At 42.4% G+C, this 124,290-nt stretch overlaps 2 protein-coding genes and 1 long non-coding RNA gene across 3 annotated transcripts; 2 read left to right on the plus strand and 1 right to left on the minus strand.

Annotated features, from left to right (window-relative positions):
- Window positions 1-30,953: 30,953 nt before the first annotated feature.
- ptrhd1 (peptidyl-tRNA hydrolase domain containing 1) lies at window positions 30,954-32,933 on the plus strand. The gene is made up of 2 exons (XM_071544349.1): window positions 30,954-31,174; window positions 32,174-32,933. Exons 1-2 carry the CDS (start codon window positions 30,965-30,967, stop codon window positions 32,342-32,344), a joined length of 381 nt encoding a protein of 126 aa, XP_071400450.1. The 5' UTR covers window positions 30,954-30,964; the 3' UTR covers window positions 32,345-32,933.
- Window positions 32,934-38,535: 5,602 nt separating this feature from the next.
- On the minus strand, window positions 38,536-39,997 carry LOC139665352 (uncharacterized). The gene is made up of 4 exons (XR_011696870.1): window positions 39,869-39,997; window positions 39,481-39,589; window positions 38,982-39,190; window positions 38,536-38,858 (listed from the first exon to the last, which is right to left on the minus strand). It is a non-coding gene; the product is annotated as an uncharacterized lncRNA (long non-coding RNA).
- A 16,882-nt stretch (window positions 39,998-56,879) lies between these two features.
- On the plus strand, window positions 56,880-113,750 carry ncoa1 (nuclear receptor coactivator 1). Its single transcript, XM_071544347.1, has 21 exons — window positions 56,880-56,934; window positions 80,231-80,336; window positions 86,418-86,584; window positions 92,041-92,147; window positions 92,684-92,861; window positions 95,217-95,396; window positions 97,946-98,044; window positions 98,527-98,667; window positions 99,649-99,796; window positions 101,094-102,096; window positions 102,702-102,917; window positions 104,510-104,864; window positions 105,612-105,797; window positions 106,009-106,126; window positions 106,272-106,440; window positions 106,967-107,284; window positions 108,450-108,551; window positions 110,446-110,866; window positions 111,677-111,845; window positions 112,280-112,469; window positions 113,568-113,750. The coding sequence occupies exons 2-21, from the start codon at window positions 80,248-80,250 to the stop codon at window positions 113,748-113,750; spliced, it is 4,539 nt and encodes a 1,512-aa protein (XP_071400448.1). The 5' UTR covers window positions 56,880-56,934; window positions 80,231-80,247.
- Window positions 113,751-124,290: the final 10,540 nt, after the last annotated feature.

Consider the following 124,290-nt stretch of genomic DNA (forward strand, 5'->3'; position numbering starts at 1 on the left):
CGCCAACGTCGCTTCCCAATGAGCTCATCATTGTTGTACACCACCTGAGGAAGTGAAGCATCCCGCCGCCCCATGAGGAGCATATTTGGAGTGACAGGGTCAGGGTCTGTAACGTCAGATGAAACATATCCAAGCGGTTTGGAGTTCATGATGCCTTCAACTTCTACTAGAACCGTGCGCAGGACCGCTTCAGAAACTGACTGGCTCCCTAGAACTACTCGCAGAGCATCCTTGACTGACTTGATCTCCCTTTCCCAGATGCCCCCAAAATGTGGGGAACCAGGGGGATTGAAGCGGAAAATGATCTGGTGGTCAAGCAGCTGTTCTTGCAAACTTGGCGCCATAGTGTTGAAAGCCCTATCCAGCTCTGCCTGCCCTCCTCGGAAGTTAGTGCCCCGATCTGAGAAAAGTTCATGGGGCTGACCTCTCCTCGAAACGAATCGACGGAAGGCCAAAAGAAAGGCATCGGTGTCTAGATTTTCAAGGATATCCAAGTGAACGCAGCGTGTTGTCATGCATTTGAAGATTATGCCCCAGCGTTTCTCTGTCCGACGACCGATCTTTATTTTGAATGGACCGAAGCAACCGACTCCAGTTGACCAGAATGCCGGTCTGAAGAGAAGCAGTCGTGCTGGTGGCAGATCCGCCATTTTGGGTACATCTGGAGAGGCTCTCCATCTTTGACAATGCTGGCATGAGCGCTGATGCTGTCGGATGGCTGCTCTTCCTCTCAGCAACCAGTATCTCCAGCGGATTTCACTAAAGACTCTCTCTGGTCCTGGGTGCAATAGGCGCTCATCATGATCTTTGATGAGGAGCTGAGAGATGTGGTGGTTGGGGTCCAAGACAATGGGATGGATCATCTCCGAGTCAAGATCAGTAGCTCTCCGGAGCCTTCCTCCTACACGGATGAGGCCTAGGCTTTGGTCGAGCTCAGGAGCCAGAGACAACCACCTGCTGTTCGATGAGATACTCTTGCCAGATTGTAAGGCGGCAAGCTCAGCTGGAAAGTTGTCCTCCTGGGCTTTCCTGAGAAGGATAATCTCTGCGGTCAGGGTAGGATCTGACATTGAGGAGCTGGCAAGAAGATCAGCTGCCGTTGTGAGAGCATCCTTCCAAGTCCCACACTGAGAAACATCCAGGGATGCCAGATCGGAGTAAGAGTGCAGAGATGTACTGAGGATACTGGTGGGTTTCCTCAACTCACTAGCCTCCCCTTCAGAATGAGTGGAGAGTTCAAGGGTTGGCCACTGTGTGCCAGAGAGGAGCAGGAAAGGCGGACCTTGACTCCAGCTCTGTGGTTGAGCTAGGTCTGACAGGGACTTTCCCCGAGTGAGATCATCAGCGGGGTTGTAGGCGCTGTCCACATACCTCCAATCCTCAGCCTTTGTCAGCTCTTGGATCTCAGTGATACGTGTGCCCACAAACACTTTATATCATCATGAGTCAGGCTTCAGCCATTGCAACACTGTGGTAGAATCACTCCAAAAGGTAGTTTTTTGGATCGATAAGTTGATTTCCTTCTGGATCAGGGATGCCAGCTGAGCGCCAGAGAGGGCGGCACACAACTCGAGTCGGGGCATGGAGATCTGTTTCCTAGGGGCTACCCTTGACTTGGGCATAATGAAGGACACAGATATCTGCCCGTGTTGATCATTGGAGCGGAAGTAGGCAACTGAAACATACGCTCTCTCTGAAGCATCACAAAAGATGTGGAGCTCTCGTGTTGTGGTGGTAGTGTTAAGATATGATGGCTCATAGCAACGAGGAAATTTCACATCTGATAAGCAGCAGAGTTCACTCTCCCAAGCCTTCCATTGATCAACAAGGCCGGCTGGTTCGATTGGATCATCCCAACCCCTCTCTGTCTTCCATAGCTCTTGCACCAGTATTTTAGCCCTGGTGGTGAAGGGAAGGATGTACCCCAAAGGGTCATACTGGCTTGCAAGTATCCGATAGATATATCGTAGCGTGGGTGCTGCAGAGCTGGGTATGGCTGCAGCTCTATGCTTGTATCCCAACATGTCAGTGCAACAGCTCCACTTGAGGCCTAATGTAGGCTCATGAGGGTCATCAGTGGAGTGAGAGAGCCAGAGTTCACTGGATTCGGATCGTGCAGCAAGTGGTAAGTGCTCTATCACAGCGGTAAGATTACAAGCCCACTGACGGCTCTCAAACTGCCACTGGTGAGGAAGGCTCGCAGGTTATCTACAAGGTCTCTGGCCTTGTCCGGAGTGGGAACACTTTCCAGGCAGTTATCCACGTAAAAGGATTGCTCTATGGATCTGCGAATCTCCACACTTCCTTCCTGATGTGCATTGGCATGATGCTGTAGGGCAGGGGTACTCAAATACAAATCTTAAAGGTCCACAAAGAAAATTTTCAATTAGACAAAGGTCCGTTTATTAAGGTCAGTCAAGCTTTTAACAAATTATAATTAAATTATTAAATTAATAATATAAAATTCAATATAAAATATATATAATATAAAATTTAATTATATAAAATATATAAAATAAAATTAAATAAAAGATAAAATTACATGTAAAATTAAATTAAAGCTACAAATCGCCATTTCCCCATTATCCCCATCCCCCAAACCCGGTTCACACACCCAGCCACCAAAGGTGAATCAAACCATCCTAAGAATCAAAGTCCAAATAAGTCCAGAACTATTGTACATTGTGTCAAACACTGTTGCTTAATGAGAGAAGTGGCACCTTTGGTCTGCTGCCAAGACTTTGAACTTTGGCACAAAAGGTGTGATGACCAGGCAGAGACACTGATGCAAGTGTTCATTGGTGAGTCGGCTGCGGTACTTGTTCTTCACCGTGTTCATTGTTGAGAATGCAGACTCACTGCTGTAGGCTGGCCACCTTTGAACACGCCATTTTAGATTGATTCACGTTCCAAATCTAGGCTAGTAGCTAACAGCTGACGAAACGAGCTGCGCTGTCAACTTGATTACACCGGTCTTTGTTCTCTTCTCTTGTAAAAATAAAAAGTGCGGCTCTACAGTATGACGTCGCGTCCGCGACTCACCGCTGTCATGGAGATGACGGGACGCTGAATGTGATTGGACCAAACCAAAGCAGAGTAGACGTCCTCACACAGACAGTGGAGCAGTCGGACATTCAGAGCGCTGCTTGCAGTGGAGAAAGCGGATAATTTTGACTCGTTGCGTTGCGGTGAAGTCTCGCAGATAATACAAATAATACATATGAAAAGTATAATTTGCTCAGAGTCCGGAGACAGTTGTGGTTCGGTCCGGATCCGGACCGGAGTCCGGACTTTGAGGATGACTGCTGTAGGGCATATATGGCACAACAGGGGCTGCAGGTTGTGCCGAATGGCAAGACCTGCCACTCATAGACACTGGGGTCTTCTTCTTGTTCAAGGTCTCTCCAGATAAACCGGAGGAGGGGACGATCAGTGGGTAAAAGGCGCACCTGGTGAAACATGCCCTTTATGTCACCAGTCACTGCCACTGGCTGTTGCCTGAAGCGAAGTAACACTCCCAGTAGAGAGGGTCCAAGACTTGGACCAGCCAGTAAATTGGCATTCAAGTTCTGCCCATGATGCTGGAAAGAGCAGTTGAATACAAGCCTATGCTTACCACTATGTTGACTCACGACATGGTGTGGTCAGAACCAAGACTCTTGAGAATCATCCTCAGATTCAGGATCCACTTTGACAACATAGCCAGCATCCAAGAGCTTTTTCATCTCCTCTTTATGCATGTTGGCCATGCGCGCATCTCTTGAGAGTCTTCGTTCCGTATTCAAGAGGAGAGGCAGAACGGATTGTTTGGTTGCATGAAGTAAACGGAATCTAGGATGGCGGAGCAAAGGAGTCGCATATCTTAGTTGTCCATCAACTTCCACTTGTCTGGTCTGTGTACTCGGGCTGAAGGGCATACTGGTCAAGCTTTGACCTGGTCACTTCTTTTTCATTTCGATGCGGGAAGGATTCGACCTGCCACAATTTCACACGTTCCTCATGAGTTCATTTGCCTCCAATGAGGAAGGGGTAGAAGTGAAAAGGCATTGTTGCCTCCTGGCTGAAGGCGAAATCAGACCAGTGGGTCCTTGAATAGTCCACCCCAGGGTGGTGCGGACAGCTACAGGGGCTCCAGCTGGGCCAGTACAGATTGGCTGTATGGGCACGATCAGTTGAGGACCTTGTGGAGCGGAGGCAATGGTAAACCCTGTAGATGAGGGTGACGTTGCTGCAACACTTCCACGGGACAAGAATGCTCCGCTAGCATGCCGCGGCATTTTGCACTTGGTAACTGGAGGACTGGTCTCCTGCTGGAGATATATGGAAGGTCACAGAGGATCCATGAACATGCAAAACATCTTGCCTAACTGTTTGGAGTCTGAGAACTTCAGGGTGACCCTCCAGACCAAGGAGTTTGGCTGCAGGCAGTAAGATGATGGACCGCTCTGCCCCGTCATCCAGAATAGCATGTGTTTCCAGCTGCTTGTCGTTACCATGGAGGACAACTGGAACTACCTTTAAGATGACACGAGGGGATCTATTCGGGCGATCAAGGAAAAGAGTTGGTGATGGTGTACTGACCATCATGCAAGTGCTCTCCACTGCAGGTATGGTGTCATGTAAGATGGTTAAATGAATATCCTTACAGACGGTACAGGGTTTCTGGAGAGTACAGGCCTCAGGAGCATGTGTTCTGCAGCATTTCCAACATCGCTTGTTCTCAGTTAACCATTGAGTTTTCTGATTAGTTGATAGTTTGGTGAACTCTGGACAGCTGTTCAGAAAATGTTCTTTGTTATTGCAAAAGGGACAGAATGGGAAGAATTTTGATTTCTTTGGCTTTTTAGGTTGGCTGGCGGCAGCCATTGTAACAGGGGATACATTCTTCTTCTGTGCATTTGTGAGATACATAGTAACCTGATTCGGGTTACCCTTCCGCGATGGTGATGGTCAAATCCTCTCCACTTCCCTCTTGTCTTTGTCTGACATATTCAAGACAGCCACTCTAGCATGGGCTTTCACCTGCAGCCAAGTTGAGAGGTCTTGCAATGTGTAGCCCTGTTCCACTCCATCCTGTATGATGCCTCTGTGTAGGCAATGTTCCACAAAGGAATCACGATAGCTGGCAGGCAGTTTGCTGATCAATCTATCTACATGTGACCCACACCTCATCTCGTAGCCGTTGTCTCCCTCCAGAGATCTCAGTAAGCCAATCAGACCATGAATAGACAGTGAGCATTCCTCAAAGGCCTCAACATCTCCGATCTTAACTGCAGGGGCATTGAGAATGCTGCTTATCTCACTTTGGATTAACTGACGAGGCTGTCCATATTTAGCCCCCAGTGCCCTCATAGCTAGGGAATATGGCTGGTTATCATAGATGTAAGCTCTGGCTAACTTATATGCACTGGGGTGTTTGAGATGGTCAAGGAGGAGCTGATATTTGTATTGCTCCGAGAGGTGTGTCTGGTTACCAAGTAGAGTATCAAAGGCCATCTTCAGTAAGAGGAAGTCACTTTCCTTCCCAGACTCAAAGTAAGGCAGACAGGGTTTAGGGATACCATAGGTAGATGCAGCTAGAAGCTCAGTTAAGTTAGGTTGGGTCATTGGCTGTGGAGGAAGTGTCTGTTGCTGGAATGGCGCCTGAGAGGCCTGTGCCACATTAGTGAATGCTGGAGGGCGGTGACTCTGAGTGATGATCTGCTGGGAGGAAGATGCCAGCCTGTTGTCCGTCTGGGTGAATGATGGACCACGAACACGATCTGAAGCTGGATGGGCCCCAGCAGCATCAGGTTGGTAGTAGGATGTACCTAAAGATGACCGTGATGGCTGCTGAGGAAGAGAGTGTGTGGATTGAGGAAAGGACAAGGGATAGGAATCTACACTGCGATTCTGTTGTAGTACAGAATAAGATGCTTGAGAAACAGCCTGTACAGAAGGGAATTCTTGAGGCTGAAGTTGTATGGATACAGACTCCTCTCTTTCCCTCTGCAGTTCTAGACAAATTTCACCTGCAGACTGCACATCCTTCCCAGGTGATGGAAGAAGCTGTCTGGCCATAGAGGAACCTCCTTCAGCACCGTGTATGGAAGATGAAGGAGGAAAGGAGTGTGGTTGGAAGCCTGGTCCATGGGTCTTATCTCCTCTTTGCTCAATATCAGTTTTCTCTTCCTGCAACAAAGATGATATGAGTTTTGCTTCTTCATATTCCCTTTCCACTTGCCTAAGCTTCCTAGCTCTCGACAGTTTGGTCGTTAAAGCCTCTCGGGACCGGGTAGCCTCACGAGCCTGGTCATCCAATGTCCTATAATAAGTTTCTACATGTTCTTCCTCCTGCTGCTGTTTATAGAGCTCATCCAGTTCCATACTTTTGAGTTTCTCCTCCAGCGTAGCTGTTTGGACAGGGTCCAAGACCTCTTTCAGGGATTGATTAGAGCCTCTGCTTCGCAAAGAGGAGGAGGAGGAGCTATGCCTGGAACTCCTCTCCTCCCGTCCATCTCTTCCTGTTCGGGAGTGAGTAGGCCGCTCTCTGCTGTCCTGCTGCCACCCTGTTGAATCTGTTACATAGTCCTTTAAGTAGGCAGGGGGTCGTCTCTCCCTTCCTCTCCCACGGCCTAATGGTGTTGTCTTAGGTCTGGCCCCTTTATCAGACTGTGAAGCAGCTATGGCTCCAAGTTGCTGGTGTAGGCCAGTAGACCCAGGCACATGATTATTATTAGGTCCACAGGAGCAGGCCTGGCTAAGGTTATCCTCACTCATAATTCTGTTGGAATGTCACTAGATCCGGCTCGAAGGACCATTGTTTTAGGTGTGACCTAATTGGCGAGGGCTGGAGCCTAGGGACATACAGTGTTGGATATGAGGCACTGGAATTAGGGAGAGGAGACGGCAGGTTCCACCAAAAAAGGAGATTTATTGCGGCTTGGACAATCTCTTTAACGCCATTAAGTGGTGGGTTCTATATAGAGCACACAAACAGAAATCAATATGGCATTTAGAAACAGTTACAAATTTCTCAACTTAACACAAGGAAGACTTTCAACAGTGATGATGTAACTTAATTAGGGCAGAAATGAATAATAGATTAAAAGAAAATTAATCAGATTAAATTTTAATAATAGAATCATTTACTGATGTAATACATATTTCTAATATGTGCTATTTACAGCTTCACTAAAATGTGAATGTTTGTCAATGTTACATATAAAAGGAAAAGCTATGTTTTTGACAGCAATGTGAAGATGTCTGTTTGGGTTTAGATATCTGGTGATGAGCATTTACCATCATTTGTACTTTACTATATTATTCCACCATCATTTTATGGTATAAATCTCGTAATTAATAATCAAATAATTTCAAAAAGAATCAACAGAATAATCCATTGTTTCTGCCCTATACTTACTCATGTGTGCTGGCGTTGAGTGGGCCATGTTCCTGCCGGAAGTTCATGTATGCTATCTGGAGCACAAAAGGATTCAGACAGCATGCTTCAAAGCCTGGGTGCTGTGTGAGACAGGTAATGTCTGGTCCGGTCTGGGAGTGAGGTTTTCCACCAAGGCCCAGAGGGCATCCACTTCCCTGCAGCACCTACTCTCCTGAGCTGAGGCCATGGGCTGGCAGTGGCCGCACAAGCACCTATCAAGCAAACTGCTCATAAACGCAAGACAAAGCTCTTGAGTTGGTGTCTACCACTGCTGACATTTTAATGGTAGTTTTAATTGATATAGCTATTTTATCAATAAACAAGCATCGACTCCTGGGAGAGGTAAGTAGCCTGTGTCATGTGACTGGAAGGTGCATGGTGATTGTCTCCGTCCGTTAGTTAGTTAGTTTGTTAGTTTGTTAGTCACACTGTAACGTTGACTTTGTGCCGCTAGGGGGCAGCATTGACAATGAATGGGGACTCAGTGGTAAAGCAGGTCATACAGTTAAAGGTATCATACAATGTGGGAGACAATGAATGGGGACTCAGTGGTAAAGCAATACAGTTAAAGTTATCATACAATGTGGGGGGCAATGAATGGGGACTCAGTGGTAAAGCAGGTCATACAGTTAAAGGTATCATACAATGTGGGGGACAATGAATGGGGACTCAGTGGTAAAGCAATACAGTTAAAGTTATCATATAATGTGGGGGACAATGAATGGGGACTCAGTGGTAAAGCAATACAGTTAAAGTTATCATACAATGTGAGGGACAATGAATGGGGACTCAGTGGTAAAGCAACACAGTTAAAGTTATCATAGGTAACATAACAGTCTACACACGCTACACACTTGGAGACATCAGACTGGGTTGATGTGTTGAAGTGAGAGTCTATGGAGAATTTTTGGGCAAACCTCTAACCACAAGACACTGTAGTTATTGTACAGTTGTTGGACTGTTGTACTGTTATTGCATCATCACTGCACTACCACTGTGCCGTCAGTGTTGACTACTTATATCATATTACCACTTACCTACTGTGTAATACCATATATCACTTATCATTTAGCATTTATATTATTCATAACACTCACGCTCCTGGTGTTGTATGTTATATTGTACAGTTGAGGTCAAAAGTTTACATACACTGGTAAGGGACATGTGTATTATGGCAGTTTGGGGATTTCAATGAATTCTGCAACTGTTCTTTTTCTGTGACAGAATGATTGGGAAATGTACCTCTTCGTCACAAAAAACAAACCCAAGTTTGGTTTCTTTTATAAATTTGTTGTGGATCTTGAATGAATTGAAGTTCATGATCTATGAAGACCATTACTTTGGTTCCTGTTTTAAAGCTGACACATACTATTAAATGGCATTCAATTGAATATGAGTCGCCCGTGTAACTTCCTTTGCAATTGTCTTTTTCATGTGTCAGTATTTTGTCCAACCCTTGCATGAATTATTGTACCTCCATATTTCCAGTTTATGTGGCCTACATTTAGTGAAAAACATTATTTCAAACTTAAGTTTGAATAGCATTATCAAGGTAATATACAACTTTCATTAACCTTCATTTCAAGTTGTTTAAAATGAATTGGTCTCCATAATTTCGCCCCCTTCTTAATAAGTCTATTTAAGCTCTGAATGCACTTGCTCGCTCTGTCCTGTTGCCATGCTGCTGCTACGCTGCTCAGACTGCCATTCACTGCTGCTACAGTAATTGTTGCTGCTCACCATACCAACTGTTCATCATCCCCACCTCCACCCCAGTATCTACCTGTAGGCTCTGATTCTACGTTTCCCCCAGGGAGGAAGTTCCCTATCGTCACTCCCTGCTCTGTCATTGGCTAGCTTAGGTGCATGTTCGCAGGGAGTGACAAGATCAGCCTCAATACCATATTTGCATTCATTCTCAACAATCTGTTTACGTGAGTTGACTGACTGGACTGCATTTTTTCCATTGTTTAACATTTTAGTTCCCATGTTTTGTGATGTAATTACTTTAATCCCATCCTGATTTATCAGCTACTTGCTGCCCAATCTTGCATACACATACACACACACCTAGCCTGAAAATGTCCATTTAACACGTCGGTGAACAGATTCAACAGCAAATCCCGTTGACGTTTGGTCATATTTTTGAGAACATGATTTTGCCAAATAGCATTTTTATTTATAGAAGAGAACATAGCAGAGGGATACATGCCTCCACTATGTTCTTTTCTATTGGAGAATCTGTTGTTGCCTTCTCAAGTTTCACCACGTAGACTACAGAAAGCTCTGGAAGGCTGATTTCAGGGAAATCATGACAATGTTGGTATACTCACTAGACAAGACCATTCTTGAATGTTTGGCCCATTTATCCCCACCTCTCAGCCAGCCACAGGATCCCTCCTCTGCCCTCTGCCCCTTATGACTTCTGGAATGCTGTTAGTCCTGATTGGCCCACCTGTTTAATTATACAAAGGTTTATCCAACACATGATGTGACAAGAAGAGCAGCAGGACAGATTTCTGGGAAATCATGTAATGTTGCTTTACACGCTGCTCTGCTCTAGATGGTGATACCAGGACATTTTACAAATTGCAAGTGTGTGCATATGTGTGTGTGTGTGTGTGTGTGTGTGTATGCAAGATAGAGCTGCAAGTATCTGATAAATCAGGATGGGATTAAAGTAATTATATCACAAAACATGGAAAATAAAATGTTAAAGAATGGAAAACAAACTACAGTAAAAAACAACAACCTGTATACAATATATCCATAGACACATACATAGGCATAATACAGTGGTTCTCAACCCTTTTCATATCAAGGACATTAGGGCCACGGACCCCCATTTGATGCGATTTTGTCCCTTGGACCCAAATCGGACAATATTTTTATTGTTAGATATGATTTTGTCCAGAACTCCATGACTGTCTGTATTGTAGGGAGAGAGATAACAGTTAAGCTATGATCAAAATAGTCAGTCTCCTACATTCTATAATTGTTCTTGTAAATGAAATAATGAAGTTTAACGATTCATCAATTTGCTGGGGACCCCCTGGGATGCCCTCAAGGACCCCTGGTGGTCCCCGGACCCCACGTTGAGAACCACTGGCTTAGTACATAGTCGTAGACATTACACTTTCCCCAATATACACAATATATTACTTGCCTCAAGGATTATTTAAGGTGATAGTAGGCTATGCAATATTTAAGATATACATACATTCATATTAGTGAGGCAAGACTGAAGAAAAGGCAAACACACGAGAGGAGCTAATGTCAAACATAGGGAAGTGTTTCCAGCTGACCCATCAGTTTTCCAGAAGTCCATTACTTTTGGACATTCCCATATCATGTGAAAAATCCAGGGGAAAGAAGAAACTCAGTTGTCACTCAAATCCAATGCCCTCTTTATTAAACAAAAGTTCATTTTAAAACTTATTTTGGTCCCATATCTTCTGTACCATAATAGCCAATAACAATCAAACAGAAACGACCGACGAGGCATAATTGTTTCATATCATTCCCAAATTCCCATTTCGAAGGAAGCGAAAGTGGAAGTCGGTGAAATTCGGTTTCGATTGACAGAGGATTGTAAGCCTCTGATTGGCCAAACTAAAAAAAAAAAAAAAAAGATTCATTCAAAGTAGTTGCAAAAGACACAGACTTGGAGTGGAAGAGTAAAAATGGAGCAGTCGCTATCAGGTTGCAAAAGGAAATGTGTTAACGGAGAATCAACCTCCACAAGCAAATCACCAAAACTCATCAGAAATCGTCAAAATGAATCCGTGATACCAAAAAGAAGGTCTCGTAAAAGGTCCTCAAGTGAGTGGCTGGATGTGGGACCAGAAGACAATCCCCTGCCTGCTGTGGAGGTAATAACTGCATGAAAAATTATATTTTCTGTCTGTTTTTTTCTTCATGTTGATATTAGGTTGGATATTGTGAAATTTTATGTATAAGCGTTTTATTATCCAGTGTCAAGCAGCCAGGATACGGGCTTAACAATTCACTATTTGCACTTAATTTCTTACATTTGATGATTATTATTATTAATTTGCACTGCATTGCCGTATGCCCACATTCACATGTTCTGTTTATGAAATGAAAAATATATAGAGAAATAGGCTACTTCATCTTAGTCTCGTGTGTTGATCAGAGTTGTGGTTAAAGGGTTGATTGGGCCGCGGAAAATTTTCAGATTTCCAACTGGGCCGCGGCATTCTTAAATTTGGGAATGGCTGATTTATAACAGTGATTCTCAACCTTTTTCATATCGAGGACCCCTAATTTAGTTCACATAGGGCCATGGACCTCCTTTAAATTAGATTCTGTCTCTCAAACCCAAATCTGAGACTATTTTTATTGTTAGATATGATTTTGAATTCCAGAATTCCTGTATTGTAGGTAGAGAGATAACAGTGAAACAGTCATTCTTCTACATTCTCTAATTGTGTTAACTTCTTGTAAATGAAATAATGTTGAAGTTTAACAGTTCATCAATTTACTGGGGACACCCTGGAACCCCCTCAAGGACCCCTGGTGGTCCCCGGACCCCGCATTGAGAACCACTGATTTAATGCACCTTGATAGGCTATATTGAACTCCTTGAGCACTCAAGGAGAAGCCAGGCCAACCATAATTTATACCATTACTTTATTAGACAGGTTAAGACAGCGAACAACGCGTTTCCACAAAGCTTCATCAGGTTCGCATATTAGCGAACCGGTAGCAAATGTGACACTATTAAACTACTATTTCAGTTACAAAGATGGATAATGTGAAAATGACAATGATATTTCTGTCTGATTACAAGTTAAATTCACTTGAACTCATTGTTTTATCACTCGCATTGGGCTGAAAATAAGCCCGAATGTCTAGTTTCTTCTTTCCCAACATTTTCACAACACAACTTGTCAGCTCCGCTGCTCAGATTAAACTGTATGTGTCTGTCATTTGATTGTGTGTTTGTTTTGCGTTGCCCTGCTTCCCGGCTGGGTGGAGTTTTCCGTTTTTAAGCAGTGTGATTGGCCCGATGGTCCAAACACCATCCAGCCGGCAAACCTTGGTGGGAAAAAACGAACTGAACCAGTTGTTTAAGCCCCAAAACTTGTATAATAACCCGTACTGCTCTGTATTGGGTTTTTTTTTTCCAGGATCAGAATGTCCCGTCCTCAAATAAACCTGAAGGGGGAGAGCTGTCTTCAGCCAGTTCCACTGAGCTGGACCCCCACAAGTAGGTTCATATAATCACATGACCCAAACAGACAGTATGTTGGCTACCTAGAATGTTACAGCTCTCAGTAGCAAGCAGACATGCAACTTGCATCTTATAATATCACTGGAAAACACATTTTTTAAAATTTTTCTTTTTTTACATGTGAATTAAATTCATTTTGACATTTCTGTTTTTCAGGAAAAAGGTCAAGCTGAAGGAGGAGCATCCCTTTGGCCCTACTTTAGAGGTTTATGAAAAAAAGTATATACGAAAAAAAAAAAAAAAATCAAGATTTACACGCTGTTGTAAATTAAAAAGACAAACTATTTTACACATTTGTACAAAATTTAGAAACCGGTCGAACAAGGTTAAGCAAAACAGATTAAAACGCCGTTGGAGAAAAATAACAAACTGTGAAGACAAAATAACATTTATTAATCGTATAATGAAAAGGCCTTTGGTGTTTGATTTTGATGTTCTTGCAGAACTACAGCAGCTACACATGGAAGTTCAAGCTACGGTAGAACAGGACGAGGACAAACAATATGCATATGCTGTTGTAATCGATAAAAACAATCGTGGACATTTTTTTCCACGTGTTTATCCTTTAAAAAATGAACCAGAAAACACAATGACACACAGTGAAGAAATTCTAATCGAACAAATTTCTGCATATGTTCAAGGTTCAGTACGCAAGGTAATTAAATATGTTTTTATTTTTACAAACAATAGCCCATGTTTAGAAGGTCGAAAAAACATTGCCCCTTGCATGTTTAAACTTTTAGATATGGCCTGTGAGTTGTACGATAAATATGGAGTTATCACTGTTGTGGCCTTCACAAAGTTTTGGGGATTCATTGGTCCAAACTTTTTTAAATATTTAACCTGTAATATCAGTGATTTTTATCCAAATTTGGCAGACTGCAAAATACGTTTCAAATTGGACCATGAAGAGTTAAGAACATTTTTGAATAAAAGTAAAATAATTGAGATATTCAAAAGGCTAGACAATAAAGAACAAGTAAAGGAGCACATTTCATCTGTTCGTAAAGCTTTCTTTACATGGGCAGAAAAGAGTCCTGACAGAATGTACAAGGAACATTCAGACAGAGTAAACAAGACGATCGCTTCCTTCCTTCAAGTGCCTGAAGAAGTTATTGTCAAATTCCGGAGGGGGTGGGATGAAATGGTTAAAAAGTGTTTGATGACAACCTTAAAAAAAAAAGAATTCCATAGAAAGGTAGTTCAAGTTTTTTTGAATGAATTGAAGTCAATCTGGGGAAGGAGATGTCCCCTATTGCTTTACCATATTCCTCCTGTCTGATGAACTGTTTGTTTTTTCAGTATATAATATAATAATATAAATAATATATTTTGGTATATGTATATATAATTTACAGCTAAATTTGTTAAGTAGAACTGACTTTCCCGGCAGGTTGAAGCTTGTAGTCCTTCGTGGGCTCGTTGGTTTGTTGTTTTAGTTTGTTGTTTTTGTGCAAAACAGCGATTAGAGCAGTTGCTCGGGTACACTTCCATGACGGTCAGGTGGGGATCAGCATGCTGGGACCCAACCGCGTCACTGGGCTCTGTGTTTAAAACACCCGTTGCAGTTTTGCATGAAGACTAGGGTTGAGAGACCAAGTTAGTTTTGGGGTAGGTAGTCAGCCAGGGGAAAGTCGTTCCATTTTGTAGGCTCTCATTTTCTAACAGCAGGGTCGGGTAAACCTGTGTTGTCTGCACAAGTAGGCCTAAATGGTCATTTAATTTAATTTACCTAAAAATGTATATGTATATATATTTTTTAATTGTAAAGCAGTTTTTAACTGTGTTGAAAACTGTCCTATAATTTAATTTAATTTAATTTAATTTAATTTAATTGTATTTAATTGTATTTAATTGTATTTAATTGTATTTAATTGTATTTAATTTAATTTTACATTATATTAGCCTATATTATTAATAATATATAATGTATATGCTATGGACCCTTTGTGAGTCCGAAATAAAGTTTGAATTGAATTGAATATATGATATTGATATTATTAATAATAATATTTCTTAACATTTTAACCCACTGATCAAAATCAATTTTAGCGGTTTTATTTGTTTAATACTATTTTATCACAGCTCCATTGGTTTTACGAGATTTCCCAGTTGGGTTTTCTTTTTATTTATTTCTTTTTATTTATATTCTGCCAGCTTGATAGCCAAGCCGCCCCGGCTATTTGCTTGGCTAGGCTCTTTAGCCTGTGGCCAAGCTGAACAAAGTGAACTTCAGCTATGCCCTGTGAGGACTGTAGCCAAATAAGCGGCCCCCTCCCCGGGCAGTGACCTCCTCTTCCCGCCATAAGATGGTGAAGGAGGCCGTGATCCGACGCTCTGGAGGTCTTCCTCACTCCGAGCCAGCAGGATTTCACTCCCCTCCCAAGAGTGATGCCTCCTCCTCACCGCAGCACTTTCCTCAGCGTCCGGACCGGCCTCGCTACACGGTAGTCGTCGCTGCTCCCTCGACGGCCCTTCATCACAGCCTCAGCCAACAACCCTCATCATCGGGGACTCCATCATCAGGGGCGTCGAGTCCAGATGGACGGTGACCCACTGCCTTCCTGGAGCTCCTTCCTGGAGGTAACTGATGTTATCTCTGAACTTACTGGCCTACTAACTCTGTACCCTCTGTATGTACGGTCGTCATTCACGCTGCCACTAATGACATCCCACGTCGACAATCTGAATTTTTTTTCTGGGAACGGTCTGCTCTTTTCAAAAGAGATGGTCTCCACCCTAACCGCTGTGGCTCACAAATGTTGGCTGGTAACATATTTTATTCAACCACATACAGCCATCACTCTGCCTCCCATGACCACCTTGTGTCAATTAACAGTGGGGGGACGTCCCCAGGGGCCAAGTAACTATAACTTTGGTTCCGGGTCAAAATTAGAATATCCCAGAGTGCTTGGTCTATCAAAACAGTTCCATTAATAATTTCTCCCCCACCAACATTCCTGTTATTACCAGGGAAAGACTTAATATAGTGAAGCCCTGACCTCAAGTAAGACATTCTACAACATGATGTGTATCAACCCCTTGTCTCACAGTCAAAACATTGATCAATCTTCCTCTTTTTTCAGTGCTGCTGACAAGTTCATTGACTGCCAAAGCCAGCTGATGTCCCTGTTCACCATTTGCCTGGCCTGCTGTGGGGTAACTCAAGGCATCATGGAGCAGCAGGAGGGCACTTACATAAAAACCAAGCAAATAAGATAAGATCATTATATTTGTGAATTCTTGTGTTTGTTTGCATGCTGGGTTTCATTTTGAAACCCAGCATGCAAACAGTCGTGTCCGTCAGCTTGAGGATGATAGATTAGTCACGTTAGATATGATGGGCACTCCAGATAGTTTATGGTCCGGGCCGGCTAGCAGCCCTGCTAGTGTTAGCATTAGCCCGAGCAATGGGTGATGAGTTTATCCCGGTCCCGAGGTGTCAGAGCGCTCGCCTGAGCCAGCCGTCTGTTGTGCGGCCAGATTTTCAACCGTCGCTCCCAGTTGAGAATGGTTTTGTTCCACTTGGCAGTCCCTGTGGCCAGCCTGCCGCCCCGGCTCCTCGGCCCCACTCTAAAGCATGCATCCTAGTTATAGCAGACTCCATAACCTGTAACATTAGGCTAGAAGCGCCAGCTAAAATAATCTGTCTACCAGGGGCCAGAGTTCCCGACATAGAGGCTACTCTCAGGGTGCTGACAAACAGGCATAGACATATGGGTAAGGCACACAACAACCAGACTACACATGATAACATCGTAGTACATGTCGGCACCAACAACGGCAGGATGAAACAGTCAGAGGTCACTAAACACAGCATAATTAGGACATGTGACCTCGCCAGCAAAATGAGTCGGCATCGCTTAATTGTCTCTGGTCCCCTCCCCGTCACGCTTAATGATGATATCTACAGCAGATTAGTCACCCTTAATCGCTGGCTGGCCAAGTATTGTGAGCAACAGGGTTTTATGTTTTTAGATAACTGGCCCTCCTTCTGGGCTAAACCTGGCATGCTTAAAACAGATGGCATACACACTACTGGGTTGGGTGCCCACATTTTATCTAGGAACATGGACAGGTGCTTGAGGCAGGCAGGACACATTCCCTTAAGGCATGCTGGGTTGCAGGCTGTTATACAGCCAGGCATTCACCTAGTGTGGGTTTGGAGTCTGATAGCTCAGATAGCTTAGTGTATCCAATCTTGACTGTGTCCTGCCCTTGCCGTGCCACCATTTGCCATCGCCGAGCCAAACATGCTCAGCATAACCTTATTCATATCGACCCTTCTGGCAGCATTGCCTCTACAACAAACTGTATTATGTACTCGCAAATCAGCATCTGTATCCCTTCCCCGTCTCTCCTCCCGTCGTCCTCGGCCGCCTTCCGGAACAAAAAGTAGTAACATAATTGAGATTAAACCTATTCGCGATGCTGAGCATCCCCAAACTATTAGCAACACAAAGCGCATACAACTCGGATTCATTAATATCAGAACCGCCTAGCGAGCTACGTTGGCATCCACGACTCTGCGCTTTCCTGGCTAAATTCCTACCTATCTGATAGAACGCATTGTGTCTCACATAAAAATACTATATCTGACTACTCTAAAGTTAACTTTGGCGTACCGCAGGGCTCTGTGCTGGGGTCTTTGCTTTTCTCCATTTACATGCTACCTCTTGGTGAAATTTGCCGCAGCTACGGTATTAAATTTAAATGTTACGCAGACGATACTCAAATTTACATACCAATTAGACCTGACAACCGTTCACAACTTACAAACCTAGAATTATGCCTAATCGCTGTCACAAATTGGATGTCACAAAACCTCTTGTGACTAAATTCCAACAAAACTGAGATGCTAGTTGTCCAAAAACCCAACTGCCTCTTGTTGCAGACCTTACTCTTTGGGGACTGCTTAATTACCCAGAGTCCCACAGTTAAAAACCTTGGAGTTACTTTCGAGCTCTCTCATTCAATGCTCACATTAAGTAAATCACTAAGATAGCATTTTTCCACCTTTGCAATATCTCGAAAATTCTCCCTGCTAAATACGATGGATTCTGAAACTTAAATAGGCAAGGCAAGGCAAGGCAAACTTTATTTATATAGCACATTTCATACACAAATACAATGTGCTTCACATAAAACAGAAAAAAAAAAAATACATAAAATGACATTAAAAACGAAAAGAAAGAAAGATGTTGAGCAGTCACTCTCACACTAGTGACACCTCTGGTCAGCCAGTATAACTTCTCTGAGAGTGACTCCCTCAATTTTTCCTCTCAAAAAGGAAATCAATTTATATGAGATCTTGAAGGATTCTTCGAAGGATTCTTCGAAAGAGCCTAGAGTCTTTCCAGTGGTCTTACCCCACCCTATAGGCAGGCCCCACAGCCCCTATAGGACTTGTAAATGTTCCTGTAGAACAATACACAGATCATCTAAACAATTACAATTATAAACTTCAAGAAATCCTTCAATTCTCAATACAGGTTTGAGGATCCCATCAGAGCGGATAAACTACTCACCAGAGTTCCTCTAGACTCCTGTTGGGATCCTGTTTGTGACGCCAATTTATGAATAATTTTGCATAAAATAGGTAAAACATAAATAAAATAAATAAATAAAGATAACACCTGTTACATACAGATGATTTAGCAGAAGGCCACAGAGAAAAGGAATGTTTTGAGCCGACTTTTAAAAGAGCTGACAGTGGGAGCACATCTCAGTGCTTCTGGAAGTTTATTCCAGTAATTGGGAGCATAATTACTAAAAGCAGCTTCACCTGATTTAGTTTTCACCCTGGGAACAACTAACAGACCGGTCCCAGATGACCTCAGAGGTCTGGGTGGCTCATATCCTAAGAGCAGGTCAGAAATGTATTTTGGAGCTAAGCCATTTAGCGCTTTATAGACAAGCAGCAGAATTTTAAAATCAATTCTATGGCACACTGGAAGCCAATGCAGTGACCTAAGAACTGGTGTAATGTGTTCTGTTTTCTTAGTCTTAGTCAGATCTCTGGCAGCAGCATTCTGAATCAGCTGTAAACGCCCCAGAGTTTTTTTGGGGAGACCGGAGAGAAGACCACTGCAGTAGTCTAACCTGCTGGTAATGAAAGCGTGTATCAGCTTTTCTAAATCATGTTTTGACATAAGACCCTGTACTTTGGTTATATTTTTAAGATGATAAAAGGCTGATCTTGTAATGGTATTGATATGTTTGTTAAAATTGAGATCGGCATCCATAATAACACCAAGATTCCTAGCTTGGTCTTTACTCTTGAGAGACAGGGAGTCAAGGTGAGCCCTAATTGTCTGTCTCTTTTCCTTGGTATCAAAGATAATTACCTCAGTTTTGTCTTTATTTAGCTGAAGAAAGTTTTGGCACATCCAGTCATTAATTTCCTCAATACACTGAATCAGAGAATCTACAGGACCAAAGTCGCTTGAAGAAAGAGATATATAGAGCTGAGTGTCATCTGCATAATTGTGATAGTGGATGCTATTTTTCTGTATGATATGTCCTAGTGGAAGCATGTAGAGGTTGAATAGAAGAGGGCCAAGGATTGATCCCTGTGGAACTCCACATGTCATACCGACCCTTTCAGAGACAAAGTCACCGATAGACACAAAGTAGTTCCTGCCTTGCAGGTAGGTCTTGAACCAATTTAAGACCAGGCCAGAGAGTCCAACCAAATTTTCTAGTCTATCTAATAATATTGTGTGATCAACAGTGTCAAATGCAGCACTAAGATCCAGAAGTACAAGGATAGAAAGCTTGCCTGAGTCTGTGTTTATACAAAGATCATTCACAACTCTAATAAGGGCCGTCTCAGTGCTATGATGGGGTCTAAATCCGGATTGGAAATGGTCAAAGTGGACATTTGAAATTAAATAGTTGTTAAGCTGGTTGAAGACAATTTTTTCCAGGATCTTACTAATAAAAGGGAGATTTGAAATAGGTCTGTAATTACTTATCACAGAGGCATCCAGGCAACTCTTCTTTAACAGAGGCTTAATAACAGCAGTTTTCAAAGCATTTGGGAAAACACCAGACAAAAGAGAGCTGTTAACAATTTGCAATAGCTCATTTGCCAAACAGCTAAAGACATTTTTAAAAAAGCTTGTGGGCAGAGGGTCAAGGCAGCAGGTGGACGACTTAAGCTGTTTTATAGTGTCCTCAAGTGTTGTGTAGTCAATAGCAGTAAAATTTGACATATTACTTACATTATTTATGCGTGAAGGAAATGGAGGCACCTTCCTGTTAGACATGGAAGCACTGATAGTTTGTCTGATACTCACAATCTTATCACTGAAAAAGGCGGCAAATTCATTACATTTAGCAGTAGAAAGAAGCTCCGGGGCTATTGATGCTGGGGGATTTATCAGTCTATCAACACTAGTAAAAAGTGTACGTGCATTGTTTGTATTTTCATTAATGATCACGCTTTTGTTTCATCAAAACTCTATTGTAATGTCTTACTCTCTGGCCTACCTAACTGCAGTATTAAAAAACTACAACTCGTGTAAAATGCTGCTGCCAGAATACTAACCAGAACTAGAAAACTTGACCACATTACTCCAATCCTAACCTCCCTTCACTGGCTCCCAATTCAAGCCAGATCTGACTTTAAGGTGCGTCTGTTAGCTTATAAATCGTTACATGGGCTTGCACCATCATATCTATCCGACCTCATCATCCCTTATATTCCCCCTCTTGCCCTCACAGGATGCTGGCTACCTTATTGTCCCTAGAATCAAGAAAAAATCAGTAGAACGTTCTCCTACTGAGCTCCCTATCTCTGGAACCAGCTACCTCTTACAGTCAGGGAAGATAATTCTGTTGAAATCTTCAAATCTCTCAAACTCAAAACCTATTTATTCTCGCAATCATACGACCTACCTTAGCACCGTTGGCTTGGGCTCGACACAGTCTATTCTCTTACTCTAGCCTAGACAGTATTTATATAGAAATTTGCCGTTGGGAACATAGCATAGGGCTGCCTCCTGATTACACTGTGTCTAATCACTTTCTATCTTGTCTTTGTATGCGCCTGTCTTCTCTCCCTTCCCCAGACTCCGGTTCAGTGTTCCACCTGCCAGTGGACAGGTGTTGCTCCGGCCTGGTTGGTGCCGGCCTTGGTCTTGCTCCCACCCAATGTGTCTCCCGTGTGTTCTGTTGCTGCTGTTTTCTCCCCTTCCTCTCTCCCCTTTTCAGACTCCGTTGCAGTGCAGTGGTCGTCGGCCTCGGTCCCATCCCTGATGCTGCTCCCACCTATCGTGTCGTACCTGTGTGTTCTGTGTGCAGCTGTTTTCTCCCCTTCCTCTGTATGTGTGTGTGTGTGTGTCTGGGTGTATTGTGTGTGTGTACACGGCTTCCTCTCTCTCCTCTTCTCTGACTCCAGTGCAGTGTTCTACCTGGCAGTGACGGGTGCTGCCCTGGCTCTTCGTCGTCAGTGCTGGCCTTGCTCTTCCCTGCCGCTGTTCCCACCTGGACGCTGAATTACGACAGCTGCCCTCCTTTTCACTGAATTGTTAGCGCTGGCCTCAGCCCTGTTTTCTCCTGTCATTATTGTTGCCCATGACTCTGTCAATGTTTTGCCCGGCACCTATTGCACGCTAAGCCGTCCCTGGGGGGGGGATCCCTATTTGCCTCAGCCCGCCCAAGGTTTCTTCCAAGTTTTCCTACTAAGGTTTTTCTTGGGAGTTTTTCCTTGTGTGCATTTAGGGTCTAAGGCTGGGGTGCCGGGTAGGTTAGGCTATGCAGAATAGGTAGATTGTCTTGCTAAAATCTGCTCTTGCCTACCTTGTGTTTTTCGCTATGCTTGTCCTATATCATTTTGTTCACCATGATTGTGTTTAGTTAGATCTAGCTAGACACATTCTCTGTAAAGTCCTCTGAGACATGCTTGTGATAAAGGGCTATATAACTAAACTTGACTTGACACAGTGGTTCCTGGTGCAAGCAGTTTGAGATTATAACCAGAGAGAAAGTTGGAGTGTTTCCACAATTCATATTCTGTATTTGTATTTGTCTTATTTGCAGTTTATTATTAGAATACGAATGCACTGATAATTGAAGTCTTCATTTATGGAGGATATTTGTATATGTTATAACTCTGCTTGTTATTAGTATTAGGCTACTGCTGCATGTAGTCCTAGTCATTAATGCTGCATCAATTTAATACATGTTTTTATTACCAATGTAGCCTGCCACCTGTGTTGCTTCTTGATCTGAATTGTATCACAAAAACTGTTTTATACATTAGGACACAGTTTGTTCTGATTAAAATTTGAATTTATTGATCATCCGGTAAGTGCGGTCATTGAAGTACATTTTGTATGTTCCTCCTTCTTCTGGAAACTGTCTTCTTATGGCACACACGACACACGATGACAACGGCTTCCTTATGTGCCTCCCCAGAATGCCATAGGCCCAGTGGACAACCTGCCTGTAGGCTGTGTAGCGGTATTGCCTGTGGATAAGGAGTCATTAGTATCTTTAGTCAAACTTGAAAATCTTACAAGTAACACCACCAAACAGTGTGATTTGGATAGTGATGATGTAACTTAATTAGGGCAGAAATGAATAATAGATTGACAGAAAATTAATCAGATTAAATTTTAATAATAGAATCATTTACTCATTACTACTACTACTTCACTAAAATGTGAGTGTTTGTAAATGTTACATATAAAAGGAAAAGCTATGTTTTTGACAGCAATGTGAAGATGTCTGTTCGGGTTTAGATATCTGGTAAAGAGCATTTACCATAATTTTGTACTTTAGCCTACTATATTATTCCACCATCATTTTATGGTATAAATCTATGCGTATTCACTTCTTCGGTCTGGTCTCTCGCTTGGATACATGGTTCTGCTTCTGCTTGTTCTTGCTGGTCCCTCTCCCTCATGTGACATAATGTTTGAATTTCTCAGTTTTGATGTGCGTGTGGCCAACTGCTTTACAAAAATGAATCCAGATGCAACTAGGTGTGATTTTTTTTTTTTTTTTTTTATTATCCGATTGCTACATAATTTTCCCATATATTAATTCACTGGGGATGCCAACCTAAAAGCTGCTCTTTAATGAGTTGTAATAAATGCCATTTTTAACCTGAAATCCACCTGCTGTGTGTGTATATTTGGGGGATCAAAAGAACTTGGTTTCAGCTGAGTGGGTGACCACCTTAAGGTACTAGCAACAAGTACCCCACTCAGGTGAGAACATTTTTTCACCTTTATCTTGTTGTTTGAACACATTGCCAGTACACAAGGTTGGAGCAACTCTGAACAGACATTGTTGCTCCAGTGTGTGTTCACTGGGAAAACCCAGGAGGCAATTTCTTAAGTGACCCAGATAGTAAAGATTATGGTAAGGTTAAACCTGCAGTAAGCAATTTCAGACCCTATAACCAATCGTGAAACTAACGTGTTCTATGTGGAGATTTCATTGAGACATAATAATATAAACCAATATCCACACAGCAGCCAGCTGTGTTGCTGTTTTCACCTCTTTTCTAAAGCTTGTTGTCAAAACCCGGATTGACTCTAAGCTCCTCCCGCTCCATTCAGTAGCTTTTCATTTATTTAAAACTAGCTTGTCTCCTCCCTCGCGGTTTAAAAGCGATGCTCCCCCCCTCCCATTCCTGAAAATAAATAGATAAATAGTGTAATGACGAAATCCATGAAGCGAGCGAGTAAACTTGTTAAGCTAGTAAACTTGTTAAGCTAGTAAACTTGTTACCTGCCTCTTCACTTGTCATTGTGGGACATGTGACCTTCAGTGGGAGAAAGTTCTGTCAAAGTGAGACTGGTAACCAGCAACACTCCATAGGTACGTTTAGCTTAGCTGTTAGCCTTAATACACAGTCCTTCACTAGTTTTGACCTTAGTGGGCTCCGTAGTCCAGCAGTTTTGCTGTGCTTGATTTACAAACTGTGTTGCAGTTTCTGTCACCCTCTAGTGGTCGGAAAATCGCCTAGTGCAGCTTTAAGGCTGCAGTGCTGAAAGCTTACGCGTTGGTACCGGAATCTAAGGAGAATTGACAGGAAATCACATGTTGAACTTGCATGTGAGTTGACCACCTTGTTCAACCGGTGGTGCATGGCTTCTGGGGTTAAAACATTTGAGGATGTGAAGGATCCAGTCCTTCTAGAACGGTTCAAGAAGATTCTCCCTGATCGTGTGGCCATATATCTACATGAGCATAAGGTAAAAACATAGGCAGAGATTGCGGGGTGGCAAGGCCCCCCCTAGTGGCTGAAATATATCACTACAACAACCCTTGAATAAAGCTTAATTTGCACCTCTGCACAAAATAAACTATATCAATGTGTTATTGTATGCACCACCAGTGTAAATCTCCATGTCACTAGCTGAATATAATCAACTACTTTGACAGGCATCACAGGGATCTCGTCTTAGCTAAAGATCAGATGGTTGAGTCAGAGAGCAAGCAAAGCGATAGATGGGTCTCACTTCCGACTACTTCCTTCACTGGCAGACCACACTGCTTCTTTTTTAGCTGGGAATGTGTCTCATTCAGACCATTATCTTTTTTTCTTATATATTTCATTTGATTCAGGCAAAATATCTTAAAGTTTAAGGTCATACGGACAGCGGCGTGAGATCCAGATGTGTCTTTAACGTAATAAAAGAAAACAAAAAAACTTTATTTAGGAGCTCCTGTTTCACGCATGTGTAGTATGGTGGAATGTGATAGTGTTTTTTTCATTCATTATTATATAATAATTATTATACATATTAGAGTATAAATGTAATCATTATTATTCATTAATATTGTAAATATAGACAGTTGTACAAGTGTGTGAGATGAATTCCCTATCCCTATGCGTTTCCACGTTAAAGGATAGAATACCGTGTGCAGTATTTTCCCTCCTCCAGTATTGAGAGTCTGGCAACTTCTACTTTTGAAAAGATTAATCAATTTCAGTTTTGCCTACCATCAATTCACTTGTAGTGTTTTGTGGGGGTTTTTATGCTGTATATGTGGGCACATATTTTTTTTGTTCGATTTGTAGTTAGATTTGGTGAAATCGAAGTAGCCTACTTGCTAAACTGTGGAATTTTCATAAAATGGATATCCATATATCACCGGCTATCCTTGCATATCGAGGCGAATTGGACCAGAGGACTGTCACCAGAAAAGATTGTTGACATCTACGCAGGGTGGAAACAGAGACAATTACTACTGTCTCCCACTGAGCACACAAAATTCAAAGTCTCCCCATGTTTATTTACAACTGTATCAAGATTGATCCTTGTGGAAATGTCATCATGGTCAATACAATCTTTCAAGTTGGAGATATTCAACTCATAAGTAATTAGTCTGCATCCAGAGAATACATTAACGCCAGTAAGTGACTAAATAAACAACGGTGGAAGGTTTTGTCCTGGGGAGGAGAATAGGAGTGAAAGGCATCATTAAACATTTCAATAGATGAACTGAGAACAAATTTGAAGGGAGGTTAAAGGTGATTGAAACCACAGGTTTTAAAACTACTGACAGGCGAGAAAAGAGAAACCATAGCAGTGCCACTCTCCTTGTGATGAATCTTTCCTGACCAGGTTTGCCAGGGTTATCTAAGCTTCCAAGTAAAAGCATATGTGAGGCCACCATTCTGCCAAGATTGAGGACTGAAAATATGCAGGATCACTGAATACCCCTTTCCTCTCAATCATCTACCCATCTCAGGTACCACTCCACTCCTGTGTGTGTTGTAGGATATTCCTGTGTGCAGCACTGCGCCTGTGACCTCTTCACCACTGAAGGACGTGGACACAAGCTACTCTTGTGAAGTAACCATAGAGTCCTACGATGAAAGCATCAGACCGGAGACGGGCTCCGGCGACTCTTCCTCTGGGTCGGACTCGGAGGACGAAGGCGATCCCGACGGGTGGAGAGGATCCAAGACCATTGTGTATGACAAACACATCATGCAGCTCTTCGGGCTCTGCCAGAGATGTGGTCGGGCTATTTTGGAATGGGACGTAAGCCACATGGGAGCGGAGATAAGAATCAAATGGAGTTGCTATAACGGGCATTCTGGCACCTGGAAATCATGCCCCGACTTAGGAAAATTGCTGACATGCTGGTTGCGGGATCAACCTTATTTACAGGGGGCACTTATATCAAACTGGAGGAGTGGTCCAAGACTCTCAACCTGAACATGATTTGCCATTCTACATTTCATGAGATTCAAAGGGCGTACCTCCACCCTGCAATTGACGAGATGTACAAGCTCCAGCAGAACATACTCATGGCCCAGCTCTACCTCAAGCAGCTGGATGATGGAGACGAATCCAAAGGGATCAAACTCTGTGGTGAAGCATGCACAGACAGTCCTGGTTTGTTGATGATGGATTTAGTGTGTTAAAATTCTGTTTCATTGATGCAAATTATTTATTATTATTTTTATTTTGCTCTTCTTTTCTGCCCTGCAGGTTATTCTACTAAATACTCGACATACACATTTATGCTCAATGGCAGCAAGAAAATCCTCCAGTCACATCTTGTCCAGGTGAGAACAACATCGATATATATCAGTAGACTATATCCAGTCTGTTATCTCCTGAATAGAGAATAAATCTCTGTTGAATAGAGTATATAAAACCTTCTCTTTCTTTTTTATTGTTAGGTTAGAATACAAGGTCTTTTGTAATGGAGGCAGTGGGATTTGAGCGTGGGCTTCAGGAGATCTTAAAGAGCGGTTTGAGCGTGGACCTCCTGACGACGGATAGGCCCTTCATCCGAAAGATGATGCTGCGGCAGATTCCGTGGATCAAGCATAAGCTCGATATGTGGCATATATCAAAGGGTACGTGTGAAACGGCATTCAACGCACATAACAAGTCATTTTCTTCCTGTATTTTCATGTATGACTTAAGGGTGTTTGGTATAGGCTTGGTACGAAGTCTCAAACCAAAGACATGTAATTCCAGGGGTTCATAAGAACGTCTGGGCCAAAGCTAGGAAACGAGACTACCTGGAGAGCTTCCATAGCCTGCTAGTGAAGTATGCACCCAAGTGCCAGATTTTTGACTACCAGGGTATGCAGTAACAGAAAACCCACCTGACGATTCTTGATCACAATGAAAACACGCTGCATCGACGGGCAAGAAAACACACAGGTATTTAGTCAAATTACTAATTCTGGTTTTGCAGGCAGATGTGCTGACACACAGCACACCAAGTACCAACAGGATACACCTGATGACTGCACTTCATGTGTCGACAGGTGAGCCGAAATGGACGCGGGTGTACGGCAGGAGGCCTAAGCAGCGGGTCCTGCGAAATGCGATTGAGACGAAAACAAGCCACTTCAGAGAGAAGCTCATGCAGGAAGTCATCAGGATGCGGCGAGGATCTCGAGTCAAGTGCAGAAGACCCAAGCGGATTTCCCCACAAGCCCTCGCTGCCTGCTGATATTGTCCTTATTCCAAAGCCTCCAAAAGCTGAAGCTACCTAGCAACACCAAACATGCTCGACAAACTGAACATGTGGCTAGAACTTGGTAAACCAACTGGGATAGACAAAAGCAGGTTCCTGAACTTTGTTTATTTCCTACATTTCTCAGTATTTCTTAGTGGTATTTCTTTAGTGGTTGACTCATTCCCTATATACCACAATAGCTATGGTCGATATAAGCAAGACAAGACATACCTCAAGCTAAAGGGTATCTGCCTTTAGATAATAAAGTCATCAATAAATGTATCAAACATGAAGTTACACTTGATTTACATCTCACTTTCTTTTAAATAGACAACCAACCTCCCCAACATGCAATCCTGCTGGAGTTACATGGAGAAATACTTCTTTGTGGTTCCTCCAACAATCTGGAACTGCAACAGGAACTGCTACAGCACCCTGTGTTAATGGTTTAATTTTTGGAAATTGTGAGGAAACTGTCCTACAGAATCCCAGTAACAACCCTTATTCTAAAATACAGATGTATAAAAGATATGATGATATTGTACTATTTTGGAACAGAAAACAGCAAGAGGTTTTTGTTTTCTACATTAATAACATCTGAACTTCACTTTTTTGGGGATTAATTAACCAAAGATGAAACTAGAGCCATCCATCCCCCAATCTACTGCAAACAGATGGAAAGAAACTCATTGCTATATGCTGTCAGTAACCATCCTAAACATTCAAATGCCAACATTCTGTTTGCCAGTTTTATCTGAAACTCAAAACCAGGGATATGGCCAGCTGATTCAGAGAGAGGGGCTACTCCCATAACTTTTAAGAATGTCGTCCAACAAGCAAAACATCATGTTAACAAAGGACAGCACTATCAAATCACATTTGTTTTATCACAAAACACAATCATTGTTCATCTAAAATAAAAGATTGTCAAATACTACTGGACTCCAAGCAGTGACATTTCTTAGAGGGGTCTTTCCTAGATGGGGGTGCCATTTCAATCCTTTTATGTTTGGGCTAAAATGTAAACACTAATTTCATTCATGGTTAGGCCATATTTACCATACAAACAATTATATGGCCCCGTAAATTGTTTTTATGCAACTGGTCTGAAGTCATTAAGCACCTTGGGGTTTTTACTTTTAGCTACAGGAACAATCGTAGAGTGTTTCCAGATCTTTGGAATCCTCTGCAGCTGAATGTGACAGAATGTGAAAATACAATGGAAGATATCAGAGTTGCTCTGCAGCGTTATGAAAAATTGAAACACAGAATCTATATCAAAACTGGAAGTTGCAAAATCAGGTTACATTGCTAGAATATCCACAATTTCTATCAGCAGTTCTGTTACATTCAGCGTGTATTCAGCGACCGGTGCAGAGCGGTGGATTGTGCAGTACACTTGATGCTGGAAGCTTGCATTTTCTGCCCTTTGTAGAAGGGAGGAAAAACAAGGGAACGAGGGATAATAAATGATCCCTTGTTTAAAAGAAGTTGGGACCGAATCCACTTTGTCAGACATTTTTCATCCTGGCATTTTGGGGATTCCCCCCCTTGAGTCAAAGGAAGACAACATCCATAAGAAAACATTGTACGTGGAACCAAATGCAGCCCTGGCCTCTTCCTGACCTTAGTTTGATGGAAAAGGTTTGCAACATGAACACACCCTGAACACCTGAACACTGGTCGCCATGGGAACGGCACCCCTTACCTCATATGAATTACTTGTAGCACATAAAAGAGCCAAACAGTAACTCAACAGAGAAAAACCCTGGGGAGGCCCAGGAACTTCCTGTTTTGCAAATTACAGAGGAACCAATTGAACCCAATTCTGACTATCTTTATGCACAAACTTATGGATCATTGCCTTGAGAGTTTTATTAAACTGCTTAACCAACACTAGTTCTAATCAGTATAATGGCCTGTAACCCACAAAGGACTAGTTTGTCAAGTGAATGAGATGCCTTGATCAGTCAGAATCTCTGTTGGGTTTCTGACACGAGATTATGCAAAACAGCCTGTGCGACATGTAACATATGTCAAACAAGGCTACCGCATTGGGATTACCATGTTGCATAGTCCACAAGGACTAACACAAAGTGATATCTCCATACATTGCAGTCTCATGGCCCAATGAGAACCATGCAAGTTCTTTCAAAGGGGGACTCTTGATAAGCAGGAGAGAGCACAAAGACACTTCTAGGGTGGCCGGGACATTCACTAAGTGATATTAACGACAAGCTGCATATCACATATGCACATCACTGTGAATATGCAGCTAGCCAGCCATTGGGTTATAATGAAAAGCATTTCCCATGTGGACACTGTACTATCACACTCCAAGGCCCCAGCCTAAATAAGGTTGTGATGAATCAAAGTTTGCCACCAGCCTGAGTCCACCAGAACCTGGTATATACAATATTTCCTTGGATTCTTACTGGAAACCTGTATGTTACAGTTGGATTGGGAGAGGAGGCCAACTTGATGGCAATGAAGATAACTTGATGGAACTTGGACAACGTGGAAGTGGACACTAATTGTAGAAGTGACCGTGCCATCATTCCTGTCCAGACTAACCTTATGAGTCTGTATCTATGAATCAGTCTCTGTTCGTTCTGTTTGTCACACTCAATATCTTAGACACCGCTCATCTTGGTGGGGAAAAGATGCATCTCACCAGTGCGTTCTAGCGTTTTCAAAATTACACTGATCACACTGCAATCGTAGCGCCCCCCTTGACAAGCTAACTTTAAGGTACCTCTAATTAGCAGTACGCTATCAGTAGCTTAGGAAACTAAATATTGTACCAGAACAACAAAATCAAGACATTGGACCAAATCTTTGAATCAGTAAACACTTGAATCGACTTAGATGTAGTCTAGTCAAAAGTAAAAACAGGCACAACAGTAATTTTACTCTCACTTCATAATGGGGAGGAAGAGTAACTGTTGGCATCCTTGCTGTGATGATGAGAGGTAACTTTAATGATCCCTCTGTAGTGGGGAAATTGGGTTGTTGTAGCAACAAGAGAACATATTAAGTAGAAATGTATGAATGAATGTATGAAAATGAACAACAGCATAATGATGGTATGCAAAATAACAGCAGTAGAATATACATAGATACAGAATGTACAAATGTGAGTTCAGACGTAGCCTATGTTGTGAAAAACGATTCACTTTATATATTACTGTATATTGAATTTACAGATGTAGATAGTAGAACATGCAGATTTCAAGAGATCCTTTGAGTTTTGAAGTATCTCTTTACGGGTGATCATTCAGCAGTTGTGTGGCCATGGCTGCATAATTCCATAAAATAGCAGTGACAAAACGCTATAAGCATTTCCTTTTTACCTCAACATCATGTTAAATGGAAAAAAAATAAGATTGTTTGTATCTACCACGGTACAGTTGCAGAACTGTACCAGAAGAGTCGTTTTTCAACACATAATGTTACGAATGCAAAAGTTAAACAAAACATTGTTAAAAAAAAATGTCTTTAGCAGTCCATTTGTAATTACAGTCAATAAAGGAAGATTGTTTTCTATGGAAATTGAAGTCTTGTCATGTTTAATTCAGTGTGTCATGTTTAATTCTGTTTGTGTTGATATCATACTATCATACATGTATAGCTATGGCATAAATGACAAAGTCTAAGAAAGCCTATACACCACTCTTGGAATCTGGAACCCCTCTTTGTTTTGGTGTACATTACCTATGAAGTTTTGAACGCAGCCACTAGAGGGCAGTATGATACCTTTCCCTACGGTGCGGTGTGTACGGCTGACCCGGAAAATACTGGCAGTGGTTCCGATATTCTACCGGTTGAACATGGCCGCTTCGGGAACCGGGACTCCTGGCCGGCTAGTCCAGTATGTTGTTGTCCGGTCGGATCTGGTCCATAAGCTGGCCTGGCCTCTGGGAGCCGTCATAACACAGGCCTGTCATGCCGCTACCGCCGCCATTCACCTCCACTACGGAGACCCAGACACACAGCAGTACCTGGCGGAGCTGGACTCCATGCATAAAGTAGTGCTTCAGGTAAGGCCGAGACGTCACGCCAAACAACATTGAAAAATCTGGCTGTGTAATGCTTGTTTACTTATTGGCAAATGCACATAGCTAGTAAAAACATAACATGAGACATTATATTAAATAATAGGGTGTTCTGGTAACTTCGGCGTGTAGATAGTCCACCAACCAGCACTTTATTTCAGTAAAATCTCGACTTTTTCAATCGCACTGCACGTTCGGTTCGTTCACGCTGCTCGCTATACCCACCACGATGTATTTTGGTGGAACATTATACAGCTAGTTCTAAAAGTTGAGGTTTTATGTTTGGTGTGTTGAGTTTATGCCGAATTGAAGAGTGGCTCCTAAAGATTGCCCAAAAGTCTTAATTCGTGTTCTACTAGGTGTATACTTTTGCTGATAAACGAGGCAGGATTAAACTAACTGAATTTTGAATGGAGTTTTGTCTCTCTCTCTACATACAAGAGGTTGTTGTACATGATATAGACAGTAACGTTTAGGCCAATTGTCTAATCTCTGAATAGAACCAATGAACGCAGAAGGAATTACCTCAAGTAAGTAATGTAACTGACCACAAAATGTAAACTTGGAAGTGGATAATTTAAATTTTTGGTGTTTGGACATGCGGGTAACCTAAGTCAGTGGGTGTCAAAGTGAGGTCTGGGGGCCCTCGGGGGTGCTCCAGGAGGTCCCCAGCAAAATCAGGACTAATTTAGTTTGACTGTAATTTAATTCACTAGAAATTATCCCAATTAGAGAATGTGTAAGACTGACTATTGTAATCTTATATTTCACCACTATTATCTCCCCACATACAATTTTACAATTCAATAGTAAATCAACAAGAACTAAAATCATCCCATATGGATCCCTGGGACAATAATCTGATCAAATGATGATGTGGTTCTATTTGGACGTCCATGTGGGTCTATTTAAATAGCCTTTAGTCTAATGAGTGTTTATGTGGGAGTCCGCGACATAGCCAAAGTGTGTGTATTTGCTCCCCAGGCTCCAGACCAGGCGTCGCTCTCCGGCCTGTCGGAGACTCTGACAGAGGGAGGCGTGGCCCACAAGCTTTGGATCGAACAACCAGAGAACATCCCCACCTGTCTGGCTCTGAAGCCTTACCCCAAAGAGACTGTCCAGCCGCTGCTGCGCAAGTTCAAACTCTTCAAATGACGCCGCCACTGTCCGCTGACCCGGTGCAGGGCAAGTTTGTTATCGTCATCAGGGGAACATCTGAACTCATGCATCTGTGTGATTTCTAAGATTAAACTCTGAAAAGATGTAACAGAGGATGAATGGACGTTCTCTGAAATGGATTAATTAGGTCAGAGGTTACCAAAAACACAAGATGCATGCCATTTGATGTTTTTTGTTTACATAGGCCTAGTCTACAATACAAAGGTAGGCAATGCATTGTGTTGTGGCTTATAACATGACTCAATGCATTTTCGAAAGCTTTCTTATTCTTTTCTTTTTTTCCCTCCAAAAAGTTAAAAAAAAAAAAAAAATGTTCTGGAGGACTATTGGTAAAAGCAAAGTCTTGAAGCGTTTGACTGGTAGCCATAAAACAAGCATTTCCAGTTTTAATTTCCTTATAAGTCAACATATTACATATAAGTTACATATAAGTAAACAAACTTATATGTACTTATGTAAACATATGTGTTGTATGTATAACAAACCATGCTTTGTTAGCACATTGTTAGTCTTCAATTTGAGAATTAAATATATCTGCTATCCCATGTTCCATGGTGGAGTGACTCATTTGTTAATATATAGTAGTTTAAAGGTTGATTTAAAACCTAAAATAAAAAGACAGCCTGTGTATTGTGTGCACATGTGCAACTGACTGCACACTGATATTTGACTACAATTTCAGAAATATCTTCACCAAACCATATCTCTTTTTCACTTGTGTTTTAAAGTAGTAATCAGCAACATTTTCATATAAATATGTCTGTTTTGCTACTATACCCAGTTCATGAAAGCCTTTACATTCTCTGTTCTAAAAACCCGGTGTCTGGTAGCTCTTTCCTGGAAAAATCCTGTGACACACAGGAATTTATGTTTTATGTTTCCAGTTTGTTTGGAATAAATAGAAGAAGAACTGGGTAGTTAGCATGTAAAACTTATTAGAAAGTCCCCTTAACTTGGTTTCAAACTTTATTAGATTTAGGAGTAAGAATATTATCACCTAAAAGTAGCAGCAAATTCCACTATATTCTGTGAAATGAGCACCAAAGTTTAGCAGAACAAGGACATTCATAGCCTGAGTAGACTCATTAACAAACTTTTATTTTGCATTTTGACATAAACCAACTGTCACTGTCTAGCAGTTTACATTTGTGCACATTTTGTGTTTGTCTGTGACCAAAAACATGACACACACAAATACTTCCTGTTTGGTTTTTTTTTCAAAATTAAAGCCACAATGAACTTGGCAGGTAAAGCCAAGGAATTACTTTAATATCTGAATTAATTTTATGTTCTTATATAAATTAGCATAATATTGCCTGTGAGGTGATAGAACCTCTTTTTTTAATTTGTCAAAAATTTCAGCTCACATCTGCATATGACATGTTGTTCACCCTCACCTCCTCTAGGGGGAAGCACTGCACCAGTGCATCTTTTATTGTGGTAGAAGTGTTTGAAGGCAATAACCTGGCAGCTTTACAAGTTTGAACAAGTATACTCCCACAGCACATTTGTGGCAATGACATTTAAACCTAATTAATGATTATTTTATTACTTAATGATAGTATACAGCTATAAAAGAGCGATGTTAATGTGATCCCAGCTCTCTGGTTCCCTAGTTGATCATCTGCCTTCATTTCTTCTATGGAGAATACAATAACATACATACATACATACATACATACAAAGAAGCACTGCTTATTCAACAGTGTGATTTATTCTAAATGAGACTGTGTCCATGACCGTGTAAACTATGAAATAAAGCCCAGCAGTTCATTATCATCTAAATTAATTTACATCCAAGTAGAGGATTATGGGACTTGTGTGAAAAATCTAACGTGTGAGGATTCATGGTTAAAGGTAAATCTTCACAATAATACAACTTTTACTTTGTTTTATTAATTAGCTATTGGCTGATCTTTGGGGCCAGGTGCTGTCACCTTCAAGAGTATGGGTGGTGACATCACCTGGCGCCAAAGACCAGAGGTAAATGATTTACATGTAGCTGGTTATAGTAAAAATAAAACTTTGATAAAACTGATGAAGAATCACAGGGACAGTAAATGATTTGTGGGCAAGCTACATACTGCAAAAAAAAAAAACATACTGGCAATTTGTATTATTGACCTACACCTACTTTTCTATCAGATTGTGTGCCTTCAGATTCCACCACCCTTTTGAGGCATGCCATAATGAGGAGCCTATCCGCAATTATGCTCATGAGTGCTCATGAGTCATAATCTTGACATGAAGTAAGCCTACAAGCTGTTTGGGAATTTTAGGAATTAGAGTGCCCAATGAACATATCACACGCAATGTAATTACCTCTTCAAATATTTCCTGGTATATTCACATAAGTCTCCAAAACATCATTGTATGTCAGTTATAAAAGGGGGAACATTAAAGGTGTACTAAGTAATCTATGACTTCTATCTGCCTCTGCTGGCGAGCAGTAGGAATTGCAACAACACTGGACAAGTTTCTGGCACAGACACAAACAATACGGTCACATTTTCACAATGTAGAGGCGAATTAAAGCAGAGATCCAACGGAAACGTTCAGTGAAGAGGTAATACATCACCATCCAAAGTACTGGAACAACAATACAGCTTTGCCATTTGCTATGCTGGCTTGAGAATGAGGCTTTTTTTAGCTTTTGGAGCACCGTCCACCATCGCTGAGCATTTGAGAATGCCAGGAGGTGAGGGGGTGGGTGTCTTGAAATTCGAATGGGTGTTTTGTTCCAAAACAGCGTACGGGCTAGAAAGTGAGTTTTGAAAGGCGGAAATCTCAGCATCTGGCCAAGTAATCGTCATTGGTAGTGATCTATCAACACCCACAGATATATTATGCTCATTTTGTGCTATGGGGCAGTAAAAATCTCACTTAACACCACCTTAAAACCTTAAAAGACTGTTAATAAGCCAACTGCTTCGTCAACATCTGTCAAGCGTTGCACAACAGAATTACTGATCTTGGACAGTCATCATGTAGCGGTCTTCCCAACACGCTGTGTTACTAATGTAACAATCTCGGAACCCATCGTCTATCAGTCTGACGACGATTAGACTCCGTGCCAAGACTTCCTCTTCCGTGCGCCGGTCATTGTTTACAGTCCGATTAGCAACTTGAGACGCGAGAATGGAGTTGGAGTTGAGAGACGACATCTCATATGCAGATATCTGTGTATAGAGATTAGCCGAAATGTCGTGTGGACCTAAAACACCTACAAAAAGTATCGATGTGTGTGTATTGTGTGGAGAAACGTTCGACTCTCGCGTCTCAAGCTGCTAATCGGACTGTAAACAATGACCAGCGCATGGAAGAGGAAGTCTTGACCCGGATGTCCGCTGGCTACACCGGAAACCCCGAAATATTGGCCGTCGCCCCCAGTCTAATCGTCGCCAGACCGATAGACGATCGGTTCCGAGATTGCTAATGTAATGGTCAAGAGAACCCGCTCAATGATCCAAGATCAAATGTTGCCATTCATAGAATGGATGGCCTAAATGTAGCAAAGTAGTGCTGACTGAAGCCTTGCAAGTCTAAGGTAGAGGGCCAGGCAAAAACAGGAGAAACGCATGAAGTATATGGATCACTCTCCTCGTCCTCCTCTTTTTCTCTTTGTCCGATTTGAATGTGAAATGTAGACGTACTGTTTTTGGAAAAAAAGCGGATGGATAATCTGTAAACACAAACATGGATCTCGATAAGCGTAAGCTCTTCTCTGCTATTGCCATCGTCCGTCGTCCATCAGTGTCATCTACCTTTGCCATTTACCTGTAGCTTTTTGACAAACAAAAAATTACAGACGCTACGTAAAAAAGACCAACACAGTCCTCTGTTCTCGCCGTCATCAGCCCCATAGAGAATACACTGGCTCAATCTGTTTTTGACAGACACAAAATCTCTGTCTGGCTGCCCCTGAAATCATTCACCAGGCAGAGACGAATCCCTGACTGAGGGGATGTTTGGTTTCCTTCATGGGACACCAAGTGTGTTGTTGGTACCCACCTCAGGTTGGGTATTTCTGTGAGGGTGGAGCATAGCTAGCTGTGCCTGAGTCATTGTAAGCCCAGGTACAGAGTGTAACTCAAGAACTTTTTGTATGAGATTTGTTTTCAGGACAATGTGTGCAAAGTAGCTGTTAACGCGGGACATCTGTAATGTTAATGGATAAGAGATCTCTGTAATCCGTGTTGGAAATGCCAGAGATGGAAGTGTTTGTTCCATTCTCACATTATCATCAGGCCAAAAATTTACCGAACATCATGCAACTTCCGCAATTGACGTTGTGTTGGTCAAACAATCACGATACAACGTGACTGCAAGAGCGAAGACGAGATGCAACGGTTGAGACTTTGGGTCTGATCACGACATCTTGATTGTTGTCGTAGAAAAATAAATAAGACTTTGGACAGGAGTTGCTTTACCTGAGGTTATTGTTGCTATAGGCATTGTAGAGTAGGTACAAGAAGCCAGGGTTTTTACATGGCAGATTTGGACGGGACTAAAAGAAAGAAACACTAAAAAAGAGAAATACAAAAACCTTATATAGAACCTTTATACTTGATCCTTGAATACCTATAATACTAAATACTACCTGCATATTTACCAGCATTTTTTGGTAGAATATTGAATGGAAAGCCAGGGTACTTCTATGTATTTCTTCCACCATTGTGTCAGCCTAAACACTTGTTGGGAAGGGAAGGCCCTATGGATTTAGCAGTGTTTCTTCAACCAGAAACGCTGGGTTTCATTCTGTTAGATCAAAATCTCTTCTCACATTTCTGAAGAGACACTGATCAAACGGCCTGGTTGGAAAAAACCTAGTGGCGCTGCCAGTCCACCACATTTGTCTTTGCTCTCTTCCTTGTCTCTTTTCTGTAACTGTTGAAAAACAATTAATATGTACGTGTATACCCTGATGAAAATGTGGATGAATGAAATGAAATGAAACGCTTAACACACTATTGTTGGCATATTATGTACACATAGTGCCTATATTAAGAATTTCTTCCACAAAACTCATGTGGTAGATACTGTCTTAACAATCAAATTTTAAGTGTAAAGTAAGTAAAGTATTAAAAACAGAACATTTGTTGTCTCAATAAAGATATAAGTGTTGAATAACAACCCATGTTAGCGATATCATCGCAATCATCAAAAGAGTAGTCTGATATTTAGGTAGTTTGCCTTAGTAGGTCTAATTCACCACAATAGTATTTGATGACATTTGTATTTTTTACGATGTCCAGAAGCATCTTAATCAATAAAAAGGAGTATTTCATTCCCTGAAAGCAGGAGTGTGTAACAACACACTCTGCTATACAGTGTATAAACACACACTGCGTCTGTATGTATTCAGCACAGTGTATCAACACACACTGCTTCTGTGTGTATTCTGTACAGTGTACCAGCACACACTGATTCTGTATGCATGCTATACAGTGTATCAACGCATGCTGCTTCTGTATGCAGCATGTATAGTGTATCAATGCAGCTTATGTGTGTCTGCTTATAGGTCTATGCAGTGCATCAACTATACAGTGCTATTTAGTGTATCAAGAATATACACTGCTGTATGTGTTCTGTATAGTGTTTCAACACACTGCTTCTGTATGTATTCTGTGTAGTGTATCAACACACACTACTTCTGTATGTATTCTGTACGGTGTGGCTGTGGCTCAAATGGAAGGCAGCTGCCTGCTGCCTTGCTGTCTAGCGAGGCAGTGTCATTTGGAGGCAGTGTTTTTGTATGAAGGTACCTGTAAAGGTTTCTGGATTTCTGAACTGAATGCAATGGATTTGTGTTTTCCCTTTTGGTCCTGGGGAAGAGTGGGTGGGTTTTTTCCTTACTGACCGTTTCTCTTTTCTGGTTTTGTTTCCTTAGTATGTTTTTGTTCCTCTTGTATATGCAGACATTTTTCAGCGTACTGCCACGGGTGAAGTAAGAGCTATGGTGCTAGCAGCTGATTTCAATACTGAGAATATGGCTTATCATTTTGAAATTTTGACTTAATTTCTATATATATATATACCTGGGTGGCGAAGGTATATGTGTTGGTGTGTGTGTGCGTGTGTGTGTGGATGTGTATGTGAGTATGTAGTTTATTTATGTATGTATTTGAACATGTACATCTTTATATATACATTTTTATTTTGCCAGTTACTTCCAGCCAATAATTTCTATTACTATTTTTAATTTATTTATTTTTTTCTAAGCTTTTCTAAGCTAACTTAGTATAAAATGTCAACCTCTATTGCACATCATATTTCTGCTATGTTATGTTTACCTTTTTAACTGATTTTATGTCTGCATTTTTTCGTTGAAAATTAATAATAAAAAAATAAAAAAAAAGGCTCCCTGGCTCCGTGCACGACTCCAGGGTCCTCTGGCACGGTCCCTGGGGTGTATCCACCACAGGGTACCTTCCCTCTGGGCGATGGAGGGTATCCAATGCGTGGAGAGGGCCCATCTCCCTGGTGACACCTTATAAAAACCCAGTCAGAGGAGTTAGCACAACACAAGTTAATTTATTCATTCTTTTTTCCATATGTGAGTAAAGCATGTGAAAAGATTGCTTGCGATAATCCATATTAAATAAACACTGACCTGGCTTGACAAGTTCCAACGCCCATCATGCTAGAGCTCGCTCTGTCTTTGAGCTAGCGTTTGGCATGATGAAGACCAGGTGGAGGGCCATCTTCCTCCACGCCCTGGAGGTGGACACCACTTCGTCCCTGATGTTGTCATGGCTCGTACAATTCTGCACAACATCCGTGTGTCCAATGGGGATGTCCTACCGGTGGAGGACGGAGAACCTGGCGAAGAAGGAGGAGGAGATGGAGAGACCTGAGAGACCAAATTGCTGCTCAGCTGTCTGCCTTGCGGGACCACGTGGGTGACCATGACTGTTTAAGTAATTTTATTTTTTATTATAGGAGTAATAGCAGTTGTAATGGTAGTAATAACAGTAGTAGCAGTAATAGTTGTAGCCTAGTAGTAACAGTGGAGGTAGTAATACTAGTTGTAGCAGTAGTAGTAGAATTTAGGGATGGGAATGTTCACTACTACAAAAACAACAAAAAGTGCTTTTGTCAGCTCAACTTACTTCCATCCATTCAGGGCGCTATTCTTTGCCCCGTGAAGTCTGGACCTGTCTATAGTCTGGACCTGCATCTGCCGGACCTTAATAAAGGCAGTGGTATCCTCCGTCGACCCTTTGAAATGGTATAGTTCAATAATGGTTAACCAACGATCAAACATTGCGTTTTAAATAAATAACAGTTTAGGCTATAATTCAATGGTCTGCTTAGTAAGCTAACATAACGGATAGGCTAACCTAAAAAAAAAAAGTCTGTTTTCAGTGAATCCTAAAGTCCGAACACATTTCTTAAATAAGCATTATACATTAAAAGAGAATGGATATTCAGTTACTAAACGGTCTATTTCTCGGTAGAAAAATTACATACTTACATACAAACTTACAAATCACTTACATTTGTACACGAACTCCGGGCTGTTGCTCGCCATTTGTTTTTGTTTTTTTTCTGTCGGCGCAGTGGAGCGGACGCACGGGATTGTGGGATATCTTGATCAACGAAGGATACGTCTATGCTGCCCTCAAAACCTGCCCAGTTGGAGGAACCTCAGCATGCAGCATTTATTGTAAATATTCAACTGAGACATGACTTGATGCCTCCCTGCTTCCGAAGGCTGCCTGATTAGGCAGCATTTTAGCCGTTTGAGACTGTCAGTGGAAGCTGCTCCTCGTGAACGCGCCTCGGAGCTCCGCGCGCACGAGCAGCCCTGTTTGTTTGTGTTGAGAGATTGGAAATGGCGGAGAGGAGAGACCAAAGCGACAGTTTAAGATTGAAAACACCACTGCGCCGTCATTGACAAACAGAAAACATACCGAAGTGATTCTCGGAGTTACTTAAGATTTGCTACTGCCGACCGGAGTTAAGTCGGAGACAGCAGAAAAGGATTTTGGAAACAAGGTTTCGAATTAGCAAACTGGTTAGCTAGCTAAGCTAACCGTGCTAGCTGCCTGGCGTTAGCGAGCTTCAAGTCGTGTGTGATTTTAACCACGCAGGCTTGTTTGTCAACATAAGCTGACGTTAGATTGTTAGCTAGCCAGCTAACAACATCTTTTATCCGGTCATCGAGCTATTCGGCCATATAACATGACCACCACAACTGACTGTAAAATGATCAATGCAAAGTAATAGCGGATAAAAAGTCAAATACATCTGACTATCCTTGTCGTGAGCAAGCAGTAGGCTGGTTAGCTAAGTTAGCTAACTGGCTTGTTTTACGGCCGATTTCGGCTGCCGTTTGCATGGGAATTAATAATCCAGTTTGACAACCTACAGCAAGATCCTGTGGGCAGAATCATTATTTACAACGGTTGAACGGCCGAGATCACAGGTAAGCCACTCTAGAAAGAACGCCACCTGACCTCAAATGACAACATGTCATCTTGACAAAACCTGATTTTTAATTGCCCGCTGCAGCAAGGAGGATCCAGGCACGCGGAGGGCTCTTAACGTGCCTGCCCTACTATTGCTTTTCACAGATAACGTTACTGAAATGCAGCAATTCCTCCTTTTCCAGCTAAATATTGTACTTGCATGGATACTAACGGAACATTTTTACTCATTCACCTGTGAAGAAGAAAAGCAAGCAGCCCTTATGTAAGCCAACCCGAACGGCCCCAAGGTGTCGCTCCAATTCATTTGTATTACCTGTATTTTGATTCCAAACGCGAACATTGTGAAACCAGAGATATTAAAAATTGAGAGATTTGCCACTTTGTATACGTTGAGTGTTACTGCTGTATTATGAGTGCACCCTGGCACAATATGTGTAAAATGAGTAAAAAGTGACTTGATGTGAATGGGGGTACATAACTAAATTGCCAATTCATGTTAATATGCAGCCATCAGACCGTAATGTTTTCGTGGTTTTGGAATTAAATCAGTCCCAACATATGAATACCATAGCTTGCATGGCTACTTACGTACAAGTTTAATAGATTTTTTTGATTAGCATTATGGCTAACCATCGCTGAATGGCCAAGTGGTCTGTGTTGTTAGCTGCAGTATTACATTATCAGCAACTTGTAAATAGGAATTTTATTTCCCATTGGTACAAAAGTTAAGAAATTGCTTTCATGACAATTACTCAATCATCACATGTCATCTTTCAATGACATTGCTTGATAGCTCTAGGACACTTGAGATGCATATGGTAACAATTTGCTCACGTAAAGTGAAATGTCATGGTAGCTAACATTCTTTATGTATCATTGATGGCTCGCTGACCGCCAAAACATGACTGGAACCAACATCACTTCTCAATCTAGTCTTCCCATTTCAGTGTTGAGCATCTAGTTAGTTTTGCAGTCTAGTCGTTTAGATCATTTATATCTGCTGATGTTGGGTCTGTGAAGCCATTGGCTCTTCCAACCAAGCAGCAGAGTTTTCTCTTTAGCTTTCCAGAGGATGCAGAGAGGTAACTTAAGCTATGGACCAGTAGCAGCAACACATCCATTAATAACAACCTAGCCCCAAGACTCAAACAGGTTTAGAGCTGCATATGAAAGCTTTGGTAACGATAAACACATTTTTCAAAGTACAGTGCTTGCGAAGCTTTCTAGCTTTCAAACAAAACAAAAGCTGTATCGTAAATCAGTTTCAGCACATAGCTGCACAGACACCCTCATTAATTGTTATTAATTATTCATGATTAATAGGCTAAATAAAAATGCTATTTTCCGATCAATTTACATACCGTAAATTGATTCATAATTCATATGAAAATGATAATTTAATAGTATCTGCGAGGACACTTTTTAGAAAAGTAAAGGAGCCATCCCAAATTAATTCAACTCTAATTCATGATTTTGTGCAAATCCTCCATTGACACCAATTCATTCTGGACTTACTGTGCCTCGAGTGCCACCTCTGGCAAATCTGTGAGTGGTTTCCCTCCTGCCACACTCCCACCCCCTTTGGTGAAACCTTGGAGGCAATCTTGACCACATAACGTGAGGCAAAAAACAGGTTCTGATGCAATGCCCTCCTCCTTAAATAACATGCATATAAAATAGATATATGGAAAAAAAATAGACATTTAAAAGTATGGTTAGACTGATGTATCAAGACAATATTGGCCTTTGATTAAATACTCAATATCATATCAGCCAGTCAAGTAGGGTGAATGGTAGACTTGGACATGGAGTGGTCTGTTTCTGAGATGATTATTTTGACAGCGCAATTGAACTTTTGAAACTGTTTTTTTTTACACAAATCTGTTTCACTTATCCTCAAGTAGCGAGGCATTTTATCAGAGCTTGTTTTTGCCGAGTTGCTTCTCGGTATGTTGTCACGATTTCCTCCAAGTTTTTCCAATGGGCTCGCTTTCACACTTATTATGCAATTAAATGCAAATGAATTGCAGTGACAGCTCGAGGCCATTTGGGCTTGTAAGTAGACTAGATGCTGTGGGATCAGTTAGTGGCGATTGATGATTGATCTAAACCAGTCTTGATCATGTTTTTTGGTCATGTCAGGATGGGCAATGCCTATACACCACTGCTGTCAATCTCTTATTTGGTCATTGGCAATCAACACAGGATGATGGTCATAATGTAAAAGTAAGCTTCATGTTGCCAGTTTTCATCATATTAAATGTATATTCTTACATCGATGCATGCATTTTACAATTGACAACGTATTCCCTGTGGCTTCAGTGTGTTTGGTGATACCAGTTGATCTGATTGTTTGCTTGTGTAGTTTAGGTGTTGTGTTAGTTTTGGTGTTGCATACTTTGTCAGATTCTGAGTGAGGGCATTGTAGCTGGGCCTCTCTAGACTTAGATGTAGCCTAGATAAGGACTAGGCTATAGAGTTCACTGCAGGCCTCAGTTATTCAGTTCAAAGTTTGGGACTCTACTACCACTCCAACAGAGCAGTTGTTATCTGCTGCTGTCGGGAATTGCCTCAATATGAACTCGGGGTAGGGAGGGAGGTAGGTAGGTAGGCACTTCATTTATCCCAGGGATTCAATTTTTCCACCAGCAATATACAATAAACAACAAAGCAACAATGCTATAAGAAAATAAAAACAATCCTAATCATTTCTTTATTGCTTCATCAAACCACCTCCATCAGAAAAATCCCTGTGTTATTTGTTTCAGCAACTGTGCCGGTTCATAGAAAACATACAAATAAATAGAATATCAATAATGCACTTAGCCTACCCCCAAAATAGGACTCAACTGTGGAGAAGATGCAAGCCTAGGCCCTTTATCAGACCATGTCACTGCTTGGTGACATGCCAAAAACACTGTAGTCATCCTCACCTTCCCAGTTGAAATAGAGAGATTCTACGCGCCGAAGGGGATGTGGAGGCAGGGGAGTGAGGACATTGTAGCTGCTTGAGTACCTTAGGAGAATATGCTTTGTGTTACAATATAGTCATTCACATTTATGACTTGGCCTATTCCCTTGCAAGCAGTGGCATTTTCAGTGTTAGCTCTGTGTGGAGGCTGTCGGGCCTACCTAGGGAAGAGCCACATCTGAGGCATGTCGTCGGGAGCGGGAGCCCTCCTCCTTCCAGCTAAGCTCTCTGTATGGAGAATGAGCAGCCATTTTAGCACTCAGCACTGCTGCAGCCTGCCTGCCACTGTCACATACAACATTCTTCCACTGGAGCCGGCAGTAGGTATTCATGCTGTTTGTTTTGAACCCCCAGGGCACCTGCAACCAGCCTGTGAAAATTTCAGCCAGACACTTACAATCAGCGTCCGAAATGAACACCCGGCTAAAGCGCTGAATGCTGGTACAAGTTGCGTTTGGCTGATAAACCAATGAGGGTCACCCGCCACACAGGCCGCTAACTTTTTGAGACGATAACAACTGAATGCATCAGTTGATAGTTTTGTGTTCTTTGCATGTTGTCAATCTTTGTCCCCTGCTGGCCACCGTACGCTCTCTCTGACCATGAGCCAATGAAATCAAAGCAAAACAATGGTTCTGTATCAAACGGGCTCGCCTGATAATGCTTACTTTGACACATATCTGTGCAAAATGACTGGTAAAAATTATTATTGGCAGGTAAATTCCTTTAGTTCGCCATTCCTTGGCGAGTGAGCCAAATAGTTTATTTTATATCAACCCAGAGCTCATGTTCTCTTTGTAACTTCAGTGAACTGACATGATACTTAAACCTGTTTTGTTGTCATTTGTCTTTTGTCAAGGTGTAATGCCAAATTTTGTGGTCCAGTTTCAGCCTTGGCTTACCTTGTCCTGAGCAGATCAACGCTGTTACAACGCTTAGGTAACATAAAGTAAACTCAGTGTTTGTTTTAAGTATTTCGGATTGTTTTTGATATTATGCAATGGGACGTGTAGGAGCCCCAGTTTCTGCAAAGCTGAAACGGGCTATTGGTGTAGGTTGTGCAGCACAGACTGCTGTGTGCTGTGGTTTGTCCCTCCACTCTGGCACCCTGAGTCAGTGTGAGGCACACACACACACACACACACACACTCACACACACACATACATGCACACGTACTGTCTTACGCTGCTGTGAGCGAGCAGAATGCAGGGAAGAGGAGAAGAGCGGCGCGCTGCCTCGACTCTTCGCTGCCTTCCTCCCCGTCAGAGCGATGGCCTACATTCTCTCCTGGAAAAAAAAAAAAAAAAAAAAAAAGGCTTGTGCAGCAGACTGTGAGAATTTGTGGGGGTAGGGAGGAAACGGAGGGAAGGAGGAGAAAGAGAGAAAGGTAAAGCTGCGAATGAGAGAAACAGAAAGAGAGAATACAGCAAGGAACGGAGAGGACAAGTGAGGAAAGAGAGAAGTAGCTGCGGTGTTGTGAATGAAGCTAACAGTGGAGCCCCAGTGTCCCATTTTTTTTCCCCTATCAAAGTCGGGCCACAATAAGAAGAAGTGAGGCAACAGTTTTCACTCTTCTGTGGGTATTTGTGTGTATCTTGGAGTAGGCCTTTTTGTATGTCTGAGAGGAAGCAACAGTGTTTTGACAAAAAGACAACGTGACTTGTTTTCTTCAAATCGCTCCGTGCCAGAGTGTGACGATGGAGAAATAAAACTTTTTTTCCTTCAGGTACATAATCCTCCAGTGATTTGACTGGATGTGTGCCTAGGCCCCGGGGACGCCGTTTAGCGAATTAGAGCAGTTTAACAGTTGTGGGTAGCTCACCTAAGATGCTAGGTGAATAGTGTGTGAAGAGCATAAGGTGGTGTAAACGCCTTTTGTGAAATAGAGCATGTAGATGTCTCTGTGTTTAAGATAATGGGCGGTGAGAGACTTCCACATTTTCACCAAGATGTCAGTGGCTGTCAGTGCTCACACTCGCTATTGCTTCCACTTATTACCTCTGCCAAGGAGGTTAGTGCCCTTCTAGTTTTGATGATCTTTTTGTTGTGTCACTGGACCGTCGGATGGTCTGTTGTCTAACACTGAAGCAGCTGATGGCCCAGGGACAAGGGATTTACCACCTAAGGTGAAGGTGCACAGGATCATCTAGAATGGTACCTCTAGTAAGCTCAGAATGTGAGGTCGCTAGTGAATAGTAGGGGTAAGATGTCTCCCTTGGTCAGAAGTCAGAGGGAATATTGGGGATGCAGCCTAATTTGTGACATGGCTACAAAGGAATACACCCGACTCTGTGTCTAGAGTGTGGGGATGGACAGAGGGACACGACAGTAAGAGGAAAGGGGCTGGTCTTGCTCTTTTTGTCACCTCCATAACGGGGCAAGTAGCAAGTGTCACTAGTCTGGATCTTGAACTGCTGGCTGCGGGCCATATTACCTTCCACCGGAGTTTTCACACCATTGTTCTGGGTGTTTACATCGTTCCTTCGGCCGTCATCCACCCATTCGACGCAGGATTACAGAGAGAACATCCCAGCGCCGTTGTAATCTCTGGTGATTTCAACCGGGCCTCTACTCCCCGACAAACTTTGCCCTGTACGTGAAATGCAAGACAAGGAAGAACAAGACTTTGGACTTGTTGTATACGAATGTAAACGGTGCAGAAAGCTCTACTGCCCTCCTGCCACCGACGGGCCAGAACACAACCGGATACGGCTGGTACCCAGGTACATGCCCACTGTCCCGCAGCAGCCCCTACCCACCTAGACTGTGAGCTTGTGATCTCTCAAATCTGTTGGGGCTCTACAAAACCGTTTTAAGCTCACAGATAGAACTTGTTGTGTGGGTCGCATGACGACAACATTGGACACGGATTCAATTTCTTTCAATGTTGGCACTATGATTCCTGTGAAAACGGTCCACTTTTTCCCAATGACAACCCTTGGATGATTAAGGACATAAAATCCCTCCTCTCCAGGAAAATGAAGGCTTCCAGGGCTGGAGACGGGGAGGAATAGGATGGGGAAGATCACAGGCTATAAGCAGCCAAGGTGCCCCGAAGGCCAAGGGGAACCAGGAGAAAGCAAATGAACGAAACCTTCTTCTTTTTTTTTTTTTAAAGGAGAGTGAGCAGTCCACTCACCCTGAGTGTTGTTATTCTATATTCAGACCGTGGGGCCAGGGGGAAACTAGAGAGGGAGGCGGGAGAGAAGAACTGGGGAGACACAGGAGAGGAAACCGCGGTGGGATTCGAACGTAGGCTAGTGAGGGCACAAATTAGGTTCCAGAGGCGGGGGGGACTGGACCACTACACTTATCTCTGAGCACTTTCACCTGCTTCTCAACAGGTTTGGTAAGGGGACCCCAGGCCAGCTGCCCCCAACCAGTCTAATGTGACCCCGCTTGCCTCTGCCCACGCACATCCTCCACATCCTGCCCACCCCAAACGTGCCACCACATTTTCCCCCTACCGAAGGCAACGCAGCTCACAACACCAACGGCCCTTGCCCTCCGTCCAAGCCTCTCCATCGCTGCCACCCATGGGCGAAGGGAGTTAGGGAGGTTCCGCACGAGCAAGGCAGCAATTCATCGGCTTCAGGATGATCAAAGCATGTACCAGCCAATTAGCAGCACCTATTCAACCTATTCTTGAGTCTGACAACGTTGTCTCAACTGTGGAAAACCGGTTGCATTGTACCAGTGCCCAAGAAGGGATGCCCCAGTGTTCTGTATTCCACAGAGGGAGTTTACAACAACATAATAAAAATGAAGAATTTCCGTTTTGGATGCATCCATGTCCAAATTAAATCAAAAGGGCTTCCAGCTGCACACAACACAGGGGTAAATGTTTCTGGGCTGATTTGTTTATCATTATTATTATTATTAAGAAATCAACTTGCTGTTGTAACACTCAAAAGCTTGCTTGTTATGGTACCTCATCGGACTCGCACTGGCGGTTGCGCTTGTATTCCCTATCCTCAACCATATGGCTCTTTCTTGTGAGCAGATGAAACACTTGCGTGACTCGCTGCTATGCCACACTCAATTCAGCCCAATTACTCAACCAAGAACATTGAAACCAGGAGTTATGATGTCAGATTAGAGAAAAGAAAACTGAACTCCATCCTGGACAACGCCACCCGCCGTTCCGCCACACAAATACATCTGGCCCCGGCACATTAGTAAAAATGAGCGGGGGAAAAATGTCACCAGGTTAACAAACTATGTGACGCTATCGATGGGTGCCACATCTATGCGTTTTTTGACATGTATTGCTGACAACTAGCAGCTATATATGCTAAAGAGCAAGCTGTATCTTTTATCGTTTGTAGGCTACATGACACGAGTCTCACCCACCACAAGTCAGCAACGATCACGCAGGATGTCCGAATCGCTGTGGACACCGATGTGGTCCTCCATGAGAGCGATCAATGGCGGAACAACATTGAAAATCAGGTTCTTGACCGGTTTCTTGGCAATTAACTGCCGATAAATCGAGAATCTTGACGAATCCAGTCGGAAGAAAGGCTGAAACATCATCTCCTGGAAGAAAAGCCTTTAAGGATTGTTGTCCATTTCAGATATAACCGATTCCAAAGCTGCATTTTGATTAAACTATCCCCAAGAGCCGGCCTTGTTGTTTTCGAAATTCAGCGGCCCCCTCCTTGTAGCGCTGATTGGTCCGCTCGTATTCTGTGCGGAGCTGAAACCCAATCCCGTGGCTCAGGGCCAGACGGATCTCGTGCACTGTATTTTTATCTTAAGTATGTACTATTTTTTTCCCGGTATTCTCCGTATTGTTGCAATGATCCAATGCCCCCCACAGGGATTATTTAAGTTTCATCTATCAAATTGTCTCAAGCTGTTTTTGTCTTACAGCTAAATCCAAGTAAGCTTACCTCCATATAAATTGATTGATGACGTGAGGCGTAGCAGATAAGACGAGTAATAATTTTCAGTTATTCTACATAGAGTTATTGGCTTTAAGGCCAGGGCAGGACTTATCTTTGGACAGGGTCTCAAATTCTCTCACATAGCACCTGTTGGGTATTTTTGGTCACTTCTTTTCCTCAGATGCACTCTCTCCCCCCTTCTTACCTTCTCTTCCCTCAGGCTCCATATTTTTCATTTATAGAATGGAATTGTGTAACGTGAAATACCTCTGAATTGTGAGATAATTGTAGTATTTTCTGTCTTGAACATAAATATCATACTATTGTGAGTGGGTAGCAGTGCTGTCATAGTTGAGGGTGCATAGTGCTTGCATAGTACTTATGAATAGTCATGCTTAGTACTGATCCTGCTTGAGTGCTCGCAACAGCTTACCTCAGCATAGTCGAGAGAAAAACCTCATGCAAAAAACAGTCTCCCACACCTGGTTTAGGACCATACTGTGTTGTTGCCTAAGGTGATATTGTGAGCAGCAGAACGATGAGGTAGATACAATAACATTCTAATCCACATTAACAATTATGGAAAAGTCATGCAATTTTATGTCCGGTCCTGGGGTTGGAATCTGTATTACGGGTCTTTCTCAGTTATTCTGTTTGATTTCTCACCTGTAGCTCTTAGAGGTCGTTTGACCGGTCAAAGCAGCTCACCTTCCCTCTCTCATAATATCTAAAAAAAAAAGAAAGAAACCTCCATCCTCCTTTCCTTCCTTCCTTCCTCTGCCCCCTCCCCCCCCCTCAATGCATTCGGCCCCCTCGCCCCATTCAGCTGAAATGCAGGTCACTGAGGTGTGGTTACCCGGCGTCTCAGGTTGGTCGGCCAATACCGCGAGTGCTTGGCCGCACTTGACAGCTAATACGTCTGAAAGAAAAAACAGGTTCTGGTGGTAGCGAGTGCGGCGAGCGGCCTCGACACAAAGGGCATTATGTCACTGCTGCCCGCTTGCCTACACTTTCCTTTAGCTCCCCCTCTGGTGTAATTGAATTTTTATGGCAACATCAGAGATCAGGTTCTCTCGCTCTCTCATACAAACTCACTCCCAGGCGGCGAGAGAGGATTGTGTTGTTCTGGTTCTGGTCATCTATACCTATAGGCGATACAAACACAATACACATGCCGCACAGCTAATGTTGTCAGTGTGAAAGTACCCTTTGGTTCAGATAGATACATTTCCTACCTTTCGGGAGGCCAATATGGCCTACAGCCTCCTTCTCAGGGTTATTTGACTCAGTGCATGGTTATGCCATTCATCCAGTGTTTAACCTGTCGAGCAACAGGTGAACAGAGAATAGCACTCTCTTTTAAAACGCCAGCTGTCTGATGGATGCAAATGGATGCATGTCAGTGGCATGTTGTCTGCAGCACTACAAGCAAGAGAAATATGATTATAGGGAGGGAAAGCAGTCATGTTGCCCCAGAAGGTTTGACCTCCCCAGAGGGATTTGATATAAAATGTTACTACCATCAACTTTGCAACAAACATGTGATTCTGTCTCAGTTGAAAAATAATCCTTGTTTACTAATTATACTGTCTGTTGGCTGCTAAAATTAAATTTAATATTTACTAGGTTTCATTGCAATGAATTTGTTGAATGATGTACTTTAGAACCTCGTCAATTCATAAACAAGCCAACTGCAAATCATGAAATCTATTACTGTTAGAATTTGAAACTTGATGACTTTGGCGAACCCTTAAGTGCCTCAGTGGTAGTTTTTTTTACATCAGCTGTTGCAGAGACTTGCCACTCCGAGCAAAGTTAACTAATTGTTACAATATAACTTTAAAGACATAATGTCAGCATGCCCTAAATTGCTCCGTTTGCAAATACTTTAGTCCATTAGCAACCACAAATGATTTCCTTCATACCATTGCAAACCATGACTTTGCACTGTTTTCCTCCATGTGTTCACTGGTATACGCTGTGAGCCTACTACTAAGTTGATACGAATTTGAGTTCTCAAACACAGTGTAAACGAATTAACCAAGCTTATTTATCCTTGCATATTAAACAGAAATAGTAGATAGAAAATATAAGTGTACATGTTATTTATTTAGGTATTAGTCAGCCACTACCACCTTCAATAACACATTTCCTGTGGGAAACACTGACACTGAAATGGGGACACACAGGGATAAAAATAATTCTAAAGTTAATTTTAAATTAGATGTTCTTTATTTTTTTCTTGACTGGCAGGACTTGCACTATAATTCAAAATAAACAGAAATACGAAAAGGTCCCTAGCACATTTAAAAGCTACGTCTCAATTGAAATCATCACGCCTACACCGTGTGTGTGTGTGTGTGTGTGTGCGCCCGTCTGTCTGTCCGTCCATCCATCCGTCAATTCCAAGTACGGTGGATCAATTTGGCTTGTTTTTAAAGGCAACAACAATTACCACAAACACACACTGGATGACCACAGTAACAGCCAGCAGCAGTGAACCCGTATGGTTGCAAAACAGGTAGCTGACAACCTCTAATCAGATCTGATTATGTAATGGCAAGCATCCTCATGAATTTACCCTCTGGCCTTTGTGTTGTTTTTTTTCATGCTGCTGGTTAAATATAGAGAAGGCTGCTATGAGTTAGTTAAGAAGGCTCATCTGTAAATGCAGTAACAATGGCAACAGTTTTACAGAGTTGTTAAAAATCATCCAGCTCAAATTTATTCAGAATGATTAGGTTGTTGTTGGTTGCTTATTTTTCATTTGTCATTTGGCCATTGCATATTATGAGCATTTTATCACACTAAATCACTTAGAATTGTGAAAAGTGGTTTTTGGTTTTTTTTTGGCTGCTGGGCCAATCAACTCAGAACTCTGGGCAATGGGAAACAAATCTTAATGTTGAACTCTGATTAGCTAACACATTACATTACACATTACCACTTTGTTGCTTAATAAATAAAATGAGAAATATAACTGCAAGCGGCAATGGCAGGGTTCAATCCCATAATGGCTAACATTGGGAGAATAGATGTTTGACAATAATGTCAGGTTATCTAGATAAAAATAAATTACATCATTGGAAAACTACATCTACACATTTACAACCATACAAGTCACATTTCTCTGCTAAGTTTGTTTTGGACTTGGTGAAACCAATTATATTAAGTGATCTAAATGCTAATAAGGGAACTCACCAGTCATGTCGCACAGACAGGCGAAAAATTAACAAGACTAATTTGAATATTATGTACGTTCAGCAATAGGACCATCATCCAAATGCAATATGGCAAATAGTTTAGCCAAGTTCAGCAAGCGTCAAATCAGCAAGCATGATAGCTCAACAGTTGCAAAACTAAACATCTGTAGCTCATTTTTGTGCATATGTGAGCAAAATGCTAGTTAGACAAAGCAGTCACAGTCAAAACATAACAAAAGAGATTGTTAAGGTAAGGCAATAAGGTAATTTTTGCATTTTAAGCTACTGTATTGTAGTTGCTCAGTTTGCAAGAGTTGTAAAACCTGCTAAATGTAACGTATCTTCGCAAAGATGAAGTTAAACTGATAATATCATTATAATTGAATGCACTTACATTATACTGCCATTGCCAAACGATGACAAATTACAGAAGTGAAATGTGGCAAACAAGAAACCAAATGCCAAATTTCATGTCTCTATCATGTACCATCTCATGGCAATTTGAGAATTTGAGAATAATGAACCAGCACAGAAACAAGTAATTTGAGAAACTGCTGTTTCTCAAATTGAGATGGTACATGATAGAGACATGAAATTTTGCATAATGATAGATAATGGTGTGCAAATGCTTCCCAATAAATATGACCCCAGTGGTTTGATGGAGATGCTATAATTAAAGGCCCATATTTCAAGCCTTTGAAAGGCCATAACTCCCACACTGTACGTCCGCTTGACATGAAACGTGCTACGCATTATTCTCTTGTGTTTGAAGTACAGATTTGCCATTTGGACCACCAAGGTCCACCATGATGGATTTTTTGCTAATTTGCATTTTATTGAAAAAGGCTGGATTCAACCCTAGGACATTGCGGTTACATGGCATATGCCACTAGGAAGTCACAAAGGATAATATTTTCAGTGACTCAGAAGTATTGTTTTAGTTAACAGAGCTCTGTATACTGTATAGCAGTATAGGATATATATTATGGGAAATTACATTATACGTCAGCTGCCTAACCCTCAGTCAAATATGTTTCATGTTTTCATGTAACATTTATATCAGCATATGTAATATTTTGTAAGAAAAAGAGCTGTGAAAAGTGGCAAACAGGAGAATTAAAATTCCTCAGATGGTGTGAAGTCTTAACCTAATACTCCCTATTCAATTCATGCAGGAAGTAAACCTACATATGGTTTACATTATATTACACTTGCAGTGGGTGAGACCGGCACCCACGACCGGCCTAATGAGTGGCATCGCTTTCACTGTCACGCAACGGTTCTGATGCGAAACAACAAGCGCGCTATGAGATTGAAACTAAGAAACACCCAGAGCTCTGATGTCGGGCTTACTCATTGACCTTCTGGCTGATAACATAAGCTGGTTGACCTTTCCACATCTGCGCTGTTTGTCACATAGTCTCTGGACTTATTTGCAAGCATTGATAGACGAGGCGAGGAGTCCGTCACGCCGTTCCCCGAAACGAGTCGGCATGGACGAGATGTGGCTGGACCGAACTTGGCGAAGTGGAGGATGGAGCTTCCTCTGGAACTTACAGAAATCCAGGAACATGCTTGCGTTTATCTGTCAACCATCCACGTATTTGGGCAGTTTGTTCCTCGCAAGTCGGTAGGCCTGTTCACAGCGTTTCACCTTCTTGTTTGTAGCTTGTGTGATGCGCACAATGCAGATAGCAGCAAAAACGATACGAAGAACCTCCGGTATGTCGGCGCGTTCGTTGCCAAGGACTCGTTCCTGCTGAAAGAGGTTACGTAGCTGCAAGACTTTGCCTTCTGAGGTGGAGATGAAGAGTTCGAGAGAGTGGGAAGTAAATCGATGTGTTCCGCGCCACAGTTGACTTTTTCCCAGTTGGTAAGGAACACGTCATTCACCAGCACCGAACCACAGATCGTCATTTTTGTGTACGAAATCGGCAATGAAATTATCAAAATTAGAATCTCTGTTGGATTTTTTTCCTTTAGTTTAGCCATTTGGTGTATAGGAATGCTATTGGTCTTTGTCTTTCAAACGTTTTCTCTGTGATACACTCTTTTCGTTTCAGGCCAACTTGAGGTGGTCATCGTATCAGAATTTGCTCCAGTTGTCAGTGACTATGTTGCACGTGGTACAGAACAGCTTCTCCTCATGCTCATGGAAATCTGTATGCGATTTTGCCCATATGCCTTTTTGACAACCGTGGAGCTGAAAAATGACACCACTGCAGTGTAGTTAACTTGCTGTCTGGGTTGGGTTTTGCATGGCTGTGAACTTGGTAACACATGTGAGTGACCGACAGATGCGGTGTGATTATACATGACTTTGCAACAAGTTGGCTGTTTTATTTAATTCTTTATAATCATGCAGATACACCTTTTTCCCCATGCTCAATAGATAAAAACACAAATAGATCCCAGGGTTTTTAATGTAAAGGCAAAATACTGGCTTAAACAGAATCACACTTGTAATCACTCATCATGAAGACCCCCCCCCCCCCACACACACACACACACTTATTTACAGAAAGCTTCCAGTTCAAAGAATCAATGAAATGCACACACACACATACCATTGGTTGTAAATTGTGAGATACCGTAAATGATTCCACTCCTCATCTGTTTGTTTCTTTTAACCATTATATGCTTTTTTGTAACAATGAATGTCTAAGATCCAAAGCCTAACCAGGGACAAGGGTCGCAAATTAGCTTTAGCTCGAAACCCAGTATGCTGTGCAACTGTTTTCATGTTTTTGTAACCTGTAACATTGATTTTCTGCATTGCCCCTGACAAATAAACCGATAAATTAAAAAATAACCTGTTTCCGGTGATCCAACCTGTTCTCATCAGCAGCTGTAGTTGTGTATAAAGCTGTGATCTTTTATGTTGTGGAAAATTCCCTAACTGTAATTTGGTGGCTCTGTGGGTGGTGACAAGCGATGATCAGTGGGGAACTCCGGTGATGGGAAGCTGCATTGTTTTATATGAGTTTCTGCATGAATCTGTGACGTTCCGGTAGAGCTGTAATGGTAATCCTAACATCATCAAGGTTTTTTGCCCATTCATTTGTAGCAAAGAGGTTTCAAAATAGCTGGCTTCTATGTAGTTCTGCTCATTCAATCTGTCGTACAGTGTACAAAGGCGAGACAAGTGGCTAAACTGAAAGCATGTGTATTTTTTTTGTAGGTTTAGAAAAATTCAAAACTCAAACCTGAGAACCTTAACCCTAAAATGGAGTACAAGTTCCAGAATTTTGCGCTAGAGCATGTAGTGTGGTTGACAGTGACAATGGTGCAATTTCTTGTGTGGGATTGCAAGTTATTAAGTTTAATTTTGGCTTGACTTCACAAGCCTGGCACCTCAGTTAATCATCTAGACCAGTGATTCTCAACCTTTTTCATATCAAGGACCCTAATTTCGTCCACATTAGGGCCACGGACCCCCATTTGATAAGATTTTGTCCATCAAACCCAAAGCTGAGAATATTTTTATTGTTAGATATGATTTTGTCCAGAATTCCATGACTGTCTGTATTGTAGGTAGAGAGATAACAGAGAAACTATGATCAAAACTGTCATTCTTCTACATTCTCTAATTGTGTTCACTTCTTGTAAATGAAATAATGCTGAAGTTTAACAATTCATCAGTTTGCTGGGGACCCCCTGGAAGCCCCTCACGGACCCCTGGTGGTCCCCGGACCCCACGTTGAGAACCACTGATCTAGACTCCACACAGCATATAACATATACACTGCTCTACATGTGAAGATTTGTAATGATTTTCATGTAAACTAACTCTTTTCACCATCCTTTAAGTAGGACACTGAGAGGGCACAGGTCTCCTGTGATCATGTGATAGGTTGGGATGGGTGGTGGGTATTGTAGTAGTTGCCATGGGAACATCAGTGCTGGATGGTGAAAAAGCTTATTTCTTAATATGGAAATTGAAAGATTCATATTCAATGCGGTGCAACACACAAAAATATTCCAAGCCCTATGATTGCATGGTATTCTGTGTTTGTCTCAGTTTAATTTTTAAACTCAGATTTTGTGATTCCATCTTCAGTCTCTGCAAAAATAATAAACAATAGTGCCTTAGGTCTCATAATGAAGGCCCAGTTTGAGGGTGCACCTTGTAAGGAAATAATTGCCTGATCAACTTCAGCTGTCTTAATTGCCACTCTATTGTCCGTTTCCGTGAAGGTTATGGAAAAGTTATGGGTCAAGTGTGAATGAGAGCTGGACTCAAAAGTTGTAGGGTTGGAAATCAATCAATAGCCTACATCTGATCTTCAACAGATGAAGCACACACAAGTTATACATTTAATTGAATTTTGATTTGGATCAGAATTCTGGCATGATGAGAAATAATAGGCACCTGTCAGGGATGCTTAGACATGACAAAATCAGTAACCTCCTTAATTTGTATTATGATAATAATAGTAAAGATAAGTGCCATTGATGTTTTCAACTCTGCGTGCTTCTCCGTGAGATTTGTGTGAACCTGCTACTTTTGCTGGAAAAGCTTAATTGGCGGTTACGTGCATCAAGTGTGAAAGTGACAGATTTGTGAAAGTACTTGAAAGTCAGCATTAATGTCAACCTAGGCAATTTAAAGAGCAGCATCACTCATTTTAGGAAATCCTAGAAATCCAAGTTCACTAAATCAAAAAAAGAGGTGTTCTTTGGGCATATGATTACTTAAATTCAGTGATACTCCTGTTTGGCAGGTCAACCCTATTCAGAAGAGAAAGTTGTTTTGCACAACTGTATGATTGAAGAACCTACAGTAATGACTGTTTTCTGTTTCTCTGTCCCTCCTCCTCACCCTCTCAGAGGCTAGTGGGGCTCCTCTCTCCCCCAGGGATGGTGCCACGTGACAGGGAGGCCGTAGAGCCATAGCCCCACCGCCACCGACCCATCCTCTGGACCTCAGGCTGCTCGGGCCACCGTCGATCTCGGCCCCCCCCCCTCCCTCCCGACCACCCAACTTCTTCCCGTCATCATTGCTCTGAGCCCAGGACGAGGCCACAACAGCCCCCACATGACTCACCCTCTGGAGCCCTAGATCAAGTAGGTACAGAATGTCAAAGCGGATTTGTGTGTCCTGCGTTGTGTCTCAGGGCCGGGCTGTTAGGCTAACTTTATGTCGCCTAACCCCCGACCCTTTGCTGTTGCTTTCCCTGCAACTTCAGCTGATTCTCTGCAGACTCCGTGTCACTCTCGTTTGACCCTCCGCTCAGAAAAAGAGCGGAGGGTCATTATGGGATGCGTGTATTCTCACCACTGCGGAAGGTGCGCGAATGGAAGTGTCTGAAAACAACTCCGCTTGTGTCATTGACATTTCATCAAACTGTGAAGTCCCACAGGAGCGGTGGTAAAAAAAAAAAAAAAATCCTGCCGCTGCTGAATGAATGTAGCGGAAACACTGAATCAGAGGATCTGAGAGTCCTGCCAAGAACATATTTACCGAGCAGATCCTTAATAAAGTCAGGGGCCAGTCTGTTAATGGATTTAAAAAACAAACTATTAATGAATCTTTTAGAATCTATTCTAAAATTAACTGGTTACCAACATAGGTGCTTGGAAACAGGAGTGTTGGGTGCTCTCTTCCTGGTTCTAATTAAAACTCGTTGTAGCTGTGCTATAGTCTGGAAGTTCTGAGAGAAGGGCTTGATAGTAGACAAGTTAGTGATAAAAGTGTGCATTAATTTCTCTATATCATCATGGGTGAGAAAAGGCCTTACTTTGGTCATATTTTTCAGGTGACAAAAGGCAGTTGTAGTTACATTTCTGATATGTGCTTCAAAGCTTACGTCACTATCACTAAGATAACCCCCCAAGTTCTGAGCATTCTCCCAAGCATGAGATTTCAATAGTAACTAAACCCCAAACCGAAATATGTGGTGAAGCCTGACACCTAATGGTGAAAAGTAGGGTACTGAACTGGCCATCTGCTACTGGCTGCTCTTTGTCCCAGGTGATGTCACCACCTGTTGTACTCTATAGAAGGTGACATCACCTGGCACAAAGAGCAGCCAATAGCAGATGACCAGTTCAGTACCCTACTTTTCACCATATAGTTCATAGGACACAGATCATCCGGCATGATTGAGACATACAGAAATCAATGTTGTGTTTGCAAATGATGAAATGAAGCAATTGAATTCAACATAAATTGTTTGGAACTTGTTGGGCAGCATTTAGGATCAGGTCCACTACAGTGTGAACAGCGAACTACTTTACAGTATTCTGTGAAAAGTCATTGTTACCAGCTTCATTTATATGTGTGGCTTGTTTTCCATTGCTGGCTAATTGCGTCTGAGTTTCTTCTCCATCTCTCACTCACGCGCACACATGCACACAAGCTAGTCTTCTGCTTACATACTTCCTTCATACTGTTTCTTCTTTACATACAGTATACACTTGAGATTAAAATGAAAGAATATTTTGAAAAATCTTGCTGGGCAGGAACAAATCTTAATGGGCAGGCTGCCCAGGCAAAGCCTAGAAACACTGAACGGTACCGAAAACAATTCCCTGACTCTAGTGGGATAGCAAGCTAACACTGCAAGAAATACATACCTTATCCATGGCTAGCCTGCTAATGGCAGTGCTGGCAGGAGTGCAGTCATTGGCCTGGGTGCTGACAGAGTGCTTAGTTCTGTCAGAAAAAAGGTGTAGGTAGCTTGGGTTGGCCAGTTGCAGCCTCTGGAGGACAAAAATGTAGCTCCAACCCAGTGGCAATGGGCATGCTAGGGAAGAGCTGCCAGCTAATTCAGTACTATGACAGAGTACCGTATTTCCTCTAATATTGGCCCGGGCCTTTATTTACCTCAGCTGCAGAGGGTACCAGGCCTTTATTGGAAGCAGGCTTATATTAGAGACAGGCCTTTATTTCTGATTCCCTCTGTTTGATAAATATATTTGCTCATATTTTAGTACGAAGCCTCCTTGTTTTCTGATCTGTTTCTGTTGGGGTTCGTTAGGTAGCCGTTTTTTTGTTACTGCAATGCATTACCGATAATTACGGTCCAGAGACTTCCGCCAGGCACCAGGAGTTTACCAGTATCCACCGTTGTTTTTAGCTGCGACCAGCAGCTCTATAGCTCACTCTGTTGGTCGGGCGGTCGGTTGGTTGGTCCACAAAAATTCCCCCACCCTTTGGCGGCCTATATCCGCACAGTGTGTGTACGTGGTCACAGCTATTGCGAATTCACGCTTGTTTCGTTTGTTTTTTTCCCCGGCCTGTATATGGAGCCGGCCTTTATTTGTTCGTGTCGACCACGCCCCCGGCCATTATCGGAGACCCGGCTTTTAATTGACTACCGGCCATTATTAGAGGAAATACGGTAATAGTCTGTCCCTTGACTTGACCTGTAACTGCAAATTATCTGTTACCGTTTCCTTGGGCCCTTGAAGCAGGTTAAAGGGTAATACCGGTGTTTTTTTAAGCTTGTGCCCATCGTCTAGGTTGCTCCTCTCCTTTACATTATTCCTGGTGGTGGCACACTGTCTGCATAGTGAGCAGAGATATCAGAGCTTATTTCTCTACCTTCAGAGGAAGCCGTTTGCTGCCATTCCTTCTGGTACAGTATGAAAACTAACTTCCACAGAGTTGGAAATTGCCCAAACTAGATAATCCATCGCGGTAAACGTGAAGCCTTAATTTGCTTTTGCCAGAGTTTGTTCTATCATCTTTTCGTCGTGCCTGAATTGAGTGCGTTCACATCAGCGTGCGTTATCTTACGCTCAGCTTACTGTCAATCATCGGACACCCACAGGAAGAACTGGAAGTCTCCGCCAGGAAATGATCTATGTATGAATTCTAAAATAGAGTGGTCTTCACCTTCACTTTTGTCCCAACGCCACCTCCTCCACACTGTTCCTATGCTACGCAAGGTGACAATATGGATCGAGTCGAAAATGACCCGATCTGCTTTTTCCACTACCTTCTGTGTGTAAAAAAAAAAAAAATGAGCAGAATCTTAGTAGTAAGCACACGCAGAGCCCTCGTCAGCATTGCTGTCGCCATGGGAATGTGAAATATGACCCGGCCTGCGTTTACTGGCATCATTGTGTCTAACCTGAATGCAGTGAAATTTATCCTATCACCTCTTTTTGGCAACATGTTGTTGGGTAGATGTGGAGCACAGAGCATCTTACAACTAGCTATCGTTTCAGTAGCATCAAGTGCTCTTCTCAGGACCGTCAAGTGCTCTTTATATTAGAGCAGGATTAATTATCCATATAAAGATGATGGCATTCTCCCGCACTCTGGAAGGCTTCAGACCCCTTCCGCTGTTTTTAGTTTGTATGTTTCTGTATATTAGAGCAAACATTATTCACCTCCAGGCTTTTTTCACATTCACTCATCAACAGTAAATGGGTTGAAATGTTATTTTCACCCAAAAGAATGAACTGGAACAGACCTGATGCTGATGCACAGTATATGTTGGGTTAAGGGGTCAAAGTTAGAATTAGGTTTAGGTTATGGTAAGGGTTAATGTTAATTTAGGATTAGGGCGTAGGTTTTGGGTTAAGTTTAACTTGCACATAGGTGTTGATAAACTGGGTGGGTATTAGATATGTAACGCTTAGCTAACATGTTGATATTGCTGAGAATCAGGCATGTGGCTCTGTGGCGGTAATCACAGCCTGAGTAAATTCATGAATAAATTCAAATTACCGAGCTGCAGATTTTGCGCATCACAATGCTGTTGCCAACAATCATGATATTGCTTTATAATAAGTATTGTGGGCTACATGACAGCTTTGACTCCATATGACGGTTAAAGTGTGCTGCAGCTATCCTTGGAATTTTCCCTCTTGGTCCAAAAGGTCTTGTCTGAACACAGTCTATTGTCTGTGAAGAACAAATTGGTTCTTTTTGGAGGACAATGGGTTGCCCAGCCTTCTTAAATTTGTTTTCTTGATTTTTGTAGTAGCACAAGCTGGATTCAATGTGTTTCTCAGTACAGCCCGCTAGACTGCTGAGTGCCCGGGGAGCCCCGAACAAACTAGCTCATCCTCAAGTCTTCTTGTTTCCATCAGGTGCTTGTATATTCTGCGTCTCCAGGAGCCACTGAAATTGAGGATAAATGTCAGCAATACAAATCCAATCATCATTCGTCTCCCGATCACTGTGCTTGTCCTTCACAAACATTCCTCTGTGTGTCACCTTTACTTTTGACCTGAAAGTAAGAGGGAAAACACACAGAGTGAAAGTTGGCGGGCGGCTCCAAACTCATTTTTTGACCACAGTCCTAAAAACACAATTCCAGTTGTCTCGAAGTGCAAGTGAACAATCCTGGATAAAAAATTCAGCAGCACTTTTCTTTCTCATTTGCGTGGTCATGTGTAACATTGTAATATTGTGTAAGATATTTCTTAAGTCCATAACTAATGACAAATCTCATGTGATCCCACAAGATCTATAGTCTGCTCACTTTTGGGCAGAATATTTGATCAGACCTAGTTATTCACCTACATGTGTCCATAAATTGATGTGGGAAATTAAAAAAAAAAAGTAAGAAATACAACATTCGGTCTAGAAAATATTGTATTTTATGCAGTTGTTTATTCACTGTAAATGTGCACTGATATTATATACTGTTTTCATTGTGCCGTGTAGGACTTAGTGTACAGACTATAGTAACAAGAAGCACATGCAGAGCTTCTTTAGTCCTTGTTCAACTCCAAGACTAATGAGGTCCTCAGAGGGAGCGATATTTTATATGTGAATTGATGTAGTCAGTAATTTTCAAGACCGAATCAAGAAGCATCAAGGAGAGATATACAGTAGATGCAAATTACTGTTAAATCTATCCATACCTGTTTTTTTATGAAATAATTAAGCTGACATAGTCATTTTTTTGTACCGATACCATAGATCCTACCTAATTAATCATTCTCAATGAATATCCTTACAATATTTTTAAGTGTTTTAAGTACTTTGCTTTATTAAAATTAACTATCATTCATTAATTATTTAGCATTTCAGAGCTCATGCTTTGCTGACATATGGGCTTGCAAGCCAGCACTTTGTTACTAGGTAACTGTAGACCAGAGTGCATCCACTGCCATGCATTGACTTCTATTAGGGGAAGGAAGCCAGTTTGACAGTATTCGTGCAACTAACTATATAATAACTATATTCTATATAACCATAATATGTTATATTATAGTTATATAGTATAGAATATAATAATAGTTCATTATATTCACAAATGGGCACTCCAGATGATGCAGTATCAGTGTGGTATAATTACAGACCTTGAAAAATGAAACCTTAAAATCTTTTTTCCTACCCCAAAACAGTAACCAGCTGACTGTAATTACACAGCTAAATAGCCGGCAGCCGGCGCAATTTGAGAACTCTGGACATCTTTATGATATTCCAGTTATTTCCTGTGTTTTGAAACATTGGTTTGTTTGCACAATGTAACATTGGACAATATTAAAACAAGTGAAACGATTTATGTAGGTGGGATAAAAAAAACAATAAAACTAAGGGCCCATACAGGGTGTTTAGAAGAGCAAAACAGACTATTTTGAAAAGGTTGCGAAATATTACTTTTTCATAAGCATGCCACAAGACGTGACCGAGACATTAGCTGACTACCCTCCTGTCTTATTTAAAGCTGTCAATGAATGACTCAATGTCTTCCAATCAATAGGCACTGCAGAACGCATAACTGGCTGAATTTGCAGGACTCCAGACTTCACTGTCTTCACCACAAGCTGCTGAGGCAAACTTAATGGCCTCTCAATTTAATTTTAAAGAGGGCCCATTAGTCCAGGCCAAATGAATAGTTTAGAGAGGCAGGAAAGATGTCTTTTCTCTGAGCGGCCTTAGTGCTAATGAAATGCTCTGTATGTGTGTGTGAGAGAGAGATAGTTACACACACACACACACACACACACACTCACACCTGCCTTCTTCCCCTGTGTCGCGGGCTCTGAGACTTGCGGCCCCGGACCGACTGCTCAGCTCTGACTCGGCCTCCCGTGGCAATTCACGGGTTGAAATGAGGACATACACAAACACACCATTATACAGAGAGACCAATGGAATATACAAAGTTCAATAAATTATGAATATTAATATGGAATCATAGGGCAGATGGCAATCTAGGAGTCATGAAGCCAGCTTGTTACAGCTCACCATCCAGGTCCAGGACAAACTGCAGTGCTATTGTACACTTGTGAATGAAACATTTCACATGAATTTGCAATCGGTAATCGTCAATGGACGCTTTCATTGAAAATTACTTACTGTTCTGCAGTTCTCAGTAAATGCAAAGGCAGACCACTATGGAGGCAGAACGAAGTATGTGATGCAAGCAAGCCTATGAATTCATGTTCTCCAAGGAGAGAGAATGCACTATGTATGAAAACAATGCATACCTATCTGTCAGTCTGAAGCCAAATGCATATAGCAGGATCATATGAGGCGCATCTGATTTTGCAGTCTCTTTCCAAAGATTAGATCGTTGTAAACCCAGTAGAACGTTTATTTTGAAGAATAAGAATGCTACAGTTTTGAATTTATTATGTTTGAGGACACATTATTTACGTTATGAAAAATCTGGTATTTGGACATTCATTTGTCAAGTAAGACTCTTAACATTTAACGTTTTGCTCCGCCAAAATCCAGAGAAAAGATTTAAGAAAAAATTTGATGGTTGGATTATGAGAGAAAAGCCTCAAGCAGTGAAAAATAAATCAATGCAATGCAATGCGAAAACCCTTTCTGCAGAACTAATTTTGTGCAATCCTCAGTTCATATCAAATTGCAATATATCTTGTTTTTTTTCCCATTTGCCAAGTTAAATTCAGTTGCCCAATCCTAATTTCCATTTTCCAAATTAAATTCATAATTTATTGTATTTATTATTGGAGGTCCTGAGCTTTCTGGCAACAGTGGCTGTAAACATATGGTTGCGTTGCTAATTGTACAACAACTCAACAGAACTCAATAGGCATGTTTAAATTCCATACTGTTTTTGACTGGGAACTAATCATTCCCCCCCCAGATACATCTGATCAATAAAGATAATGTCAGCTTGTTAGCTAGCTAACCATAGTATCTGGTCAGCTAACCATCACTGTCTTGTGGTAAACACTTCTGATTTGTGCCTTTACTAATGTATCTAATAGAAGCTATCACTGGTAGTGGCTAGTACTCGCATCTTAATATTAACATTGGTTGCTTTGCTTAATTAGTCTGCGGTCTGGCTAGCTAACAAAGCCAAAAAACAACTGTTTATGCAGGCTAATTGAGCTGACTCTTGTCTAATAACAACTCTGAGTGTTTTGGAGTAGAGACTAGGGCTAAAGACAAGACAGTTTACTGTGTCCCAGTAATCTAAATTTGGAAACAAATTATCTTAACAGACTATTCACTTTTATAAGATTACTGAATTAGCCTTCACCCACACCACAATCTTTTTGAAATATCTCTCCATGATGGTGCCAGATGTGGTTGCTAGGAGATTTGTGACGCAACCGCAAAGCCTCTAGACACTACCTTATCCAACTCTGAAAACAGTAGGCTGACTTACAATAAGGAGACAATTTGTAAAATAACTACTTTTTGGTCTCCCCAAATAGGCAGAGTATGAATTATTAACTTATTCATACTTTCATAGTATGAATTGTGATTTTCACAGAATGTGCTTAACCGGCGCTGGTAGATCTCCCCAGCCTATTCAAGTAAAATGTGTAAAATGACTTTCTGCCAAGAAAGGTTGCCCACCCCTGGTCCACGTTTCCTTCATTTATCAAGGTTTCCGGCACAGGAATGCTAATCTTTTATCACTTGACCACTCTTACTGTATCTCTGCTGTAACATATCCCACACACTGACACTTACAGAGTTTTACATTTTGCATGTTTTGTAAGTATAACTTGCCTCATAGATCTCATGGGGGTTCCCACTTAGTTTCCAGCTCCTTTCCTTGTTACATAGTTGTTGAAGAGAATAGTGGCTATGCACAGTACTCCACTTACTATGCACAGGTTTTTACATGTATTCCATACTCTAAGGAGGCTGACTGTAGCGGGGCCTGTAGAGCTTTATGCAGTCCAAGGTCATTTCCTACTCTTGGTAAACATCCTGGATGAGGGTGTACACGCAGATGGTGGGAAACAATGGACTGGGACTGAGACAAGAGGAGGCAGAGACTGAACGGGCTATTTACTAGAGATGGGGACTCTAGTCAAATGATTTGTACTTGAGTCTGACTCAATCAATGGCACAAGACTTGCTTGGTACATGAGAATTATACTTTTATCTAATTGATATGCTGAATCTGATACTGTATATATTGATTGATATTTTCCTTGCACTTGCATTTTTTCTGAGCCATGTTGCATACTCGTGGATACAGTTGTAGGTCGATTCTCTATTCTAATTGGACATGTGCTTATAAATCTGATCTGAGACAGTGACCCCCCCTCCCCCCCTTCAAACAAAAAAAACAAAACAACTTAGTAACTAGGGCTGGGCGATATGGTTGAAATCAGTATCATGATAATCATAAGGATTTTTCTCAATATCGATATATATCATGATATGGTTCATGTATGTAAAATCACGTTAAATAATCAAATTAATGTTCATCTCATTGAACCGAATGGTAATGTTAGGTGTGATGTCAAACAAAACAGAAATTTTCAAATAATATTCCTACCATACCTCATTTTATGAGAGTTTTTAAATAAAATTTGCTTGTCATCATCAATTCAGACAGCAGAAATGTGTGTCACGATATCAAAATATCTTCATATCATCACAATATGATTCCACTGAAAGACGATAAATGATAATATTGAATTATAGCCCAGCCCTATTAGTAACTAACTTAGAAGCATGTTTACCATCTTGTTAAAGTCAACTTTAACTTATTGCAGTGGCACAATTGTTCCTATAGGTTATAGAGTGGGTTAGCTTAGTTGAAGATCTGGTAACATTCACTGTCAAACCTAATGACTATATGACTCTGGGTATGGAACAATCAATTCTGATCCTTGGTTCACCTAAGGGGAATAGATCGGGTGCTAGAACGCGCTCTGTGGCTCATTGCGGAGAATGGGCTAGATCGTCCAAGATAGAGTTCAGCTTGGCCCTCGTCTTCCGCCACTGTCTCATGACCGTCAAATCATCTGTTGTATATTTCGAAGGACCTACGTGTTCTTGAGCACGGCATACTCTGGCCTCTCTTCTACAATGTGTCCATGTCAACATTCATTGCGCTGCCAGGAGAAGTGTCACGCCAGAGAAGCCGCCGCAGTGTCAGGCGGATGCGCACGTAATAAAGTGATGGACAGCTGCTTGAAATGTGAACCAACATGTGCGAGTGATTTGCTGTGTATGAATATGGGTCAGGGGAATATGGTGAGAGAGGTGACAATCCATGAGTATAAGCACATTTGAAGTGTTCTATGAAGGATTTAGTGGACTTAGTTGGTTTGTTAGTTTTTTAAGTTTCATTTAGTGTATCTCCATCATACTTGGGATTGCCCTTTTTCTGTTTTGTCCTCTTTTGCACTTTTGATTTTACACTGAGTTGATAGCATTTAGTCTTGAAGGCATACTTACATGCATGATTTCAAGAAAGTTCTTCATTGTAGTGACCTCACTGTATTGCTTGCATAGTGGAGTGTGCCATATCTTCTCATGTTATTCGGACAGATTGCTTTAGACGTTTCTGTGAGTACGTCCTGAAATGAGTTGTTTCCGCTGTAGATGCTGAGGACCTCTGCTGACATATTTATCTATGCCAAAACTTGATGCCAACTTTGACCAGTTTGTCCTGTGCTGGGTGAATGGGCATTGAGATTGTAGTACAACAGTGTACCAGGGTACTACCATGCGTACTACAGGAATGCCTGGTATGGAAAGTCATAGCATGGCTGGTCTAATGTGTAGGTTAGCCGCTGAGGTTTAATAGTTTCACTAAGGAGCAGAAGCCCATAGGGAAACAGCTTGTTTCCATATTGGAGTTTGGAGTTCTTTGCTCGTAAAGCGCCGGCTTTGTGGTCGGCACCCTACTGTCTTCGAGATGTCTCACCTCATTTACAGCATAATTTAACCAACGCATAAGTGTGAACCGACACATTTCTCTAACTAAAGTTTACACTCAGGCCTAGCAAGCAAAGCATTAAAGCCTCGGGCAACTTCGCGCTGGGCAACTTCGCACGTTGCCGGCTCCAAATGGCAGGAAGAGGTAACTGTTTGAAAAACGTTGTAATCATGTAAGATGACGTCGGTGAACTGCACACTCGTGTTTCTGTGGCCGGTCTGGGATGCTTTATACCAAAGGATACCAAAGGGACGATGCTTTCTTCTGTTGCCCAAAATTTCCCACATCAGGATTTACTCTAGGCCCCACCGTTACATCTGTGTCCTTGAATATCAAATGTCTTGCTAGAATTTGTTTAGTCTGTCTCCTTGCAACAGACACTTTATTACTGTTTGCACTGAACATTGCTGGAGCGCCACTAGTAAAACCACTACCTGCTATTCTGCATGTTGCACCTGTATTTCCCAAGTGCAAGTTTTTCCTCACAGTCCAAGTGGAAAAAATCCTGATTTCTGATTCATTATTTAGAATTATAAAAAAAAAAATCATGAAAGAACCCAGACCATTTCTAATTTAGACAATTTGGTCTGTTTTTTGAAAGACACTGTTCACTCTTGACCGCCTAGCCAAAACCCACTAGTCTCTCAGTGGGAACCTTCTTCATATGCTGTCTGATGAATGCAGTGTAGTTAAATCATGCATACAGGCTAATATTTGGTTTTGAAAAATATCAAAAAAACAAACTGCAACAGCTTCCGTCATCGTGCTCTGTACAAACTGAAGTGAACTGAGGTGATCGTGAAATGAAGCGATTTGCTTGAATGCCCAATTACAGCCTGTATATGGATGGCTTGCTCTTCTTCAATTTTAAATAATCATCAGCATGATAATTGCAGTGATTTAGACTCAGAAAGGTATCATATTCAGCCAGACACGATGCAGATTACCGCCTTTTGGATTTGTGGAGAAACATTAGGCTTCAGTGACGCAACTGGGTAGATGTCTGTGCGCAGTAATTTATCAATAGTAGAGTAATGGCAGATTCAATTTCGGCCATTGATTGAATTGTGAGTGAATAGACCCTAACCCCTGGCCTCATGTGGCAGCCACATGTGGACAGCAGCTTCCAACAGCAGAAGAAATCTCCTCAGTCTCTTCAAAGCCAGACTTGAAAAGCCGCACAATTACTAACACTGACTGGATTATAGTCTAGCTGTATGCTAAATGGAGAGATTTCAAAATATATGATAGGATATTTGGGCAATTTTTGTGTTGCCGATCACCTGTCAAAATATCAGTATTTTCATTGTGATATGAAGTGAGAGTGAATCAGGTTCTTGTATGGTATTGTGTTGCGCTGTAGGCCTGTTTGAGAGGAGCTGTATACATTCTCTGGTCGTGTCCTATATTCCAGAGGGCGGGCCTTAGCAACAGTGACTGAGCAGCTTCTCATGGGCTGTACCAAGTGAGCCAGGCAGGGAGGGGTGGTCGTCTCGTGTGCACGGAGCAGCATGGTCAGTGTGGCGGCCTCACCTATAGGCACACACACACACACACACACACAGTCAATGCGATTCAGTTGAACAGCTTCATTGGTGTGGGTTTTTATCAGAAATAGTATTACCAAAATGTCCAGTTTATACATTCAGACCATATTGAGATGATGACTGATAATCACACTTATAGGGAAAGTTAACCGAGCACCATTATACTCCTCTGGTCATGGGATTCATGGAATTCTTATCATGGAATTCCCGAGAGGTGTATTCCAGACACGCAAAAGTCGTTTGATCAGTTCTCCGGGGGAAGTCAGGAAATATCATTTTCAGGTCGTGGAAGTGCTACTTAGTTATGGAAAGTCATGGGATTTTATATCCGAGCCACAGTGGGAAGCCCTGAGAAGCAGAATAATGAATGAAATCAAAGCTCATACATGTAATACTCAATGATGTCGCTCATGTGTATGTGTGTGTGTGTGTGTGTGTGTGTGTCGGTCCTTGTCTCTCTCTCTATTTCCCCATCCTCTCTTCTCCCGCAGTCGCTCTTTCCTCCCTCCTACCGTCTCGCACTCGTCCCTTTCTCCTTCCTTTTCCTCCCTACTCCCCCCCCCCCCCCCCAAGCTCTCCGCCCGGTGGTCTGTTCCTCCCCTCCTCCGAGCCATACATTGCTGCTGCTGCTGCTGCTGCTGCTGCTGCTGCTGCTGTGTGTGTGTATATGCGTGTGTGTGTGTGTGTGTATGCGAGGTGATCCGGACAGCCTGCGGAATGAGAGAGCGAAGGAAGAGAAAGCTCCGAGGAAAAAAGAAAGGCAGATCTAAGGATAGTGGGACGGCGAGCGGTGGGAATGGAGAGCCTGTCAAGGCGCTGGACTGCGTTTCTCCGAGGTCCGCTTCTCAGCTGTAGCGGCCGCTTCTTCTTCTTCTTCTTCTTCTTCTACTTTGGCCGCTGAAAGCTCGATCCTCCTTCCGTACGTCACGCGGAGAGGAGAGGGGAGGGGGGGTGGGGGCGGCGGGGGGGGGTGACATTAGGCCCGAGAGGCTGATCTGGTCTACAGGTGCGTGGATTGAACTTGTGTCTTTCCTCCTACTTTTTCTTTGTTTTTGTTTTTTTTGTTTTTTTTGACCTGTTGTTTACTCGTAAGGCCCGGCATGTACGAGTGTGTGTGTGTGTGTGTGTGACTAAGGCTGCGTTCACACCGCAACTAATCTAATTCTGTTGTTTTTTTTGTTTTTTTTCCGAATTGAGCATTAAAGCCTGCAGTGTGAACGAAGCCTAAGTGACCGTGTGGGTTTTTTTTTTTTTTTTTTTTTGTGTTGTGTAAAGAGTAGGAGAGGCTGGGCAGAGAGGCCCTCTGGCAACGTGTTTGTATGATACAGCTTTCTGTGTGTGTGTGTGTGTGTGTGAGAGAGAGAGAGAGAGAGAGAGCTCCATGTTTTGCCACGCTATCTGGCTGCTGTTGTAAATGCATGCTCTCTTGGCTGTGCTGTGTGTTTAGATTTTTTTCCTGCTCTTTACTCTATAAAGGGAGGGAAAGGACTGGATATTTGCTTTAGAAGGTTACTCATTTTATATGTTTGTGTCTGTGTGAGAGAAAGAGAGAGACACACACACACACACAGAAAAGACAATTTGGCTACCTTCCAGAGTGGTTAGTAGTAGTGAGTTGTCAGACTTACCTGCCACCAGCATTCGCCTGATAAGTGCACAGCTCACTTTTCCACGTGCGACCCGTGTGTGCCTGACGTCTCTCTCCCGTTTTAACCCTGTCCGTTCACCTCATGTTTTTGTCCCCCCCCCCCCCCCCCATGTAGTGTGCTGGCACCGTGTCATGTTTGGTTTGCGCTCAGCTCCTCTTGGGGGGGGGGGGGGGAGCCAATCATGTGGTCTCACAGGCAATGTCACATGGACCACATTCTTGTCATGTAAATCACCGCCTTGTTGTTTCCTATGACCGGACCATATTATGACCACGGAGCTCACTTTATATCAGCATTCTGCGCGTGGGTGTATAACGGCCTATGAAGCTCGTTATTTCTCAATAACACACCACGTATTTATCGTTCATCTCGTGATCAGAGGGGACATTTGCATCGATGGGATTCATGTGTGAACGTGTGACGTAGCCAGGCGCCGTTTGATTTCTCATGCACGGGACTGCTTGCGATTCACTCCTCGCATAGTAACAGTCTTTTGATACATTACCGAGGAGATTGCGCAGTGTAAACAGATGATGATCGAATGAGATCTGAGAAGTTGAAGTAGTCCAGTGTCGATACTCTGCTTTCTGTCAGTTGAGTGTAATGTGTCATTAAAGGTCTACTGAGATTCAAGTGATACTCCATAATAGTTTTGAAAGTAGTATCAGTGTCTGGGATAGAGTTAGTCTTAGGGTTGGGGTTGATCAATATTTTTAAAAGAAAGCTAAAAACTTATCTCTTCATTTTATCCTTTAACTAGCTCTGACTTTCCTGATACAGGCCTGAAACTCTTTTTTGCACTTTGCTTCGCTTTTCTTTTAAAATGTTATATTTTACTTGATTTTATGCATTCTGTGTACTCTATTTTTTAACGTTATTGTTATTATTATTATTTTTCAGTGGGTTTTATTTTCCATCTTACGTTACGCATTCCTCATTTTTATCTTATTTTTACTATTATTATCAAGTGGGTTTTATCCTCCATCTTATTTTACATTAATTATGGCATTCTATCCCTGTTTTTATGCTCATTCTATGTCTATTTTCATGTGAAGATGCATTCTATGTATTCTATTCTCATCTTTTTTTCTTATTTTCACTATTATTAGGCCTATCAAGTTTTATGTGAAGCACTCGGTGCATGTCATTTCTTTGTTGTAAAGCACTTTGAGCTGCATTTCTTGTATGAACGGTGCTAAACAAATAAAGTTTATATATATTATATATATTATTATAAATAGAGTTAGGGTTAGGGTTTCAAAAATTGGGTTAGGGTTGCAATAGTGCATAGAGGTGCAGCAAATGACACTTTGTTGAACTACTTTTTGTCACCTGATAGTTGAGTTTCAACACTGCACTATCCAAATGAAGTGTCAACGGAAAAGTGTTGCACCGCGGTCCCAGGCACAAAGCGCGGACAAATATCACTCCACAGCACTGAACAAAGCACAGCCGAACCGTTGTGCCACTGTAGCCTCACTCTTTATCAAACTTACCAAGGATTTTTTTTTTGGCGGAAAACGACACATTGTGTAGCTAATTCCACATAACGGAATCTTCCAGCAAATTCACCCCCCTCAGTCCAAGAGCGATAAACGAGAAAGATCGGGACACCTTGATTCTCGTTCCACAATAACAAGTCATAGCTTTATGTTTGTTTTCTTTATGGATGAACCTGCTGAACGTCGGTTGACGAAGCGCGTCTCTCTGCACTCGGATGTTGAGAGGTTAGAATGTGCAACGCAGCCTTTGGACGCATCCATCGTAGACCAGGAGACAGATATGGAAGACGGAAGGCAGGATGAAATGTGTCATCTTAATGGAATACTGTTGCCTCTCACCGTCCATCAGCTTATTATCTGCTGTCCCAAGAAAGCAGGATGTGTGTTGACAGTGACAGAGTTAACCGTAGCAAGTGCTAGACCAGAGCTCCAGCTTCTTTGCCAGGGTCTATGTGCTTCAGAGAGTGCAGGACACAGGCCATGGAAACAGGAGGCAGTACGTTTAAATGCACACGGATAATGCGATTATGGCTAATAAATCAGAGTTTAAGATGTTTACATGACTCGCCAATTCCTTTATATCTCGTTTACATGCTAATTACATGCAAAATTGTGGGTAGATTCTAAACCCGTTCCACCACTTTACACTTCAGTTGTCCCACCATCAGAAAATTCTACAGTTCTACAGAAAACTCCCATTTCATATCTGTCTGTTTTTGCCAGTTTTTATCGGCCTGTTCCAGTTGCAAAATGCTGCCCTCTTTACACTTTTGACCGTAGAGGATACTTTATGAATATTTATGTACACTGTGAAATCTAGCCACAAAGTCTGCCATTTGTCGTTGCTTTCCCCCTGCTGCTTCGGCTGATCCTCCGCAGACTCTCCGCGTCACTCTTGTTTGACCCTCCGCTCAGAAAAAGATTTTTTTTTTTTTGGTATTTTCACCGCCATGGACAGTACGCAAACTTAGAAGCAGAAATTTCGAAGTGTCTGAAAGCAACTCCGCTCGTGTGCTCCAATGATTTCAGTGTGATGTCGTCCAAATATGACTTGCTCTACACATATGGTGTTTATTAGCCACTTAACAGCTTTAACAAAATTGTCCCCAAAAATTTTATAAATGCCCCTTAAAATAAGCCCAAGGGAGCAAGATGCTGCTCTACACGGCACTATTGTTCTGTGCTTTAATATGCTTGTTTGCGGCCCAACCAGTTAGCTCGCCAGGTTTGTGCCATTCTCCATTGACCTGTCTCATCAACGAGCTGTTTTCACTACAAGGCCTGTTGCTGATGGCAGCCGCGTGCCAAACTTTGTTTCCCCTAAAAAAAAGAAAAAAGAGTTTCCCTGGCGGTGTCTTCGTCTTGATTTCACACCAGCGGAGAAAAGAACCAAATCATTTTGGTGGATTGTTTCCCCGAAAGCTGGCTTTTTCAAACGGTAAAGGAATGTTTTGAGAGGGTTTCATGTGAAAGAATGACACTAGCCTAGTGAAAGTGACAAACCTAGTTGCCGGAGGTCATGTTTGCTTATGATCATATTAAGTTGTTAGGCTGTACATTTGTCTACTTGACAAATGCATTTCCCCCAAGATAATTTCCTTATGCCAGTGATTCTCAACCTGTTTCATTTCAAGGACCCGTATTTAGTCCACATTAGAGCCACAGACCCCCATTTGATGAGATTTTGTCTCTCAGACCCAAATCTGAGAATATTTTTATTATTAGCTATGATTTTGCCCAGAATTCCATCACTATCTGTATTGTAGGTAGAGAGATAACAGTGAAACTATGATCAAAACAGTCATTCTTCTACATTCTCTAATTGTGTTCACTTATTGTAGATGAAATAATGGTGAAGATTAACAATTCAGCAATTCGCTGGGGACCCCCTGGAACCCCCTCACGGACCCCTGGTGGTCCCCGGACCCCATGTTGAGAACCACTGCCTAGCAAAACAACAACACACACGAAGACAAAACAAGGACACACCACCAGGGAAACACACTTTTTAGGGAATACAACCTACAAAGTGTCCTACTTGGCACCTAGGATCATACTACACTCATATTTGCTTAGGTCACCCATTTATCCCACTTTACCTTTCACTGTTTAGTGTATGCTATGCCTGACTTAACCTAATGGCCTATTTGGGATGTAGATCATCTGCTCAATCTTGATTATTAGTCATGTATGAATCAAATTCAGATAATCAAGATTTTTATTACTGGAAGCCATGTGCTGTTTCAAATATTAGACTTTGACACACACTAATTTGTGTATAGTCAGTGTACAAAACGTGGAGGACACTTAATCTTTCACCTGGACCCCACCGGTCAGCCAAATTCATGGAAGGAGCAGATGTTCCTGATGTTTTGTACGCCGAGTATTTGTAAGGCCTGGCCAGTTGAACGCAAGATCAAAACACATGGGGTTATACAAGGACTGTCCAACAGTTCGACACACACACACACACACACACACTCATCACGTTCAACGCTAATGATTTTAATCAATGATGGCATGACTATACAGCACACAATGCCTCAGACAGTTGAGAAGTTCCGCTACACTGAGCACTAGCCTGTACATCTGCCCGGCTTATACAATTCTGATCTGCGTCCATGCGCACGACCTGTACATAATTCCTGCCCATATCTCTGTGTATGAGCTTATACATGTTGCTGGGCCAGGATCCGAAATGACCACCCGGTACATTGGCTAGCAACTATATGACACAATGAAGAACTCGCCAAAAAAAAAATTTGCCCCAAAAAAGACAGAACCCAAATCAGAGAGTGTCCAGAATTGGCCACAGTTTGCTAGTGCCGTGATTCTCAACCTTTTTCATATCAAGGACCCCTAATCTAGTCCACATTAGAGCCACAGACCCCCCATTTGATGAGATTTTGTCTCTCGGACCCAAATCTGAGAATATTTTTATTGTTAGATATGATTTTGTCCAGAATTCCATCACTATCTGTATTGTAGGTAGAGAGATAACAGAGAAACTATGATCAAAACAGTCATTCTTCTACATTCTCTCATCGTGTTAACTTCTTGTAAATGAAACAATGGTGAAGTTTAACAATTTATCAATTCGCTGGGGACCCCCTGGAACCCCCTCAAGGACCCCTGGTGGTCCCCGGACCCCACGTTAAGAACCTGTGTGCTAGTGAATTCAACAGTTCAATATGAGCATGACTCATTCATTCATTCAGTTTACATACCCGCTTATTGCTATTCAGGGTCATGGGGAGGTCTGAGATGCAGAACGAGAACGCTAAGGTGGTGCTAAGGCTGTGTGAAGCCGTTTGACATCAGTGCCAATTCTGTGTGTCTATTTCCAGAAGGTTCTGCTATGATATAACTAATGCACTTGTTGCAACTGAAATGTCACGGCCTGAATAGCCGCAAGAGCAACCGAGTGTGGTCAAAAACTTCACACCCTACTGCCACAGTGTGTCTTTTTTTCCTTGGATTTTCTGTTGATGCAGTCTGAGTTTCTCTCTTCTTTGTCTGTTCAGTCATGGCGGCTATCCACTGCTCATGCTAACTACCCAGCTCTTCTTCTTCTGCTTCTTCCAAACAAACCGGAAACGTAAAATGCATCACTTCAAATGCGCAAGAGGATTTTTCCCAGGAAAGAGCTACCAGGCTGTTTGGAACAGAAAATAGAAAAGATTTCATGAACTGGATATAGGTGGAGTCATTGTTGTGTCATATCAATCAGATAAAGAGTAGAAAAGTTGGCATGTATTTGTATGACAATGTCCCTGATTATTACTTTAAATAGACTGATTAACTGATTAATTCAGCACAGCCTACCTTCATTCCTAGCTGCACTGTGTCCTTTTGTTCTTCTGTAGACTGCCTTGGCATTGCCTAGCACTCCTATATCCACTCACACACACACACACACACACACACACAAGCCCTGGCCCCGTTTCTGGGAGCGTGCGACGCACTCGTTCCGTCTCGTTTTTTTTTTTTTACGATTCTTATTTTTATCTTTCTTTTAATCCGTCCTTTTGTTTTCCCGCAAAGCACTTTGCGACAAATCCGTCGGGCCTCCTATTAATAAACTCGACTCGATTGGCGGAGCGGCATAATTGGGGCTAAGTTGGGTCGATATCATGCGCGTCTGCCTCCTGTGTGTGTGTGTGTGGGGGGGGGGCGGGGGGCTATAAAAAAAGAGCCTGCCGGTCTCTCTCAGAAATTAGGGCTATTTGCTATTTTCGTTGATGCTCTAATGACGTGTTAGACGGTGTTCTCCCTTCTCGGGCCAGTTGCGGAGGGATCTTTTTTTTTTTTCTTTTTTTTTTTAAAGCGCCGTTTGTTTTCGCAGCGGCCGGGAGGGCAGAAGAGGAGAGGGGGGGGGGGGGGGGGGGTGATTTGAGGTGAAATGTAAACGAGGCCCGGTCAGGAAGGATTAGCATCCCTGTGAGCAAGCGTGGCCTTGCGGCGAGCTCCAGCGCCCGTGACAATGGCAGCTTGTTTTCTCCGGCTGCCCACGGATTTTTAAGTGTGTGTGTGTGTGTGTGTGTGTGTACATCCGCTGCTTTACACATGTCTAGTGTGCAGATACTACAGCGTGGATGCGGTTTAAAGCGGTGGTTCTCAACGTGGGGTCCGGGAGCACCAGGGGTTCTTGAGGAAATTCCAGCAAATTGATGAATTGTTCAACTTCATTATTTTGTCATTTTAGAAATGACTATTTTGATCATAGTTTCACTGTTATCTCTCTACCTACAGTACAGATAGTCATGGAATTCTGGACAAAATCATATCCGACAATAGAAATATTCTCAGATTTGGGTCGGAGAGACAACATCTCATCAAATGGGGGTCCAAATGTGGAATAAATTAGGGGTCCTTGATATGAAAAAGGTTGAGAATCACTGGTTTAAAGGGCCTAGTGTACATCTGATTCCTACTCAGGATATCCATGGGTCCTGAAAATGTCTTCAATTACTAAACTGTTTTAGGCACCAGTCAAACTATAGGTTTCTTTGCACTTTTTAACAGTTTTTGTAGTACAGTATACATTCTATCTGCTTTACTAAACAGAGTTTGTCTTCATGTCCCTAAACGATTCCTTTCCTGGTGTCCCTTTTCTTATTCTGCTCATTCTGCTCATATGGTTTCATAACTTTGATTAGCTATGTTCAGTCCGAACAGGTTTGCTTCTTTAATTTTGGTTTATAAATTGGTCTTAAATTCAATTCCAGGTTAGCATTAAAAGTCTAAAACTCAGCTTTCTGAAACCTGCAGATACTCTACTACTGTGACTCTGTTCTATTCGTAGTGTGCTTCCAGTCCCTCCTATTGGTCTCCCTCAGCCTGTAGGGTTGCCTCACACACAGCAGAGGAGGCAGCGTTCTCTGTTGCCATGGCTACCCGCCCGACGCGGGGAGCGAGGGAGTCTGTAGACGTTGCAGATAGGGAGCGACGGTCGTGAATCCGTTGAGAGAAAACAGAGGAGGAAGGTTAGAGACATTAGCTAGGTTTCCATTCAACTGTCAAGCGAACTTTTAAAACGTGGCAAATAAAAAAAAATGTGAATGCTTTTCCCGTCAGCTGGGTTGAAGTGCATGTATCAGCTTCAGTGGTTCCCGTATAATTTCAATATTTTGGACGGCCCATCCAGGTAGATTAAGAGCCACCCAAGTCATTTTTGTTTCATATTCATTTTGGATGCTGTGATACACTAAGCTGGCATTCAGGATACTCAGGTGAGAGACTATAGCACCTGAACAAATATGAGATACTGGGCTTGCTGCATTAAATGTCAGTATCAGTGCAATTGCCCCCCATTGTATTGTAAGTGCATGAAGCATCATGAGCACTTTGCAAACATATTGTGAATGCTGATGCAATGCATTGTTCACATCAGAAAATGAAATACATCATTGCATTGTCATGGTTTGTAGTCCATTTAAAAATGTGGGAGATTCTAATACTTGTATTAGCTTTCCATTAGGATTGTTTTATTATTAACACAAATGCTTGTGTCAACTCTCCGTCTTGTCTCTTGGCTTGATTTAGTGGATGAACGGATTATCTTTTTCTTCTTTTCCTTCCAAGATATAGCCTAATACAACGGCTTCTAAATCCTCATATTCCCTTAGCCGTCTTTTTGCTCTTTCACCGCTGCCGTTGTTGTTGTTCTCTTTTGAGTTTCCGTTACCGCCGTTTCCCGTTTCCCGTTTCCCTTGGTTACGGTTGCCTCTTTAATCTTCATGCGCCTCCACTGGTGTGGAGTGTAAATAAGTGAAAGATATAGGCTGTACATTCCAATTTAATACAGATGTAAATGGGGTGTAAATGACATCCATGTTACCAATTCTCACACCTTGCTAGGAAGCTTCATCTTATGGCTAATGTGTGTTGCTGAGCGGTTAAAGGATTGTTTAGTGTCCAGAAATAGACGAGCGGTCCCTTTCAGTTCTCTGTCTGTCTCACTGCTAAACGGATGGCTAGATGGATTGAGAAATGTCGAAATGTTGCATGTATAATCTACACCAGTGGTTCTCAACGTGGGGTCCGGGACCACCAGGGGTCCTTGAGGGGGTTCCAGGGGGTCCCCAGCAAACTGATAAATTGTTCAACTTCACCATTATTTAATTTACAAGAAGTTAACACAATTAGAGTATGGAGAAGAATGTTTTGATCAGAGTTTCACTGTCATCTCTCTACCTACTATACATGGAATACTTGACAAAATCATATCTAATAATAAAAGTATTCTCAGATTTGGGTCTGAGAGAAAAAAATTCATCAAACAGGGGTCCGTGGCTCTAATGTGGACAAAATTAGGGGTCCTTCATATGAAAATGGTTGAGAATCACTGATCTACACGAATGCAGTGGTGCTAATTTTTCTAATCTACACTCAAAAGGAGTATATTCAGTTTTAATCCATGAGTAGAGTAAATTGGGTCAATATGACATGACTAAAATCGCACTAAATGTAAAGAACATTTTCATCCAAAGACTATGACTAAATTAAAAAAAAATGGCCTGAAAATTAACACTGACAGCTGATGAGTACAGTGTGGTGTACTGTCACATTTCTCAACCATAATTGAGTCTGCTCCAAAGCCTCTCTTGTTTCTACAGCTGCGGGAATTCCCTGTAGATAAAGTGCCACTGCTGTTTTCATGGGCTCACTCCAACTGTAGGGCTCTTGTTAGAAGAGACGGTACTCGCAATTGCATTGCCCTGTTTAAAGTTTGAAAACAGGGAAATTCCTGGGGTTTTTTTTTTTCCTTTTCAAGGGGCTTCGGACGGCCTTAGAGGAGTCTGAAGAACCATTGGGGAGGGACTATACGTGCGTCACGCATATTATCTCGGACACCACTGATCGGATTTTGACAAAACTTCAGGGAATGATGTGTGTCATTGCTCATTGCTGACCTCCACCTCTTCCCCATTTCCCTGCTGCATATAATCAAGAAACGTGATGTAAAATATTATCTACTTATTGCCCCACAACTCTGCATGATTTGTGGGGACATGTGTACCATTACTGGTTTGGTTCTCTGGTAAAACAATCTGGTAATAAACATAGCAGAATTTAGTCAGTGCAGCATTTCAAATTTTGAGTAAAACCATCCAAATTAGAGTAAGATCACACCTAGATTGTTTTCTTTCATCTGAACCATAGTGGAAAAATTTACTTTGTGGCTTTTTTTGTATTTAGTTGGTTTATGTTCACACTGCTCAATCACAAGTGAACTAAGGCTTGTAAACAAAGGTCACATAGACTCACAAGTAGCTTGTTTATTGGACAGAGTTTTGGTGACCTGTCATCCAACCAGGTTAGAGATTTTGGCATGTGGGGAGTCAAAACAAATCTAATTCCAGTCCCTGTAGCTTTAGCAAAGCATGATGGACTTGTCTGCGCTCTTTGCTGTAATTGACCTTCTCTGGTGTTCATACAGTTAAGAACACATGAAGAAATAGCTGAATATGAGCATCAGTCCAGACTGCGTTTTGCCCTCGCTTCATTTTGTTATGCTAGGCTATCCAAGCATGAGGAAATACTGGCTATCAGATGTCAACTTCCGTCTCCTTATACCCATGAAACCCTGCGTTTTGGCGTTGTTTCCTGTAGTTGGTAGGATTACGTTCTCACTCCTAATGACCCACACAACAGTTCTCTTAGAAGAGGACCGAGACTTGAATTTCCAGGTGCATCGGTGCAGTTATTTGGTGCCACCCAAGTTTTAATGCCATTGTTTTCACCTGTATAAACAAATCGAACTAAAGGTACAAATGCTCAAGAGTTCAAATTAACCGCTCCACACATGGTTTGTGCGAACATGCCCTAACACTGATACTTGTCTGGTGAACCAAACTCTGCTTTCCAGTTTCACCTAGTTCTTGGACTTCACCAAAGGTAGCTAAAGAATCACTTGAAAGATTCCTGGTTGTTTTAAATAAAGACAACCAGGGGCCACCAGCCACCCATTTATGGCTCAGAATGAATGGCGAAGTTGATGGATTCACTTGTGGCTGATATCGTATTTATTGAAATTTTGTTTCTGACCTTTCTGATCTCTCCCCTCCCCCCCCCCACAGGTGAGTTGAAGCTGAAGATGAGTGCAGTAGGGGAAAGCCCCCTGGACCCTGCCATGCCAGAGTCACGCAAGAGGAAGGGCTCACCATGCGACACATCAGGGCAAAGGTAAAGACCCGAGCATGCTTTTTTTGTTTGCGAGTGACTGTTCAGTGACGAGGTGAAGTGAGGTGACGGAGGATGACGTCAGCGGGGGCCGTGACAGCAGGAGAGGGTGAGAGGTAGAAGTCAGCGGTTATGATCGTGAAGTTGTTGATTGACCCCTGTCGTATCTACTTGGGCCGAGTCTTATCAACTGCTCTTCTTTCCAAAGAGCAAATGAAGTACATTGCTAACTCACTGATCGTGCAATTTGTAATGGAGCCTCAGCAGAGTGTGGCAGAAACAGGGTTCCTACTCAGGTCTGGAAAGTCTGGAAAAGTATTAAAAATGAATTTGATCATTTCCAGGTCTTGAATAGTTTGGGAATTTGAAAAAAAATGTCTGGAAAAGTATGGAAAATGTTGCGGTTCAGGTCCGATACACACATAATTCTAGCTTTTATGTTGTTGTAGAGCCACTTTGAGTCCACAGTTTTTGTTGATGTGCAGAATAATGTTCAGATAGAGGGACGCTCTTATTACCCAGCCGCTGTCAGCATGCGTTATATCAAATACCGACCAAAATCAAATCCAGTCGAGAACATAGGGTCTGGGAAAAATATGGAATTTTAAAATGGAAAACGTGTAGGAACCCTGCCAATCATCTCATCTATTTGTCTCTGTGAAGAACAATCTTCATCTATACAGTGATATGACCTAGTTAGCAGGGGCGAGATGTCTATCTGCATAAATCATATTGAACACCAGACAAAATCTTCAAAACAAATCAAGGTCTGGAAAAAGTATGGAATTTTTTAATTAAAAATGTGTAGGAACCCTGCAGAAAGAAAGATGGTGCACCATTATACTTATTACTTTAACTGTCAATCAGGTAAAGTTCATCTTAAGTAACATTTTTTGGCTGCAAAAAAGGGGAAAACGAAGAGTAAAACAAAAAAAGCTGTCATGGTGGTAACTTTGCCAACGCTGCCATAAGCCTTCAGATACCGCAGTGTGGTGGTTATGCAGTTATTGCTGTAGTAAGTTTAAGTAATCTATGAGTCAGAAAGTGAGTTTTGAAAGCCAGAAATCTCAGCACCTCTCAGTACCAAGTAATCGCTGAGTCATCGGTTTTGATCAACAGCTCTCTCTCAACCCCCGCAGTTATATTATGGTCATTTTGTGCTTCCGCAACATGGAGTACATTTACGTTTACATGCATACTAATAATTAGATCTTAACTCAACTATTACAGTTGTAAACGCCTTTATCTGATTGCTAATCGGGGTAAGGCCATAATCAGAGTAAGCATAACCCAGTTGACACACCTTGAATTCTCCTCAATCTTTCCATTCATTAAAGCGTGTAAACACTTAGTCACATTTCTTTTGTGTGTCAAAGGTCACCAGTCGCAGTAACCCGGATGTTACAAAGAAAACCACATGGTCCGGTGCAGTGCAGTGACGTGGACAAGCAGTAGACCGACTATTAACTCAATCCGCGTCAACCGGGTTATTCGAGAAATCGCGTTATTTTGAACCATGTAAACGAAACCCGGCCTCGGGCTGATAACTCCCGGTAGTCGGGGACTCACGGACTCGGATCCGCTCTGGAAGTTCAGCAGCTCTCCTCACTTCTGGCCCCCCGTCGCCCTTCACAAGCACTTCTTTAAACGGCCACTTATCGCCACTACAGAACACAAGGCGAGCCGCTGGTGGTCTAGCTCGGGCATTCACAAACGGATATCAGTCACTTGTGTGTCGAAGGTGTTGAGTGGCCTTGTGAAGCCTGGCTTGTTTGAGTGTGTGTGTGTGTGTGTGTGTGTGTGTTCTTGTATTTCTATAGGGGGACCAAACTGTTCCCTTAAGGACAGAGAGATGAAGAAAATCCACCTGGTACACACTTCTTTAGGACTTGGGGTTAGAATTTGGGGTAACGCTTTATTTTCCGGGTCCACAATTTCCTAGAAAGGAACTTTTAATTTCTTAGGAAGTTTCCTGGAAAGAACCATGAAATGATGCACTGATTGTAGGGAAAATAGAGAAAGAGTTCAATGGTAGTTGGTAAGTACCTCCAAGTTCTACTGTTGTTTCCTGGAAAGAACCATGAGATGATGTAGCAGGTATATAGACCAGTGATTCTCAACCTTTTTCACACAATGGACCCCTAATTTAGTCCACATTAGAGCCACGGACCCCCATTCGATGAGATTTTGTCTCTCGGACCCAAATCTGAGAATATTTTTATTGTCAGATATGATTTTGTCCAGAATTCCATGACTATTCGCGTTGTAGGTAGAGAGATAACAGAGAAACTATAGTTTTTTCTTCTACATTCTCTAATTGTGTTAACTGCTTGTGAATTAAATTATGCTGAATTTTAACACTTCATCGAGTTGCTGGGGACCCCCTCAAGGACCCCTTGGTGGTCCCCGGGCCCCACGTTGAGAACCACTGATATAGAAAATGTAAGCAGTCTGGTGAGTCGATATGACACTGCCAATTTCGAAAAGAGTTTCCTGGGAAGAACTGCAAAATTATAAACTATTTACTGGAAAAATAATAGGTAGAGGTCAATTATCAGAAGTCATTATTCATAGAATTCTTGGAAACAACAGAAGAAATTGGAGGAGCTTACCAACTACAAACTCCCACTGAACTCCCCATAGTTAGAACATAATTTCATGGTTCTTTCCAGGAAACTTCCTATGAAACGAACAGTTCCTTTTCTAGGAAATCATTAGAAAAGTGCGTACCCGGAAAATAAAGCGTTCCCGAATTAGGTTTAGGTTAGAGTTAAGGTTAGTTTAGGATTAGGACTTGGGTTTAAGGTTAATATTAGAATCAGGTTAGTGTAAGGATTAAGGTTAGGCATGTGGTTTTGAAGGTGAAGGTCAGGGGTTAGTGTAGTCGATGTTGGTCTTCACAAGTATAGCAATACAAACGTGTGTGTGTGTGTGTGTGTGTGTGTGTGTGTGTGTACAGTGGGGTCTCCTCCTCCAGGCCTAAGAGCTGATGTAAGCTGATGTAACAGCCCAGCTAGCAGTTCCTACAGCAACCGAACGCAGCCACTGACCTGCGCATTCACACACACACACACACACACACTGTCCCTCGCTCTCTGTCTTTCTCCCTCTCTCTCTCTCTCTCTCCCTCCCTCCCTCACTCCATCACCACGCCTGTGTGTTCTGGCTGGCCAGTGCGCTGACCTACTTTTGCTGTTGTCGTCTCCCACACACACACACACACTCACTCACTCACTCACATACACACACACACACACGTCTTTTTCAAGTTTACCACATGCCTTGCCGTTAGTTGTTGGTCTGAAAATTGAGTCTTTACTCTTTCTGGAACTCGAGAGAAGAAGGTTAGGCACAAGATTGAGTGTGTATGGACAAGACTTAGGCTGATACAGGCTTTAGAAGGCTGGTACCGATAGTTTTGGATTCAAGATGTCAATAGTTATTTTGTGCCAATATTCAATATCTTTATATTTGACTGTTTTCATGGCTGCCTGCACATTACAAAAACAAATTACAAGTATTCAGTAGGGCAGGATGAAAAAATCAGTACACAAATTCCAATTCAGAAATGATTCCCCAAATCCTGATATTGATACTTGTATCTTGTGTCTCCCTGTTGTTTCATAGAGAAGCAGGTTTCACTTTTGAGTTTGAGTATATTAGTATTCATGCTCACAGTTAACAACTGAATAGAAGCAGGATTTAGAAATAGAAAATAGAAATATATCTATACATGATTGTACCTCATAAAGATGTAAAACTACACATATCTATATACACACATGCACCCATACATTCATACTCATACATCCGCATTTACAAAATACAACCATACACTTACATACAACCATGCATACATTTTAAAATGCCATAAAAAACAACAATATACAACACAAAACACAAAATAAAGGTGTCACTCCAGTGAGCAGAAGTACAGATGCTAGTGATGGGGCAATATGCTTATCACATGATTCCATTTGATTTGCGATATGGGGTTCACGATTCAATACAACCACAATACGATGTAATAAATAAAAGCTCAACGACAACAAAGTCTGCCTGTGCAGCATTATGTTTATTTCTGAGCCACAGATCTTTCTATGGCATTGCTAGAATGTAAACAACAATGTCAACAACAGCATCTGCCTTGAGCAAACCTCAAGGCAGATGTTGGGGGTGAATTTAAGAATTAAAAAAAACAGAAGAAGTGACATGAAGTTGTGTATTTGTGTGTATGATCCCATGCTGTTACAAGTGATTTCAGTTCATTACAGCACACACAAGTCTTCTTTGTTAACATTCAATTTGCCTAATAAAGAGGAATGGAAATATTAGGGATGGAATTTCAGCTTTTGACTCTATAATCAATATCAATAATCAAGTCATGTATCAAAATACTAAAGAGATACATTGTATAGTCCATATAAATTCACTGTAAATATCAGTCATATATGCTGTATAATATCGAGTGTGACGTATCAAATCCATGAGTGTTTCCCCCAGAATTGTATTCTTGTCAGGGTGGAAAAGCCTCTGAAACAGCATTTAGACTATTATGGAACACTAAAACTCTCCACTGAAACAATGAAATTAAATAATAATGTATTGCTATGTGCATGAGGGTTACAACAATATAGCTTTTTGATTTGAAGCTGCTAGTAACAGATTTTGTGCTGATATTCAATACCATTAAATTTGACAATTTTCATGCCAAATTTTCAGTGTTTATATTCAGTGTTGTTGTATTTTTGTCAGGGTGGGAAAGCCTCTGAAACAGCATTTAGAACATGGGACCCTATATGCTTTTAAATATATAGTAATAATAAGAAAACATTCATGGGTCCTTGTGTGGATTCTGATCAAAATGTCTCATTAGAATCAATTCAGGTGAAGGGCTTCCCATAGACAACCAGTGTTGTATTAATAAATTCTGCAATATCAAACTAACCGCACCATATCCATGATAGCAGAGGTGGATTTGCAACAATACTGTATATCATTTGACAATGACTCAACTAATTATTAATTCAATTTATTGATGTTAAAATGATACATATAGCACCTTTCAAAAAGATCAGAGGAGGAGAGAGAATGACGTGGTTCTTATCTTGACAAAAAAATCCCTACCGGCTAAAAGAACAATAAACCACCAGCACAGTCAACACCACTCTTTCTCCACCTCTTTCTCTCTCTATCTCCACATCTCCTCTCACTGCCTCGCCATCAGCAATTTCCCTTCCTTGCTCTGTCGTTCTTTCTCTCGGCAGGATCTCCTGTAAGACATGAATTATTAACGTCCGTCCTGTCCGGGCACATCCTCCGGTCTCTCCTCCGTTCCCCACTTTTCTCCATCCCCTCTTTCTCCTCCCCTCTCACGCGTTGCTAGTTGGATTGATTTGCTACAGGATAATACCACCGTTTAAAAAAAAGTCACATGTGAAAACCCACATGTGAATTGGACACTTGTTGAGTTTCATATGTGAACATCTTATGTTTTTTTTTTTTACAGCCTGTGGTGAACATGTGAAATTTCTACAATTTCCCATGTGCAACAACAGGTGAAAAAGCGAAAAAAAATGTTAAGTTGAAAAAAAAAAAAAAACTGAAATGTTCACATCTTAAGTAAAAACTGGCATATGATGTCAGAATACAATGTAAAAAAAAAATCTTCACATATTCATATACCAGCATGTGTCCAAAAAACACATGTGCTTTGAATTCCCGTGGGTTTTCACATGTGAGAAAATGAAAGTCCATGTTGTAATATTGTACGTTGAGAATAGTGACAATGAAATTTTGATTCGGTTTTATTCCAATTGTGATGTGTGTCTATGTCCATCTGACTTATATGGAAAGTTTTATTGCAAAACATTTCATATATAAATCTATTTTTTGGGGGGAAAAATATGTATCACCCTGTATCTCAAAACCAGAGATGATTCTATTTCTCAAAACAACTATTTTGTATTTTTATCTTATTTGGTTTTTATTTACTTCCATTCCATATGTTGTGCTATTGCTTCCGCTGTTATGTGAAGCATACTCTCATGATGTGTGTGTGTGTGTGTGTGTGTGTGTGTGCAGCGTGGAGAAGCGGAGGCGGGAGCTGGAGTGCCGCTACATCGAGGAGCTGGCTGAGCTGCTGTCGTCCAACATGGGCGACATTGCCAGTCTCAACGTCAAGCCAGACAAGTGCCACATCCTCAAGAGCACCGTGGACCAGATCCAGCAGATCAAACGCCGTGAGCAGGGTGAGGGAACACGCACACACACACACACACACACACACACACACAAGCACACACGCTGGGCTGAGTTGTGAGAAGCGTACCAACATGATTAATCTCTCTCCACAGACTGGCAGCTTGTTGTGATAGCATCATATCTCGTTGCACACCTTTCCTTACCTTTTCTATGACACCCTGCCATCAGTCAGACACATATGAACACTAGGGATGGGACGATATGCTGATCTCACAATACGATTCAATATGCGATATGGGGTTCATGATTCAATACAACCACGATACGATGTAATAAATAAAAGTTCAGTGACAACAAAGTCTGACTGTGCAGAATTATGTTTATTTCTGAGCTACAAATCTTTCTAGCGACGGCATTGGCTTGTTAGAATGTAAATAAAAAGTGTAAATAATACAAAGTGTAAATAATATAATTTGGATGGAGAGCTTGTGAAATTGTGATGGTCAAGCGTAGGGCTGAACGATTTTGAAAAAATATCTAATTGCGATTATTTTGACTGATATTGCAATTGCGATATGATTAGAGGGAACGATAATTTTTACATCATTATTCTCGTTTTCATTGAAAAACGTATTCAAATGATTCTGGTGTGATTTTTGCGGGGGATCTGTACCAAACAAAGATGTTTTCTTAAGTCTGTAGAATATGATGTGTAGGCCAGGACATCTCTGCAGCATGACAATGTTTCATTTAAAATGCTATTTTGACACATTTCACCTTTAACAAATATTGCGTCTCCAGCGATTTGAAAATTGCAGTAGGCCATATTGCGATTTCGATAAAATTTAGATTAATTGTTCAGCCCTGGTCAAGCGTCTCATTTGTGATTACTACAGCAGAATAAAATGAAGCTAACATCGCGATTCATTTTTCTGCCCCACGATAACGTATTGTCACATTTTTGTATCATCCTTAATGAACACATATGGAATCTGTGGTTTTTAGGGCTGAACTCCTCCTGAACTTGGTCAGCCGGTTGGCCAAAATTCTGCAAATACAAAATACAATACAATACAATACAAAAACACATTCTTGTTAATGATTCAGATATGAGGAATCCAAATGAATTCTCAGAGTCCGCCCGTTCCCACACCAGCACACTGTTCTGTTTTTGGCAATGATGATCGCACCATGAAACTTTGATAGAGGTCCACACCCTCTTTGTTCTTCTCCAGAGACATTTTTAGGCACCAGGTAAAACAAAGCACTGTGTTGTTTGAGTGGGATCCACTGCTTGCGTCCTGGAGGTGTCGAGGACATGTCATCGCAGCTGTTGGAATAACCTCATCATGTGGAACTCTTGCCAGAACCTGGTTCATTTTTCATGTTTTATTGTCCTCCTCTATCGATCCCTGGTCAGCATTGTCGGGAATGCTCACAAAACAATTAGAGCGTTAACGGATCGCTGTTTAGTCTCACACACACACACACACACACACACACACACAAACACCACAACCTCTAAATCCTTGCAAAGTCTAGATACCAGTTGTCCAGTTACTTTATGAAATTATCGTTTTAATTAATTGTGAAATATGGAGATGTTTTCAGACGTAGGGTGTTTTCTTACATTCACATTTCATCTAGAAATGAATCATAGGGATTAGGAAAAGCATTACATGAACAATTGTTTTTAGCTTGCATTTCAGATGTTGACAATCTGAATTAATAATTGACTAAAATGCTTATATCGAATTGAATATTTCCTCAGGCAGATTGAAACATGGTACAGAACTATGGTACAGAAGTTCTAGAACTACTAAATTTCAGCTTATATCTTGACCATAGCATTGCAAGTGGCTCTATCCTCTCTCGGTGATTGATATACCACAGAAAAAGTGATCCACCCAGTGATAACCACCATCGCTGAACAGATGAAGAAAAGAGCGCCACCTACAGGAACCTAAACTGCATCGTCAGAAACTCCAAGGAGAAAGATGTCCTGGAAGTACTGGACACACCGTTTGATTGACAGGCGATCTCTGGGAAGAGCAGTGCAGAATCACCACAGCAACGAGCGCTGACCACCCGAAGATGGAGACAAAACAAAAACAAAAACAAAACGAGGAGCTCGTGGTTTTAATGATGCCAAAACAAAACTTTCAAAATGGAGTGTGGGAGCTGAATCTCTGCGGTGCGGCCTTAACCTACAGACGGGAATCCTCTTATCACATCCTTGAATTGATACGGCAATATGCTCAAGAACTTGAACTTCACTCCACAAACGAAAAGTGAGGTAACTGTGAAAAGGAAGGGGGGGGGGGCAGACAACCCTCTGACCCATTTTGAGCACACACACACACACACACACACACACACACACACACACAAAAGACAGTGTTTAACCTTATAGGAGCCGGTAATGTGGCTCACAGGTTAAACATTAGCCGGTTGTAAGTCGGCATGCCCTTGAAGCCTTGAAGACTGTATCAGTCCTCTTGCTTCTCATTAGCCTGTGGGTCAATATTTGATGTTCATCAGACCTTAATCTAACAGAGTATTTATATCCTTGAAGAGGAGTGTGTTAATCTATGTATTAATAGCCTATATGCTTAAAGAGTAACTAAACCCAAAACCCAAATCTGTGGTGAAGCCTGACATCTACTGGTCAAAAGTAGGGTACTGCACTGGCCATCTGCTATTGGCTGCTCTTTGGTGCCAGGTGATGTCACCACCTGTTGTACTCTATAGAGGTGACCTGGCACCAAAGATCAGCCAATAGCAGATGGCCAGTTCAGTACCCTGCTTTTCACCATTAAATGCCAGGTAGGAAAGAGTAAACAGTGCTATGGCAATATTAGCTCATTGATCAGTCTTTTTCCCCTTCTGTCTTTCTCCAGATGAATGGCCACTCGCTGCCCAGCAAAGCATTCATTCACATTTGAATTAGATAAGAGATTTTATGTGTGTGTGTGTGTGTGTGTGTGTGTGTGTGTGTGTGTGTGCACGCATTTGATTAGTCGGTGTTCAAACATCTCGTAGTTGTTCAGCGGCGTTTGTGTTGTTTGACACACAAAGTAAAAGCCGGGGTTGCTGGAATGTCTTTGAATTTGGAGAGGTGTGTTCCAGACAGGGAAAGTCAAGGAATTGGAGATGATTAGACCAGTGGTTCTCAACGTGGGGTCCGGGGACCACCAGGGGTCCTTGAGGGGGTTTCAGTTACAAGAAGTTAACACAATTAGAGAATGTAGTAGAATGACTGTTTTGATCATAGTTTCACTGTTATCCTCTACCTACAATACAGATAGTCATGGAATTCTGGACAAAAATCATAACTAACAATAAAAATATTCTCAGATTTGGGTCCGAGAGACAAGATCTCATCAAATGGGGGTCCGTGGCCTTGATGTGTACTACATTTGGGGTCCAAAAGGTGGAGAATCACTGCATTAGATGGAAAATCAGACTGCAACTCAATGCATGCACTGGCCCAACATAATAATAGACACTCATTGTAGACTGCGGTTAATAAATGATGGCGAAACCTAGCAGTCCGACAGAAAAAAGAAACCGCATCTCTCTCTCTCTCCTCATCGTCCCCTCTCATCTTGGAGTTCTTTTCATCTTCCGATGCCGACGCTCCCTCTTTCTGGCTCGGAGACAGTCGCTTTCCTTCTTAGCAGCTGAGCGATTCATCTGTTTCTTTTCCTTTTTGGATTTTCCCTTGATGTCGTTTGAGTTTCTGTAGCCGGCGCAGTCTCGGTGGCTATCACCGCTCATGCACACTATCCAGTTCTTCTTCTATTTCTTCCACACAAATCGGACTTTCTGTGATTTTTCCCACGAAAAACCTACCTGACGCCGGGTGTTTAGAACAGCAAATGTAAAAGCTTTCATGAACTGGGTGTAGGTTGAATCAGTATTGCGTAATTCGAGAAATGTGTACTTCACCAAACCAGGAAGGCAGAACATTTTAGGTGATGATAGTGATCTGATTTACATATGGAAAGTCATGGAATGTTAAATCGGGTCTATGGTGAGAGCCCAGAGAAGTAGAGCTCTCAAACGGTAACCTTGCTCTCCTTTATCAACAGTCTTTGGAGGCTTGAAGCCAGATTAATAGAGTCAAGGCCACAAGTACATGGAGCTTAAGTAGTCTCTCTCCCTCTCTCTCTCTCTCTCTCTCTCTCTCTCTCTCTCTCTCTCTCTCAGTCTCTCTCTCTGCCCCGTGTGTGTTTTTGTTCTCAGCTTATGGAAGAGAGCAGGGCGTGCAAGAAAGCAGCCAATAGCCAAGCAACCTGGCCCCCTGACCTTGTGTAAGAGGGCCTCTCTCTCACTCTCACTCTCTCTCTCCCTCTCCCTCCCTCCCTCTCTCTCTCTCTCTCTCTCTCTCTCTCTCTGGCATGACTGTTTATCAAAAGAAAAATTGCAAAAGCACAAAATGTATATTTTCAAAAACAAAACCAACAGTTTGTACATTCAAACCATATTGAGATGATAAAGTACCTGATTTGAAAACAGCCACTACACACTAGTGCATAATCATAAATATTTACAATAACATGAAATGGTTAAAAAATTGAGAAAATGAAGTTATACAAATCATTCAGAAGCCAGCAAGGGCATATCAGACCCGTAGACCGGTAGCCTGTGTGTGTGTATCTGTGTGAGGATGTGTGTTCCTCTGTCCCCGCCAGTGCCCTATTTCCCTCTCACCTTTTGCCCTCTCTCTCTCTCTCTCTCTCTCTCTCTCTCTCTCTCTCTCTCTCTCTCTCTCTCTCTCTCTCTCTCTCTGTCTCTCCCCTAGTGAAGGCTAGACTTAGGTTGCTGCGTAGTCTATAATTTAATTCACTAGAAATTGTCCCAATTAGTGAATGTATGAACAGTGACCACTGTAATGCTAGGTTTCACTCTCACTCTCCACATAGCAACAACTAATATCTTCCCATATGAATCCCTAGGACAAAATCTGATCAAACTGTGACGTGGAGTCTAATGTGGGTGTATGCTAAAGTGTTAGCATGGAGCCTGCTATCACTCAATATAGTGTATGCTAAAGTGCTAGAATGGAGCTAAAATATTAGCATGGATCTACCAGGGACACATGGATGATTTTGGTGTCTATGTTCTCATCAGTTAACGGGGAAGTTGGGGTGAACAGGGTGATCTACCAAAAGCTTAGTGTACTCCTTGAAGCTTGTCTTGCAGCTCAACTCTTTAATATGAATAGCTTTTATTAACAGTATTTCTCCTGTTGTAACTGACAAACTTACCAGTGAATGTACATGAAGTGAGACTCTGAGGCATTCATTTGCAAGTCCTGCTTTAATGTTTATGTTTCTGGCTCTAATTGGTTATGAAGTTGATTGATCACACGCTTTCATTCGTTCATTCATTCATCAATCCTTTATTCACGCAGTCTGGGATAAGGTATCTTCTTTTGTAGGACATCTCAACGTGTCTCCATCCAGACGCCTGACCGTGTTTGTTTTCCTCCCAACAGAGAAAGCGGCCCTGCTCTCTCCAGATGACGAGGTGCAGAAGAGCGACATCTCCTCCAGTAGCCAGGGGCTGGTGGAGAAAGAAGCTCTGGGGCCCATGCTGCTAGAGGTAACACACACACACACACACACACACCAGACATTTGATAGGTGCTTTCATAAGGTATCCGCCAGTCCTTCGAAAGTCTGAATCTGAGGCTTTAAAAACAATTGAAAAGTGTTAAATACAGCTAGTAAAGGACACAGAACAGGGTTAATAGTACAATATGCATCCTATCCTCTTTACTAAACACAGGTGGACTTCATGTCCCTTACAATTTGCTGGTGTCCTTGTATTATAGTGCCCAGTTATAGTTTAAGAACTTAAATTAGTGACATTCAATCATAAATATGTTGGTTTTGCATCTTAGTTTCTGTTTTTAAAGGTTTTTAAAAAAGGTCTGATATGGTCTTTGTCTTTAGGCTTTGAAACCTGCTTTTGTAGAAGTAAAACAAAACAGAATAAGTGCATGTGTTATGTAATATGTGTGTATAAATCTACCAATCAACTCAACTCCAATTAAACTCCAATCGCCTCCTCTCCTCGTCTTCTCTCACTCCTCCCTCCCCCCCCTTCGTTCTTCCTCCCTCCGCCGACTCGCCCAGGCCCTGGATGGGTTCTTCTTCGTCGTCAACCGGGAGGGTCGCATCGTCTTCGTGTCGGAGAACGTCACCGGCTACCTGGGCTACGGCCAGGAGGAGCTGATGACCTCCAGCGTCTACAGCATCCTGCACGTCGGCGACCACAACGAGTTCGTGCGCAACCTGCTGCCCAAGAGCCTGGGTGAGCGAGACGGTGTGAGGAGAGTATCTCCTAGTCTGAGTGAACGGGTATGCATGTGTTAGGGTTCAACCGGTATGGGCTTTGGAAGACTGATGCCGGTTTTGGCAGCAGAATCAGTGTACAGTCTTTAAATACAGGCATGCCCAAGGTGTTTCTATGAAGCAAGCCGGGTCATAGTTCTTAGCCGCGGCCTTGGTGAGGAGATTGTGATGGAGGATGGAGCGGGGGAGGGGCAGAGCGGGTCACATGAGGACGGAATATTCTAGAAAGCAGGAGGTTTAGCCGTGTTTTTATTTGCTGTCAGTCCTCTTAATCCACTGACAGGTTAATGCTGTCGAGGGCTCCACAGCTCTCGGTTTCTCGTCGGGGGACAGAACAGGAATCCTACTGTCATGGAAAACCTAATAAAGATATGGAATTTTGAATTTGAGGCTCGCTCAGGTTAAGCACATGCCAAAAGTTTGGGAACGGTCATGAAAAGTTGTTCATAAAATGTTTTTCTGGGGCCGGTTGCACAAAACACCTGAAGTTTTCTCCTTAAGTATGACACTTAAGGCTTAATTTCTCCTTAGCTGAGGGACTTACGGGTCCCTCAGCTAAGGACTTAGGGTTTCCTTAGTTAAGGAAAAACGTTAAGGCATTTACTGCATTGAAAGAGATTTTACAGCGGTAAAATTCTACAGTTTCCATGGAGACCGTTTGTTTGCTTGCACTTGCGCCTGTGATACCTGTTATCGCCTCACCTGTTATCGTCTCACAGTTGGCCTATAGATAGTAAAATAATGACAGAAGAAAAGAAGACAAGAACACCAAATTGGTCAGAGGAGGAAAAGATTATACTTCTGGAGGAATACAATAAAATAAATCACATACCTAAAAGTACATTTGATCCGCAAATAACAGCAAACAGAAAACAACGAATGTGGGAGGAAATTGCAACCAAAATTAATTCAAGAAGTCTGAAGAGGTCCAAAAAAAATACGACAACTTCTTCATTTATGGCCATAAACTCGGCCATGTTGCGGTTAAGATAGAGTCAGAGGTGCCTTACGTTTTTTTCCTTACTTTGGTTGCCATGGTCTTTTGTGCAACGGTTTCACTAACTTTAAGGGACTCCTTAAGTACAAGATACAAGTACAAAATAAGGAGAAAACCTTAAATACTTAGGTGAACATTTTAAGGAAACCTTAAGGAGAAGACTTATGGGTGTTTTGTGCAACCGATTTTATTTTAAGGAAACCTTAACTCGGACTTTAAGGAAAATCTTAACTTACGGTGTTTTGTGCAACCGGCCCCTGGGCTTCCCGTTTTGTCATACCTGCTTCACAAAGACGCAGAACTTTCAAGGTTCTTGTGAGAATCTATGGGGTTACATGGGAAAAGGAGTAAAATGACATGATAAGCCCCGGCGAGATCTATCGCAGCAAATTTCTTAGACCATTGCGTAAGAAATACTGGAAACAAAGAGGGGTCTCACACCAAGAAGATTAACAGAAACAGTTGTGCCAAGCGATTGAACAGCTCAAGGACTAACGCTAAAGCCAAATCACCTTCTCCTACACAACTCAAATTATTTTTAGATTTGAGGGATGCAGTGCTACTCTTGAGGAGGTTCCACACCCTTCAGTACATCTTAATGGGATTTTGAGGGTATCGGACAAACCGCTTGAGAATTGTAGAGCTCAGTGTGGAACATCTGTGTTGCTTAGAATGGATGATATTTGCATTCAGCTCCTGGGGTTTTAAAGAAAAAAATGAATCGTCATCCTTCCATTTTTGTCTCAGACTCCCTCTATAAACTAAACCAGTGATTCTCAACCTTTTTCATATCCCCTAATTTAGTCCACATTAGGGCCATGGACCCCCATTTGATGAAATTTTGTCTCTCAGACCCAAATCTGAGAATATTTTTATTGTTAGATATGATTTTGTCCAGAATTCCCATCTGTATTGAGGGATAACAGTGAAACTAATCATTCTTCTACATTCTCTTAATTGAGTTCACTTCTTGTAAATGAAATTATGCTGAAGTTTAACAATTCATTCAACTTTCCGGGGACCCCCTGGAACCCCCTCAAGGACCCCCTGGTGGTCCCCGGACCCCACGTTGAGAACCACTGAACTAAACAACCCACCGACCAAATGAAATGCCAAAAATGTGCAAAAATGCAGAAAATCAAACCACTGGCAAATCATCATATCGCATCTTTACATCGACATAACATAAATAAATCGCGACCACATTCGTTTTAAGGCATTTGAATGACCGTAAACACTCTTGACATTTTACGGCTGTTGTTTCTCTTTATGTAAATCAACGCTCAACCCCCGCGTGTTTCTCTTGTCTCCGTCCAGTAAACGGCGTGCCGTGGCCGCAGGAGTCCGGCCGGAGGAGCAGCCACACCTTCAACTGCCGCATGCTGAAGAGGCCGCCGGACGAGGTGGACTCCGAAAACCTGGAGGCCCGGCAGCAGTACGAGATCATGCAGTGCTTCACCGTGTCCCAGCCGCGGGCCTTGCAGGAGGAGGGAGATGGTACGCACATAGTCAACAGATTCCATTCTCTACACTATGTACACTGATGACTGTCACGGCAACTATGAGATTTTGTAGACTCCTTTATCCACGTAAATGTCACTAAAACAAAGGACATGATCATTGACTTCAGAGAGTCACCAGCTAGTCCCAGTCTGACTGTGATCATAAGCAAAGGCATTGAGTTGGTGTCCTTTGCCGATCACATCTCTGCCTGTTCCAGTCATTTCCACTCGTTTTCTATGAAATGTTCCATAAAGCGCTGCAGGGATTTAGTAGTGCCTGAGTTGTGAAAGCCATGTATGGAGCCTTCTCACAAGACTCCTGACCTCTGACACTATTCTGTCATATGTTGTATTAAGCATGTTTGCGCGGTTTAATTTTTCATCTTTAACCCCCGTAACACGGCTCGGCAAGAACCATAAGCCAAAGAAACCCGCCAACCGCAACCACTGTAAACGGATGGTTTAAGTAGGCATCATCCATACAATGCTTTAACCATCTCCTTGGTTCTGAATCCATCCACTTTATCCAGTGATCAAACAGCTGAGGGGCTATGGCCTGTGATGTGACTAAGTTCTTTAATTGTCTGTCAGTTATTGTTCTGTAATTGACTGTCTTTTAATCATGGCCACACTATGGGCTCGTGCATGACACTTAAAGCAGTATTCCACTTAGTTTTAACATGGGGGTTATGGCACTTGACCACCATGAAAACCAGAATATAAACTAATCACCAAGATCAGATGCAGCTGGACGAGTTTGTAGCATTAGGATTTTTACTTCCTATTCATTTGAATGAGGCCACGGAAAAAACTGAAAACTGATATTGACCACGTTGGTGAACAGATTCAACAACAGATCCTGTTAGTCTTGTTTGGTTTAGGTTTTGATCATCCCATACGACTTTTTCGAAAATTCCGCACATGACCCTTCCTGGAGCTACGTCAACAAAATGGTCCCACAAATGGAAAATTTGCCCAGTGCAGAGGAAATTTGTCGGTTTAATGTTTCAATGTTAAGTATTTTTTGCAATAGATATAGGTACCACAAAGGTTAACTTATTGATAGCATGTGAAACATCATAAAGAAAAAATGTTTTTTTCAGTTTATCTTATCCATAAGGTACTTTGGGTGAAGTGTGTCTTAGTGAAAATTCCTGCAAGTCACTTATTTATATTCACTCTTTTTTCCAGCATACATGTATGCTATGCCAAGAATGAATAAACTGTTAGAAAATGGACATTCCATGGTTTTCTATATGTAGGCATTGTTTGAGGCAGATTGACGTGGTATTACATTTCTAGGCATTTGTCATCTTTCAGAAAAAAGCTCAAGGTTTCGCCACAAAACAGAAATATCTGCATCAGGCTTGGCTGATGATGGTTAAATGATGGTTTTAAAGGTCCCATATGGTGTAAAACAGGATTCCCCTTGCCTCTCTGATTATAAAGGAGTTGGATGGTCTATCTAAACATGGTGAAAGTATCAAAACGCATGGTCGCCAACTAAATCCACACAATCCATATTAGAAAAGCGAGCCTCTAAACGAGCCGTTTGGACTTCCATAACTTTGTGGCGTCACAAAGGTTCGCTCATTATCATTTTTGTAAGAAATAATAGACTAACAAAGTGTTTTTTTCAAAGTGGTTGAGTGGTTGTCATTGTTTATTACCAGAGAGTTTTCCCTACCTGTAGCCGCCGGGCCGCGCCGTCTCACGTTTCACTCTCGAAACGGTTAGCCAATCGGAACAGAGGGGTCGTTAATATTAATGAGCCTTAAAGACACAGCGACAGAAACAGCCTGTTCTTGGTAAGGCTCAGAGAGATGCTGGAAAATGAACATGTGAAAATGGATTGAGAGTGTTTTTGGTTCATGACACCACACACACAGCTTTGAATGGACCTCAAGACATAAAATAAAACACTGGAAAGTGGAGAATATGAGACCTTTAAAATATTTTTAAGCATTGCCAAAATAGATTGTTGTTAACTCGTGGCATTTTCCCACTGAAGATTTCTAATAAATGGTCCACTTGCTTATAGGCTCTGGTTTAGTGTGATGTTCCATGCAAAAGCTAAATATTTTAGGCTGAATGATATTCTGTTTGTGTAGAATGCATTGATTATATTGGTCAAATACTTAATACTTAATTTGGACCAATTGACACACTGACCAAATTCTTGCAGGACATATTTTAGTGAGTCACTGGTGCAATGACCTGGATCAAATCTTATGGTGTAGTTCATGGGTTGCAGATTTACAAGGCTGTTGAGCACTGTTACTCATTTTGATAAGAGCTGACCTAGTGGATTGTGGCACACTCGTACAACACATTTTGTACTGCCATAGCTGTCACTATCAGCAAACAGCATGTAATAAATACAACTCTGAATCACTGCTGCAGCACAGCTAATGTGCTCCGTACTGACTCCTAATGATCAGAGTAACAACTACTACCAGCTTTACTACTGTTACTTTATCCATTGTCATTGTGCTTGTTGCCTTCGTCACTTGTGTTCTCTTTTTGTTCTTTTTTTTTTTAAAGACCTGCAGAGCTGCCTGATCTGTATTGCCTGCCGGATGCCGCGCCCCCAGCCACTGCCTGTCAGCACCGAGTCCTTCATCACCAAGCAGGACCCCACAGGTAACACACACACACACACAGGTATGATACTCAGGGTTCCCGCTGGTCATTGAATCCCTGTAATGTCAGGGAATTTTGAGAGGTGTATTCCAGACAGGGAAAGTCAGGGGAACTGATCAATTCTGTTCTGGAATATCAAGGATTTTTTACAAATGGGTTGCTTGACAGGAATATAGCAGGAATGTATTGTTCAACTTGTTTGACACATTTATTGTGTTAGCTGGTGGTTTTCAGCTGTTTTTCTCCACAGCAACCCAACTGGAATAGAAACCAAACATTTTTGACAAACCAAGAAAGGAAGAACATTTTTAGATCATGGAAGCGCTCCAACTTAGTTAGCGAAAGTCATGGAATTTTACATCGGGGGCCACAGTAGGAACCCTCAATGAGTGTAAGCTACTGCGAGTGCTGTAATCTGTGTAGACTGATCTCTCTGTGTGTGTGTGTGTGTGTGTGTGCATGTATGCGGTCCTCCCCTCCAGGGAAGATCATCTCCATAGAAACCAGTGCCCTGCGAGCGACGGGCCGGCCTGGCTGGGAGGACCTGGTCAGGAAGTGCATCTACGCTTTCTTCCAGCCGCAGGGCAAAGAGCCCTCCCACGCCAAGAAGCTGCTGCATGAGGGTAAGAAGCCACAGCCGGGGGGGGGGGGGGGGGGGGGCACTCCGATCCCAAACCGTATCGACCCGGTTGAATTCAATATTGAATTTCAGAAACGTCTCGGCTCCGGATGCCGGATATGTGCAGTGTGGAATAGTTTAAAGAAGAAGGGTTAGGGTTAGGGTTAGTCATAGTTCAACTGCTGAAACCATGGCAACAGCGTTGAACAGTCCACCATGTCTTCAACTGGATCCCAGTCCACCTAAACTGGTTTACAAACTGGTGCCAGGAGCCAGATATGGAACTATGTCACTTATAGAGCCAACGGACACCCAACTGACATCCAGACACCTGTGCAAAAGTTGTTTAAAAGTGTTTCTTGTACACCAGTGATTCTCAACCTTTTTCATACCAAGGACTGCAAATTCATTCCACATTAGGGCCACGGACCCCCATTTGATGAGATTTTGTCTCTCGGACCCAAATCTGAGACTATTTTTATTGTTAGATATGATTTTGTCCAGAATTCCATGACTATCTGTATTGTAGGTAGAGAGATAACAGTGAAACTATGATCATTCTTCTACATCCTCTAATTGTGTTAACTTCTTGTAAATTAAATAATGGTGAAGTTTAACAATTCATCCATATTCTGGGGACCCCCTGGAACCTCCTCAAGGACCCCTGGCAGTCCCCGGACCTCACGTTGAGAACCACTGTTGTACACTATGTCAGATTTATGTAAAATGGCACCACTGCAGACGCAAAGAGGAATGGTGAATCTAAATCAAAACAAACAAAACCTGTCTCCAACCCCCCCTTTCCAAATAAGGCTGCATACTCGCTACAAACTCCCTAATGGGGAAGTAAAGACCTGCATTATTCCAGCTTTAAGGTACGTTTTGGAAGGAAAGGAAGACAAGCAGGCAGGAGATGAGACAGAAGACAGTCTAAGTCTTGTGTTTATCTCTTTGTTCTGTGTTTGTGTGTGTGCATTCCCACCAGTGATGACCCACGGCACCGCTATCAGCCCTCTGTACCGGTTCACGTTAAGCGACGGCACCCCCCTCAGCGCTCAGACCCGCTGCAAGTTCTGCTGCCCCCCCAACCCCGACGTACAGCCCTTCATCATGGGCATTCACACTATTGACAGGTACTGGACACACATGCAGCTCTGTGTCTAACAGGTTGTTCTTATGGCTGCATGACATGTGGAAATCAATCAGTTTTTTATCCAAACAGTTATTACATGTTGTGCTTGATGAAAAAGGTTTTACTTGAGGCAGCATAGGCTACGCCTCCGGTCCAATATATTAAACTGTTTCTAATCAGATAGGCTGTGGATTTCCTGAAATGAGGTTCCATTTTCCCCAAACTATAAACACAAAACCAACAACAAGCACTGATATGTACAAATCTCAAACTTCTATGACAAAATTAAACACTCTCCTCAAAAACATCTTCCATCTAAATCAAACCTTGGCTTCAGATGGCACGCAAAAGCCATCAAGTGCACAGACACTACTGAATACCCATTACACACTGGTGAGATCAATTCAAAACACTAACTCTAAAAACCTGTTACTGCAATGAATATGCTTATGCTCCATATGCTTTTTCAGAACAACCTCTATATATTTTGAACTTTGCAACATCATGCTACTGTAATCATAATCAAGGCAGGGTGACATCATGCTGAGCGGAAAACGCTATTTGAAAAATTATTTAGAAAAATGGCGGCGGAAGAACTCATACAATAATTATGAATAATTTTGCATTATTACTTGAATAAAGCTAATCATAAAGCGTGCCATTCTCTTTTTAAATGAAATGTCAATACTAGCAAAGTTTCATTAAAATGTAAATTGCCATTTTACATATAACATTTCCATTTTAATTATGCCTGCAATATGCTTCCATATAGGGCTGGGCGATAATTCAATATTGTCGTTTATCATCTGTCAGTGGAATCATATTGTGATGATATGAAGATTTTTAATATCGTGACACACATTTCTGCTGTCTAAATTGATTATGACAAGCAAATTTTACTTAAAAACTCTGATAAAATGAGATATGGTAGGAATATTATTTGAATATTTCTGTTTCGTTTGACATCACACCTAACATTACCATTCGGTTCAATGAGATGAACATCAATTTGATTATTTAACGTGATTTTGCATACATGAACCATATCGTGATATATATTGATATTGAGAAAAATCCTTATGATTATCATGATATTGATTTCAACCATATCACCCAGCCCTACTTCCATACAGAGACTAAAGTCATTTTGATAATCTTCTTTAAACTTGATCATCTTCTTTAAACATTTCCCGTACATAAGACAGTGGCAGTTGTTCCAGGCGTAAGGGTTTGTTTACATAGTGTAGTGTCACAGTGTTGAATTTGCATTTTTCTCTTCCTCCTCTCCTCTCTCCCAGGGAACACAACACTGCTAGCTCTCAGGAAAACACTAACCCCAGCCTTCCACTGACCCTGGGCAGCCCGGCCCAAGCCCCCTCCCGCTCCCCGGCCCTCCCTCCCGGCAGCGACTCGACCCAGGCCCCGGGCCTCCCCGCCTCGGGCCCCCACCCCAACAACAGCAACGGCTCCCCCCACGGACACGGCCCGGCCGCGCCCACGGGCTACCTGACGCCCAGTCGGACGTGTCCCCAGCAGGTCAACAGCCCCTCCCCTTTGAGCAGCCCCCTCACAGCCGCCCCTACCTCCTTTATGTCACCCAGACTGCCGCGGGCCAGTCCTGGGCTAGGGGGAAGCCCGCGGGTCCCAGGGAACCCCTTCTCTCCCTCCACGCCAGGCCTCCACTCCCCATCAGGGGCTCTAAGCAGCGGGGGCAGCCTCAGCAGGCAGCAGTCTGGCGGGGATGGGAGTAGCGGTGGCGGCGGCGGCGGCGGGTCAGCTGGGACCTTCTCCCTGTCTTCCCCTCTCCCTCAGAGACAAGCCAGTACGCCCACGAGCTCGTCGGCTCGGCCTTCCCCGGCAAAACCCCCGGAAGGAGTAGGAGGCGGCGAAGGAAGGGGCGAGGACTCGGTCAAAGCTCCCCTTCCTTCTCCCTCGCATCCGGGCAACCCCCGACTCAGCCAGCTCCTGGACAGCAACGGGGCCGGAGTCGAATCCATCAACAACAACAACAACAGCAACCACTGCACCTCATCGCCTCACCCCAACCCCCCTCCGGCCCCCCAGTGCCCCGCCTCCCACAGCACCCTGACGGAACGACACAAGATCCTGCACCGGCTGCTCCAGGACAGCAGCCCCAACGACGCCTCCGCCGCCACTGAAGAAGGAATGAACAGCAAGGAAGTCGAGATCAAGAAGGAGCCGCCCGCCAGTCCGGCGACGGCCTCGGCACCTCCCAAGTCCAGCTCCAGAGAACCCCAGGACCACCAGTTGCTCCGCTTCCTCCTGGACACAGATGAGAAGGTGACCATTAAATACGGCTTTTACATTCTGTTTTATTTCTCTGTTGTGGATAAGAGGGTGATGGTATTAGATCATCATTCAATGTGAGTCAGCTATGTGTTTGTGACCTTAGATACATGGTTCCCACTGGTCATGGAATTTCTGGAATGTCATGGAATTTTGCGAGAAGTATTCCAAGATCTTATCCTAAATTTGATAGGGAATTGTCTTGGGAGGTCTGGGAATATCAGGAAATTTTACAAATGGGTCACTTTACAGGAATGTATTTTACAAATAGTTTTAACATATTATGGTTTTTGTTATGGTTTTTTAGTGAAAACCAGACTGTTCACCCCTTTAGAGAAACGATTTAACAAACTAGAAAGGAATACAATTTTTAGGTCATGGAATTGCTCTGAATTAGTTCTGGAAAATCGTGGAAAAAGTCATGGAATTTTACATTAGGGGCACAGGAGGAACCCTGTAGATAGATTTTCAAGTCTTGTTACCTCTTCCCACCCCAACATGTTAAATGATTTTATCTTGGTCAACTGGGCTAGTCATACATCTTAGTCTTAGCAGCCTTTCGAGGTGCACTCTGTTTGAAAGCTCATTTGTTTTTGAAGGACCTGGGGGACCTGCCACCTCCATCCGCTCTCAGCCTGCAGACGGTCAGGGTGAAGGTGGAGAAGAGGGTCAGCGGGGAGGGAGCGCCCTGTCCCGGGGCCGCCATCGCATCCAAACCTGCAGGGGTTTCCGGCGCCTCGGCTTGCCTCAGCCCCAAGTCCAGCCCCGTCGGAGAGAACCGCAGAGACAGCCGCAAGGACAGCCGAGACTCCACGGTACATTTGTTGTCAATGTCATTGTGATCTGGGTCACGGCTGCACAAACTAGGGCCAAAACTTGACCGACCACAAAAGAGTTGGCCTTGCACAGGGTTCTTGTGTTAAGAATTTAAAAAATCCTCCACTAAACTATTATCCTCTTTGATAAGAGCTGTCAATGATAGCTGAGAAGCAATGGTGCTGCTCCATGTGTCAGTTCTGGCCAACCTATACCTGTGTATCAAGACTTACCCAGTGGTATGTTGGGGTTGATGGTAGGGCTTTGATGGTGTAGAGCAGTGGTTCTCAGCCATGTGCCATTTAGGCCCAAGAATTTACCAACCAGAGATGGTGTACTAATCGGTGAAAGCAGCGTGTGTAGTGATTGGTTCCAGTGAAAACCAGAGGTGATCGTCAGATCCAAGAACACCAAGTCCTTTCTGGAAAACGTTCTTCCTAAATTGTCTTGGATTAAACAAACTTCTCAAGAACTGACTGAAGAACTGGACTGAAGAACTGAACTGGACTGAAGAACAGACATCATCTTCACCATTTGAGATGGACTGAAGAACAGAGAACATCTTCACCATTTGAGATGGACTGAAGAACAGAGAACATCTTGACAGTTCGACATGTGCTTTAGGTCATGCAGTCACAGCTCTTTGAACTGGCTCTGTACTATTGACACTGTTTGCAGTGCTATAGTCTTTTGCAGACTTTTGGGCCTTGATGGCACATGATTGAGAGTTACTGGTATAGAGGTTCTCTTACCGATTCACCAGCCCAAAAGAGGAAGGTATAAGCTATAGAGTATGGGGAACATGAACACACAAACGAAAAATGAAATGTGGTGCTGTGTAATGGATTTCATTGGTAACATTTTGATGTGATATACAAACAGTATACACCAATACAATACCCTGTTACACCAATACAATACCCAGTTTTTAGAATTTATAGATATACCCAATACTTCATTGTTAAGTAGGTCATCCAAGGACCAATCCAAGCACCCACCAAAATCACCAATGAGCCAATATCAGCATTGGTGCATACCTAATTGTAATTTGTTTGAATTTTAATCCAGAATTCTCTTTTCATTTGAAGATATTGAAATAGAATTGACTCAACAGCAGCAGGCTGCTTCCTGGCTCTCATTGTCAATGTCAAGGTTTTCTTGTTGGGTTAACACTAAGGAGAACACATGACACCCACTCCATGCATGGTATGCGACTGTTGCTTTCCTATCTACACAAGCAGAGAGTGTCAGAAAGAATACTTCCATTTGCCTCTATTTAGCTTCGCTCCTGTATTGGCAGTGGCCTGACAGCCGTTGTAAATCCTCTTGAATGTTGATTCTCTTGGACTTTGTGTCCACTGTAGGCTCAGCTAGCTGCAGCCTTTGATGTCCACTAGCCTTTGACCTTGTGTCTCTCCCCATCTCTCTGTCACTGATTCTCTGTCCCCCCCCCCCCTCCCACCCACTACGCTTTCATTCTTTTTTCCTCTTCCTCTCTCTCGGTCACATCATTCATCCTTCTATCCCCTCTGTTTCACCGCCTCCCTCTCTATCCCCTTGTTTCTATTTTCTCTCCCTTTCCCGACCTCAGTTTTCCGGTGGCCCCGCTGACCTGGACCCTCTCAACCAGCTGCTGCCCGGCCTCAGGGGCCCGGCCGGGGCCAAGCAGGGCGGCGAGGACTCCGCAACCCCTGGAGCGGGCCCCCAGCTCCAGTCTCCGGCCCCGCAGGCCCAACCCCACGCTCAGCTCCAGTCGCCCATACCTCAGCTCCAGTCGCCCCTGTCGCAGCCCCAGTCCCTTCCCCAGTTGCATTCCCCGTCGGCCCAGCTCCACTCCCCCTCCCCGCAGCTCAAACTGCAGTCGCCCACTCAGCCCCAGCCCGGCGAGGCCAACACTCCCCGCAGCGTGACTGTGAAGAGAGAGCCTCCCGGCACTCCTAACAGAGGTACTGGGGTTGGGGGGGGGGGGGGGGGGGGGTCCATTCAGAGGAGGGAAGTGTTTAGCTGGACCGCACACCAACACCATAGCAGGGTGTCTGCCCCTGTTTAGTACACTCACTCAGCCTCACAACAGGGACAGTTGGTGTCTCTATTGGGATTTGAGCAACAATGGTTTTTGAAGCCCAGTACAGATATTTCTGGATCGAAGCTACCGATATCTTGTGCCAATATTCAATATCTTATTTGACCATTTCCATGCATAAAATAGTATTTTCTGCTAGAATTTGAATGCACTTAAAGCCTCTAAAACAGTATTTAGACCACTAAAACCCTCCATTGAAACCCAGCATAATAATTATAATGATTATAATAACAACAACAATATTAATAATATATTCTGAATACCTTTGGGCTTCCTATAGAGTCTATGGGAATCATCATTCATCATCATTATCATCATATTATCATCAATATTGTCTATGGCATAGACAATATTGATGATAATATGATGATAATAATAATATTAATCAATTCTACAATAAATATGGAATCAATCAAACTGCATTGTATCGTTTATATCAGAGATGGAAGTCACTGCCTGGACCATATCCCATTTTTAAAAAATGGCCAGTATCGGCCTGATATATCGGCCTAACCCTAACCCTGCCATTATGAATATCATATATGCATGTCTGCCTCAGTGTTTTTTCGTAATCTTGCTCATGTGTTGTGTATGTCTGTGTGTGTCCCAGGGCTCAGTGACGGTGGCCCCCCCTCCGGCTGCAGCCTCCAGAGTCAGTCGCCCTTTGATTTCTGCAGCCCCCCCACTCCAAGCCAGACCCAGGCTCAGGGACAGGGAGACGCCTTCCAGACCCCCAAAGACGGCGGCAGCCCCTTCCCAGAGGCAGAAGTGATCAACCCGTTCACTTCAAGCACTGGTATGGAAGAAGTAGCTAAATAATTTTTCGACATGCGTTCATATTTTTTTTTAGAGCCGAAGTCTGGCTGTTTTCAACCTGGACCTTACCTTTTCATCTTTTTCCAAAATACTGATTAATTCTGACCAAAACCTCATCAGTTGCTTCACGATAGAGCTACTCCAATCCAGCGAATTGCTCACTTGAGACGTGTGTTGTAATTCCGTTTCAGGCCTAGCCAAGATGGAGGTGGCAGACTCCCAGTTTCAGCCTCTCGCTCTGTCTGACACCCTGTCCTTTGATGGAGGTCTGGGAACCCCGATTCAAGCTCCCCTGGCTTCACCACAAGAGTAAATATCACTGCACTCTCTTTGTATTTCTGGGTAGCTTTCTTTAGTTTAACTTCCGCTTTGCAGTTTGGAGGTGGGGATGAGAAAAGAGCTCCACTGAGTAACAAAGTTGATTCAAGCCCTGTGTGTGTGTGTGTGTGAGCAGGCAGTGTGTGCCCTGTCCGCTGGACGAGATGCTGTGCCCCCCTACCACCCCCGAGGGTCGCAACGACGAGAAGGCTCTGCTGGAGCAGCTCGTCTCCTTCCTCAGCGGGACGGATGAGAGCGAGCTGGCTGAGCTGGACAAGGCCCTCGGCATTGACAAGCTGGTACAGGTGAGTGTGTGTGATGAAGATTAGGAAAGCGAGGAATGTAATGTAAGTTGGACAGAGCCGTGGCACCTAGGGAAAAAAAAAAAGGTGAGAAAGAAGAGGATGATTTGTGTGTAATGGGATGAATGCAGTTCTTAAAGGTGCTACATGTAGCATTTTAACAAAAATAAATCATTGCCACATAAAATTTGAGACATTAGTATTACTGTAAACAAACAGACCATTGGTAGCCTCTAATGGCCTCTACACTGCATTTTACACTGTCACGGGGTCAGATTTGGCAGGAAATCTGCTGGATTGCTTTACAGTACAAAGGCAGATTGCTGCACAGAACAGGAAGCGTTTACTTAGTGTTTACTTGTTTACTTTATTCCATTTCCACTATTCTACCTGCATAGTTTCAACTTCATGTTAGCTTACCTCATCGTAATGCATATTTGCTGTTATCAAGGCCTGTTATCGGCTCTTATCCTTCTTGTTCTTCAAAGATAAATAGGGCGATCTTCCATACTTGTTCCCCTCTCTCCAGGGCGGCTGCTTCGACCCTCTTCCCCAACGCTTCCCCTCCCAGCCGCCCACCGCCACCCCGATCTCCATGGACCCCAAACTTCCCGGCTACCCCTCTCAATTCACCGCGGCCCCGCAAGCCCAGTTCCCCCCCGAGTTGGCCACGGTGGGGCCGCAGGGGCTGGGCTTCGGAGCGCCGCGGGGGGCTTTCCCCGGCGGGACCATTGGCATGGGGCTGAGGCCGGGCATGACCAGACCGCAGGGGATGGGCACTCAGCTCCGGCTGCCGCCCAACCAGCTGCGGCTGCAGCTGCAGCAGAGGCTGCAGGGCCCACAGCAGGTGAGGACAGGGTGGTGAGCTTGTGGGTTGAGTGGGTTGTCGACCTGGTTGGTACAGGGCGAGGTTGCTCCTGATTCTAGTGGCAGTTTTTCCCCTCTAAAGCTGGAATTTGTTGAAGTTGAAAAATTTTACAGATAAGATACTAGGTCTGTACACAATTCCTGCTGGGCCCAAATGTGCTTAATGCATACAGTTAGGGCTGCAACTAACGATTATTTTCATTGTCGATTAATCAGTCGATTATTTTCTCGATAAAATGTCAGAAAATGGTGAAAAATGTGGATCAGTGTTTCCCAAAGCCCAAGATGACGTCCTCAAATGTCTTGTTTTGTCCACAACCCAAAGATATTCAGTTTACTGTCATAGAGGAGGAAAGAAACCAGAAAATATTCACATTTGAGAAGCTGGAATCAGAGAATTTTGACTTATTTTTCTTAAAAAATTACTCAAACCGATTAATCGATAATCAAAATAGTTGCAGCTCTACATACAGTGTAAATTACTGTGGAAAGAGGCATCTGTTCAGTCACCTCATTGGGTTTAGTTTATTCCCACGATTCAGCTCATGAACCTTAACACAACAGCAGCATGATGTTAAGACACAAGAGAGAGACAGGAACACCTGCGAGTTATTTCATTTTCACACCCTCTGACAGATCACACATACACACTTTTCTCTCATCGTTGTAGCTTTCTCATATACATATATACATATATATATGCTATGGCATTTTTAAGCCGAAGCAGCTGCCTAAAAAAGGCTTAAAACTCCAGTCTGCGAGATGTATCCCTCTCTCCCCAGCACAACTCCACCTATGTACAGTATTTCACGCTGTATTTCATCTCTGCTCCACTCACCCGCTCATCACTAGTCTCTAATTCATCCCCCTTGCTATCGCTCCCCTCTTCTCTCTTCATCCCTCCCATCCTTTTTTTCGCCCCTGCCAGCGATCCGACTCGCTTCCCCATATCTTTTTTTATCGACCTTTCTCTTCCCCGTTCTCTTCCCTCTTTTTTTTTTTCCAATCTCTCCCGATGTCTTCCTCTTCCTCTTTCTATTATCCTCCTCTGCCTTCATCCCTCATACAACCCGTCTAATCCCCACGCTTCTCTTCTCTTCTTTCTTTTCTCTTTTCTCTTTTCACCGTCTCCCTCTCTGTCTCAGCTCCAGAGCAGGCTGGCAGCCATGAGTCAGTTTCCTGGAGGAGCCCAGCATGTTAACATGGGGATTCGTCAGGGGGTGCAGCAGCCTCAGATGCCCTCTCAAGTGAGTCACAGTGGCAGCAAATACTACCCCCCCCACCACCACCACCACCACCACCTCTCACCTCCCACCGCTGTCTCTCTACAGTAGAGCTGGAAAGACTACCAAAACATCCTACTCAAATAGATACCGTTTGCTGAAATGTAACTTTAGTTGTAGTAAAATTACCGGTGCAAAAATGAAAAGTAGCTCCTTGTTACATATGATCTTTCCTATGCAATGCGAAAACGAGAGGATGGAGTTCAAATGAGGTTCTGTTAAAAGTGAAAATAAAAACATGACACAATAAAGCGCATTAACAAAGTGTGAAATGTGAAAACTGTCTTAACGAGGCAAAAAAAAATATTTAACGATGGAAAAAAAAATTCCCAGGTATACAGCAACATAAGAACAATCAGAGCAATGGTGACAAGAAAAAGAAAAATGTACATCAATTTGTTTTTTTTTATGAATTAATATAGCGAAAATTCACTTTGATGATTTTTTTTTTTTTTTTATGTTTCCCTATTTTTTCTAGACATTCTTTTTGGGCTCTAGTGAAGTGTTATGGTCTCTAATTCAGTGGTTTTCAACTTGGGGTCCGGGGACCACCAGTGGTCCTTGAGGGCATTTCAGGGGGTCCCCAGCAAATTGATGAATTGTTAAACTTCATTATTTTGTCTTTTTAGAATGACTGTTTTGATCATAGTTTTGCTGTTATCTCTCTACCGACAGTAGGATAGTCATGGAATTCTATACAAAATCATATCTGACAATAAAAAATATTCTCAGATTTGGGTCCGAGAGACAAGATCTCATCAAATGGGGGTCCGTGGCCCTAATGTGGAATAAATTAGGGTCCTTGATATGAAAAAGATTGAGAACCACTGCTCTAATTCATAGTTAAATTTCCAGAGTTTTGCTTTCAGTCCAACAGTAGCTGGACGTTATGAAACTACATTACAGTGTGATAAAAATCATATTCTACAAATCATGTTTGAGCAGTCATCTACTTAGTAAAAGTAAGTAAAAGTTCTGCTACTGTGAAAATGTAACTATAAATCTTCACATCCTGGCTGTGAATTTTCACACAACTCCCACAATGCGTATTCAGAAAGGACTATATGACTATATGTCATTACCATGAAGGCACTGTGGAACTGTAAGTGATATGTTTTCCCTGTTTCTTTTACCTACTTATCTTACCTCTATACTGTCCTTTGTTCAATCCCTTTCTCCACCCCTCCTTCATCATCCTCTCACTCCTTCCCTCTGGATCCCATACTATCTCCTCCCCATCTAAATGCCACAGTTCTTTACCTTTTACCTTCATCCCTGCATGTATGATGGGATGGGATGTGTGTGGATTCTTAAAAAGTCTTCAATTAAATTAGCAAAATATATAGCCCTAAAAAGTATTAAATTGTAATGTCTTAGAGTAACCTGTAATGCAGGTTGATTTTGAATTCATTTTCATAGAGATGAAACTATGAAAGTTATATTGACAGATTCTTTACATTCTGTGACATTTAGTGGAGGCACAGTTGGAAAGTATAGCATACAAAATCAGACAAATGCTATTGAATTGTCATATGTCAAACATCCTGACCCTAAACTTTGAATGTCCTGGTGTCTTTTCTCTTATACTGCTCAGTCATATTTTCAGAACTTTCCTTAGCTGTGTTCAATTGGAAATAGAGTCTGAAAGAGAGTCTGTTTGTTTTCTTGTGGATGTTAAATTGGTCTTGAATCCAGCTCCAGGTAGCACTGAAAGTCTTAAATTTGCCTTTCTGAAACCTGCAGATCCCCTGTACCAGCAAGCACTGTAAATGCAAAACATGAGTAATGTGGTGTGTATTGGTTATGTAGCATGTTTGTTAGAGAGCGAGTCCTTTGTAACCCGTTGTTTCCCTCTCAGCAGCCTCCGCTGAATGCCCAGATGCTGGCCCAGCGTCAGAGGGAGCTCTACAGCTTCCAGCACCGCCAGCGCCAGCTCCTCCAGCAGAAGGTCATGCTGATGAGACAGGGCATGGCGGGCGGGCCGACCGGGGCCGCGGCGCCCCTGGGAGCCGCCAGGGTCCCGAAGGGCGCCCCCACGACGCCCCAGCCGCAGCAACAGCAGCAGTTCAACTTCCCGCCGGGCTACAGCCCGATGGCGGGAAACCCCCCTACCTCACCCAGCCACTTCAGCCCCATGTCAGGGGGCCCCCTGGACACCAAGCTGCCGGGACGGGTTCCCCTGGCCAACCAGGCGCTGGTAGGGGGCCTGCAGGGCCAGTTTAGCGGCACCGTGAACTCTTCGTTGCAGCAGGGGCTGTTTCAGCAGTTTGGAGGATCTGGTGAGTCCAAGGACAACATGCTTCACAGTCATTTGATGTAAGATTAAAGTCATGATCTGCATCATTTTCATATAAATACATGTCCATTCTGCCGACATAGTGTAAGAAAATAGTAATTCTTCCCTAGTTATTGAAAGCTTTTATATTTGCTGTTGGGTAAGTCTTTCCTGGGAAAAATGATACATTTTATATTTCCGGTTTGTTTAGATGGCAATGGCATCGAGCAAGTTTTTATGGGTTGCACAGACGTGCAACTCAAAAAACACACCTTTGCCCCCTAGTGGTCAAATATAGTAGTAGATTCTCTTGCAGAGAGACCCAATTGAATGGGGCCGTATGGAGAATTTGCATAAAAGTGTGTCCTGTAAATCAGTGATTCTCAACCTTTTTCATATCAAGGACCTTAATTTTGTCCACATTTGAGCCACAGACCCCCGTTTGATGAGATTTCGTCTCTCGGACCCAAATCTGAGAATATTTTTGTAGTTAGATATGATTTTGTCCAGAATTCCATGACTATCTGTATTGTGGGTAGAGAGATAACAGCGAAACTATGATCAAAACTGTCTTCAGACATTCTCTAATTGTGTTAACTTCAGGTAAATGAAATAATGCCATTTAACAATGTTTAAGAATTCATCAATTTGCTGGGGACCCCTTGGAACCCCTGGTGGACCTCATGAATAATTAATCTACGTCTCACGTCAATCGTCGACTTGACTTCCAGCAGTGGTGTTTTGCTGAGTGTGGAAGCATCGAAGACTCCTCCAGTGCTACTTTGCTAACTTTTTTCTGTTCCTCCCGTCAAAGGTATAGTCCAGCAAGACCCCTCTTTCCCTCCTGAGCTCAGCCCCACCAGCCCATTGTTGTCACCTCAAAGCTCCACCTCCCAGAGTCCTCTGCTTCAGCAAGCCCCGCCTCCTGGCTACCAGTCACCAGACATGAAGAGCTGGCAACAGACGGGCATGGGCAGCAACAGGTGAGGTGGGGGGTACAAAACGAGGAGGGAAATCTGGCCTTAGTGTCATAGATAGGTCTTAAGTGGTAGGATCCAAATGATGATATCAAGTTGATATTGGTTTTGCAAGGATTCAAGCAATATCTATATTTAATAGGCATGGAAATCCTTTGAGAGGTGTATTCCAGTCAGGAAATTTGATTAATTCTCTGTGGAAGTCAGGGAATTTTCCAAATGAATCACTTTATAGGAATATAGAAGAATGTATTTTCCAGCTTTCACACATTCTGCATTAGATGGTGGAAGCGTTCCGACTTAGTAATGGAAAGCCATGGAAAAGTCGTGGAATTTTACAACTGGGCCGTAGTGGGAATCCTTTATCTACGACTATGTGTGAGTTGTATGACATGCTCTCACCTGACCACAGTGCAATGTCCCGTTTCCCTGTGCCACAGCCTGTTCAGCCAGTCAGGACAGGGTGCGGGGCAGGCCTTCGGCCAGCAGGGGGTTTACAACAACATGAGCATCACCGTCTCCATGGCCGGGGGGTCCGGGGCCGTCGGCTCGTTACCTCCCATGGGGCAGCCCGTCGGCATGAGCAACAGTAACCTCAGCAACGTCAGTTCAATGTGCAGTGACCAGCAGGTTAGTGGCTTTTCGGATCGTTTATCCATTCGATCACGCATCCAAATCCATCCACCAACTGATTCTGTGGTGTAAGGAGTTAGTGTCCATCATCATGTAGCGTCCATGTCATAGTGTCCATGATCATTCACAGCAGCTGTGTAAAGGAACTCACCAATTATATAAAAAAGCATAATGCAACATTTACCTTTGCAGTCACCTGCAGTATGTTTCATAATCTGTCTGTTTTTGACATTTGATTTGTGTTTGTGTCCTGCCTGAACACAATGTTTCATTAATTAGATGTCTTAATTTTTTTACCATGTAATGACATGTTTTTAAAATTTTGTTTAATTTTCATTATGAAATTACATGGTATTGGCATATTATTTACATTCAGGGATAGTTAGTTGAGGAATTAGAAAGTAAGGCAAATGCAAAGTCTCGTTTCCCCAAAAGATGATTGGCACCAGCAGTAGAGTCGGTTTTATTTACTTGCTTACTTTACTTTGACTTCCAGTTGATCACAGTAAGTTTGACCCACATGCATGACCACTCTTAATGCACTAATACAGTGTTAACAATGTGACAAACATGTTGGTCATCATGTCCCTAAACATTTCCTGGTGTTCTTTTTTAGAATTTAGATTTAGATTTTTATTTTGAACATGTTAAAAAAGTAAAAAAAATAAGTGAGAAAAACAAAACAAAAATAACCAATAAAATTAAAAGCAAACATATACAGCAAACTCTCAATAAACATAAATATTTCATGTCCGAAAAGGAGTAGGAAGAAGTGAATACTTATCAAGTCCTACCTCCTTATTCTGTTCATTTATAGTTTTCTGAACTGTCATTAGCTGTGCTCAGTCAGAAATAGGCTTTACTTGGTCTTGCATTCAATTCCAGGTAGCATTGAAATAGGCTTAGAAAGTCTTAAACTTGGCTTTCTAAAACCTGCAGATACCCCGTCTCAAATGTAGATCTAACTACACTACAAAGCCTATCTTCATAGCAAGCAGCACGAGCATTCAGACAACCAAGCCCTGAAATATCCAATGCCCCCCCCCCCTCCCCTCCTCGGTTCTTGCATCACCGTCAACTCCCGTCCTGTCGCAGGTGCAGCAGGTCCAGGTGTTTGCAGACGTCCAGTGCACGGTGAACCTGGTTGGCGGCGACTCCTACCTGAACCAGGCCTCCATGGGGGGCGGCGGCGCCTCCCAGAAGGGCCCCGGCCCCCAGGGCCCCCAGAACAACCAGGCCCAGCAGAAGAGCCTCCTCCAGCAGCTGCTCACCGAGTGACGCGCAAAAACCCCCCCCCAGCCACCCTCCTCCACCGCCCCCCTCTCCTCCTTCCTTCTACTTCTTGCTTCTGCTCCTCCTCCTCCTCCTCCTCCTCCGCGGAGGCCGGCCGCACCAGACCCATCGCTCTCTCTCTCTCTCTCTCTCTCTCTCTCTCTCTCTCTCTCTCTCTCTCTCTCTCTCTCCCTCTCTCTCTCTCTCTCTGTCGTCACCTTTTTGGGATTCGGTTGGACGGACGTTCGAGAGGCCTGGCTGTCAGCGGTGTTATACAGCCTAACTACTTCTATGAAGGGAGGGAGGTGGAGGTGGAGGGTGGGGAGGGGGGTGGGGGGTGGGGGCTTGGGTTGGTTTTAACTCCCCCCCCCCCCCCCTCCCCGATACCTTTTAGGAGAGACTTGGAGTCAGAAGCAGCAGCAGTGTATCGGAACCTGCCTGTCTGTCTAATCTGTCTGACAACCTGTCTGTCTGCCTCAGCCTATTGAAGGCAGTGTTGTCTCGCTGCTCATTCCTCGGTGACCTACTTTTTTTTTTTTTTTTTTTTTTTTCTGCTTCCTGACCTGAGAGAAAGAAGAAAAAAAAACAAACAAAAAAAAAAAACAAAGAACCAACAACAAGCCGCGACATCATTGTAGATTTTTTTTTGCCAAGTTGTTGTCATCGTCGCCGCTGAAATCGGGGGTGGGTGGGGGCCGGCCTCCTCTTCCTCCTCCTCCTCCTCCTCCTCCCCCGTCCGCTCCCGAATCGGACGGCTTCTGTCAGAGCCCCCCCACCCCACCCCACCCCACCCCACACCTCTGGCTTTGTTGTTTTTGTTGTTGTCGTTTTTTTTTTTTCCCCCCCACCTGTCTCTCTCAGCGATGCGGGAATGTTAATAAGGTTTTTCAGACCTCTGTGGCATTGTGGGATAAGAAGCAGCAGTCTCAGCTGGCTCTGTGGCTGTCTTCTCTCTTTCTCTCTCTCCGCCGCAGTGCCTGGCGGGAGTCGGAGCCCCCTCTCTCTCGCGCTCCACTCCTTCTTCTACATATTATACGACTACGTCTTCTGTTGTTTTTTTTTTTGGGTTGAATTGTATTTTTTTTATTTTGTTTTGTTAATTTTCTGCTCTCGCCCGCCGTCGTCATCATCTTCGTTTTATCATCAGAACAAGCTTCGTTAACAGCCAGAACGGACAGATTGATGGATGGATGGATGGATGGGAGACAGACAGGATGCTGCTCAGTTTTGGAACTTATGTGTCTTTCTTCCCCCCACCCCCCGGGAGGAGGTTTTTCAAAGTTTTAAAAAAAAAAAAAGAAAAAGACTGTTATGATTATTTAACTGTCTGTCCTTCACATTTTACCCCCTCACCTCAGCAGCTGTGAATACAGAGCCCTGTTGGGTTCTCTCTCTCTCTCTCTCTCTCTCTCTCTTTCTCTCTTCCTGTCTCTCTTTCTTGCTATCTCTTGGCCTATCAGTGTTGTTTGCCATGTGCACCAAGCAGGCGGGTAGTATTGTACAGTACAGAAGGACAAAGATTTGGGGGATGAGCTCACTCTTCTCTTCTAACTGCTTTCCTTTTTTAAAGAAGTGTAATTGATCGATTACTCGGAACAGCAAAACTCAAACTATATATAATGTGATTCGATCCAGGTTTTTTTTGTTTTTGTTTTTTGTTTTAAAAAAAAAAATGAGATTCTAATCATGTCAGCTCATGTTTTTTAAGGTTCTTTTTTGGCATCATGATCATGTAATACTGCTAAATGTTGCTGCGGAGGAGGAAATGATTCCATCTTCTAAAAATGTGAAAAATCTGGGTAAGAATTTTTTTTTTTTTTAGGCGATTGATTTTTTGAAAATAGCTCGCTCCCTCACGACTAGCCACGCTTTATAAAAAAAAAAAAAATGGAGTCGGTTGCTTACTCTTGCGGCAACCAGGGAGCCAGTTAGCCATCTTTTCTCGCTTTCTCCTGCGTTTTATTCTTATGTATGTACAATACGTTGAAGAAAACTTTTCAGACAGTACACACGCATTTGTAACCATTGTATAAAAAAAAAACTGTAACACCCACAGAGCGCGTCCTTCTCTCGGATTACGTGTCCTTTGGCGATGCCGACGGTACTGACACTGCACCCGTAATCGCGGTAAACGACGCCCCCTTGTGGGCGCTATTCCTATATAATGACATTTAATAGAGGCTTTAGTAATAGAAGTTTCTAACAATGATGTGATCGACGTAAAGTTGTCATGGATATCAAAACAGGACGGGTTGAGTCGCAAAAAAAACAAAAAAAAAGCGAGATATTTTATTTTTTTCTCCGCCAAACCTGTTCAGGAGATCCAGCCTTGACACCCTCAAGAATTCTATTTATGTTTTTTTGTGATTCAACCCTCCTCTTCCCTCCACCGCCCCCGATGAAGACTCCACTCCACTGGCTACACACTACAGTTTCCTGTTGACTACTGTTGCCCAGTCCGACACTGTCTATCTCAGCGATAACGGACCTCTTGTTGATAACGATTCACCGTTCACACACAAAAGTATAGACGCATTACCAGGTATTGAGAAAAAAAAAAAAACCCTAAAAAAGTATTGTAGGGGTGCAGAAAAATTCGTTTTGTCAAAATCAGTTTTGGAGCTCAGTTTGAGTGTGATGCCGTGACACACTATACCCAAAGGCTTTATTGAAGGGATACCTGGTCTGCCCTATTCACATGGGACTAATGCTACCTGGGGACGTCCAGTGATTAGTAATAAATTCAGAGATCCTCCATGATGTTAATCCTGTGCAAGTCTGTCATTGTTAAAGTAAAAAAAATCCAGCACAAATGACAAAGATCTCCTGTTAATGCTAATCCCCGTGCAAATTTAGATCTAGGTAATTTCAGCCATAATTTGCTCACATGATTTATTTTTCTTCTACATTTCTATCTTCCCCCCTGTGATGACAAACAGGAGGCTGTAGTGGGATCTGTAGAGGAAGGTTCTGTACTAGCACTAGTCCCGTGCGAATACGGGTTTACCCGTGTACTATTTTCGCAAAGATATTTCACAAAGTGTGCGACTTTATCCAAAAATACAGAGGGATAGTACGTTAAGGTCAACATTCCACCCTACCGAGCCCCTACCAACTCCTCCAGCGTCGTGCGATGTGAGAACCACTTTGTGTACGGCTGTAAAACTGCGCGTGTAAGTGTGTGTGTGTGTGTGTGTGTGTGTGTGTGTGTGTGCGCGGTTGCATGCACTTCGTACCCAAACAGTGGCCCATGAACAGTCACTATCTTTTTTACACTTCGGAATTTAAGCCCTAAAACGCAGGAAAAAACTCCTCCTCCTCCTCCTCCTGGACCTCCTTAACGACTCAAGCAGATCAATTGTAAATGATTCACCAAGAATTGCCCGAACTGAGTTTTAAGGTCATTCAAGTGTTTGCATCGCTGTTGCATTTTATTTTTATATTTCCCTGTGTATATATTTATGATTAGAACGGCATGTCGATATATAATCAATAGATTTTTTTTGGAGCACCTTTTTTTTATATTACCTCACTACTCTTGTACCAGACAGAATTGAAGAGTTCTTTCTGATCTTCTTAACGTTTCCTTTTGTAGTTGAAAGGCGTGTCTGGCCGCGTCTTCACACTGCAAGCGACTTTTGCGTTTTGAACAGGCAAATCATGTCAATTTCGCTGCTTTGGTATCGCCTTTCATAACGTTACACTATTGTGAGATAACGTCGCTTATTAGGGAGATGACAAACAGAAAAGCGATGGATGCAGCTGTACTCCCGAGCATCGCTTTTGGGACGTTTATTCCTGTCGTCCTTCAAGGAAAGGTTTTAGACGGCCGGAATCCACTTCAGAACTTCCTGAAACAAAGTCACATCAGTCGAGAAGCTCGTGGATGGTGTCGCTCGCAGTGTGAACCCGCGGCGAGAGCCTAGACAGTCCTGTGCCACTGTTTGGTCGATGTAAATACTCCCCGACATCTCAACAAGACAGAAGCAACACAAAGTGGGAAGAATGTAACTTTGGAAGGATCCTTTCAGTGTCGACCTCCGTGTGTAAACCCGCTCTTAACTGATGATTCCGCCTCACTCACTGAAGTGTTATTTTTTTGAAAGGTTTCTTTTCATGCATATTGTCATGTACCCCCCTTCCCCCTCTCCTCCTCAGCCTCTCCTCTCCTCTCCGCGGAATAGGCATTCCTCTGTTAATGGTATCCTATACAATCCTGTTCAACGCAGAAAACTCAACAGCAACCGTCAAACTCATCGTATGACGAATACATGCCAAATACAAACAATGCACATGTAACCGTTTTTTTATGCAAGAGCCATTCATTGGAAAAGACAGTCCCTCCTCACTACAATTAACAGGTACAAGGTTAAGTATTTTCTAACATTGGTTCAAGATGTTAACATAATGTATATAAGAGACAAATGTGAATATGTATTTGTTCAGAATCAACGAAAAAAGTAGTGCTCCGAGTTTGTGGTAAATAACTACTCGCCTCCATCATGTTTTTATTTCATGTTTTTGATTTTCTACTTTTTTATTTTTCTGATGATGTATGTATGTATATGACTATCAGCGAGTGCGTATGTATGTGTGTAAGTGATTAATACTGTATATCTGGTGTTCTCTAAGATGGAAAACTCGAAGATGTCCTGGTTTGATTCTTTTTATTTTTTTCTTTGACTTTTTTTTTTTATTATTTTTCCGACCCTGCACAGTACCTGTGGGTGTTCAGATTAACTATGCCAGAGAATGGTTTAGCGACTGCTGAATGTGATTTTACTGAGAGAGAAGCAGTGTGGACTGGCTTTTTTTGTACGGGTTAATTTAAAAACAAAAAAACAAAAAAAAAAAAAAGGCCATATTATTTAATTTTCTCTGTTGTCAAAAAGTTTAAGCAGATCTGGGAGAGTGGAGCCTTGGTTTTATGGAGAAGCATCGCCTGGCTGTTGTGTATGTGAGTGGGCTTTTTTCTTTTTCTTTTTTCTTTTTTCTTTTCACACTGTCTGACTGATGTAGCCTTTTTGCATTTGTCAATAGTAAATGACCAAAGCTTCAAGATGTTGATGGATATCATATGCAAGCCTCATCATCACTGGACAAGATATAATGTAGCGGCCCGTTGTAAATTTGGATCCGGCGGAGCTAATAGTAATCCCCCGTAGTTAAATTCTACAGATGTAGCTTGTTAATCTCACTTTTAAACTGAACCCCAAACCCAAATCTGTGGTGAAGCCTGACACCTACTGGTGAAAAGTAGGGTACTGCACTGGCCTTTTGCTATTGAATGATCTTTGGTGCCTGGTGACGTCACCACCTGTTGTACTCTATCGAAGGTGACATCACCTGGCACAAAGACCAGCCAATAGCAGATGAGCAGTGCAGTACCCTACTTTTCACCATTAGGTGTCAGGCTTCACCACAGATTTGGGTTTGGGGTTCAGTTACTCTTTAATGTTTTGCATGTTTGTCCTTCCTTGCACATTTCTTTTCAAGACACAATTTGTCCTTAAAAGTGGCCTATCAACAATATTATGTTTGATGTGCTTTGGTCAATCCCGAAAAAAAAAACGTCTCCGCGTTGCCAATGAGGTCTTTTGAGCCTGAAGTGCTACCACTTGTTTACAGGAAGAAAGAAACATTGCAACAGTTAGCTATGCACCTTACTGAAACAAGCATTTCCTCACATTGACTCGGGTGTTTAAAATGAACACTGGAGCAACGCTAGAATCTGCATCGGTGATTTCATCAGCGAAGTATTTGTAGTTATTTGTTAATTTACGCAAAATCAAATACCAACAAATACCGCCTTCAGTGTCCCTGTCAATGGATTTAGACTAGCTTGATATCTGATGACTTCTCTCGGCTATTAATCTCACAGATGAAGCTCATCCCGGAAAAGAAAATCTGCTTTTTTTTTTCCATTCGCTGAATACTTTATACCAAATTTGAGGTGCCTCGTGTATATACTTTCCACAGCGAAGATCGCTCCTTCGCTGTTTAACGATAACGACCTTGTTAACCAGGGTTTTTTTTATCTTCACCTTTATAGAAAAGCAAGTTTACTGTATTTTACATGACTTTTTTACACATTTAGAATCCAATTATTCCAGGAATTTGCAAATACAATCTAGTTTTGCACTTTATATCGGATTTACTTGGAGTAAAGAGGCCATCAGAAACCTACTGTTTCAATCAGATCACTATTAGGAGATAGAATTTAAAAAAATATCCCCTGAATGTACCGAGAAAGTTAGTTGTACTACTTTCGTTTGAAATCCTTGAATCACTCAGGTTCTTTGTAAAGAACTTGGTTGTAATGGATACCCATCATCCAAGTGATGATTTAAAAAAAAATTGTACGCTCTTTACCTTGTTTGTAATGTAATTCTCTCTCTGTCTCTCTCTGTCTTTACGCTAACCGATCCTCAGTATAAATACTATGCCGATCTTCTTCAGGTGACCCCCCCTCCCTCCCCCTTCGCTATCAGCTGACACCAGGCTTACAGTTAAACGTCCTGCAGCTTGAACTCTCTCTGAAACATTCCTGCTCAACAACCGTCGTACTCTCGCTCCGTTTAGCTTCCGCGTTTTCCGCTCGATTGCGCGCACGTTCCGTTTTCCTCTCCCGTAGCTTCGAACGTGTTTTTCCTTAAACCAAGGTTGACGCTCACTTGTATCAGTACAAATCAAGAGTCTGTCTGGCTATGTGAGACCTTTAACTTCTGCTATCTAGCAACAGTTGTGCACTGACATAAACGACGACACACCAACTGTGTCGCCTGTCTTCTCGCATTGTCTTGTCATAAATATGTGCTGCCTAATGTAGAATATTTAGTGGTGCACTGATACTAGTATTTGGCTGATGCCAGGCATAAGTATTCATAATAGCAACCAAGAACTAAGTGCTATCACAAAGCAATTTGATGCTAAAATAATCCTTATTAGTTGAATCCACTGCAAAAACGGAAGGGAGGATGCCATCCGATCACCGTTTGGACATAGATTGTTTTTGTCACCATTTCCTTAAGTGTAGCCAAAATTGTCAATGCCAATAACAGTACTCAGACGCAGTACTTAGATTGGTATTCTTACTTGTAGTTGGTCAGAAATGGTATTGGTGCACCGCTAAGACTATCCATAGAAGTTTAAAAAGTAACTAAACCCCACCCAAATTTGTGGTAAAGCCTGACACCTAATGGTGAAAAGCAGGGTACTGCACTGGCCTTCTGCGATTGGCTGATCTTTAGCGCAAGGTGATGTCACCACCTGTTGTACTCTATAGAGGTAACATACCTGGCACCAAAGATCAGCCAATAGCAAAGACAAAGCAGTACCCTACATTTCACCATTAGATGTCAGGCTTCAGCACACATTTGGGTTTGGGGTTCAGTTACTCATCAGTAGTAATTCCCACTCATTCCTAATGCAGGTATTATAAATCTCTCTAATCAGCTTTCTGTGTGAAAGTTACCAGAGCAACAGTTTACTGATCCAATATTTGTCAAGTATTGTAAGTGCTGCCTTATTGGGACTGAGGATGGATGTGGTTCAGAGATGTTAAAAAAGGCTTATTATCTCACCACTTTGTTTATGTTGTTTGGGGGGCGGGCAATGATGCTTTCTCTGGAGAATTTGAGAAAACAAAGACCAAGGTTCCACTTTCTCCCCTGTACAAATTAATATAAATAAATATATATATTATACATTTTACTCATTTTTTGTCCAGTTTTGTATATTACACTCGTGTAAAGTTTGTTTTTAAAGAGGCATCGGAGCAGCTATTACGGGACAATATGAGTGATGACGATGTTCATCTGGGAGAATTTTATGCATGTTATATTTTCTCTCTCTCTCTCTCTCTCTCTCCCTTTCTCTCTCTCTCTCTCTCTCTGTCTCTCGCTCTCTCTTTTAACACCCCCCAACCCCTGTTCAGGTGTGTGACGTGAATTAAAGAAATCTACCTTTTCTTTGGAATGTCGTAGACAATCAGTCTCAGGCCGGGTCCAGTCCCTGCAGGGAGTGAGAGCCCTGTAGGCTGATAGACAAACAAAATTTTCTTTTGTTTGATGATTAAAACAAAACTCTTTTTTTTGTTTTTCTTTTTTTGTTTTTTTTTGCATCTACTGAAAGTCTAATTTGTCCATATTTTTGGAGGTTTGTTCATTCATATGTTCGTGGCTGCTCAAGTTTACACACACACTTCTCTACTACACTCAAACACAGACACCTCGTGCATTTGGTCCCTCTGCTTTTTTTTCCAAGGTGAGGATGCCAGCCTTGAGGAAATGATGCTTTGACTAACAAATCTATAACATCTATGAATGTGAGAATGCAACACATTGCAATAAAAGCACCATTTGAAACGGAACGCATTGTCTCTGTAAATTCTTTATCTCTTCTTGTCGGCTACTTTTGAACAAAACTATTGTGTTCATTAATTTTGAAGTGAATATATAATGTAATGCAGTATCATTCAGCACTTTACCCTAGTGGCTTTCAGAGCGGCATCTTCACAGTTTGAAATGGTCTTCATATTTGGGCTGTTTGATATTATGTCAGATGTGTCATGGAGGACACAACAATGCATAAAAAGAAGTGTGCAGCAGTTAATCCACATCTTCATACTTAAATGTAACTTGTCATAGCTGATGGTAACGCCTCTATACCTTCTGTTTTTTTTTTAATGGTGTCCCACAAGGCCCAGTTCTGGGTCCCCTTCTATTTTCACTTTAATCGCTTGGTATGATTAAATGCAAATGCAATGTTCTTTTCCATTTATATGAGGATGACACAACTTTACACTGCAATAAGATCAGGTGAGTCAATTTAACTAAAAAAAACTAGATATCAAAAGCTGTATGACAATTTACTCCTATATGCAGACAAAACAGAATTACAACTATGTCTTATCTCTGAATTCTCTCTGCCTTGATGGCTGCACAATTACTCCTGATGAATCTGTAAAAAAAAAAAAAAAGTTTTCAGTTTCAGTCCTGATCTCTCTCCCAACAATCACACCAAAGCATTATCCAAAATGGCTTTTGTTTAGTCAAGAATAGATTATTGCAATGTGGTAGGGGAGAGTGGGGCAGGTTGTCACGTGGGTAACTTGTCTCAGTGGCTTTATTTCTGATACTAAATATTTTAGAGCCAAAAGTGCAATTACAAAAATGTTTACTTTCTTAATAAGAGGTTACCTATGTTGAATATAACAGTCTAAGTCAAAACACTCTAACATAAAAACAATTTGTATACCTGAAAGTAAATAATGAAAATCTTAGTGTTTTTCTTCTCATTTTTTTTCTTTTAAAGGAATCAAAATAATTATATGGTGCATGTTGTCATAACTATCCAAATTCTTTTTTTATTAGAAATAGCTTTACATTCATTCTTTTCTGAATAAATACGATTTTGGTACTTGCACCCAAAAACCTTTGATTTGTGTAACAAGTGGCCTCTCTGCTGGACCAGACTCACATACAGCCACAGAGGGTAGGCAGATTACTATTATTAATGTTTTCAGTTTTCTTTAAGTGACTAATAAGGGGTATGTTTTTCATTTTTGGCAACTTTCACAAAGTTTATCCTCTTCAGGGAGGGGGAAGGGGCAGGAAGAAATGGCTTATGGGAAATGTGGTCTTAATTTGGAGAAACACTAGCACTAACAATACCAATCGTCTCCAACATGCTCATTTGTTTAGGGTAATTCACTGATGGAGCACCATGCTTGTGTTTTTCCACATAATGTTTGTAACTCTGTTTATAGGCTGAGCTTACTGGATTTGGGGGTTATATGAAAGATTTTGCAACAGAAGACTCTGACACACAACACTTAAAAAACAAAAAATCATTTAATTTTGCATTGCACTGAAAGTTTTAAAATTTGATGACTTACATGTATCATTTCATTTCATGTATGCATTTCAGATGCATCAAAGAAAGGTAGGCTACAGAAACACACACATATGAAAACATTGAGACAATACTGCTGTGTAGATGGAGAAAACTGGTAGGTTTGATTAATGATAACAGATTCACATTTAGTCAGCTTTAAAGGGGCAATAAGTAACATGTTTACTGTCCAATACCACAAAATGACCGCAATACTGTATATGTGCCAGAGACAAGTCGATGTTGCCATTGCTATTGGTTGCAAATAGAGGTCGATGTAAGTCATAGATTACTTAATGCCCCTTTAAAATGTGTGCATAATTCTCATCCTTGTTTTGAAATAAACCGTATACCAGGGTAAGAATATGTGCTTCATTTTTCTAACCAAATTAAGTTAATTTTCAAGTAAATTTATAATAATAATAATAATAATAATAATACACTTTATTTGTATAGCGCCTTTCTAAAAACAGTTTACAAAGTGCTTTACAGAAAATAAGAGTTATAGTACTGTGTAGGGGCTCTAATGGCAAATGCCCCATCACCTTTAGATTTCAGTCTAGACTGAGGAACAGTCATCAGAGCTCTGCCTGAAGATCTCAAGCTGCTCCCTGGCTCCTAGGCTAGTCGTCTGAAATGTAGGCAGGTGCTT

Source organism: Centroberyx affinis, unplaced genomic scaffold (genome assembly GCF_046629955.1).
Source record: "Centroberyx affinis isolate AG114_WGS23_722 - 3 ecotype Tasmania unplaced genomic scaffold, CSIRO-AGI_Caff_v1 ptg004541l_1, whole genome shotgun sequence".
Classification (NCBI taxonomy): domain Eukaryota; kingdom Metazoa; phylum Chordata; class Actinopteri; order Beryciformes; family Berycidae; genus Centroberyx; species Centroberyx affinis.

Bases quoted from the DNA above. Each gene is read 5' to 3' on its own strand.
- ncoa1 (XM_071544347.1), top strand. From the start codon at position 80,248: ATGAGTGCAGTAGGGGAAAGCCCCCTGGACCCTGCCATGCCAGAGTCA. The intron at 105,798-106,008 runs GTATGGAAGAAG...ATTCCGTTTCAG, and splicing joins CCCGTTCACTTCAAGCACTG to GCCTAGCCAAGATGGAGGTG. The intron at 106,441-106,966 runs GTGAGTGTGTGT...CCCTCTCTCCAG, and splicing joins GCATTGACAAGCTGGTACAG to GGCGGCTGCTTCGACCCTCT.
- ptrhd1 (XM_071544349.1), top strand. From the start codon at position 30,965: ATGGCCGCTTCGGGAACCGGGACTCCTGGCCGGCTAGTCCAGTATGTT. The intron at 31,175-32,173 runs GTAAGGCCGAGA...TTTGCTCCCCAG, and splicing joins TGCATAAAGTAGTGCTTCAG to GCTCCAGACCAGGCGTCGCT.